Source organism: Rhinatrema bivittatum, chromosome 2 (assembly GCF_901001135.1).
Source record: "Rhinatrema bivittatum chromosome 2, aRhiBiv1.1, whole genome shotgun sequence".
NCBI classification, from domain to species: Eukaryota; Metazoa; Chordata; class Amphibia; order Gymnophiona; family Rhinatrematidae; genus Rhinatrema; species Rhinatrema bivittatum.
The window spans coordinates 40,251,535-40,394,860 of record NC_042616.1 but is presented as its reverse complement, the minus strand read 5'-3'; the positions used below and the strand labels follow the sequence as shown (position 1 = coordinate 40,394,860).

At 45.7% G+C, this 143,326-nt stretch overlaps 4 protein-coding genes and 1 long non-coding RNA gene across 9 annotated transcripts; 2 read left to right on the top strand and 3 right to left on the bottom strand.

The window, feature by feature from the left end:
* Window positions 1–14,584: 14,584 nt before the first annotated feature.
* On the top strand, window positions 14,585–22,492 carry LOC115085924. Its single transcript, XM_029592465.1, has 2 exons — window positions 14,585–14,773; window positions 16,253–22,492. The coding sequence occupies exon 2, from the start codon at window positions 16,254–16,256 to the stop codon at window positions 17,961–17,963; it is 1,710 nt and encodes a 569-aa protein (XP_029448325.1). The 5' UTR covers window positions 14,585–14,773; window position 16,253; the 3' UTR covers window positions 17,964–22,492.
* A 5,407-nt stretch (window positions 22,493–27,899) lies between these two features.
* Window positions 27,900–32,830, bottom strand: LOC115085945. The gene is made up of 2 exons (XR_003855001.1): window positions 31,715–32,830; window positions 27,900–31,297 (listed from the first exon to the last, which is right to left on the bottom strand). It is a non-coding gene; the product is annotated as an uncharacterized LOC115085945 (long non-coding RNA).
* Window positions 32,831–37,444: 4,614 nt separating this feature from the next.
* Window positions 37,445–81,056, bottom strand: LOC115085925 (zinc finger protein OZF-like). 4 transcript variants are annotated; one of them, XM_029592466.1, is made up of 4 exons: window positions 80,748–81,056; window positions 80,234–80,360; window positions 73,191–73,310; window positions 37,445–40,437 (listed from the first exon to the last, which is right to left on the bottom strand). In XM_029592466.1, the coding sequence occupies exons 1-4, from the start codon at window positions 80,769–80,771 to the stop codon at window positions 39,008–39,010; spliced, it is 1,701 nt and encodes a 566-aa protein (XP_029448326.1). In that variant the 5' UTR covers window positions 80,772–81,056; the 3' UTR covers window positions 37,445–39,007. The 4 variants fall into 4 exon arrangements, with proteins under 4 accessions (XP_029448326.1, XP_029448327.1, XP_029448328.1 ...); XM_029592467.1 differs by lacking the exons at window positions 80,234–80,360; window positions 80,748–81,056 and adding exons at window positions 40,749–41,637; window positions 49,681–49,815; XM_029592468.1 differs by lacking the exons at window positions 80,234–80,360; window positions 80,748–81,056 and adding an exon at window positions 40,749–41,637.
* A 3,010-nt stretch (window positions 81,057–84,066) lies between these two features.
* On the bottom strand, window positions 84,067–119,048 carry LOC115085914 (gastrula zinc finger protein XlCGF26.1-like). 2 transcript variants are annotated; one of them, XM_029592452.1, is made up of 4 exons: window positions 118,797–119,048; window positions 117,556–117,682; window positions 114,674–114,793; window positions 84,067–91,533 (listed from the first exon to the last, which is right to left on the bottom strand). In XM_029592452.1, the coding sequence occupies exons 1-4, from the start codon at window positions 118,818–118,820 to the stop codon at window positions 89,783–89,785; spliced, it is 2,022 nt and encodes a 673-aa protein (XP_029448312.1). In that variant the 5' UTR covers window positions 118,821–119,048; the 3' UTR covers window positions 84,067–89,782. The 2 variants fall into 2 exon arrangements, with proteins under 2 accessions (XP_029448312.1, XP_029448313.1); XM_029592453.1 differs by lacking the exon at window positions 118,797–119,048 and adding an exon at window positions 118,621–118,787.
* Window positions 119,049–128,845: 9,797 nt separating this feature from the next.
* LOC115085908 (gastrula zinc finger protein XlCGF58.1-like) lies at window positions 128,846–139,907 on the top strand. The gene is made up of 3 exons (XM_029592446.1): window positions 128,846–129,128; window positions 129,489–129,615; window positions 134,527–139,907. Exons 1-3 carry the CDS (start codon window positions 129,105–129,107, stop codon window positions 136,704–136,706), a joined length of 2,331 nt encoding a protein of 776 aa, XP_029448306.1. The 5' UTR covers window positions 128,846–129,104; the 3' UTR covers window positions 136,707–139,907.
* The last annotated feature ends 3,419 nt before the right edge of the window (window positions 139,908–143,326 follow it).

Sequence of the window (143,326 nt, the reverse complement as noted above, 5' to 3'; positions counted from 1 at the left end):
TGTATGTAAAGGCCCGAGAGGACGCAGGCCTTTGCACGTGCGGTTTTGACGGGTCCGCGGGCAGGCTCCCATCCTTCAGGAGTAGCTTGGGCACATCCCACTGGTTCTGGATTCATCTGACCAGATGCTAAGAGATGAGAAATTACTACTTACCTGATAATTTTCTTTCTTTTTTTAGAATAGTCAGATGAATCCAGCTTCCCACCCTTGGCTGCTGAATGATAGCGCTGTGGTCCTCCTGTGTGGCTACGTATTCCAGGGGTTACTGGTAAGTGTTAGTCCAGTCCATAGACTAGTGTTGATATATTCCTTTCTCTGAGCTCAGAGTTTCCTGTTGGCGGAGTTCTGAAATGGTTATCTGTTATTGATCAAGTCTTTGCTAGTCTGCCCACAGTTGACTTTTGAAGAGAATAGTGGCAGGCTGATGTCACTGCAGGAATATATATACTGGGATGTCAGCTTTGCTCAGTCTCCATTTGCTGGTAGAGGTGCATAACCCACTGGTTCTGGATTCATTTGACTATGCTTTAAAAAAAAAAAAGGAAATTTTCAGGAAAGTAGTAATTTCTCATTGGTTTTGTTTGATTATTTATTTGTTTTGATTTTGTTTTATTATAATAAGGAATTCTTGAATTTTACTAAAAAAAATGTCTTTATTAATGTTTCCAAGAAAATATTACACAACAGCAAATGTTATATCCAGGTATTTCACAAGCTTCAAAGGGCACCAAGAGCTCACTTTAACCAAAAGCTTTGCCCATATTACATATTTATTTACAGTATTTATTTATAGACTTTATTATTTTGCCTTTTACCGAGAATGGCCTCAAGGAGGATTACAACAAATTTAAATCAGACAGCGGCAACTGAAACAGCTTACAGTGAGGTTGGAATTTACAGTTGGATTGGAATTGGGAACGCAGTGGTGTATATAACTTAAAGTCCTTAATCAGACGTTCAGGTCATTAGATCAGGGGGCATGAGGTCTCTGCAGGGACAACCTGGCAGAAAGCCATGCCTTAGCTCTTTTCCTGAAAATAAGGTAAGCAGGGCTCAAGTAGTAGGGAGAGTGGTGTCTTGTTCCACATTTTAGGTGCATAACAGCTGAAAGTATGAAATCCCATCCAGGACAATCTGGCAACAGCCAGAGGAAAGGAAAGAAGAACCATTTTAGGAGGATCGAATTTCTCTTGTGGGTGTGAGGAAGGAAAGAAGTTGGTGCTGGTTTATTCACACACTTGCCAATTAGGCAGAGAGTTTTTGAAAGTTATCCACCTTGCAGCTGGGAGACAGTGCTGTTGATGTGGCATTGATTTTACACGCTCTGGCACCATGCTGTCCGGCACACCCAGCTGGGACCACAAACATCCGACTTTGCAGCAATCGCATTGACTCACAATCAGATGGAAGGTAAAGTTTAGATTGTTGGTAGTTATCCACAATTTATTACATGCAGAAGATGTATGCAGCTTAGAGGCTAAGTTGCTACGGTATGTGCCAAAAAGATCACTACACTCAGAGTGCTAATCTGCTTGAGCTACCCTCAGCTAGAGAGTATAAGAGAGCCACTACATGTGCAAGAGCCTTTTCATGGGCTGCACTAACCCTATGGAATTCCATTCCCGTGCAGCTTAGAAATGAATCTGCGTTCAGGAAACAATTAAAGGCATTATTTTGTAAAAGAGGCTTAGGGATAAAAACTATGTTTTATATTTGGTACCGTGTGAATGTTTCATTGTTTTAACGTGTTTATATATGTACAAGTTTTATGAATGTTGTTTGTAATCCACACTGGACTAACAGCTTTACTGGGAAGCTGCGGAATATTAAGATGTATAAATAAATAAATTATAAATTTCTGTTCCTTTGGCTCCTATCAAAAGTCTATGTTACGCTTGGACTCCGGACAGGAGTCGTGCACACCACCCAGCAGGGTGGCTCCAGGTGGAGAGAGACAGGAAGCTCGAACAGAGTCAGGTACCAGGCTGGGTCAGGGCAGGCAGCAAGAATCAGAGTCTGGGTTCAGGCTGGGTCAGGGCAGGCGGCAAGTGGCAGTGTCTAAGTACAGGCTGGGTCAGGGCAGGCGGCAAGTGGCAGTGTCAAGTACAGGCTGGGTCAGGGCAGGCGGCAGTCAGCAGTGTCTGGGTCCAGGCTGGGTCAGGGCACAGTAAGCAGGGCAGGGCAGGTCAGAAGGCCCGTAGGCCACACACACACACACACGGAGGGCCCGTAGGCCACACACCAATAGCGGGGCAAGGCAGGTCAGAAGGCCCGTAGGCCACACACACACACACGGAAGGCCCGTAGGCCACACACCAATAGCGGGGCAAGGCAGGTCAGAAGGCCCGTAGGCCACACACACACACACGGAAGGCCCGTAGGCCACACACCAATAGCGGGGCAAGGCAGGTCAGAAGGCCCGTAGGCCACACACACACACACGGAAGGCCCGTAGGCCAGGTATGGAAATCAAGGAAGAAGGCCAAAAGGCCGCACAAGGCAAGGCAAGGAAAGGAAAGGCCCGAAGGCCACGCAAGGCAAGACAAGGCAAGGATAGGCCCGAAGGCCACGCAAGGCAAGGCAAGGCAAGGATAGGCCCGAAGGCCACGCAAGGCAAGGCAAGGCAAGGATAGGCCCGAAGGCCGCGCAAGGCAAGGCAAGGCAAGGCAAGGCAAGGATAGGCCTGAAGGCCGCGCAAGGCAAGGTAAGGCAAGGATAGGCCCGAAGGCCGCGCAAGGCAAGGATAGGCCCGAAGGCCGCGCAAGGCAAGGCAAGGATAGGCCCGAAGGCCGCGCAAGGCAAGGCAAGGCAAGGGTAGGCCCGAAGGCCGCGCAAGGCAGGCTAGAGCAGGGAGCCCAGGTGAGCTCGATGCCGAAGCACCGAGGCAACTGTCAGGCAGGGTTAAGAGGGCACACCCAGAGCATAGAGTGGACATAGGAGATGGACTGGGCCTGTCAGGAAAGCCAGCACTAGAGGGACCCCTGGTGGTGAGGCGGTAGCACAGCAGCCACAGCCGTAACAGTACCCCCCCCTCAAGGCCTCCCCCTCCTCCTGGATCCCATCTGTGCAGGAGGTAATCAAGAATAACGGGAGACCACTCCGGGGGTGATGCGGCAGGGTCAACTCCTTCCCGAGGAAATAAGGCAGTCCATAACCCCACCTGGGGTGATAAGGCAGACACAACCCCAACCTGGGGCAGAAAAATAGTCCATAACCCCTCCTGGGACAAGGCGGCAGGGTTAGACCCCTCCTGGGGGTAGCAGAGGCGGTGCAGATTTCCATAACCCCTCCTGGGGTGACAAGGGGAACACAAACCCCACCTGGGGCAGAGAAATAGTCCGTAACCCTTCTTGAGGCGATAGTAGGACCGGTCCGGACCCTTCCAAGGTCGGCATTAAGACCGGTACAGACCCCTCCAGGGGCGGCAGCTGGGCCAGTACAGCAGGCTCGGATCCTACTCGGGCAATTGTAGCAGGCTCGGACCCCTCTCGGGGCGTTGTAGCAGGCTCGGACCCCTCTCGGGGCGATGAAGCAGGCTCGGACCCCTCTCGGGGCGATGAAGCAGGCTCGGACCCCTCTCGGGGCGATGAAGCAGGCTCGGACCCCTCTCGGGGCGGTGTAGCAGGCTCGGACCCCTCTCGGGGCGTTGTAGCAGGCTCGGACCCCTCTCGGGGCGATGAAGCAGGCTCGGACCCCTCTCGGGGCGATGAAGCAGGCTCGGACCCCTCTCGGGGCGATGAAGCAGGCTCGGACCCCTCTCGGGGCGTTGTAGCAGGCTCGGACCCCTCTCGGGGCGTTGTAGCAGGCTCGGACCCTCTCGGGGCGATGAAGCAGGCTCGGACCCCTCTCGGGGCGGTGTAGCAGGCTCGGACCCCTCTCGGGGCGATGAAGCAGGCTCGGACCCCTCTCGGGGCGTTGTAGCAGGCTCGGACCCCTCTCGGGGCGTTGTAGCAGGCTCGGACCCCTCTCGGGGCGATGAAGCAGGCTCGGACCCCTCTCGGGGCGTTGTAACAGGCTCGGACCCCTCTCGGGGCGATGAAGCAGGCTCGGACCCCTCTCGGGGCGTTGTAGCAGGCTCGGACCCCTCTCGGGGCGATGAAGCAGGCTCGGACCCCTCTCGGGGCGTCAGCAGGACCGGTATGGACCCCTCCAGGGGTGGCAGCAGGACCGGTATGGACCCCTCCAGGGGTGGCAGCAGGACCGGTATGGACCCCTCCCGGGGTGGCAGCAGGGCCAGTTCAGCAGACTCCGATGGCTGACTCAGGAAGTCTGTCAGTAGGACTGGTGCGGACCCCTCCGAGGACGGCAGCAGGGCCGGTTCAGCAGACTCAGGCTCTTCTCGGGGTAGTGCAGCAGGTTCAGATGGCAGAGTAGCATGGTTAAAGGTGGTGTGCATGGAAGACACAGATTGTACTGCCGTGGGCTTGATACCTCGAGCCAAAGTCTGATGCTCCTGATTTTGTTTCTGGAGGAGCAGTTTAGAGAAGGCACAGGCAGTTCTAGGACGTCTAGGGAAGGTGCTCGTTAGTGTCCACTTGGCAGCTGTGGGAAGCTGAGCCCTGCTAGAGTTAATCAGCTCTCTCCGTTGTAGAGAAACCTGTTCCCGAGGCTCTAGCACTGGTCTCACAGAAGCCTTCTTGGCCAGGTAAGTCCTGGGTTTTTCTACCCACAAACTGCCAGCAAAAATGTCTGTTTTAGTCGAGCCAGAAACAGAAAACTGGTTAGGAGAGCTGATAGCTTTTTCTAATTGCACAGCTGGTCCTAGAGCAGAACAACAGGGGCAGGGTTTGCCTGGAGGTAACAAACACGGGAGACAGGAGCATTTCCACCACCCTGGTTTAGGAGCCAGACAGTTCAAACACTCCTGATAGACAGAGACATTTTTCTTGTTGCAGTTATTGCATGACCAGTGTTCCTGACCAACAAGTTCACAGACAAGACAGTTCTGATAGCTTGGATAATTCAAAGTCTGACAGGAATGGCAGGTATAAAACTTTAAAGAAGGAGGCATCTTGAATTAGTGAAAAGTTGACTCACCGGCAGGACACAGACCTATCTCTTCCCCTGGAAAATGTGATGGCTTCGGCATACTGTTACGCTTGGACTCCGGACAGGAGTCGTGCACACCACCCAGCAGGGTGGCTCCAGGTGGAGAGAGACAGGAAGCTCGAACAGAGTCAGGTACCAGGCTGGGTCAGGGCAGGCAGCAAGAATCAGAGTCTGGGTTCAGGCTGGGTCAGGGCAGGCGGCAAGTGGCAGTGTCTAAGTACAGGCTGGGTCAGGGCAGGCGGCAAGTGGCAGTGTCAAGTACAGGCTGGGTCAGGGCAGGCGGCAGTCAGCAGTGTCTGGGTCCAGGCTGGGTCAGGGCACAGTAAGCAGGGCAGGGCAGGTCAGAAGGCCCGTAGGCCACACACACACACACACGGAGGGCCCGTAGGCCACACACCAATAGCGGGGCAAGGCAGGTCAGAAGGCCCGTAGGCCACACACACACACACGGAAGGCCCGTAGGCCACACACCAATAGCGGGGCAAGGCAGGTCAGAAGGCCCGTAGGCCACACACACACACACGGAAGGCCCGTAGGCCACACACCAATAGCGGGGCAAGGCAGGTCAGAAGGCCCGTAGGCCACACACACACACACGGAAGGCCCGTAGGCCAGGTATGGAAATCAAGGAAGAAGGCCAAAAGGCCGCACAAGGCAAGGCAAGGAAAGGAAAGGCCCGAAGGCCACGCAAGGCAAGACAAGGCAAGGATAGGCCCGAAGGCCACGCAAGGCAAGGCAAGGCAAGGATAGGCCCGAAGGCCACGCAAGGCAAGGCAAGGCAAGGATAGGCCCGAAGGCCGCGCAAGGCAAGGCAAGGCAAGGATAGGCCTGAAGGCCGCGCAAGGCAAGGTAAGGCAAGGATAGGCCCGAAGGCCGCGCAAGGCAAGGCAAGGCAAGGATAGGCCCGAAGGCCGCGCAAGGCAAGGCAAGGCTAGGCCCGAAGGCCGCGCAAGGCAAGGCAAGGGTAGGCCCGAAGGCCGCGCAAGGCAGGCTAGAGCAGGGAGCCCAGGTGAGCTCGATGCCGAAGCACCGAGGCAACTGTCAGGCAGGGTTAAGAGGGCACACCCAGAGCATAGAGTGGACATAGGAGATGGACTGGGCCTGTCAGGAAAGCCAGCACTAGAGGGACCCCTGGTGGTGAGGCGGTAGCACAGCAGCCACAGCCGTAACAGTCTAGTGGCAGCGTGTTGGAGGAGCTGGAGGCACTTTAATGGAATATGACAATACAGTATAAATAGTGAGTTGCAGCAAGTCAGTTCAGCCGGTGATTACTGCATGGATGACAATAGCAAGGTTGTTTTTATCGAGGCAATTAATGGATTTGACACAGGGACACAGAGGATGATGTGAGATTCACTGGTGTGATTTTTATAGGAGTAATGAAGAGGCCTCAGACAGCTTTCATGGCAGGCAGGAAGAGAGAAGGCAAAGAGGGTTTGTCCTCAGAGCCTCTTCCTTTTATTGTACATTCATACAAAGGCAGATGATGTGTCATTACATGATTGGCTACTTTCCCATAGCAACAGAAGAGTCATTACACCATTGGCTTTGGCTCAGGGGGTGTGCACGGATCATCTCATTGGCTGCTGAAATCTATACCTCCTGACTTTGTCCTGCCTCTGACTAGGGAACACCCAGCCCCTCCCCCAGCAATTCAGGGCCAACAGGTATCCTTTCCCAGGCAGAGACTTAAGCACAAGTGATGCTTTTATTCAGGCAAATGTCAGGGAGAAGGGAAGTTAATGTTTAACCCTGATGAAATGGTTTGCTGGCAAGCGCATATTTCCCACAATTTTGGTCAAGCTGAATAGCTAGGTTTTAAACTAACTCCCTTAGGATGTAATGGGATACCTGACCTGGAATTACAGTTGGAAGGGGTTTAGTTTGTGCTTGTGGTTACTAAGTCATTGGTCTACTGCTGTAAGACAATCATTGAGGTTGGCAATGGATACAGTTTGTTCAGACCCCATTTTGATGTACAGTTTGGATAGGGTCAGTAAATAGGTGGCATGTAAAGTTGAAAGACAGAATGAGGTTTCAGATAGGACAGATGTAAATACTGAAATGGATCAGAGAGAGGATTGAGCCCTGAGGTGTTCCACAAGTGAGATCTCTGGCGGGCCGATACAGTAAAATCGCGGTAGAGCGGGCGAGCGTCCCGGCGCGCCCGCTCTACCGCGTCTGATCTTGTCACATTGTTTCGCCTTGTCACATCTGAAGTCGGCGAAACAATGTGACAAGGCGATAGCTAAAGCCAGAAGAATGCTGGGCTGCATAGAGAGAGGAATATCGAGTAAGAAAAGGGAAGTGATTATTCCCTTGTACAGGTCCTTGGTGAGGCCTCACCTGGAGTACTGTGTTCAGTTCTGGAGACCGTATCTTCAAAAGGACAAAGACAAGATGGAGGCGGTACAGAGAAGGGCGACCAGGAAGGTGGAGGATCTTCATCGGATGACGTACGAGGAGAGATTGAAGAATCTAAATATGTACACCCTGGAGGAAAGGAGGAGCAGAGGTGATATGATACAGACTTTCAGATACTTGAAAGGTTTTAATGATCCAAAGACAACGACAAACCTGTTCCGTAGGAAAAAAATCAGCAGAACCAGGGGTCACGATTTGAAGCTCCAGGGAGGAAGATTCAGAACCAATGTCAGGAAGTATTTCTTCACGGAGAGGGTGGTGGATGCCTGGAATGCCCTTCCGGAGGATGTGGTGAAGACCAGAACTGTGAAGGATTTCAAAGGGGCGTGGGATAAACACTGTGGATCCATAAAGTCAAGAGGCCGCCAATGAAGAGTGGGTGACTCGCCAGAATGACGGCTACTGCCTGGAGACAATACCCTTATTCAATAAACATACACATGGTTACTGTGACTCCAACATCACTCTAAGCTTCAACAGCAAGAGGAAATGTGGAAAAAAGGATTTGCACTCACAAAGAGGGGAGTAGCTGGCTTGTTACGGCGGTTACTACCCCAAATCAAATAAGCCTGATACTTCACTTTCAATGCATATACAGCATAGTTCTCTGCTTCAACGGCAGGGGAGAAGAAAAACTGATACTTCACACATCCAGCAGAGCTCTCTGCTTCAACGGCAGGGGAGAAGAAAAGAGGGTTCGCACTCACAAAGCGGGGAGTAGCCTGCTTGTTACAGCGGTTACTACCCCAAACCAAATGTGCCTGATACTTCACTTTCGATGCATATCCAGCATGGCTCTCTGCTTCAACAGCATGGGAGAAGACTGATACTTCACGCATATCCAGCATAGCTCCCTGCTTCAACGGCAGGGGAGAAGAAAAACAACCGATAAGGGCTGTATAACATAGTCTGGGTAAAACAAATAAGCATGGGTGTAGCTTGCTTATTGCGGCGGCTACTACCCCTAACTAATCAAGCTAGATATTTCACTTGGATGCAGCTCCAACACTGCTCTCTACATTAAAGGTGGGGGTGGAAGGGAAATAGAACCAAGAGCTAAGAGAAACAGATAAGTATGAGAGAGAAAGTGTGTGGGGCTTGCTGGGCAGACTGGATGGGCCATTTAGTCTTCTTCTGCCGTCATTTCTATGTTTCTATGTTTCCTGTGCGCGCGATACAGTATTTTAATTTAGTAAAAATAGGCCCAGCGGTAAAAAGAGGCGCTAGGGACACTAGCACGTCCCTAGCGCCTCTTTTTTCACAGGAGCGGCGGCTGTCAGCGGGTTTGACAGCCGACGCTCAATTTTGCCGGCGTCAGTTCTCGAGCCCGTTGACAGCCACGGCTTCGGAAACCGAACGCTGGCAAAACTGAGCGTCCGGTTTTTGACCCGCGGGCCTATTTCAAATTTTTTTTTTTACTTTTTTTTTAACTTTCGGGACCTCCGACTTAATATCGCCATGATATTAAGTCGGAGGGTGCAGAAATTAGCGCCTATCTTTGGGCAGGCGCTAATTTCTGAAAGCAAAATGTGCGGCTTGGCTGCACATTTTACTTTCTGTATCGCGTGGGAATACCTAATAGGGCCATCAACATGCATTTGCATGTTACGGGCGCTATTAGTTTCGGGGGGGGGAGGGGATGCGCATTTTCGACGCGCTATTACCCCTTACTGAATAAGGGGTAAAGCTAGCGTGTCCAAAACACGCGTCCAATCGAGGGTTGGCGGAGCGCAGTGTACTGTATCAGCCTGTTTGTTTGGAGGGTTTCTTGGTCCATGCAGCAGATTACGTTCAGTTAGATAGGAATGGATTCAAACCATTTGAGGGTTGTGCAATATACAAGCCCAGAGTTAGAATTAAATTGTTCCGCCTTTAAAATGTAAGGATAAAATCATATACATATGCCTAGATGGTGAAGCGTCCAAGTGCAAATCACCTTGTGCTCTTTGGCATAAATCACACTCCCTTTCCTCCCCCATCCCTCTGAGATAAATCGCATTCTCTTCCCCCCTCCTGGTAGAAATCACCTTCACTTCCCTGACATAAATCACATTTCTTTCCCTCTCTCATTGGCATAGATCAGGGGTGGCCAACTCCGGTCCTTGGGATCCACCAACAGGCCACGTTTTTAGGATATCCACAATGAACATGCATGAGAGAGATTTGCATACAACAGAGGCAGTGCATGCAAATCCATCTTATTCATATTCATTGTGGATATCCTGAAAATCTGCCCTGTCTGTGGCTCTTGAGGACCGGAGTTTGGCCACCCCTGGCCTGGATCAGCTTTCCTTCCTCCTTCCACCGCAACCCATCCCTTGGCAGAAATCCCACCCCCTTCCCCCTCCCCAGAATAAATCATCATTTCCCCCCCTCCCTCAGCGGTGACGCACTGCAGCCCAGCAGGAGGAGACAGCGAGCACCACGTCTTACATGCTCCTGCCTCCTCCTCTGAAGTCGGATTAGCAGGGGGGGGGACCCCCCATAGTTTCATCCCGCTGTGGTGGCCCCTGCCCAGCTCCGCCTGCAGAGGAGAAGTCAGCGGCGGAGAAGATGCCTGCTCACCGCCTCCCTGCCCCGCGGTACAATTCGTTTCCTCAGCTCCACCCCCAAGGAACTTTACCCTCAGACCTGACACGTGCAAGTTTCCTGGCGCGCTGGGAGGGACATTCTGTAACGGGGCCATTTCTGCACATAAAACAGTGATTTAAGCACCGAAGTCCATTTGAAGATTACTCCCAGCGGGGCTTAAGTTGTAGACAAAAAAAAAAAAGAAGTGGAACCGCGGGGGAGGGTGGAAGAGAGGGAAGCGGAGTGGAGGTGGGGCTGGGACTGAGCTCTCTCCTGAACACATGCAACTCTCTCTAACATATATAAATATAAATAAATAAATATATATATGTGCGAACACACCCCCAGCAGCAGCAAAAGCGGTGGGGTCGACAGGCGCTTGCCTCATGTCTCTTCACCCCCTTCCCATCCTCTCTCATGGTATTTCAGGCTGTGTCAGGAAACTGCACAAAAATGAGGACCATGCGGCTGCTCTCAACCCAGGGCGAGTGGCACCAACGCACTCTCTGTTCTGTCTTCTCTTGGGCCAGGAGGGAAATGGTCCCGCCGCCACCACCCCACTCGGCTCCATTGCTGCAGGCAGCCGGAACTGTGTGAACTGGCTGCGTTTTTATTCTGCTTTTTTTGGCAATGCAGATTGAATTCAGGTACTGCAGCTATTTCCCTATCCCCAGAGGGCTTATAATCTAAATTTTGATTTAAACTATTCTGGATTTTGTTTTGGGTTTTTTTTGAGTGAGCCAGAACTGATTTACTGCCGGAGAAAAGGCAGTGGACATCATTCTTGGTTGTTCTACCGGAAATTAATTCTACCGGGTTACAGACACACTCAAAAAAAAAAACAAAGGTTGAATTAGCACAAGCTTGAGTAGTGCTTATCAAGGCCAGGGTTGAAGCCTTGATGAGTGGCACTATTGCTTGTAAGTTTCAAACTTGTGTTAATTCAGCCCCCTTTACGTGTTTGTTTTTGCTCTCCAGCATCTTGGTTCAGTATCTCCCTTTCTTTTCCTGTTCCTTGGGGGGGGGGGGGGGGGGGGGGGGGGAGGATGGGCTGGGCTCACTCCCTCCTTGCCTGCAGGCTGCCTGAAAGGGAGAGGCCGGCATAGACCCCTGCTGATCTGCCTTTTAAGACTAAAAAGAGATGGCAAAACTGCATTCCAGGCTATCCCCCCACAAATTAAAGTTCTTAGTCCCAGGAATGATAATTTTCAAACAGATCAGACAGTGGTAAGGCTTTATTAAGAATTTGGGTTTAAAATACTCGGGTAATCAGCTGAGATCATGCACACGTTACCATCACACAAAGATAACCCTGCTCTAAAAGAATCTCACTCCTGAGTCCTGTTTGTTCATGCACACGTTACCATCACACAAAGTTAACCCTGCTCTAAAAGAATCTCACTCCTGAGTCCTGTTTGTTCATGCTCACGTTACCATCACACAAAGTTACCCCTGCTCTAAAAGAATCTCACTCCTGAGTCCTGTTTGTTCATGCTCACGTTACCATCACACAAAGTTACCCCTGCTCTAAAAGAATCTCACTCCTGAGTCCTGTTTGTTCATGCTCACGTTACCATCACACAAAGTTACCCCTGCTCTAAAAGAATCTCACTCCCGAGTCCTGTTTGTTCATGCTCAGTTACCATCACACAAAGTTACCCCTGCTCTAAAAGAATCTCACTCCCGAGTCCTGTTTGTTCATGCACGGGTTACCATCACACAAAGTTACCCCTGCTCTAAAAGAATCTCACTCCTGAGTCCTGTTTGTTCATGCTCAGTTACCATCACACAAAGTTACCCCTGCTCTAAAAGAATCTCACTCCCGAGTCCTGTTTGTTCATGCACACGTTACCATCACACAAAGTTACCCCTGCTCTAAAAGAATCTCACTCCTGAGTCCTGTTTGTTCATGCTCACGTTACCATCACACAAAGTTACCCCTGCTCTAAAAGAATCTCACTCCTGAGTCCTGTTTGTTCATGCACAGGTTACCATCACACAAAGTTACCCCTGCTCTAAAAGAATCTCACTCCCGAGTCCTGTTTGTTCATGCACAGGTTACCATCACACAAAGTTACCCCTGCTCTAAAAGAATCTCACTCCCGAGTCCTGTTTGTTCATGCACAGGTTACCATCACACAAAGTTACCCCTGCTCTAAAAGAATCTCACTCCTGAGTCCTGTTTGTTCATGCTCAGTTACCATCACACAAAGTTACCCCTGCTCTAAAAGAATCTCACTCCCGAGTCCTGTTTGTTCATGCTCACGTTACCATCACACAAAGTTAACCCTGCTCTAAAGAATCTCGCTCCTTTCTTTTGTTGTTGCGCTCCAATGCTGCGCTGGGGCCTTCCCGTTCCGCCCACGTGCGATGCTGTGCTGGGTGGGTCTGCCCCAGTGTTGCCAGGTTTTCATGAAAGAACAAGCACTTTTCCCAAAAAAAACAAGCCCAAAACAAGCCCAAAACACGTGAAGTTGAAACTTTTTTTTATTTCTTATAACATTGAACACTTGAAATACTTTTGTAATGCACACATAATGGCTGACTTTATTGTAATAAATTGTAGCTCTCACAGTTAACTAAAACAAGTGTGACAATTGATATCAGCCAGTTCTTCATTGTCTGTAAGGTCAGCATTGTCACGATACATATTTTCATTGAATCGCTTCAGCATATTACTACCTGGCACGAAGCTGGTACAGCAAATACCCTGGCGTCTCATGCCATAACGTACTTGCAATATTGCCGAAAGAGTTGCATTTGCCATACGGTTTCTTGTCTTGGACTTTATTAAATTTACTTGAGAGAATACTCTTTCAACATCTGCGTTACTCAGAGGCAGTGCTAAAAGTGAAAGTTTCCATGTCACATTTCTTACCTGTAGTCAGCTGGTATAGACAAGCTTTTTTTGCCAAAATAAGGATCTTTTTTGTAAAGGTGATCTGCTGCAGGGAGAAGAAATGAGGGAAAAAATAGATGAAATCAAGTGGAGTAGAACAAATTAAAAAATACCTGCCTCTCTCACACCTTCCCTCCTCTGAGCACATTTCTGGCCCCCACATCATCATCATCATTCCCCTCTCCCCATCGAGCACATTTCTGGCCCCCACATCATCATCATTCCCCTCTCCCCATCGAGCACAGTTCTGGCCCCCACATAATCATCATTCCCCTCTCCCCATCAAGCACATTTCTGGCCCCCACATAATCATCATTCCCCTCTCCCCATCAAGCACATTTCTGGCCCCCACATCATCATCATTCCCCTCTCCCCATCGAGCACATTTCTGGCCCCCACATAATCATCATTCCCCTCTCCCCATCGAGCACAGTTCTGGCCCCCACATCATCATCATTCCCCTCTCCCCATCGAGCACATTTCTGGCCCCCACATCATCATCATCATTCCCCTCTCCCCATGGAGCACAGTTCTGGCCCCCACATCATCATCATTCCCCTCTCCCCATGGAGCACAGTTCTGGCCCCCACATCATCATCATCATTCCCCTCTCCCCATCGAGCACAGTTCTGGCCCCCACATAATCATTCCCCCCTCCTGATACCTGGCTGTAGCTGCAGTCTGATTCCTTTGATGTTGCTGCTCTGAGCTCTAATGCCGTGCTGCTGGCCTTCCCGTCCACGTGCGATGCAGTGCTGGATGGAGGACGCGTACTCAGCTGGCTGGGTCTGCTGCGCTGCCTGCGCTCTGCCCACAAAACGTGCTCTCCTCACATCGGGACCGCGTGTGGCGTGCATTAAAAGCTCTGTCTGCTCACTCTGATTGGCTCTTACTGCTGCAATATAGGGATAGGATGCGCCTGCTAAGGACACAGGCTTCATCGTAGCAGCAGCCAATCAGTGTAACATGATTCAGACTTCAGCGCACAGGTCCCGCCCAACAAGCCCAAAAAAAACGCGACCGAAAGAAAAAATAAGCCCAATTAAAAGCAACCCGCGAGTCGGAAAAAAAAACCGCGAATGACTTCAAAAAGAAGCCCAATCTCGCGGTAAATAAGCGAGGTTGGCAACACTGGTCTGCCCACAAAACGTGTCCTGTGCATCAACAAGGCTTGCATTCTGCTCTGATTGGCTTACTGCTGCAATATAGGGATAGGGTGCGCCTGCTATGGACAGGCTTCATCGCAGCAGCAGCAGCAGCCAATCACTGTAACATGATTCAGAGCACAAGTCCCGCCCAACAAGCCCAAAAAAAACCGCGACTGGCAGAAAAAATAGCCCAATTAAAAGCAACCCGCGAATCGGAAAAAAAAACCCGCGAATGACTACAAAATGAAGCCCAATCTCGCGGTAAATAAGCGAGGTTGGCAACACTGAGTCCTGTTCGTTCATGCACACGTTACCAGCACACAAAGTTACCCCTGCTCTACAGGAGGCTCAGCCGGGGGGGGGGGGGGGACCAGTGGCCAATGGGGCGCCTTGGCCGATTTAAATCTCTGCCAGTAGCCAATGAAACAGGAAGTGGGGGTCACAGAGCTCAGGAACATTAGGGGGTGGGATAGGGAGTTAGCCGACGGGGGACTAGAGAGCACTGACCTCTATCCCCAGGGAAGAAGAAGCAGGCCGACCTCCACGTGCTGACTGCCTGGTTCAGTTCGCCTGGGAAGCAGCAGACCAGAGGATCCAGCCCCGGGTCTCTGCATTGTTTGGAGCCGCTGGAAAATTTTTCTAGCCGTGCTTCCCTCTTCTTTTGCCAGCCACGTGCCATCGGGTAAGTTTACATTCCTCCTGTGCAGTTGATCTGCCCTGCACCCTCTGTAATTTAGTTGTTGTCTCCTGCTTTTAAGTCCGTCCCCCCCCCCGGGGGGGGGGGGGGGCTGTATTTGCTTCCTTTCTCATCGGGACCTCTTTTTGGCTGCCACACAGTCCCCCAGTGATTTCCCGGCCCCCCCCTCCCCTCCTTTCCTCCGCTCCGGCCCCCTTGCCTCCCCATGCCTTCTCAGCCCCCCCCCCCCCCCCCCCCCCCGCTTCACCTGGCTCCGTTCCCAACTTTCGCCCCAGCAGCCTATTTGTTTCCCCCTGCTCCCCTCCCCTTTTTTATCATTTCCCCCTGGCTCGTTTGTGTGTCGTCCCCCCCAGCAGCCTCCTAGTCGACCCCCTTTTTCCTTCCCTCGCACTGCCCCCCCTTCCTTTCAGCCTCCTGCTCACCAGTAGCCTTCCTGCCCCCCCCCCCTTCCACCTCTCGCCCCAGCTGCTGCCGTTCCCCCGCCCCCCGGTTTTCTTTCTCCTTGCGCTGCCCCTCTCCCGTTTTCTGCCTGTTCCTCCCAGCTCCTTTTCTCCCATCGCCCCGTCGGCCATCTGTTTTCTCGCCACCCCCCCCTTTTTTGCCCCTTAACCTCCTGACCCAATTCACCTCCCCTCCAGCGCCCTACTTGCCATCCCATCCCTCCCCTTTTCTTTCCCCCTCTCCGCCCCACCTCTCCTCGCCTTTCCCTTGGCTCCTCCCGGCCCCGTTTCTGCCGTCCACCCCGTCAGCTATCTTGTTTTCCCTCCGCCCCTCCCTCACTTACCACCTTTGACCCCAGGGCTCTTTTCAGCCCCCCCCCCCCGGCCCAGCGCCCCGCTAGCCTCCCCTTGCCCCCCTCCTCCCGCCACGGCCCCCCTGTTGCCCCCCGGTTGTTTTATTTTTTCCCGCCAACTTGCCCCCCCCTTCCCCCGGTCCTTTCATTTCTCCCCGCTCCCCCCCCCCCCCAGCAGCCACATGGTCATCCCGCCACCCCCCCAACCCCCTTTCGCTTCTCCTCCCCCCCACCCCCAGTTTCTTGCCCCACCCCCCCTGCTCTGTTCCCCAGGTCCAATTGCAACCTCAGCCCCCCTTTTTCAATTCCAACATAAGGTCCGCCCCCCCGGCTTGCCCCCTGCCCCCCAGGCCCAATTCCCACATCAGCCCCCCCTTTCTTTTTTTTTTTCTAATCTAGCAAATAAGGGAAGAACTATAAATACATAAATAAATAAAATGGTACCCCCCTAAAAATAAATACATACATAAACTTTTCACCCATTTTCCAGGCACACGTGCCTCTGGAGAGTCCCCCCCCCCCCACGGTCTCCAGTTTCTTTCTCATCCTCCTGGCCCCCCCCTCCCCCACCCTGGAGGGTGGGTTGTTGCCTCCCCACGGGCCTCCGCTGGGTAACTGACCCCCCCTGCCGGGCGAGGACAGATGTCTAACCTATTTACATGTTTACACAGCATGCCTGCCATTCGTTCTTCCATCGCCCCCAGTTCGGCTGCACCACAGCAAACACTCCTAGATCATGCTCCAGCGGCCAAAAGAATGAGGAAGAAGCCAGTCAAACCAGCAGACAACTTTGCAGCTACCCCGGATGATGCCACCAAGGCAAAAACCAAGTCCGGGACACAGAGGAGCAAGACGCGCAAAGCGCGGACCAGGCGACAGCCGCGCAGCATCATCCACTTGGGCTGCTATGTGCCAGAGCATCGCCCGCCGGAAGGCGTGGCCCCTGCGAACGCACCAGCGCCGCAGCAAGTTCCCAACACCACGGGGAGCTCGGCACAGCCAGAAAATGAGCTGCGACTCCTCGCTGAGCAGGTGCTGGCGGCAGCAGCAATCCACGGCACCGACAGGGTGAAGTCGCTGCTCGCGGGGTTAATTCAGAGCAACAGCCGGTTCCCCTCGCATTGTACCAACACAGCTGGCGGCCCACGTCAATGGGCAGCAGTCAACACCCCTAATCCACCGCATCAGTCAGACGCCCCCGAGCCAAGCCAGCGCGAAGGAGAAAAGCAGAACTGTGAGTACACTGATTTAAATGTGGGCCAGGCTAATGCGCAGATTCCCCAAGACCACAAGCCCGCCACAAGACCGCCACAAGCGCTGAATACTCTAAACAGTAGCGGCAGCGAAGTGTGGCTGGGGTCACAAGGGGGTACAACAGATATATTTTCTGCCATGAAGGCCTTTTTCGAGAAGCTTACCGGGCAAGGAGGGGGCCCAGCAGCGTCACTCCCCCGGCTTGCACCCATGCAATTTTCTCCGCAGAGACAGGGGCCATTGGGGCAAGCCATTGGGGAGGCTTTCCCGTTGCCTGCAGCGCAAGGTGGTGCAGACCCCAAGCCCGCGACGAGGGCAACGGGAGCAGCAGAGAGACATGCGGGGACCACAGGGCAGGAGCACGCAGCGAACTCGTCCGCCATGTTCACCACATCGGGAAATGCCCCGGTAATTAATGCTGCGCAATACATATGTACTGTGGGCTCTCTCAGCGCGCATGTCTCCGCAGCAGTGAAAGCAAAAATCTGTCGCAATGAGTATGTGGACATATTCGACTTGCTTAGGAGGGACGGGGAAGGAGCCGAGCCAAAGTGCCATGAGGCCTGCAAGCTGGCATCTAAGGACAAACCCATCATAGCAAGAACTCTAGCCAATTGGTCGGCGGGTTTTAGAATTTTGTCCAGCATTATAGGGGAAAAACAGCCGGAAAAATGTTGCGCCCTGATCAAATACCAGGATGTTATCTGCAGTATGTACCGCACGTATGGGGATACTTCTTGGTTGGAGTACGACGAGCAGTTCAGGCAAAATATGGCAGTGAGCCCTAGCTTAGATTGGGATTGTAAAGATATTGCTTTGTGGCTTTCCAAAATCACCCCGGTGCAGGAAGTCATACCTGGCTTCTGGGGAAACGCTTACCAGCCTAGCACATGGTCGGCAATTCGACACCAGGGTTTTCCAGGGAGGCAGCCCTTTTGTCAGGGGCAGCGGTTTACACAACCCACGAGATTTAGGGGAGGCGCTCCTATCTGTTGGCTGTACAATGCCGGCTATTGCAGATATGCAGGAGCTTGCAAATTCAGACACTCATGCACGGTGTGTGGGGCAGGCCACCCTCAATCCAGGTGTATGGTGGGCTGTAGCAGCCAACAGACAGAGGAGCACTAGTTGTGGCAGATTGGGCAGAGCTCAGACGCCAATCAACCTGCACAGGTTACGGAACATATTAAAGGATTATCAGCCGGAGGTGGCGAGCTGGCTCTACGCCGGATTCTCCGAGGGTTTCTACATCCCTTATGAGGGTCCAGAAACCTCTACAGTGGCTGATAATCTTCAATCAGCAAGGGACAAGGTGGATATCATAGCTCAGAAAATTAAGAAAGAATGCTCGTTAGGCAGGGTGGAAGGGCCATTCGAGGAGAAGCCACTATCTAACTTCAGAATTTCACCACTGGGGGTTGTATCAAAAAAAAAGCCAAGTGTATTCAGAATGATCCATTATCTGTCCTTCCCAGAGGGAGGATCGGTTAATGATTATTTGGACCCCGAAGCCTGCTCTGTATCTTACGCATCATTTGACCAGGCATTAGATATGGTGAGGCGTTGGGGGCAGGGAGCATGGATGGCCAAGGCGGACATCGAGTCAGCCTTCCGTTTGCTCCCAGTACACCCCAGCTGTTTTCATTTGTTGGGATTTCAATCTCAAGGTAAATACTACTTTGACAAATGCACGTCGATGGGCTACTCCATATCTTGCGCCTACTTTGAGAAGTTCAGCCCGTTTGTACAATGGGCGGTGGAGCGGGACATTGGTAGAGGAAAAATGATCCATTATCTAAACGATTTTTTGTTCACAGGCCACAGGGACACACATGCATGTGCCCAAGCTCTTAAAGCATTCGTCAGTAAGGCGGATGAATTAGGTATTCCACTAGCTCATCAAAAAACAGCAGGGCTGGTCCAAATATTGTCCTTTCTCGGCATCGAGATTGACACACAGTAAATGGTGGGCCCTTGCGGCGACCAAGATGGCACCACGCAACTCTTCTAGTGTTGCGTGGTGCCATCTTGGTCACCACAAGGGCAAGGAAGGTCACTTTAAAACAAACGCGTCACTCATCGGTCATCTTAATTTCGCATGCAAAATAATGCCCATGGGTCGCCCATTCATTAGACGATTGTCCCAATCTACATCGGATATCCAAAGGGGCCATCATTTCATTAGGATCACCCAGGAGCTAAGAGAGGACTTGAGAGTCTGGAAGACATTTTTGGGGGAGTATAACGAGAGGACAGTATGGAGGGACCCCCTAGTGATCAATTGGGAATTACAGCTCTACACCAATGCGGCAGGCAGCATAGGATTTGGGGCCTACTTGGCTGGGAGATGGTGTGCGGAAGAGTGGCCTTCGCATTGGGAAGCCTTGGGTGTTCTCAGAGATATCACCTTTCTAGAGTTATTCCACATTGTGGCGGCCATACACATGTGGATGCCCCATTTCCGGAATATGAGAGTTGTGTTCTGGTCTGACAATATGGCGGTGGTGCAGGCCATAAATTCCCTCACTGCTCACTTGCCCAGGGTCCTGAGGCTATTGCGAGACTTGGTATTGCTCTGCCTGCCCATTAACCTGGTCTTTAAAGCTAAGCATGTACCTGGGACGGATAACAGCATTGCTGATGCACTTTCGCGTTTTCAGTGGTCTTGTTTCAGATTCCTGGCCCCGGAGGCAGAGGTGCAGCCATTGCGGATCCCACCTTGGATTTGGGAATTGGGGTGCCTGGGATTGCCTCCATGCTGAGACCGGCATGGGCGGAGAGTACATGGAGAGCCTATTCACAGGGATGGAGTTTATTCCAAAACTTTAGTCAAACACAGGGCATCAATTATCCGTGGCAAATTACGGAGAGAACAGTGACAGAGTTCTTAATCCACCTCAGGAACTCTGGTGTCTCCAGAGCACAGGCAGGGCAGTACTTGGCTGCAATTGGATTTGTGGCTAAATTGTGGGGCATCAGCTGTGTCAGCAGCTCCTTTCTGATTAGAAAGTTATTGGAGGGCTGGCGGAGGCAAGAGCTGGCTAGGGCAGACAATAGAAAGCCTATTACATCAAGCCCATAGTTGAAGAACTCCCGGGTTGGTTTGGGATGCTTTTGAGATCAAGCTGTGGACCCTTACCTTTTCATTAATGTTTTTTAGGGCCTTTCGGAGCAGTGAGCTGATCGCACGAGCAAAAGTGACCACCAGGGCCTCTGAGGGAGGCCTAGCGATAGAGAATATACGGGTTTGTCGGGATGTTTGTGTTGGTCCAGATTTTTATCAGAAGATTGAAAAATGGCCAACAGGTAGATGGGTTACTTTGTATCCTGCTCGTTCAGAGGCCATATGCCCAGTTAGGGCCACGTGGGAATATTTAATGGTGCGCCACCAGGGGAGGGCCCCTTGTTAAAACATCAAGATGGGATCGGCTTTGTCACGTTACCAGTTTATTAGTATCTTGCGCAAAGGGTTAGCAAGGATAGGGGAGGATCCGTGCAAATATCACACTCATTCCTTCAGAATTGGCGCAGCATCGTTTGCAAGCAGCAGTGGGTTAAGTGAGGCACAGATCAAAGCTGTAGGGTGCTGGCAATCGAGTAAATTCAAGTCATACATCTGGCCTGTAAAGCAGGCCTCCTTGGACATACATAGTCTGGCGGATCATTTGCTCACCCTAACCTTGCTGTTCTTATCTGTCATAGACTCTTCACCTGCGGTCGCGAAAGTGCTATGGATCTTGGGGCACTCATACGTGTATTGGGCACACATTAGCGCCAGAACAATGATCTCCAGAGAATAGATGGGCAGACCATGGAACAAAGCCAGCATAATTTGGCTAGGCAACCGAGGGATGAGGTGGGTCCAATTAATGCCATCCATCCTCCAATACACTAGGGAGCTTCCACAGCCAGACATTATCATCTTTCATTTAGGAGGTAATGATTTGGTCTCTGTCAAAAACATTGACCTCATAATTGCCATCAAAAAGGATTTGGCAATTGTCAAGGCTCCATGGCCATCTGTGGTGTTAGTTTGGTCCCACATTATCCCTCGCTTGGTATGGAGAGGAGCGAAATCCTACAAAGGCATTGAGAAAAGCAGGCGTAAATTAAAGAAGTGGGAGCTTGGGTGCGGGCCGTAGGGGGTCATGTCATCACACATGATGATATTTCACCTAGCTGTGTGGGCATGTACAGGCCCGATGGGGTTCATCTATCAGGCGTGGGCATGGATAATTTTATACTCTCCCTGCAAACGGTCACAGAAGCACTGGTGGGTTAGATGGGGGGGTAGGGACCAAGTAAGGTGGTGTTGTTCCCTACTATGGCAGGGCCCTCACCGGTGCATAGGAGGATGTTTTGGTGTCAGGGAAGGGGAGGAGCTGGGCACCTACGAATATGCATAGGGGGAAGCTTGGGCATGGCTATATGCAAAGCATGGTGCAGACCGAGATGATGGCCGGTCTGGGGGTGGCCCAATGAAGGCCTGGCATAAATAAATAAGCGTGGCCTGCAATGATGGCCAGGAGAAGGATGAGGCGGCAGCACACTGCATGGAGCGGCAGTGGCCACAGTGGCATTCACGGAGCGGGATGCCAGTGGTGTACCACCTTCACGGAGCGGAAGGCTGGAGGGCTGCCGCCTCAAACAAGTGGAGAGGTGGATAATAGCATGTATTCTTGCTAGTGGGGGGCATAGGCCACCTTTATTTGGTGAATGTTAAGCTTGCTCAAAGTAATGCTGGTTGTTGATGTTTAAGTTAATGTTGATTGGCTGTGGCCGTTTCTTCCACTCAATAAAAGAGCATTATTTACCTTGCATATTTGTGGTCGGGGGGGGTGCCCAGAAGCTACGGCTTGCACAAATTAAGAATCTCACTCCTGAGTCCTGTTTGTTCATGCACATGTTACCATCACCCAAAGTTAACCCTGCTCTAAAGAATCTCACTCCGCGAAGAACAGAAAGAGAAGTGAGGAGAGGCAAAAGAACTGCTGGGTCTACCGGGGGTAAGGACTGCATTACCTGGCCCTGACGGAGCTGCCGAAGCCGTGCCCTCCCGTGTGACGTCAGGACCGGCGGGGTCCTTTCAAGCAGGACCTGCTGCGGCGCATTGCGTCCACCAGTGTGTCGCCTAAGCCGCGCGCACCCAAGGGTCGTGCGCGACTTAGCTCAGACTTTGCTCTGGATTTGAATTTTCTCTCACTCCTCCATAAAAGGGTTGAAGGTTATTTCAAAAGGAGGATCCGTGGTGGTAAGCCTTCAATTTTTATATTTTGAATCTAATATGCCACATACTAAGCGGAAGGGGCGATTGAGGCCTGAGTCCACTGCCTCTGCCCCAAACACCCCCTCCCAATTGAGAATTGAAGGATTTTTCACCCCGGCTGCAGCCTCAACACCTGGAGAGAAGTCTGCAGAGGGATTAGGAACAGAACAAAGTCTATCCCTCATGGACAATCAAACATCTTTGAGCTCAGGTGCACCTGTAATTCCCCCACCTCCAAACCAAGGAAATTCCCAAGACTTCATCCAGGACACCCGGCCTTATGACCAGGGAATCCTGGAGGCAGAGGGAGGACTTGGGGAGAGTACAAGGGATTCTTTGCATGTAAATGTTATTGAGATGATTAACGCTGTTGTAAATGGGAAAGTGATATCAAGCGAATATTCAATAACTGAAAGATCTAATAAGATGAATGAACAAGAGAGGGGGGATGAACCGGCAGGTGAAATGCAATTGATTTCCAAAGCCTGCCGAGTAGGGGAGGGAGGGGGGGGGGAAGCTGGCTTCACATTATCTAAATTAGATAAACCAAATATAATTACCTTGGATTCAATATGGCAAGCAATAATAACATTGGAGAAGTCAATCTCTTTATTAGCTAGCTCAATGAAGAATTCACAAAATATGATACAACTTATGGAGCCGAAAGTAAATATTCATGAGGAACAAATTATAAGATAACATCTGTTCAAGAGGTACAGACTACACTGATTCAGTCAGATTGTATGTTGAGGAGACTAGAAAATATGGAGAATAAAATGCGGTACCTAAATTTAAGAGCTCTCAATTTTCCTAGTGTTAAGTTGATTTCTCCTAAGAAACAATTTAAAAAAATACCTTAAGGGTATTCTATTGTTGTCCCCTGATATTTTACCAAAGGTATCAAAAATATATTTTGCCCCAACGTTAAAAAATGCGAACGAGGTGAGAACAGGAGTTCCTAATGTAAATCTGGAAACAGATCTTACTGCATATTTAGAAGCCCCTACTGAAGAACAGCTAGAACAACGGGGAAACTCTATTAGTTTCTTTTGTTTACCCGGCCGATAGGGATTTAGTTCTAAGGATATTCTTAAAAAATCGTAATAAATTGTATTATGGTCAAAAACTCTGGATTTATCCAGACATTGTGAAGGATACCCAGATTCGTAGGAAAGCCTTTGTAGGGTTAAGCCAGGAAGCTAGAACTGTAGGAGCCCAGGTAAATATTAGGTACCCCTGTAAATGCTTAATGCAACATAAAAGGAATAGTTACATCTTTTATGATCCATCACAAATGAAAAGTTATTTGGATAAATGTAAAGGGGAAGCCAGCAATGCCTAAACCATGTCAGGTGAAATAAAGGTTGATGTTATTCTCCTAGTAGGTTTACTGATTATTTAAAGACTTTGTTCCATCTTCTTTATCCAGAGATCCTTTTGTTTCTTTATAATTAAATAAGTGGGAAAATAAGTTTACTGACTTAACTTAGAATTATGGAAGTTATAGATTCTTGTGTATGTGTAGGAATGAAGTGATGTCAACTTTCCACTTTGTAAAATTTGAAAAATTGATAAAAAAAAAAAAAAAAAAGAATCTCACTCCTGAGTCCTGTTTGTTCATCCCTAAGGCGTGCTGGGAAATATAGTTTCCCTCTATACTCATATCTGAAGTCCTCTGCTTTCCCATTTTGTCTCTCCTGTGGTCAACTTGCTTTCCTCCCCATTACTCAGTAATCGAATATATACACAGTTACACATCTTACACTGAAACACAGGATGAGAGCAATCACAGATGCAGTGTCTCCAAAGGGGATGGTTTTATGCATAGCAGAACATGAACGAACCTCACCCGGGAATGTGGGGTATGATCTCAAGTTCTTAAATTTAGTTAGCGTTCTTAGAACTTGCTTCCTATTCAACCAGTCAGACCAACAAGCAGATGGAGACAGAGATCAACAGACTTGCGGTCACTCCTTATGTACCTCCATGCCAACAGCAACATGCCAGTATTCTCGGTCTCCAGCAAATGGAAAGCAAGCATCCCATGCTGTGGACCGAGACTGGATAAAATGGGGAAAGGCAAGCACTCCCTCCCCTCAGCTGAGCATGATCCTGGGCTTGTTTGTCGCAGATTGCAAGGGGCTTCTGCAGTGAATTTCTTCCTCCTTCATTTGAGTGGTAACAGCACCAGGGGATTTCAAGCATGGCTGGTAGGTCTATGGAACTATTTTGGCTTAGTCCCCCATCCTACCCCTTATTGCCCTCTCTCCCCTCCCCCACCCCTGCTCTCTAACTTGGATCCCCCCTTGGCTGGCAGAAAATTTCTTTAAAAAAAAAAAGAAAGCATAGTTGAATACTATTATTGGCCACTTCAGAGTGAATAAAATGAAAAGAAAAAAACAAACAAACAAACAAACAAAGATTCTGGAGCTAAGTGGCTGCCATTCTTTGGGACAGACCGCTTAGAAGATCTGTAGGAGAGAGTGCATAAAAGGCTAATTTTTTTCTCCCATTGTGGGACAGTTTCAGGAGAGGAGGACTTCTTGAGCTGCAGTGGGGAGAAAAAGCCCGTGCACTGCAGCAACAGCCCATTAGCAGCGCAGCAGGTGAGTCCTGCTCAAGATCTTGCCGCATTTGTCTGTCCACCAGGGTTAATTCCTGCCAGAAAGGCAGGCATGTAGTAACTCAAGCGGTAGAGGCTTGGGAAGAGGGAGAGGGAAAAAGGAGGCAGACTATGGCTGTTCTTTTAAGGGCAGTTTATTTACAGTGAAAATAAAGAAAAGTGCAGTGTACAACAAAAAAAACCCAACTCATGCAGCTCACCTTGACTTCAAATATCTCACAAATAACAAAAAGATAGTGCAAAGCAAAAACAATTACTTTGTAGGCAGTTCACCTTGACTTCAGGCAATTTCCAAACTGAAACCTAGCAGGTCTTAACAATTACTCTCAAACCTTAATTGTAATAGGTCTTCTCGGAGGGTGGGACTCTCTTTCTTCCTCTGGGCCTGCTTAACCCTTCTAGACCCTGAGGTCTTATACGCTGGTGAAGGGATCCTCCCTTCACCCAGGATTCTCTGTGGGTCTTGCCCTTAAGGAGGACTGGGCAAGATAGCTATGCTTTAAGGTAATTTGAGGGAGTTTTCTGTACACTCCCTCACATACCCTTCCCTCAGTTCAGTCTTGCTGGGATGAGTGTCTGCCTGTGCAAGGGACACCACTCGACAGGACATCTGCATTGGCATTCTCCCTTCTTGCCTGATGTTGGATCTTATAGCTAAAGGGCTGTAGGGCTAGGAACCATCTCATTACCCTCGTGTTGGACTCCTTGTTCCTATTCATCCATAGGAGCGGTTGGTGGTAAGTTATGAGTGTGAACTGCCGTCCCAGCAGGTAATAGAGTAAGGCTTCTAAAGCACACTTGACTGCCAAGGCATCCTCCTCAACTGTTGAGTAACACCTCTTGCTTGGCATCAGCTTCCAGCTAAGGTATGTCACAGGATGTTCTTAGCCATCTCTCTCTTGAACTAAGATGGCTCCCAAGCCAACATCTGAGGCATTGGTCTGCACTGTGAAGGGTTCAGTGAAGTCCGGGCTTATCAAGACCAGTTCAGAGTATATCACTTCCTTCAGGGTCCTGAAGACTACCTCTACTTTCTCTGACCACTGGACCTTCTCTGGTGCTTTCTTTACCAACAGCCTTGTGAGAGCCTCCGCCTTCTCGGAGTAATTACAAATAAACCTTCTGTAAAATTCCATAAGACCGGGGTAGGTTCTCACTTTTGCTTGTGGGACTGGCACTCGGGTGATCACCTCTATCATCCTGGTCTGGAGGGTGTAGCCGAGATCCTGGACCTCTTGCCCTCCCAGCAAGCATTTCTTAGGGTTAGCTGTTAGCCCTGCTTTCTTCAAAACTGGTTAGCACAGCCTGGAGTTGGCTAAGATGTGTCTTCCAATTGGGGCTCTAGACCACAATGTTGTCCAAGTAGGCGGTTGCGAACCTTGATGTGGGCAGAGCAGGCAGTCGACCAATCTTTGAAACATTGCAGGGGTGCCATGAAGGCCAAAAGGGAGTATGGTGACTTGGAAAAATCCACTGGGTGTCAAGAATGTCGTCTTCTCTTTTGGTAAAGATGTTAGAGTCACCTGCCAATCCCAGAAGCTCAATCAGTTCATCCACTCGTGGCATTGGATAGGTGTTGAGTTTTGAGCCCTCATTTACCTTTTTAAAGTTGATACAGAACCTTATATCCCATCAGGTTTCGGCACCAATACTATGGGTGAAGTCCACTCACTGACTCCTCTATTACCCGAAGCTGAAGCATCTCCTTCGCTCTGGCCTAAATGATGGGTGCCTGGCCTTGGGAGTCCAATAGGGTCATTGCCATACCACAACTCCAGGAGACGTAATGATGTCATGTTGCACCAGGAGGGTACAACTAGGCAGGTTTGAAAAGATCTCCTTGTTTTTCTTTATTAGCTGATTTTTATCAGCTGTTTGTGCACTGACTAGCTGTTGTCCAAAAGGAACTTGGGCTTAGTCCACTTCAGGTCTGATCTCTGGGCCAAACTCTCCTTCTTATACCACGCTGCACTCATGTGCCACCCATTTCTTCAAGAGGTTTATATGGTAGATTTGATTTTTTTTCTGTTTATCTGGCTAAGCTATTTTGTAATCCATGGGCTCTGTTTTCTCCAAAACCTCATTGGGTCCTTGCCAATAGGCTAACAGCTTTCTTTCTGATGATGGGAAGAGGACAAGGACCTTGAACCCCAGCTGGGACACTTGTTAGACCGTGGGACGATTGTAATCTTGAGCTTGGGAACTCTGAGCCTTTTCCAGACATAGGTGTGCCGCTTACCCAGCCGTTTTTTAGGCAATCTTGTACTCAGAGCAAGTAGTCCACTAGGTTCTGCCTGGTGTTTGCTTCATCTTCCCAAGTCTCACAAGCTATGTCCAAGATTCCTCTCAATCTCCTTTCATATAGTAACTCAAATGGAGAAACCTCATTGAACTCTGTGATACTTTGCAGATTATGAACAGCACATAGTTCTTATCTTCGTCCACAAATTCCGTCCCAGTTCTTATCTTCTTCCACAAATTTCCTCAACATTTGTTTCAGCATTTATTGAAGCACTTGTCCAGGCCATTGGTCTGTGGGTGATACACCGAGGTCCACAGAGTTTTTACCTTGAGCAAGGGACAGACCTTGTTTCATGACCTTGGAGATGAACAGGGTACCGTGCTCCATCAGGATCTCCTTGGTCAGCCTAAGTCGTGAAAAAACCTCCATTAGGGCGGTCTCCACCAGCAGGATGTTTATATTCAGTAGCAGCACTGTTTCCGGATATCTGGTGGCATACTCTAGTATGATGAGAATATATTTATTTCTTCGAGTTGGTCTCTCTAGTGGCCTCACAAGATCCATGCCCACTCTTTCAAAAGGGGTCTCAATTATAGGCATTGGTATGAAGGTGCTGCCCGTATTCTGGCAGGCTTTGCAAGCTGGCAGATAGGGCAGGACCAGCAATATTGCTTGACCCCTGATTTTACAGGTGGGGATAGTCCCTCCTTGATCTGTGGTGCAAAAGCTAGGTGAGTAGAAATGGGAGGCTCCAGGAAAAAAAACCAAACTGTACAGGGTTTTTCTTTTGTTCCTCTCTCCTCTTGCTGTGGCTGTGGGCTCGTCTGTGCTTCCCACTTAAGCAATAGATCCCACTTCTAACACCATATCTGGTAACTCAAGCGATAGCGGCTTGGGAATAGCCAGAGGGAAAAAGGAGGTAGACTCTGGCTGTTCCTTATGTATAGTTTATTTATAGTGAAAACAAAGAAATTACAGTGCACAGCCAAACAAAACAACTCAGGCAGCTCACCTTGACTTCAAGAATCTCACAAATATCAAAGAACAGTGCAAAACAAAAACACTTGTAGGCAACTCACCTTGACTTCAGGCAAGTTCCAAACTTAAACCTAGCAGGTCTTAACAATTACTCTCAAACCTTAATTGTAACAGGTCTTCTCGGATGGTGGTACTCTCTCTCTTCCCCAGGGTCTGCGTAACCCTTCTAGGCTCTAAGGTCTTATACTCTGGTGAAGGGTTCCTCCCTTCACCCAGGATTCTCTGTGGATCTGAACCTTAAGAAGGATCGGGCGAGATAGCTGTGCCTAGTCCTTTAAGGTAGTTTGAGGGAGTTTTCTGTACACTCCCTCACAAGGCGATTTGGGGAGTTCCAAGGGTGGCGGGGTCGACAGCAGTTAGTTCTCTTGCCGAGGAGAAGCATGCTGCAGCAGCCACCTTGAAACCACTGGTTTGTGAGAGGGACTTTTTTTCTCACACCTATAATGTGATTGTTTGTTTGCTGCTGTATCAGATACGAAGTCACGGTTAAGTACACGTCCTATGGATTTTCTCCTCCATAATCTGCAGTTTAGTTCCCAAAGACTCTGAGCAGGGCTCCTTGGGAATCCAGTTCCTAAAACCAGTCCACGTTTTTCTTCTACCCTGGTGAAACTGGGGTTACAAACTAGCGAAGTTATATGTAATAATTCCCTACTACCTTAGATAGACAACCAAAAGAGTGCTTAACATAATATACAGAAACATTTTATTACTGCAATAATATGGAAAACATTTCTTAAAAAATAAGTTAATTGGATGGGTCTATCTAATCTTCCAATACCTTCCAAAACAAATTCACATATCAATATATACAAACAATACACTTTTACATTTCATTAAGTGCAAATTTTAGGATTCATTTAAAACCCCAAATCATATTTTATCTATACCTATATACATACATACACATATATATGGGAAACCCCTATATACATCAATTATCCCAAGGTGATTTTAATATTCACGTGGAACCCCAAAACATACATTTTTGTGGAAAAATCCCTACATATACAGAGAACCCAATATAAAAATATGGAAAATCCCTATATATGCATATATATAGAGAGAACCTCTACAAAAGACCATTGTTTCACCAACATTAGGCTTCATCAAGGGGATTACATCAACCACACGGGGATTATATCAAACTCATGACTTGGGTGGAACATCAATCCAATTTCACATTTTTTTCTTCCTAATCTATCTCATTACAGAAATTATAACTCACCGAAAGCATTGAAATTGTAAGCTAACTTGCCAAGAGCGTTGAGACTGTGAGTCTTCCACAGCATTAAGCACAGTCGACAAGTCGCAGCACTCTTTAGCAAACAACCTTATAAAACCTTAGCAATATTTGACGTTCTTCCTTTTAAGATATCACACATTGCCTTCAGCTCTTGGAATGTACAGTCTTGGCGTACTCTGATTCTTATAGATTACTTGGTGGGCATGGAGCAGTTTTCTTGTTTTTACATCCAACTGTTTGAGATTTTTTATTGGGCCAGTCTTACCAGTCTAGAATCCCCAAACTGTAGGAGGGTGAGGGATTGAAGTAGATTCATGGGCTGTGGAGTGCCTTTTTGGTTGGGGGGGACCAAGCAAATTAACCAAGCTCCACCTTCAGTTCCCACTGCCAATTTCTTACTTTACATTTACAGTTAGTCATTCTTTCTTACATAAATTCTTTGCATAAATTACAGACTATAGTTATTCATTCCCAGACCAACTAATAAGCTTGAAAACTAGATATAGTGGTAAAGGAGAAATGACAAAACTAGCATTACAAATAGAAGTGTCAGTACTAAGAGACTCTTCTCTACTATGTATGGAGAGATACCATCAAGTACCAAGAGATATAATTAGAGATGAAGAAAATATGGCCTAAAGACAGAAAGAATCCTAATTGTTCGGGCATCACTCACCTGAATAAAACCAAGCTCTCCTTGATATGTTGCCTGCATATATTACACCGTACAAGCTTCAGAAAGAAGCCATGTGAGACAATGCAAGCCTTAAGAAGAGCACTAGCAGTAAATGTGACAGATTAAGATCATACCCAACATATCCTGGTGTAAGAATAAGGTTCATTCTTGTCATGGTATGTGCAAGAAAAACCTGAAGCTTTGTCCTCTTCCTGTTCAAGTACGGTACTTTCATGTTACAGTTTTCAGTCAAAGAGATGTTTTCAGTTTTGCCAAATTTTCCTTTAAGAAAGTTCTCCTTAGCACATTTGTCCAGGGCAAATCTCATATCAATGTCATCCGAGAAGCTCTTCACCACTCTGAGTTGATCTTCAAAGCGATGTAAAGCTGCAAATCATCTACAAATGGTAGTTGCGTTGTCCTCTGTGGATCATTAAAATCTCCAGATTTAAGGCTAAGTCCAGAACCCAATGATTCAATAACAGCATGCAAGGGATTCAGTGCCAGACAAAACAGGAGCGACAGCAAAGAATCACCCTGAAATATTCCACGCTGGAACTTGATGTTAGGAATGATAATCAGTCTGTCTTCATAATTCAGATGCAATGTAGTCTGCCACATTTTCCTGGTAAACTTAACATACTCAATCAGTGAGGGTTCACTCTCTACATTTCGAAGCAATTTATTATCCAACAGTGTGAGATTCTATCAAAAGTTTTATGTATTTATTTAATATTACATCCACGCTATACTTAGGTTTCAAACTTGTTTTTACAGCTGGCCATGATGGTTTTATTCACCATCAACTGGTCTTTAGTTCCGTATGCTCATCCTTTGTTGCCCTTCGCTGCTATTGCCATAAAGTTAATGACTGTCTACGTGATCGTATATTCTGTCTTCCTCTACTGCAGTGAACAGTGAGCTGCTTGTAGATTGTAAGTAGGCATGTTATTAAATATATGCCTGTTTGGTCTCTCTTTGGAAGGAGAAGTGCCCTTCCTGTTATTAGCCACCGTAGTATTAGTTTTGGCCGTTTGATCAATTTAAACTTTGCAGTTTGCCAGATCTTGGTGGAGACATGTTAAAAACGTTTGAGCCAGAAGTTGGGCACTCCCATCAGGACCAGGGCACTTCCAATCTGGGGCTCTTTATAATTTGGTTTCCAGTTCTTTCGTTGACACTTCAGGCCATGCCATAGTTTTGATGTTCGCCTTTTCCATGTTCTCCTGTATGCTGGGCTGCCATGCGTCTTCCCTGTTGTACTCAGTGGAATTCTCATACATTTCTCCAGAACTCTTCTGTCTACGCTTTGGTGGGTGGGTGTTTATTTGCACTAATGTTCACCAGTTCGCTGGAGACTTGCTTTGGGTTCTGCAAAGAAAGGTTTTATGTTGATATTTCTCTGGCTGTTTTCATCATATCTCCATAGCTTTTTGGTGCCACTATGTTCAATTTGTTATTGGAGTGTATCAATCCAAGTGCATGGCTGTTAGGCCGGCATGTTTCAGCCTCAGGTTTTGAATTTCTCTCAGATTTGATCTACTCAGTCCTTTGAGAAATACATCCATCTGTGGCAATTTTATTCTTTTCTCGCTGTCTTTTTCTAAGGAGGAGTGAACTTTCTTGCTTTCTTCTGACCTGGTGCCATTGAGATATGACTCTCAGTAATGAGTTCTGCTGCAAAATATTGTATCTAATTTATTTCTGTGCTATCAATAGCTGGTCCCTTTTTTCAGATTAAGGTCTTGTTGATCTCACTTATGTTTTTACTTTGGGTGTCAGATTTACCTTAGGTTCTTTTCCCTCTCCTGGATGCCAGCGTGCATATCCATCTCCTTATAAGCCAGGAGCTCAACCTCCATGTCCAGAGCTGTTCTTTTCGTTTTTACCAGTTTCTATGCATGAAAAATTAAGAAAGCTACATTATTCTGTGGTGTGGGAGCTATAGGACAATGCACTATTGGTCTGAGCTTACTATAGGTGTTAATGTGAGTGGGTGTCTTTGTGCTTATTTATGTGGTTACCAATTTGCTTTGTTTGAAAAGGGATGTGGCATTGCATGGCCATGTTGAAACTGTACTAGTTTTATAAGCGTTGTACATATATCATGGTTATAACTGTGGTTCATGATGTTGTGCAATGCAACATAAATATAAATAATGTTTAAAAAAAACAACAACCCCACTCCATCTCCTAGTATTTTTCCTCCCTTTCCTCTTCACTCTGCTTCCTGAACCTTTATGCATTGCTTTTATCTATACTATGGTTTTAACTAAACATACAACTAGTCATAATAGCTTTATTCTGCAAAAGCTGGTCTTTGGTTCTATATGCTCTTTTGTTACCTTCCTGTTCTATTGCCAAGGTTTTCTTAGAATTAATGTGACGATATATTCTATGTTCATCGATTGCAGTGGACAGCTTATATATTGCAGGCAATCAAGTTATTGGTTGATAGTTTCTGGGGACATTATTTGGCTCTCAGAATTCTTCCTGTTATTAGCTATTGTGGAGTTAAATCTAGCTGTCTGATCAATTAGTTTTCGCAGTTAGCCAAATAATCTTGGTGGAGAGAGGTCAAATATTTGAGCCAAAAGTTGGGCACTCCATCAGGACCAGGGCACTTCCAATTTGGGACTCATTATAACCTGGCTCCCAGCTCAATCTCTGTAACTTCAGGCCAATCCATAGTTTTGAAGGTTGCCTGTTCTATATTCCCCTGTATGCTGGGCAACCATTCTGCTTTACTATTATGCGCTACAGGATCTTCATACAAATTTCTCCAAAGCGGTTCTTTTTCTTATTTTAAGAAGAACATAAGAACATGCCATACTGGGTCAAACCAAGGGTCCATCAAATCCAGCATCCTGTTTCCAACAGTGGCCAATCCAGGCCATAAGAACCTGGCAAGTACCCAAAAACTAAGTCTATTCCATGTTACCGTTGCTAGTAATAGCGGTGGTTATTATCTAAGTCAACTTAATAGCAGGTAATGGACTTCTCCTCCAAGAACTTATCCAATCCTTTTTTAAACACAGCTATACTAACTGCACTAACCACATCTTCTGGCAACAAATTCCAGAGTTTAATTGTGCGTTGAGTAAAAAAGAACTTTCTCCGATTAGTTTTAAATGTGCCATGGAGTGCCCCCTAGTCTTTCTATTATCTGAGAGTAAAAAACCGATTCACATCTACCCGTTCTAGACCTCTCATGATTTTAAACGCCTCTATCATATCCCCCCTCAGCCGTCTCTTCTCCAAGCTGAAAAGTCCTAACCTCTTTAGTCTTTCTTCATAGGGGAGCTGTTCCATTCCCTTTATCATTTTGGTCGCTCTTATCTGTACATTCTCCATTGCAATTATATCTTTTTTGAGATGCGGCGACCAGAATTGTACCAGAATTCAAGGTGCGGTCTCACCATGGAGCGATACAGAGGCATTATGACATTTTCCGTTTTATTCACCATTCCCTTTCTAATAATTCCCAACATTCTGTTTGCTTTTTTGACTGCCGCAGCACACTGAACCGACGATTTCAATGTGTTATCCACTGTGATGCCTAGATCTCTTTCTTGGGTAGTAGCACCTAATATGGAACCTAACACTGTGTAACTATAGCATGGGTTATTTTTCCCTATAAGCATCACCTTGCACTTGTCCACATTAAATTTCATCTGCCATTTTGATGTCCAATTTTCCAGCCTCACAAGGTCTTCCTGCAATTTATCACAATCTGCTTGTGATTTAACTACTCTGAACAATTTTGTATCATCTGCAAATTTAATTATCTCACTTTTCATATTTCTTTCCAGATCATTTATAAATATATTGAAAAGTAAGGGTCCCAATACAGATCCCTGAGGCACTCCACTGCCCACACCCTTCCACTGAGAAATTTGTCCATTTAAACCTACTCTCTGTTTCCTGTCTTTTAGCCAGTTTGTAATCCACGAAAGGACATCGCCACCTATCCCATGACTTTTTATTTTTCCTAGAAGCCTCTCATGAGGAACTTTGTCAAATGCCTTCTGAAAATCCAAGTACTCTACATCTACAGGTTCACCTTTATCCACATGTTTATTAACTCCTTCAAAAAAGTGAAGTAGATTTGTGAGGCAAGACTTGCCTTGGGTAAAGCCATGCTGACTTTGTTCCATTAAACCATGTCTTACTATATGTTCTGTGATTTTGATGTTTAGAATACTTTCCACTATTTTTCCTGGCACTGAAGTCAGGCTAACCGGTCTGTAGTTTCCCGGATCGCCCCTGGAGTCCTTTTTAAATATGGGGGTTACATTAGCTATCCTCCAGTCTTCAGGTACAATGGATGATTTTAATGACAGGTTACAAATTTTTACTAATAGGTTTGAAATTTCATTTTTTTAGTTCCTTCAGAACTCTGGGGTGTATACCATCTGGTCCAGGTGATTTACTACTCTTAAATTTGTCAATCAGGTCTACCACATCTTCTAGGTTCACCGCGATTTGGTTCAGTCCATGTGAATCATTACCCATGAAAACCTTCTCCAGTACAGGTACCTCCCCAACATCCTCTTCAGTAAATACCGAAGAAAAGAAATCATTTAATCTTTCCGCGATGGCCTTATCCGCTCTAAGTGCCCCTTTAACCCCTCGATCATCTAACGGTCCAACTGACTCCCTCACAGGCTTTCTCCTTCAGATATATTTAAAAAGGTTTTTACTGTGAGTTTTTGCCTCTACAGCCAACTTCTTTCAAATTCTCTCTTAGCCTGTCTTATCAATGTCTTACATTTAACTTGCCAACGTTTATGCATTATCCTATTTTCTTCTGTTGGAGCCTTCTTCCAATTTTTGAATGAAGATCTTTTGGCTAAAATAGCTTCTTTCACTTCCCCTTTTGACCATGCCGGTAATCGTTTTGCCTTCTTTCCACCTTTCTTAATGTGTGGAATACATCTGGATTGTGCTTCTAGGATGGTATTTTTTAACAATGACCACGCCTCTTGCACACTTTTTACTTTTGTAGCTGCTCCTTTCAGTTTTTTTCTATTTTTCTCATTTTATCAAAGTTTCCCTTTCGAAAGTTTAGCATGAGAGCCGTGGATTTGCTTACTGTCCCCCTTCCAGTCATTAATTCAAATTTGATCATATTATGATCACTATTGCCAAGCGGCCCCATCACCGTTACCTCTCTCACCAAATCCTGTTCTCCACTGAGAATTAGATCTAAAATTGCTCCCTCTCTCATCGGTTCCTGAACCAATTGCTCCATAAAGCTATCATTTATTCCATCCAGGAACTTTATCTCTCTAGCGTGTCCCGATGATACATTTACCCAGTCAATATTGGGGTAATTGAAGTCTCCCGTTTTTACCGCACTACCAATTTGGTTAGCTTCCCTAATTTCTCTTAGCATTTCACTGTCAGTCTCACCATCTTGACCAGGTGGACGGTAGTATACTCCTATCACTATAGTCTTCCCCGACACACAAGGGATTTCTACCCATAAAGATTCAATTGTGCATTTAGTCTCGTGCAGGATGTTTATCCTGTTGGACTCTATGCCATCCCGGACATAAAGCACCACACCGCCTCCTGAGTGCTCCTCTTTGTCATTGCGATATAATTTGTACCCCGGTATAGCACTGTCCCATTGGTTGTCCTCCTTCCACCATGTCTCTGAGATGCCAATTAAATCTATGTCATCATTCACTGCTATACACTCTAATTCTCCCCATCTTACTTCTTAGACTTCTGGCATTAGCATACAAACATTTCAAAGTTTGTTTTTTGTTTGTATTTTCATTCTACTTTTTAATTGATAGGGATAAGTTAGAATTTTTTAGCTCAGGTGAGTTTTTAGTTACAGGCACTTGGACTACTTTCTTATTATATTGGAACCTCACTGTCGGGATGCCCTAATTCTAATGCATCATTAGTATCCTTTGAAGATACCTCTCTCCGAACCATGCACTGCTGAGTGTTGGTGGTATTTTAGCTGCACTAATGTTCTTCCCCAATTCCTTAGAGAACTTCTTTGGGTTCTCTTTAAGAACATGCAATAGGGCGCCATCTTTGAGGATGGAGGTGATATGTTCAGTTTTGCGAGTGTTAATGAGAATATGGGCGGAAACATTTTGCAGCATTTGGAGAGGGGAGATGGCATTTTTGGGAAGGCCTAGAAGGAGGGCGTTGCAGTAGTCAATTTTCGAGAAGATCATGGATTGGAGAACTGTGCGGAAGTCATTGACGTGTAAGAACATAAGAACATAACAAAATGCCATATTGGGTCAGACCAAGGATCCATCAAGCCCAGCATTCTGTTTCCAATAGTGGTCAATCCAGGCCATAAGAACCTGGCAAGTACCCAAACACTAAGAAGATCCCATGCTACTGATGCCAGTAATAGCAGTGGCTATTCCTTAAGTCAACTTAATTAATAGCAGGTAATGGACTTCTCCAAGAACTTATCCAATCCTTTTTTAAACACAGCTGCACTAATCATATCCTCTGGCAACAAATTCCAGAGTTTAATTGTGCGTAGAGTGAAAAAGAACTTTCTCCGATTAGTTTTAAATGTGCTACATGCTAAGTTCATAGAGTGTCCCCTAGTCCTTCTATTATCTGAAAGAGTAACTAGCCGATTCGTATTTACCCATTCTAGACCTCTCATAATTTTGAAGACCTCTATCATATCCCCCCCCCCTCAGCCATCTCTTCTCCAAGCTGAAAAGTCCTAACCTCTTTAGTCTTTCCTCATAGGGGAGCTGTTCCATTCCCCTTATCATTTTGGTTGCACTGCTCTGTACCTTCTCCATCGCAACTATATCTTTTTTGAGATGCGGCGACCAGAATTGTTCACAGTATTCAAGGTGCGGTCTCACCATGGAGCGATACAGAGGCATTATGACATTTTTTGTTTTATTCACCATTCCCTTTAAATGTTTTATTTCGGCTTCTCCTTTCTGTTTTCTTCCTATATCTGCAGCTGCTGTGCTTCCGGTGTTATTTTCAATTTATTATTAAATGATATGAATTTAAGATCCTCTTCTGTTAATGCAGTATATCTTAGCTTTAAATTTTGGATTTTCCTCAATACTTTCATCATCCTCAGAACTTTGAGGTATTTGTCTACCAATGATACACTTGCACGCAGTGATTTAATTTTCTCCTCTATATGTTTTCTCTAAGGGGCAGTTGTCATCTTTCTCCCGTTCTTCTGGCCTTTAGTCCTCATTGGCAAGATTCTCTCAGTAAGAATTTTTGCTACACAATATCTGTAATATCAGTAGATGGCTCCTTAACATAGATTATGGCCCTATTCATGACACTTATCATGCTTCTAACTTTGGGTGTTAAATTTACTTTCAGTAGCCTTTCCCTCTCCAAAACCCCAGCACACCTATCCCTCTCCATGTAGACCGGGCATTCAACTGCCAATCCTTGAATCTCCTGTTTCCTTTCTTCACCCTGCCTCCTGGCCTGTCCCACCCCATCCCCCAGGGACACCCCTCCAGTAGTCTCCCCCTTCCTCTTCTGGCCTCTCAGGTACCCCTACTCCCTTTAGTCCTTATTTGTTTGGGTGCCTCCTCCTCATGGCTTGTTTTGCACTGGTCTTTTGGTATCTTTAATGTGATATTCTTTAATCATCTTTACAACTTAACCCCAAGGACACCCTACCGTAGCAGTTGCCTTCCCCACCCCCTCCAGCTGCTTGGGCATTCCTGCTGTAATGGTCTTAATTTGTTTGGGTTACCTCATTGTTTTTCCTTTTTCCTCTTCTTCCTGTCCTGTTTAGCATTGGTCTTTGGTACCTTTACTGTTGGGTTTTTTTCTCTCTTAGGGTTTCTATCTACATTTCCTTCTTTTTTTGCTCTCTCTTTCAGCTTCATCCTCTAATTCTTTTAAGATGTTGTCACAAGTATTTTTGTAATCTGATCTGGCCAAATAAAGCTGTAATATTTTTATTCTTTGCTTTTTGCAACGTTGCCTTTGATATAATTGCTCTTTTTTAAAAACGTTTTATTTAAGTCAACAACCACCTCAGTTGAAAAAACAAAGCAAATTGTACATAGATATAGCCTCATACCCATACAGTATAAATCAGCTGTGAAATGTACTTGAGAGAACAGCCAAAACAGAACGCAGACAATCAATGCTACAGGTTAACCCCTATTATTCACATATTTCAAATATTTACCACATAATTTATCATAGGTATCAGTCCTCAAGGGATATGTGATTTTCTCAATCAAAGCAATTTCAAACAGCTGCTTCTTACACTGTAAGAGGTGTGGGGTATGCTTCCAAAACTGTGTCTCTAGCTGTTTGATTAAAGGCTTATCCCTGATAGGAATATCCAAACAATCCCCTGCCCACAAGCCCAGAAAACATAATGTGGGTGTAAAAGATAAGTCACCACTATATAACAATTTAACCTAGTCAACCTCTCCCCAGAAAAAGCGGACCCTGGGGCAGGACTACCACATATATATGCGAGTTCCTTCCATTTCCAACTCCTCCAGCATTGTGTGGGTGAGTTGTTTTTTTTTTATATAATTGCTCTTTCTTCCATTTTTTTGGCAGGCTCTCTTTGTGTACCCCAGAGATGCAAAATGGGGTTTCTGGCAGGAAAATAGCAGTACATCATCTCCTTTCTGACTTCAAGGGACCATTTAGTAATAGATAACCCTCTTACTTTTTCAATAGCTTCTGTGGTTTATCAACTATTGTAGTGGGTCCACCATAGCCTATAGTTTCACCAGGGATTTTAACTTTATCTGAAGATTCAGCTCTATCTCTACCACTATCATTAGCAAAAATGCTTAGACTAATAGTGGGCACCTTTTTATCTTGAGCGATATGAGGCCAGTATGAATTTTAATTTTTGCTTCTTATCATACTTCAATAGTAGTAGTCATCTAAGATTTAGCTTAGGTATTATGCAAAAGGGTCACTACCTGAAGTGGCAGTGCCTCCACTCCAAATGGATTTGTTTTGTGTATACCTTAAAAGAAATGAACCCATTTCGTAATCCAGGGTATAATGGGAATAATCTCAATCTCTAAAATTTAATGCTAATATCTTTCTTAGTAGGTATCACTTAGTTATCATCACTTCTGTGTGGATTCTCTGATGGCCTACGAGGGTATGCTTGTGACTGAAACCTTTACCACACTCAATGCATATAAATGGTTTCACTCCTGTGTGGATTCTCTGGTGACGTATGAGAGTGGTCTTCCGACCGAAGCCTTTACCACACTCACTACATGCAAATGGTGTCACTTTTGTATGGACTAGTTGATGATGCTTGAGATGAGTTTTGTGATTGAAGTTTTTGCCACACTCTGAACACATAAATGGTTTCACTCCTGTGTGAATTCTCTGGTGGCTTGTGAGGGTAGTCCTCCAACTAAAACATTTTCCACACTCAGTACAAACATACGGTTTTACTCCTGTGTGGATTCTCTGGTGGCTTGTAAGGTTATTCCTCCAACTAAAATATTTACCACACTCAGTACAAACATAAGGTTTCATTCCTGTGTGGAGTCTCTGGTGGCTTGAGAGGGTAGATTTACAACTGAAACCTTTACCACATTCAGTACATGTAAATGGCTTCACTCTTGTGTGCATTGTCTGGTGAATTTTGAGGTATGTGTTCTGACTGAATCCTTTACCACACTCAGTACATATATATTGACCCTCCCCTTTGTGAGTTTTTTCATGTTGTGAGAGGTCTGCCTTCATATTGAAGTGTTTTTCAGTTTTAGTACAAGAAAATAGCGTCTCACTAGTTTGAGTTTTTTTATGCTTTGTGAAGACTTTCTTTTCACAGAAGATTTCATTATTTGAAACTGGTCTCTCACTTGGTTGAAATTTTTGGTTTTCTGTGATCTTCATTTTCTGATTGAAGATTTTATCACAATCAGTATATGAAAGTGGTGTCTTATCAGTGTGGCTGTTCTGATAATTTTCGAGTTTTGCTTCATTAAGAAATCTTTTCCCATATACTGAACTTATACACAGTCTTTCATCCTTGTTGAAGTTCAGGTGTTGCATTTCAGGTGTTCTTCTCCCACTGAAGCTTTTCCCATACTTAGAAAATGTAAAAGGAGTGTCTTCTGTGCATGTTTTCTTTTGTTCTTGTTCTCTCTTCTGACTGGTTTTCTCAGAGTCTGAAGATGTAGATTGTTCCTCTTCATTGAAAGATCTCTGTTGTGACTTCAGAGTTACAGGATCTCTGAAGAATATCACACATAAATCACATGAACATCTTTTTTCTGTTATCAAGTTTTTCTGCTCTTCCCCTGTATGTGTGATATTTCTAGTACTTTGTTCACACAGACCTGAGTCTCCTGATGAATTTCTTTGCTTCCTTTCTGAGATACACTGATTCCTGCAACTTTTTCCCCAATCAGAATGGGAAGCAGTATCAACTTCACCTCTTCCTGGTATCTTGTTTCTGTCTGAATTTTCACTGAGTTCCGAGTAATGTGTCCTCATATTATTGTTTCTGGCATCATCGTTTTCTACATAAAGAAGTAAATATTAGGTATTACTCAAGAAGAATGTTCTAATGAGTTTGGTAATTCAATACTTATCAAGAAAAAGGAAGAAGAATTTCAAATTGTATTGGTAAGAGAGTTAGTGAACCGGATGAATTTAGGTGTATGTGCAGGGGCAGGCTAGTCCCACCTGTAAAGTGGAACACTGTCAGCAGGAAGTGTAACTTGGGCTTTAAGACAGCTTTGCAAGAAGGAATGAGCAAGGTGTCAGAGACAAAAAGCCAGAACTGCACATGTCTGTGTATGTGCAGTTTCAAGTATAACCCTTTGCTTACTTCATGGTATAAAAGCCCCTGTTCCCTGCCCCAACCACTGGAGCAGATGGAAGATAGCTAGAAGCAGATCTGTACCCCTGCACAGTTCATCTTCACATCTGGGGGGAGATCTCCGTAAACTCTACGCCAACTCCTTGCGGGGACAGTACTGAGGCTGCATCACTTGCCTGTAGAGGACCAGACATGGAAAGTGAGCCTATAATTTAGTGTGTTATCTTATTTCCTTCTCTTGTTATTCCATACACACACACATATATATACACACACTGTATATTCTCATCTTTTTTTACTTGGTATCTAAGCCTGTAATTGCTGCAGCATTCTTCTGTTGGTTTTACATGCTTATTTGTGTTATATCATATTAGCAGTGTTTTTATAAAGTAATTTTTCTACTAACCTGTGTACAGGTCTCTTTCCTCACACAAACCTATGGTCATTACAACTATAGCACAATCCCAAAAAAAAAAAAAAGGCTTTTTTTCAACATTCAAAAACCAATGACATCTTTAATGTCTGAAGTCTTATCTTTAAACAAAATTTTTAAAAAATTTTAGTGAGGGCATCAAACGGGACTTTTACTGGCAAAACCACAATGCAATGGCCCCACACCTGTATTCTCATGCCCAAGTTTTTTTGATTTAAGATTTTTTTTTTTTAACTTATGACATCACTCCAATGAGTGAACCTGGGCTTTCTGTAAACGCCCAAATACACACCTCAACAATTTTATAAAAGATATTCAAAAAGTAACGTAGCTTTTCCAACATTCCGGGCAAATCAACACTGCCTAGTCCCAACTTGATGTGTCCATTTTCTTGTAGCTGATCCACACTTTCCAGGCTGATAGTTCCAACACTGGTGAGTCACACAAAATGCTGCTTCAGAGGATCTGCATCAAAAAGGAAATTACTTCACCAGAAGTGATTAGGAACTAACAGCATTTATGGTAAGAACATTGATCCACGTGATGAACAAAAACCAATCAGTTATACATAATGAATCACAAAAAAGCTGACCATTCAATTTCCAAATTGAATCCAAAAGGGACAATAGATTGTAGGTTGTAAATCCATCTCTATTCAAGTTGAATAAGATATCGGTCAACATCATCCCCCCAAAATCGATGGTTGTACCACATCTGTAATGGCCCAATGTAAGTCAAGTGAAAAATGCCCAGTAGATACACAATGGGCTACAATGGAAGCTAGAGCTTGTCCGATGAGACACCTTTGTAGATTTCGTCCCACTTTGCATGATATTTTTCTGGCATGCAGATAAGTAGAGATGTGAATCGGAACTGAAATCGGATCCGATTCTGGTTCCGATTCACATCTATAGAGATGTGAATCGGAACTGAAATCGGATCCGATTCTGGTTCCGATTCACATCTCTACAGATAAGTATTATTCTATTGTATTTAATTTGTCATTTATAATGACTACTTATTTCTTTAATATATATTGTCTTTAACAGTAATTTTATTATATTACAAGTAACTCTGTACCCCTAAAGAAGCTCTAGTTAGCGAAACACTGGCTGTGTTGGGCTTTTTTCCTACACTTATGACTGTTGGGACTAATTGACTTTATATGCTTTTTGAAAAATTCTTTAAAAAAATAGCACTTGAACTTAAGGTGGATGATTGAACACTCCGGGCGGCCCTAAGCCATTTTTTGGCAGGACACGCCATCAGGCTTGCTGACACCTTTCACTCATAATTTGGTTTATAAGGTATATCTGCTGACCACCGACACCTACATTCATACTTTGGGTTCCCTCTATCTACAATTTGATCATTTATTTGGGTTCCTCTTTGATTCTTTGTTGTTTTCGCTCTACTATGGAAGCTTCCATGTGCTGGTTATTAATTACTAATTTCAAGTCTTGCCAACATAGGTCTTTCTGTAAAAACACTAGACTGGTTCACTTCATTCTTAAAAGACAGGTTCTTCAAAGTCACCTTTAATAACATCTCATCTGATCCCTGTCCCCTCGAAACCGGAGTACCACAAGGATCTGCCCTCTCGGCCACCCTCTTCAATATATACCTACTCCCACTCTGTCATTTCATTTCTAATCTAGGCTTCACTTTCTTTTTGTATGCCGATGATATTCAATTACTCATACCAATAACATCTACCATCGAAAATGCTATCTGCCTCACAGTAAGCCACCTCAACTCGATCAGAAAATTCCTGAACCAACTAAAGTTATGCCTCAATATGAACAAAACTGAATGCATCCTTATAAAAAGAAATAACCCAGAGCATACTTCCCAAATGCCTTCTATTCAAATCGACAACATTAATATCCAACTGGAGAACCCAGTAAAAGACCTCGGTATCTGGTTAGACAGCGAACTGAACCTCAAAAAATGCATCGCAATAAAAACAAGAGAAGGTTTTCACAAACTTCATGTACTCAAACATCTGAAACCACTATTACACCCGCATGATTTCAGAACCGTTCTACAATCACTCATCTTCTCAAGTCTTGATTATTGCAACGCGATTTTCATCGGCCTCCCCAAATCTACACCGAAACCTTTACAATTACTGCAAAATGCCGCGGCACGAGTTCTTACCGGCAAGAAGAAATATGAACACATCTCCCCAATTCTGATGAGTCTCCATTGGCTACCGATCATACAAAGGATCAAGTACAAGACATTAACAACTCTACATAATGAAATCTTTAAAGTTGACAACTCTTCCCTTGATCACATGATTCAACTGCACAAAACACCACGCACTACAAGAATCCCTCGCAAATTGCAACTAATCATACCCCTCCTTTCCTCTGCTAAACTATCCAACACCAGGAATAGAGCCTTCTCCATTGCAGGACCTAAAGAATGGAACTCTCTACCAATCTACCTAAGTTCAATCAGGGACTCCAAATCTTTCAAAAAAGAACTTAAAACATGGTTATTTAGACAAACATTCACAGACTGAATTCGATAACCTAATCCCTTATCTTAAGACTCACTCCCTGTAACAACCATGCTCTTTAAATCCTCCTCACCCCGTCCTTACCTATTACACCATCTCTCTTCTAATTTTGTCTTGTATTATTTATTTTTTACTCCTCTATTTCCCTTGAACCTTTCCTTTCCTTTTTATACCTAACCAGCTCACCTTTGAATAATTTTCTCTAACACACCCCTACAATGTTACTCTTAAATTATTTCCCTAATCAACTAATATCACTTGTTAAATCTCAGCAAGACCGATTTGTAAGTCTCTCTCTTTTAAATCTGTTCAACTTCTGCTTTTGCCGAAATGTTAATTGTTATCTACATTTATGTGCGTTATGAACACGTTTTATGTATGAAGTTGTTTTTCACTGTAAACCGGAGTGAAGGCATTCTGCTATACTTCGATATAAAAAAAGAAACTAAATAAATAAATAAATAAATAGAGCAACTATGATGCTCGATTATTTGATATGGAAAGATCTTTTAGTCTTCCTAACATAAATAAGACCACAGGGGCAAACAATTATGCAAACCACAAGAGAGGAAAAACAGTGAACTGTAAAATATCTGACACTAGTGGTTTTACATTCAATGTGGTGCACAGAAGAGCTTCAGGACATACAAAGCACGAATTACAAGGCACAAATCCCTTGGCAGTCTCAGATGAATCCATATCAGAATCATTTGGCAGTCTATTATCATTTGGCAGACTATTATCTTTGGCAGTCTATCATTAAAACCCAGCCTCTAGCCTATATTAGGCACCGCTCATGTTAATTATGTTATTACCCCCATATATCTTAATCCAAGTTAATTCGACCTGTTCATTGTAAGACATTTACTTGTCATTGTTGTTATTGTTTAAAATGTAAACCGAATTGATCAATAATTTTGTTATTGGAAAGTCGGTATAGAAAAATGCTAAATAAATAAAATAAATAAATAGGAGTGCACCAGCATGTCCCTTAAATTGCAAGTGCACTTGAAAGCAAAGCGAAGTGATTGAGCAAAAACTTTCTGAACTGATGACTGGTCAGCACTCTAAAATGATCCAATACACACTCAAGTGAGCTTGTGCGGAAAAAGGTAGCATGCATCCTTGTTTAGATTCTTGCAGTGGTGATGTCCTAGGGCAGGGCTTCCTAAACTTTCAGCCAATGCGACCCCATTTCAGAATTTGAAAATTCACTTGACCCCAGAGAACAACCAAATTAGCAGGGTTGTGGACTCCTGCCAATAATCACTCTATTCTCACTCTCACCACACTCCCACTGATTTCCTCTCTCAACCTCTACCCTCTCTAGTCAATCCTCTCTCTCAAGCTCCATCCTCCCCTTCAGCATACACCTTCAAACCTCTGCCCCTCCAACTGATACTCTTTTATATCCCCCAGCTCACTCCCACTCATCTCCTTCAACCCTTTTTGTATCCCCAGAGGAACCTCACACCTATGTCCTTATAAACCCCAACCTGATCCTGTCATTTCCATCACTCCCATCCTCTATCCCCTCTCTCTCTCTCACCTCCTAGCCTCCCCTCTTCCCTGCAACCCTTCTCACATCCCCCTAATCCCCTCTAACCCCACCCCCAACTCCTCTATTACATTACCAGTCAACCTTCTTTCATCTCCCTCTCCAGCTGATACAACCCTCAAACCCTTCCTCCAGCTGATCCCTCCCTTCTGTAAACATCCCCCTAGGCCCCAATCCAAAAGGTGGATGAAAAGTGGTGAGAAGAGAGAGCAGGCTGATGACAAAGGCATCATGCTTCTCTTGGATATGTTCAGTGACTGGTGAGGAGAGAGGAGCAGTGGCAATCTGCACTGGCCCATGCACCCTCGGCCTTTTCCTCTTCTCATGGCTGGCCCTAAGTGATGGTGATCTACAAGCGGCAGTGGCTTTGGTGATGAGGGGCAGCACGGGGTCTGTGGGCTGTAGTGGCACCGATGCACGCAGGACTTCCTATTACCACAGAGACTCATGCAGGGGAGGGCCCACTGCAGGGCACCATTTGAGGTCCTTGTGACCCAGTCGAATGTTTTGTGACTCCTTTTGAGGTTCCAACTTCCAGTTCGGGAAGTCCTTTCCTAGGGGCTAACAATAAGGGGTAAGTACTGTATTTAGCTCTTTTTCAGCCTGTTTGATGCAATTCAAGAGATATCCATGCTCTAGAAAACAATCCATCACCCTAGCACGATCAGAGAGTGTGGAACACAATCTTAATCTAAAAACTTGTCCCACAGGAGGATTCATTTTGAGACGATGGCGATTACAACTGAAGAAGTGCAAAAGTGTATTATAATCTATGCCTTTTTGAAAACTTTAAAAAATGAAAGCCACCTTCAACAATGGTAAATAACATGTCCAAAAATGATATAGAATGCAAGTCGTAAGTACACAAGATTTGTAAATTAACATCGTAGGAGTTAATCCAATGACAAAAGGAAGTTAGTTTAGCGATATCCCCTAACCATAGCAAAAAATATCATCAATGTAACAACGAGAAGTCAGGGAGAGTATCAAGTGTGTCGTGACAATGTTGGATCTTTTCTTTGAATACTCTCCATCCCTTTAGTCTCAGTTCTGAGGCTGAATGGCTCTCTTGCATATAGTTCTGCACTGCTTTATTTTGTTCCTATGTCTGGTTTGAGTGGCTTCTGCCCTTACCCATTCTGATTGGTTGGCATTATATGATTGTTTGGTGCTCTTCTGTGCTTAAAATAACCAGTTTTTTTTCCTATTCTGTTGCTTTGAAAGCCTTTATGAGATGGATTGACCGATTCAATATTACTTTGTAACGTACCTTTACTTTACCGCTCTTTATGCAATGATGGATTTGATTTTTCAACTCCTTGATCGAGTATTACTTGCCTGTTTGTCTATATATATTATATAGATATATATATATTATTTTTTTTTTAATCACTTTTACACATATTAAACAAAGATACACTTTGTAATGAAACTTTAAGAGACATTATTTAAGAAATCTCTATCAAATTTAGCAATAAAGAAAGAAAAAATATCACTCTTATTTCCAAAGAAAGAAACATTGAGGGGAGGAAAATTTACTAAAAGAAAACAGAGGAGCTATAGTGCAAACTAGTACAAAAGAAATAATTTGCTTACTTCACCATAATATATTATAATGATCCACATTATTAGATGGTTACAGGATTTTGTACTCTACTATTCAGGAATTCCCTTAGTTGATCTGGGTTAAAAAAAAACCCATAGGTATTACCAGAGAGTTTTCTTGTACATCTTCAAGGGTAACATAGTCGAAAGTTTGCTCCTAAGGTTATTACTTCCTGACGCATTAATAAAAAGGCCTTGCAACGCAAATTGGGTAGGTCTTGCCAAGTCTGGATAAATCTGGACAGTATCTCCAAAATACAAAGCATTTGAGTTCTTAAAATAGCATCTCATCACAAAGCTGAAGTCATGCTCAGAAAAAAGGGATACAAACAGGACAGCTCTCTCTGTAATCTCTACATTGCATTTTCAAGATATTCAGTTAGATTTGAAATATCAGCCCTATTAACTACCGAAATCTGTGTAGGACCCAGTCTCTGAGGCAGAAAAAGGATCTTCTTTATAGCAGGAACTTGTTCAGGAGGAATCTTTAGGACATCTTGTAAGTATCTTTTGAAGGTTATTATAGGTAATTCACCCAAAACTTTAGGGAAATTCAACAGCCTCAAATTTAAATGTCTCAAATAATTTCAATGGATTCCAGCCTTCTTGAAGAAACCAAACAATCCCGAGTAGTTATAGCAGAAGTATCCTGAATGCTTTTAACATCTTTTTTCAAAGACTGAATAGCTTGTGAGTGCTCTTGAAGCACCTGTTGGTGGTTCACTGGCTACCGAGTCCAGTTTTTTTTAGCTACAATCTCTAACAGACAAGACTGTTCCTTAAATGTAGAGGACATACCTGCTATCAGATCCCATAGGGATTCCAACGTGACAACCTCAGATTTTCTTATCTCTGAGGTCTGAATGTTGTACTCTCCCAAGTCCTGCACCGATTCACTCTCCTCCGATTCCAATGGAGGATAGACTCCACCGACTGCCCCCCTCTCCTCGGGAGTCTCTGTCTACACGACTCACGGGGAAGCCAGTTCCTTGTCCAGGCAGACGCCGGCAATCTCAGCCGACTGAAGCTGCCTGGTGAGGTTATCATCCCGCACCCTAGCAGTGTCAACCGTGTCTGGAGAAGCCAAAAGAGGTTGCCGTGGATCCAATGGGCTCAAGGAGATTTCCCCAGGCGACAACGGAGCTCCTCTCCCTATCGCGCCAGCGGGCCTTGAAGCCCGAAAGTCCGGTAAAGAGGCGGCAAACTCAGACATCAGTCGCTGTTCCGAGGGAACACTGAATTCGGCCGGGTAAATTCTGATTTTCCCCTTCCTTTTATGCTTTTATTTTAGGTAACAAAAGCGGAGCAGCGTGAGGGCCGTCTGCTCAAGCAGCCATCTTTCCTCCCACCTTGTCTATATATTTTTATAGTCCTGATGCCTTACTTTTAAACAATGCAGTTGTATGATTCTTTATCTGTTTTCTTGCCCATAGATGGCTGCCCCTCTTGAAACAGAACTGAAGTGAAACGCAGCTTGTGTCAGGGTTGGGACTTTGTCCCGTTTTTAAATATTGGCAATCATCATCAATCAGTTGTATCTCAACTTAACTCTTCAGTGGAACCCCTGAATAAAAAGCTGTTATACATGTGTTCTATACAGTGGACTGCTCAGTTTCTTCATACACCCTACCTGACTTCCCCTTGTTCAGATTTGGGTGTATCACATGCTCCTTTTTGTTGGATCAATGTAACAATGCCATAATTTTTTTTTTTTTTTTTTTTTTTAAAGGTAATTGGTAACTAAGTGCTGTTCAAACTTACAGGGACATTTACTAAAACCCAATATTTTATCATGGAAGGCACAAAATATCGCAGGGGTGGGGGGAGAGTGCTTGCAATATTTTCCCCCCCTCAACAAAATATCAGGGTGGTTGTGGCATATGATATTTTTTATTGAAGGACAAAAGCATGACAAAAATATCACGGGCTGAAACAGGGCCTGTTCGTGCGATGGCAGCCAACTTCCGCTGGGGCCACCATTGCGTTAAAGGGCCCAAGGCCATAAAAATTCCCCACCCCAAACCTCTCAAATTATACCCCCAGGGGGGTCACTGGAGACACCCGCTGCCTTCTGAGACGGCTCCTGTGCCCCCAAAAGGGAAAAATAGCCATTCTAAAACCACATGACAATGGCCCACCCTGTTCCTTAACCCCCCCATAACCAAAAAAAAAACAAACCACCCCAATGCCTTCAAGACCCACCTTCCAAAAATACCCCCATTCCCTCCTCCTTTCCCCCAGTTCCATATACTCAACAATCTCTGGGGGATAGTGATCCCCTCCCAAGCCCCTTACTCCACTCCCAGCCATTAAAAAAAGCCCTGGTGGTCTTGGAGGAACACCCCCTACCTCACTCCCATCCCCCTACCTTAATAAAGGCTTGCTGGTGGCTAGTGGGGGCCAGGAGCTCCCCCCCCCCACCCCCCCTTGCTCCAGGCCTGGTTGACGCCGTTTTCCAAAATGATGGGGCAAAGTTCAGGGACTGGACCTCAGCCAACACGTGACAGCAGCAAGATCAGGTCGACGCCATTTTGAAAATGTCAACTGAGCACAGTTCAAAGGGGTGCTACAGGCCACCACTAGCCATCACTGAGCCTTCTGGTAAGGGGTGGGGGTACCCCCCAAAACCACCAGAGTTTTATTTTATGGGGTGAGGACTTGGGGGGGTCACTAGACCCCAGGGACTTAAGCATTTGGAACTGGAGAGTAATGAGAGGAGGTGGAAAGAACCAAAAAAAATCAGTTAACACAATCTGAGTAGCAAAAAAAAAAACCCAGTCCAGCTAGTGGGCACAAATGATAGGCCTTTAGCAAGAACCTGATATTCAGCTGCCGTCAAGCTACAATTAGAGATAGTCATGAATGACTCTTGAGAGGTCCATTGTCTGGTTATCTGTCTCTCTGGTGAATTCACAGTGCATGCATGCTTCCAATGCCGTTTGAACCATTGCCTCTAAAAAAAAAAAAAAAAAGGAACTGTGTGTCAAATTATCATCACTGCCTGATTCATTCAAACTAGTGGTAAAAGTAAAGTTGTTTTTTTTTTAATGTGGCATATCAGTTTTAGCCTCCATCCAAGGATAAATACTACCCCCTACAGTAATCCTATTCATCCCGTCTAAATTTCTGTTCAAAATGTTTGTGATCACTGCAAAAAAGTTACAAACAATTCCAGAATCGTATGCAGCCTACTGGGCACAACACTGAATGTGAAACCAAATGTGTCCATTTTTTTACGTTTCACCGTTCACTGTTAATCCTCTTTCGTAGGTTACTTAATTGTTTGCCCCTGTGGTCTTATTTATGTCGGGAAGTCCAAAAGATCTTTCCATTATCGAATGATCACGCATCGTACTTGCATTAATAACACCAGTGCATGGAAGCTCCCATAGTAGCCCATTGTATCTGCTGGGCATTCTTCAATTGACTTACACTGGGCCATTATGGATGTGATACAACCATTAAATTGGGGCGAGTAATGTTGACCAATGTTTTATTAAACTTGAACAGAGATGGATTTATAAACGACAATCTATTGACCCTTTTGGATTAAATTCTGAAACTGAACGGTCAGCTTTCTTGTTATTCATAGCGGACTGGTTTTTATTCGTCACGTGATCAGTGTGTTCCTACCATAAATGCTCTGTTTGTTCCTAATTACTTCTGGTGACATTTCCTTTTTGGTGTGCGAACCACTGGTGTCGGGCCTGGAGAGTGTGGATCAGCTACAATAAAATGAACTTGATCAAGATGGGACCAGGCAGTGTTGATTTACCTGGGACAATGGAAAAGCTATGATACGTTTTGATCTTTTATAAAAGTGTTGAGTTGTGTACTGTGGGCATTTACACTAAATCCAGGTTCACTCATTGGAGTGTCATTAATTTGAAACAAAATAGTCTTAAATTAAAAAAAAAACCTTGGGCATGTGATAGGTGTGGTGACATTGCGTTGTGATTTTTCCACTAAAAGTTCCATTTGATGCCCTCACTAAACATTTTTAAAAAATGTGTTTAAAGATTGGATTTTGGACATTAAAGATGTCACTGGAAAGGGATGGGTTTAACTAAGCATTCTTTATTTTTGTATTATTTTTTGGAAAAATTGGCTTTATAGTGTAAGACAGTAAATAGCTCTGCTGTTTTGGTTTATTTGCTCATTATTGTTCGCTTTCTCCTCTTAAAGAAATGATGCTCATAGCACTGAAGTGTTAACTTGTACAGGACTGCATTGTGTACGCATGCCATGGAAAATGTTTAAAACAAATAAATACATAAAGAGATGTCATTGATTTTTGAATGTTGAAAAAAGGTGTTTTTGTTTTTTCATCTTTTTTTTTTTCAGTAATTAAATAACATTTGGGGGGGTTTTTTCTGACATTCTCCTAAGAAACAATAGCACATGAAGGTACAAATCCAAGATCCTAATATAGAAATACTTACAAATATGAAGGAATCTAAATGTATTATATAATCTTTTAATTGACAATTTACAAAACTTCAAATTACAAAATAGAGCTCAAAGTGCAGGATATATGAAATACAAGTATACAGTACAATAAAATTAGCAGAAGAAACAACGCAGTTGCTACATTTAATGTATATTACAACAATAGCATATTAGTCACAACCCAACTCACTCAAACTACCTAAACTCATTCATATCCAACTGACACACACTCATTTTCTATACCAGTGGTTCTCAACCTTTTTCTGGCCAGGACACACCTGACAGTTGGTTCTCACATGCGTGACACACTGAACATGTGACCATCACGGGGCTAAATGTAAACATGCACTCTGCATCCACAGCAATCCCCTCAACCCCCAGCAATGAGTGCAGAGCAGAACTAGGGCATTACCCGTACAGCTCACCATACAAAAAAAGATATTCTGGTTCTGATGACATCTCAGTAAAAGCAAAACAAACTCCCTTTACTACCAGGTACAATACCCCTCCTTATGAAAAGACAGTAATTTACCACTAATGCATATCCTATTGAGAAAACACAACAAATAAGATTGATACAAATGCCTACATGCCAGTAAAATACCTCACCTCGGTCACACACCCAGAACTGACCTTCACCAAGGATAGAAAGACCACAAATTACAAATATGGAGACAGAAACTGGAATGGAAAACCAAAAAAGCCACTCTGTATGCAGTGCGAACCTGGAGAAATGGAAAGAGAAATACAGCATCTAACAGACTCTCAGGATTTGCAATAATGCACACAAACTAACCCGCACAAAGTTACACCTGTATTATGGAACACACTCAAATAGTAACAACCCTATCTAAGAAATACAACTATTAAACCAGGCCCTAAACACTAATACATTTCCTATTGGGAAAACAGAATAAGCCAAGCTGCTATAGAGCCCCACACAGAAATAATCAGCTGCTGAACAGAATAATATCCAACAATTAAAACTCATACAAATTATTAAAACATGTCCAAATATCAATAAAATATTTCAAAACAGCAGACCGCATAATACCCAATAATTAAAATGGCAGTCAATCAAGAAAAATAAATTTAAAAAGCCACCTTTACTTACCCTCTCCAGCAACTCTCCTACTCCTTTCCCTTCCAGGCCAATAGCACTCACCAGAAGCAGCAAGGGCTGCTGAAGCTCTGTCCTCACAGTCCTCTTCCTTAGCGCCCACAACCAGTCACTTACACACACACTCACAAACATACACCCCCAATTAGACCCCACGACCAGTCTCAGTCTCTCTCACACAGAAACACATCACCTCCCTGACCAGTCTCTCTCTCAATCACACACAAATGCTCTCGCACTCATTCACACCAGCTCTCACCCAGGCTTCCATTCACAGCCACAAGCTCTCACCCAGGCTTCCATTCACACCCATACACATAAGCTCTCACCCAAGCACCCAGTCACACCAGCTCTCACCCTGGTACCCATTCATACCCACACACACAAGCTGTCACCCATGCATCCATTCACACCCACAGACACGAGCTCTCACCCAGGCACCCATTCACACCCATACACACCAGCTCTCACCCATGCATCCATTCACACCCACAGACACAAGCTCTCACCCAGGCACCCATTCACACCCACACACACACACAAAGCTCGCACCCATGCATCCATTCACACCCACAGACACAACCTCTCATCCAGGCACCCACTCACACCAGCTCGCACTCTGGCACCCATTCACACCAGCTCTTTCCCAGGCACTCATTCACACACAGACACACCAGCTCTCACCAAAAACTTCTTCTTCCTTCACTTCAGGGATGGGCTCCAGTTCCATTGTGGCTTTACTCCAGCGGGCCTTCCTTTTTCGCCGCCACGAAAATGGGCTCCCGTGGTGGCCTCGGTCGAGGTTGGGTTTCCTCTTCACCGCCTTGGTCCCGTGGCGGCCTTGCTTTGTTGGGGTCGGGTTTTCCTCTTCATCGCCATGGGAATAGGCTCCCATGGTGGCCTTGCTTGGTCGTGGTCGGGTTCCTCTTCACCGCCTCGGTCCCGTGGTGGCCTTGCTTTGTCGGGGTCAGGTTTTCCTCTTCACCGCCATGAGAATAGGCTCCCGTGGCAGCCTTGCTTAGTCGGAGCTTGACATTGCTATGCCTCCCACCCCACTCCCAGGCTAGGCAATGCTTGCCTCACCGGCCAATCAAAGGCTTCTTCCCTTCTTCCTACTCCCACTGGCAGGTAGAAGGGAGGAGGCTTCCGATTGGCCTGCGTGGGAGCAGGCAGAATGAAGGAGGCTTCCCATTGGGCAGTGGGAGTAGGAAGAAAGGAGGCTTCCAATTGGCCCGTAGGAGCTGGAAAAAGGGAGAAGGAAAGTACAATGGGGCAGTGGGACACCGGGAGACACGACACACCTGGTGTTTGGCGACTCATTGTTTGAGAAGCGCTGGTCTATATAAATGAATAAAATATATGTAGGAACAAGTTCAAGGATTGTGTGATATTTTATTCATTTGTATAGACAATGCGTGTGTGTCAATTGGATATGAATGAGTTTAGGTAGTTTGAGTGAATTGGTCTGCGACTAATATATTATTGTTGTAATATATTAGTAGGACAGAAGCCTACCGCTGAAGGATCTCCTCAACCATCACTGACTCTCACTCTCCCACCCCTCCCCAATCCCTACCCCCCCTCTTTTCCCTCTCCCCTTCCCCCCCACCCAACCTCACCCTTTCCTTCTCCCACTGGACATACCATGCTAATAACTGCCTAGGATAAATCTATGTTTATGTATCTTATAGTTTTTGTTGATTATATATTTATCTCTCTCTAATTGTTTCTTAGTTTAAATTCTGTACTGTCTTCCATTGCCCAGGTTTTACGCTCCCTGTTTAATGTAACTTTACTTTCTACCTTGATGTTAATTGGTTTCCCCTCAGTTACATTGTAAACCGGTACGATAAGACCTAGTCTTGAGCATCGGTATAGTAAAAGAAATTAAATAAATAAATAAAATAAATATACATTAAATGTGGTACCTGCGTCATTTCAGTTGCTAATTCATATATCCTGCACTTTGAGCTCTATTTTGTAATTTGAAGTTTTGTAAATTGTCAATTAAAAGATTATATAATACATTTAGATTCCTTCATATTTGTGAATTCTCCTGAGGAAGTCACATACAATATGTTTACAGGCATCCTGACATTTTCAAAGCCATTTAGGGAGAAATAAAATGCAATTTAGGCCCATGAATTGGCTCTCTGAGAACTGCCCTCCCTCAGTGCAGCTAAGATTTGCACACTGCATGAAATTTCAGCCTGATCCAGAGGAGGGATTTCTGGGAGCTTGTTAGATGTGGGGTTGGAAAAGTCCATGTATAAGATCTTAAGATGCGCCATGCTGGGTCAGATCAAGGTCCATGGAGCCAATCATCTGCTCTCAGACAGTGGCCAGTCCAGGCTACAAATACCTGTCAGATCCCAAAAAGTAGATCTATTTCTTGTTACTCCCAGGAAATAAGTAATGGCTTTCTCAGTTCTACCTAGCTAATAACGTTTCATCCAAAAGCTTGCCCAAGCCTCTTTTAAACCCCCTTCATGAAAGTTGTCTTTACCAGGTCCTCTCTGTCAACAGAGTCCACAGCTTGATTCCATGTAGGGATTGCATTTGCACATTTTGCAAGTTATTGTCCATTAAAGTGTCCATACCTTCACTTTTAATATTGGTGCAAAGTCCACAGATAGAAATTAACTGCACACTTTGTCACAATGGAGTTTGAAAAGTGCCCCCATGGTGTGCAATAAGAGTCATGATGGAGGAGTGAGCATGAGGCATTCAAGTGGAAACCCAGCATAGCACAATTTTGCTTAGAGAAAGGTTAATCAAAACTGAAAGCATCTTCCGGAATGAAGATTGCTATATAAAAGGACAATAAGGAGCAAGAAGCTATATATAAATCTCTATGAGTAGAGGTAGGTAGAAACATTTGGCAAAAAGTACTGAGAGAAAAGATCAGGAAAGAGTAGTTTAGGAGACTGAAGCTGAAATTGAAATGTGCCCTGAGAGTATGAAATAAAATACAAAACTATCAATCAGCTTGCAATTCCTGCACTCTGAATGAGCCAAATCAGCAGCCACTGAGAAGAGGAGCATGGGTAAGGTGGTGCAGAGACCGTTGGAGGCAAAGGCGAGATACGGGTGCCTGCAGGAAGAACTGTTGGAGAAGTAGTTGTGAAGGTTTGCAGCGAGGCCGAGGTTCCTTAAGGATTAAATTGAAGAACATCTGCACTATATCTGCTATTTGGTCTAATGTCAGACAGTCAAAGAGTTGGAATAGGAGGTAGAATGCCCTCCTCAGAAACAAGAATGAGGTCTTGTTCTAATATTAGAGATCAGTTGGATTGCAATGGGATAATGGAGCACATGGGATCCCGTGTCTGTAATCAGAAACCCTACTGCAATAGTTTAGATGGTAAAAAAAAAACCTTGTGATGGATGGAGGAAGTTATAGGGATTCCCCTGTGTCTGTCCTCTGATGTCTTGTTGAGTTGGAAGAGCTGCTTGCAGTATTTTCAGCCATTGCTGCAACCAAGCTGTAGAAGTAGCTTGTTGCCTGGAAGCAGTGAGGGCAGAGTAGTTGCACGAGTCAAAGAGGAAGCCTGCTTGTGCACAGAGTGTCTGTAGAGCATCAAGTGCATTGACGAGGCAGCAGCAGAGGGCCTCGGGGAAGTTGGCGTCAATTGCATCCATGACTCCTGCTTCAAGTGCATCGAGGAATTCTGTGATTGTGCCGAGTGCTTTTGCGCCAAGTGCAAAGGCTCCCATGTCGAAGCTCCATATGCCAGCTGAGCTGGGGATGCATGCATTGAGTGATTCGATGCTTCCTACATCGAGCACCTTGATACAGCACTGTGCATCAGCACATACTTCCAATGCATAGAAGCTACTGAACACAACTTTATGGCCTGACGAATGCTTTGTTGTTTTCAACACTTACACTGCGTGCATCGAGGAATGTTTTCGCTTCTTCACTGATGCAGATGGTCATAGCCTGCTGACCCTGTGGGGGAGAGCCTGAGGAACTTCAGCTCATCTGCTTTACTGAAATTACCAAAGAGGCTGCACTCCAGGAGGAGGATTTACTCTTGGTTCCGAAGAGAATGGCCGAGCTCCTCTATTTTAGCTGCCCGATATCTTTGGGCCCGCAAAGACATCTGAATGCAAGGCACGTAACTAGCCTGGTCATGGTTGTGTCCATCCATAACAGAAACTATTCGTCCACAGGCGCATCATTTGAACCCACTAGTGGTGGGTTTCTTCTTTCTCAACATGAGGGCTTAAGAATTTTCCAGTAGAACATCTCAGTCAGAAGTTCTTTCTTCTGTATTAATCCTCTCTCTCTCTCTTTTTTTTTAAAGAGAGCATTGAAAAGTGCTGTTGTGGGATCTGTAGTGCAGCTTTGACAGAAACAAGATAGGGAGTGAGAGGAAAATATATTCTGAGGGAGAGTGTAGGCAACCACTGTGCTGAAGCTCAGACAAAAAAAAAAAAAGACTGAGGAGGTCCAGGAGGCAACGCTGAAGCAGGGATTCCCTCACATGTTCAGTAGTGTCTACGTTCTGCTAGCTTGGAGACAGGTCCATTCAGTGCCATTGGATGATGTCACCTAAGGACAACGACTAATTAAACCTGCTTATCAATGGAAAATAACCTGCTGACCCTAAGGCTAAAACCTGCTTCTTAATCTGGGAAGTAGTCCAGTTCTTTATCATCTCTGATTCAGCTGGTTCAGGCTTTAACTGTCTACCACCATCCTTGTATCCCAGTACTGGGCTTCTGCCATTCCTATCCGACGCTTGTTGGCTTTAATTGTCAGGCCAGTGTAATATTTAAGCTAAATGGGTCAGAAGATTGTCCCCATGTCTGTTTATAGAAATGTCATTTAAATATAGCCAAGCATGTCCCTGAAGTCTAACGGTTGATTAACCAAACAATGGAACACCAGGAGCATTTCTCATGGCAAACGACATTACTGTAAATTCATACAAGCCTAATGGGGTAGTAAACACAGATTCTTCCTGAGCAGCAGCTGACAGAGGAATCTTCCAACATCCAAGACCAAAATCCATAGTGATTAGGTGCTAGGCCCCTGCTAAGTGTCTAAGAATTTGTCCAGCTGAGACATCCGATATGCATGAGAAACAGGGCATTACATTTTCTGTAGTCTACACAAAAGCGGATAGTGTCCTCTTTCTTAGGAACAAACACTAAGGAAAAGGCCCAGAAATGATGAGACTTCTTTAGGACACTGAAAGCTAACATTTCATCTCCTTTTGATATGCTTCTCAACCTCTGCTGTGACTCAGTAAGCAGTCGGCTATGGGTACCCGGCGTCTACATTATGAATAGCAAAACAGATAAGTCCTGTTTTAGTGAAAATAGGTCAATTTATGCTTCTAGCTGCTGTTTCTGGGTAATGATTAACTGCTCTCCCAGATCAATTTGCTGCACAGACCCTTCAGGCAAAGCCTCTTCTAGGAGAAAGGGTAAGGGCTCATTAGCCTGACTCTCATTAGGTGGGCTACATAGAGCCAACATCAAGGCTGTGCGTTCATCATAAGCCTTCAACATATTTACATGAAAAGTATGTTGCTTCTTAGCTTGGGAATCCATAGCTATGACATAATTACTACCATTCAGGAACTGAATATTATTTATAAGGCTCTGCTCAATTAGTCTGATGCTTATTTTGACGTGCTTAGACTAAACTAAGTACTTGAATAAACTGGATCCTGGACAGGCATTATTGTAGAAAAGGTGGCACAAATTGTGGAGACAGGACACAATAATACCACACACATAGAAGCAGCAGAGGGGAGAGAGTAAGATCTAGAATCAACGATTACAGCACTTTTGGCAAATGTTGACAAGATGGATCACAACTATAACAGCTTGTGGGACAAAATAGATGATCTGAAGAATCACTCCAGGAGATGTAATATTAGAATGGGGCGAGATGCAGTGGCATTCTTTGCAAAATGACTAGCGGACCTGCTGGCCCTGGAGCCTGCCAAAGGCATATTTAAAACTGACAGAGCTCATCGATCGCTGGTGTGGACTCTAGGCCCCAAAGCGCATCCCTGGGCAGTGATCATTAACCTGCATTATTCTGAGGATAAGCGCAAAATCCTAAATACAGCGTGTGAAGCTGGAGGCCTTAACTAGGACAGGAATAAAATCATGATCTTCCTCGACTTCTCTGCAGAACTCTAAAAAGTGGCAGGAGTTCGCTAGCATTAAAAAAAGAGCTTAAAAAATTAAACACATGTTGTACCCGGCCAAGCTTCGCCTATAGGTGAATGGCAGCCCGGTCCTAATTGATCATGTTAAGCAGGCCAAAAAGTAGCTTGAAAGATTCCAGCAGGACCACATGGCTGAGGCTCAGAGGCCTGCAGTAATCACCGTCTTTTCAGCAGTGAGCACGTGTTTGGCGGGAGACGCGGCTGGCAACCTTCTCTATCAGGCCGATAAGTTCAGATATACAGAGGAAGGAGGTTTCTGCCATCAGGCAGGTTTTGCTTTATCTGGGGGGGGGGGGGGGGGGGTTTGGCTTACCCGAGGGACAATCATGGAGAGCAGCAAACGAAGTTGGGTGCAGCAGGTGTGGCGCAACTCAGCTCGGCAATAGCAGGCCTGCAATTGCTTTGCGACTAATAGCACAGAGTCTCATGTACAGATCGCCTCAGCTGTCTTGTTCCGTAATGTTCCTCAAGGGCTTCAAGTTCTATACGTCACGTTCAGTCTTGCCTGGATGGTTTGGCAGTGTGCAGTGTGAAGAGGTTTCGGATCTGCAGCATGTCATCAGACTGATGTTTGTAACAGTCCATAGCAGCTTGGGTGGAAGGGGAGTTGAGAATATTAGGCAGGAGAGGTCTACCCTATCAGTCCAGAGGCTGTCGAGGCCTATATTGCTCTGGGGAGTTTAGGCTGGGTGGGATTGGGAGCTTTAGATGGTTGGGTTTTATTGTTGGGGGGGAGGGAATTTGTGGGGTTACACTAATGATATATTCATATCCCTGAAATAGACTCGACTACTTTTTATTTTCTCCCAATTATTTAGCTAGGACAGTCAGGACTGACATACTGCCCTGCTCAATTTCGGTTCATCACCCTGTAGAAATTCTATTAGACATTGGCTCTTGTAAAGCCCGCTGTTCTACCTGGAGGTTAAGTATTTATTGAGCAACAAGGACCTCCCTAATCTGCTGAAATTGGCTGTGGAGGAGTTCAGTGACTTTAATCCTGTCACCGATTATCTGCCAATTTTGCAATGTGAGGCCTTTAAGGCCTTCCTGAGGGGCAAGATAATTTTCTATGCCAGCCCATTTGCAGAGACCCTGTAGGCAAAAGATGGACGAACTTTTGTCCAAAATTCGAAAGCTAGAGGCACAACACAAGAAAGACTGCTCCGCGCAAACTTTAAAGGACCTTGAGAAGTGCAGGAGAGACTTGTAAGCTATCGAGATTGTTAAAATAGGAAAAGCCCTCAGATGTACTAGGGCAAAATTTTGTAAGCATGGGGACAAACCTGGGGTATATCTGGCAAGAGCAGTTAGGAAAAAAGTCAACAGATTCATCATTTCTAAGGTCTGGCAGCCCTCTGGCTCTATTACATTGGATGCCAGTGAGATAGAGGATCAATTTGTTCGGTACTATTCTGATCTCTACAAGGCTTCAGAGTCTGCAGAAAGCCAGACAGAGCCATTGTGCTTGGCGAAACTTGCTGAGGCTCAAAAGGGTCAAATAGATAAACCAAGTACACTTCTCGAGATACAGGCTGCAGTTAAGGAACTTCCTGGTGGTAAGGGTCCAAGCCCAAACAGATCTAGAATAGAGCTAAATAAAACCTTCATGCCGGAAGTGACACCCTTCCTTATTAGTGTGTTTAATCAGGTAGGGGAACACAATGCTCCCTAGGGGACATGAGAGATGTTCATAGCTCCCTAATTTATAAAAAAAAAAAAAAAAAAAGGAAAAAGACTCTCTAGAGTGTGGATTGTATAGATACATTTTTCTGTTAAATAGAGATATAAAAATTCTGGTGAAGGTTTTGCAGCTCCAGCTAGAACCAATTCTGGGAGGACTAATATATTTGGATCAAACAGGATTCGTTAAGGGGAGCATATCCACAATTAACAGCAAGTGGGTATTTAATTTTCTTCATTATGTAAAGTGTTGGGGCATTCCTAGTCTGTTTGTTTCCCTAGATACCGAAAAGGCTTTCGACAGTGTGTCCTGACCTTTTTGGTTTTCTGTTCTGCAGGAAATGGGCTTTCCTGGCCAGTTTTTGGCTTGGATGCAAGCAATGTATGAGCGGCTGCAAGCGTGGTTGGTGCCGAATGGCTCACTCACTTCAAAAGTACAGAATCTGTACTCAGAGGCACTAGGCAGAGCTGCCCCCTTTCGCCGTAATTTGACTTAGTAATAGAGTCCTTGGCAGAGGCCATGAGGACCAACCCAGCCATAAAACGCATTACGATGGGAGGTAAAGAACACAAGGTCTTACACTATGCAGACAACCTGCTGTTATTTGCCACCGAACCGACCAGCTCTACACCAGACTTTCTGGACTTAGTTGCCCAGTATGGTTGATCAGTGGGATATAAATTAAACTACGGTAACTTGGAAGTTGTAACTCTAGATGGTAGGGTCCAGCAGGAAGACCTTATGAGACTGGAAAATTGGGCATCCAAATGGCAGATGAAATTTAATGTGGATAAGTGCAAGGTGATGCATATAGGGAAAAATAACCCATGCTATAGTTACACAATGTTAGGTTCCATATTAGGTGCTACTACCCAAGAAAGAGATCTAGGCATCATAGTGGATAACACATTGAAATCGTCGGTTCAGTGTGCTGCAGCAGTCAAAAAAGCAAACAGAATGTTGGGAATTATTAGAAAGGGAATGGTGAATAAAACGGAAAATGTCATAATGCCTCTGTATCGCTCCATGGTGAGACCGCACCTTGAATACTGTGTACGATTCTGGTCGCCGCATCTCAAAAAAGATATAATTGCGATGGAGAAGGTACAGAGAAGGGCGACAAAAATGATAAGGGGAATGGAACAGCTCCCCTATGAGGAAAGACTAAAGAGGTTAGGACTTTGCAGCTTGGAGAAGAGACGACTGAGGGGGGATATGATAGAGGTGTTTAAAATCATGAGAGGTCTAGAACGGGTAAATGTGAATCGGTTATTTACTCTTTCGGATAATAGAAGGACTAGGGGGCACTCCATGTAGTTAGCATGTGGCACATTTAAAACTAATTGGAGAAAGTTCTTTTTCACTCAATGCACAATTAAACTCTGGAATTTGTTGCCAGGGAATGTAGTTAGTGCAGTTAGGATTGGATAAGTTCTTGGAGGAGAAGTCCATTACCTGCTATTAATTAAGCTGACTTAGAAAATAGCCACTGCTATTACTAGCAACAGTAACATGGAATAGACTTAGTTTTTGGGTAATTGCCAGGTACTTGTGGCCTGGTTTGGCCACTGTTAGAAACAGGATGCCGGGCTTGATGGACCCTTGGTATGACCCAGTATGGCATGTTCTTATGTTTTTATGTCATCAACTGACCAATTACACAGACATAGAAGCTGTTGATTAGTGATGCTACTCCTGCAGCTGATGCATACACCAAACAGCCAGTATCTGCCGGGTATTCTGCCCCGGCTCCAATAGGGAAGATCATTCTCCTAGTTCCTCTTGTGCATCCTGAGCCAGACATAAGCTCAAGTGCGCCACAATGCAGCAACTGTTATGAATCTGTGTTGCGGGCTCCTGCAAGAGGGAGGAGTTAGCAATCTGATATGAAACCGCTATCTGATGGGAGGAGCAATCAGATAGAAGTTAGCAATCTGTAATATCTCAGATATCGTCTTGCTAAGGAGTTAGCAATCTGTAATAAATCTGCTGTTAGATAGACTGCGGAGTTAGCAATCTATTGTGTAAGCTCTGTGTTAGAGCTAGTATTTAGCAATCTGTTAAGGATCTGAGATAGAAGGGGTGAATCCCTGGGCCAGTGGCAGATGACCACGCCCCCCGGGAGGAGATCCTGAGAAGGACCACCGGCTAGGCTTGAGTATGGAGACAGACACACATAGTTCTTTTATTAAATAAGTTTTGGAAACCACCAGAGGTGGCAGTAGTGAGCTGATATGCCCCAGCAGGGCTCTAGTCCCTCAGGCACTGGAACCGCGATCCAGGATGGCTGAGCTGTTGAGAAACTGTAGAAAGTGAGTAGGTAGTGTAGACCAGGTTCATGAACAGAACTAGATGACAAAACTCACATAAGGTCTCAAGGAAGCTCAGAAGCTGGAAAGGTTTAGGCCCTCAAGGAACGAGTACCTGGTTCCAGGGAAAGCTCTGAGAGAGCGATAGTAACTCACAATTGTTTGTAGCAGCGATAGCTTCCAGGCAGTAGAGAATCTTCAGAATGTCCAGGAACATGGGCCCTCGAGGAGCGAGTATCGGTTCCTATCTGTAATCTGAAATAAAGAAAAGAGCGAGGCCCCCCGAGGAGTGGGTACCTCTGGTAAGTCCAAGGAGGCAGAGTAGGTTGGGAGTAAAGCCGAAGCAATCCCCTTGCTAACTCAGTTAGACAGTGAATTAGAGACCTTTAAATATTGGAAGCAGATGACATCATCTCAGGGGGACGCCCCTGAGGTTCGCGCCCTTGCTGGTACTTCAATCAGAGCACGCGCCCTAGGTCATCAGGCAACATGGCGGATCTGCAACATCGAGCCGATCCGGGGACGCTGGAGGGAGACAGCATGGAGACGCCGCGGCAGCCAGCCAGCCATCAGACCCAGAGGGAGTCACCACAGAGGTAAAGAGGGCAGAGTGAGGGCGTCGAGTAGCGACGGATGCAACAGCAACATGCCGCTGTCTGCCTTAAAAACCTGCCTAAGGAGTGACTGAATCTTTTGGTCTTGAGCATCCCTAAGGGCAGCCTCCCACCTTCCACAGGGATGGTGTTCCTCTTCGTTACTGAACAAACCAAGGCATCCACCTTAAGAAACCAAAACCTCCCCTTCCCCTGTGGATCTAATAGGGTTAGTGTGGCCATCACCCAGCCACCTTTAAAATTTGCTTCTGGCACAGCCCATTCTCCTGTAAAGTGTGAAGGGAATGTGTTATCAAGTACAGTAATTCATCCCTGTAAAAAAAAAAAAGACGTAGCATGGAAGCATGATCCCCCTATCTGGAGGAACCTCTCCCTTGTCTAAAGTCGACTTCACTATCCCCGCAGGCAAGTTCTTACACCCCTTCAGTGAATCATCGGAAGGAAGCTAGTCCTCCATCAGCACCTCATCCCCAGAGTGGAATCTAACCCCGAGGGTGCGAGCATGGCAGGAGTAGCTGGAGGAAAAACTGGAGCAACAGGTGGCCGTAGCACAGGGACAGTCCCAGTAATTAATCCCTGCGTCTTACAAAACACCTGTAAGTCTTTCAGGATCTCTCGTGAAATAAAGGCCCAGGGACAGGTAGAACTATCTAAAGCCAGGGCAATACGCCTCCCACCCTGCTATAAGACTCCCACCGGAGAATGAACAATTATATCCTCAGGAGAAAGAGGAGGAAGCTCCAGATATGCTGACAGACTCTGCCACGTAGGGATCCGAGAAACAGAAACCGGCGGTTGCGGCGGCACAGCGCATCCTGCACAGAAGACTCCCCCGATCCTCCTGCAGCCTCGAAATCAGCATTAATCAAATCCCCACAGGGCTCTGCACACTGCCAGCATATTTCATGAGTAGCCCCAGCCTGCACCTTCCTGAGATGGCAGGCGGAGCACAGGGCCGATTTCCTCCCGCGCTCCGCGGGCAGCGCCATCTTGGATTCGCGATTCCCTTCAAACGCGGTCCTGCAATTAAATGCTTTTAAATCCGTTCCTATTTACCTGTGCGGTAGAAATTCCATCTCCCTTGGCTAATTAACAGCTTGCGACGGTAACGGGAACCCCTGCTGAGCTGTGCTTCTCAGTCACAAAAGCTCTTTTCTTTAATTGAATCTCAGCCAACAGACAGTGCTCACTTAAAGAAACAGCACAAAAGAATTTCAAACAGCCAGAGGACGAGCGTTTCCAGAGAAGAGAAAAAAAGAAGGGACAAGGAGAATAGGAGAGGACCACAGGAAGGTAGACCCCCAGACCCCTGGAAGACCCCTGTCCTTCAGTAGCTCCACAGAGGAAGGGAGCAGAGCTATCACTTCAGATGTCCAAAAACTGCCCATGGATACACAGATCAGGTACTGCTGCTTAACTGAGGGAGGGAGATAGTCTTTCCAGACTCAGTCAACAGACCAAGCCCACGGTGTGGGTTGCATGTCAGCATCTGCTAGAGACAGAGAATACTGGCAGGGTGATGTCAGCACAGAGCTATACATATACCTGGGAACTCTCCAGATTTGGCCCAGAGACTCCGGAATTCTAAACGAATTGCTGGATCTCCAGGTCAACACCCAAAAACTCCGGGTGCAGAGGAAGAAAGCAGGCCTCAAGTGCCACTAGTGGATCCCAACCCACCACCGGTGAAGACAAAGATGAGGCCTGTGCATGATCCGCCCGGGAGCAGGAGGAAGCCCATTCAGCTGCTGCTCCTTCTCCTGTGCCAGCCCTGCGGTATTCAAAATTTGCTGAGCTAGCACTTCCTTCATGCTGATCTTGTGCATGAGAGGGCATGTGTGTGCGTAAAAGAGCAAGTACAAGAGCATATTGTGCGTGGGTGAGAGAGCATATATGAGCATGAAAGAATTTGTGAGAGAGAGGAAGGAGAAAGTTTCCCTGCTGTCCCCATCCCCTGTGGGAAATTATTTTAAGGAGGAAGTTAGCGTGCAGAAGAGTATTGTGCCGGAATAGACAGGAATGAAGCTGAGAAAATCACCGATACTATTAGTGTAATTATTTAATATAAGGCCTATAAGTTCTGAGAATACATATGCCATTTTTCTTAGCCTGCTTGTAACAAAAAACTGTTTGTCACAAAAAATCCTGAGATCAGATATAGGGACTCAGAAAGGCTAACTGCAGATATCTGAACAGAACAGGACTTAACCTCCTAGCCACACCCAGCTGTTTGTTGCTGACGCGATAACGGATAGTTGGGGCCTAAGCAAGCACATGAGGAGTGGTCCAGAGAAAGAAACTAGGCAATAGATCAGAAGAATTAACTTAAAAAGAGCAACATGAGAGATTATTTGAAATCAGAGAAACAACAGCTTGGGGGAAAAGTATTTGGACATTACCATTGTTAATGAAGTGACCAATGAGTGGTTGCTGATTTGCTAACATGTTGTCCTGGATTTTCTAAAATACATCACATTGGGAATTGTGAGGAAAGTATTTTGTGTACATATTCTTTCATGCAAATTCTATGCTTTGATTGCTTATTCTCAGACTTATAAGTAAAGATTCTATACTGGTAATTGTGTTGTGTATTCTGTGACATATAACCTACCACTCAGCCACCCCCCACCACCTTTTCCAACCCCCCCCAACACAAACACACACACAAACTAATCCAAGGAATTTCAGGATGACTGGAAATCAAAAATTCCCAGGTCTGACTATAAGAAGTCACGTCGGTGAGCATATTGATCTCTGCCTCCATCTGCTGGTTGGCGTACACTAGTCTGGCCTGGTCTAACTGGATAAAGAGGAATAGAAGTTAGCATTCTGGAAAAGGATCTGAGTGTTATCATGGACAATACTTTGAAAGCCTTGGCTCAGTGTGAGGCATCGGTCAAAAAAGCAAACAATGTTAGGAATTATTAGGGAAAGTATAGAGAAAAACACAGAGAATTTTATAATTCTTCAGTATCGCTTCATGGTGGGACCACATCTGGAGTATGGTGTACAATTATGGTCATCACATCTTAAAAAAGATATAGCTGAACTGGAAGGAGGGCAACCAACATGATAAAGGGGATGGAACAGTGCCCTTATGAGGAAAGGCTAAAGAGGTTAGGACTGTTCAGCTTAGAGAAAAGACAGCTGGGGGGGGGAGGGGGGAATATAATAGAAGTCCATAAAATCATGAATAGAGTAGAAAGAATAAATGTGAATGGAGAAATTACCTGATAATTTTGTTTTCCTTAGTGAAGACAGATGAACTCAGGACCAACGGGATGTACAAAAGCTACTCCCGAAGAGGGTGGGAAGATGCCCGCGATCCGGTTAGCACTGCCCTCACAAAGGCTGCGTCCTCTCTGGGCCAGACATCCAGGCAATAAAACCTGGAAAAGGTGTGCAAGAAGGACCACGTCGCTACTCCGCTCAGGATACTGCCTGGGCCCTAGTGGAAGGAGCTTTAACCTGAAAGGGTAATGGCTTCCCTGCTTCCACATAAGCTCCTGTGATCACTTTGCGTGGGAAAGTTTTTGAATTGCAGGGATTAGCTAATAGCCTCATCTTCACTGTGGTTTGGATGCGCTAATCCCCGCATTGCATCGGGGGTTATTGTGGCAAGTGCAAATTGCATGTCCAACCACATGTAAAGCTGGGTGCTCAGCTGAGCGGACTATATTGCATCAGCCTATAAGTGCATACAGCAAGGCCGAAGCCACAGAAACCAAAGGAAAACACATTCACCATCTGCTGGCGACAGAGAATACTGGCAGGCTGGTGTCAGCAAGAATAATTTAAGAAGTGACATCGGCGAGCCTGTTGTTTCCTGCCTCCATCTGCTGGTAGGAGTGCATAACCCATGTGTACTGGACTAGCCTGAGAGAGCGTAGAGGAAGATGGAATAGTCAAGCATGTTGACCATGGCGGAAATATCGAGCAACACCATCACATATGTTGTGCCTCTGTCAAACCTGTAACAAATCGTGTCAATACTGGACATACTCAAATGCTTCCTGGAACAGAATTGAATCTGGTGTAAAATACTGTGCTACTCCAGGAAGTCAAGCAGCTGATGCAGCACTGTTCCTTCAATGATTTTGGCCAAGAAAGGTAGCATGGAGATAGGGCGGTAATTACTAAGTACAGAAGGATCAAAGGAAGGTTTCTTTCATAGAGGCTTTCTATAAAGTAGCTGGCAAAATACCTTCCTATAAGGATAAATTCATGACCTTAACAATATAAGCGCTGACATCATGCAACAGCCTCACCAAAATAGGGGAGTATGGTTTTAGTGGGCAAGTAGATGGGGTTTAACTTTGCCAGAATCTGAACAACTTTATTTTTAGACACCAGAGCAAAGAAGTCCCACAGAGGGGCAGAGGAAATAACAGGTGGTGCAGAAGTATTAGAGGGATTGACTCTGCTGCAGATTTGAACAACTTTATCAACAAAAACATTGAGTAAATTCATCGCAACAGCATGGAGCATTGGCTAAAAGCGTTGTATCACAGGAAGTGTGAAAGGTTAAATTTTGGACCAAATGAAAAAAAGTTCCCTTGGGTTGTTTCCAGCTGCTAACTTAGCAGAACAACCCCTCCCAAATCTTTCTTGGCTTTATTAGCATATTCATTAGAAATACACTCAATCACAAACCCAAAGAATTCAAGAAAGCTCTAAAAACCTATTTATTTATTTAGGCTTTCCAAACATAAGTCTTTTCCTTCTGGCAGTGAAATCTCCCAGTCAAGACTGACATGATGTAGTGGTCTCCGGTTACTGTTGATCTTATTTTAAGCTGTTGATGTTTGTTTTATCATTGCTATATTTTTTTTTTTTATGTAACCCACCCTGAACTTGGGAGGGCATGAGATTTTATTTATTTATTTATTTAAGGTTTTTTTTATACCGGCATTCATGATAGCGTTCACATCATGTCGGTTTACATAAAAAACAGGGGTGCGAAGAATACAACCAAGAACATAAATAAACGTGATGAAGAAATGCAGTTACAATTAACAAGGGCTGATGAACTGGGGTGGAGGAAATAAGAGAGAGATAGAGGAGGTTAATTATATACAAGTGTACAATATATATACGGAGTCCAATATATACAGCTGCTGTGTAGAGTATTTATTGGTGGTGTTTGTTAGGTGGAGTTCGGGAAAGCTTGCCTGAACAGCCATGTCTTGAGTCTTGAGATAATTTTTTTTAAAAATAAATAAGTCAGTCATAGTTTTATACTTGCTATTGCTAAGGACCATGCAGTATTTCTCCAGGGACTCCCTAGATCCAGACCCCAGTAACGTTCAAGTCTGCATAAAGATTGTTTAAATTCCCACAGCTTTAGTGTAAACCAGGGGTGTGAAATGAGTACGCCTAGGCCTTATAAGTTTCAAAGGGGCTGCAAGTAAAAAAAAACAAAGGCTGCACCTTCTTAGAATTACAGGCAGGTGCAATCAATAGACATTTTACAAGAATTCAGAAAGTGTCCTTGCCTCCATCACCTCTAGAGGGAAGCTGTTCCATGTTCTGTAAAGAAATGTGTCCTTAGATTACTCCCGAGTCTACTCCCTTTCACCCTTATCCACTGAAAGAGGCCCTCCCTTCTCTGCATGGAAACCTTGAAGGTATCTCAATGTCTCTATTATCTCTTCCCTATCTCACCTTTCCTACAGGGTATTCATGTTTAGATCTTTAAGCTTATCCCCCATATGCTTTAGAATGAAAAGCACTGATCATTTTAGTAGCCACCCTCTCCAACCAGTTTATATCCTTTTGAAGGTGTGGTCTTCCAAACAAGGTCTCACTAGGGATTTAGACTGAGACAAAAATCACTTCCTTTTTCTGCCGAGCTTTCCTCTCCCTATGCTGCCAAGCATCTGTCTGGCTCTTGCCATTGCTTATCCACCCATTTGACAGCCTTAATATCATGAAATACATCATCCCCAGATCCCCCTCTTCCTTTGCGTTTAGAATAATTTCACCCCCTATGGGTTTTTGTATCCTAATTGCACAACGCTGCATTTTATAGCATTAAATCTTAACTGCCAAACTCTAGGCCACTCCTCGAGTTTCACTAGATCCTCTCTCATGTTTTCCACACCTTCTAGGCCATTTACCCTGTTGCAGATTTTGGTATCATCAGCAAAAAAGGCAAACCTCTTCGATAAAAGTCATTGAAAGAAAACTTAGAAATATTTCTGTGAGCCCTTGGAGCTGTGGGGTGGCTGGCGCAGACTAGTAGGTGAACCCACTAGGCCCACTCCAACTTGTTCTGGTCTGGGATCGGCTGCAGCTTCGCTTATACCAACCCTGTTCCCTGCAGGTTGAGCCCTTGGGTTCCAGGAGCTGGCCGGATTTATGAGTGTCCAGAGAACGATCAAGGAGAGAGTCCAAGAACAAGTGGAAGTTAGAGCAGGTGGCAATCAAGCAAATAACAGGTTCAGGTCAAGGGTCAGAGAGGCAGCAAGTGAAGTGTAGTCAGGATCTGTAGCATAGGTCAGGTCCAGGTGGCAGGCAAGAGAGTAGTCAAGGTCCAAAGCAAAGGTCAATACCAGGCAAGCAAGACGAGGACAATGACAGGGACGAACCAGACTGGGTGAGACAAGGCAGGGAGGTGAGACAAGGCAAGGCTGGATGAGACAAGGCTGGAAGGCAGGATGAGGCAAGATAGGAACGCAGGAACAAAGCAACATGCAGTACTCAAGGTAGGAGGACCTGCTGCAAATTCTAGAAGTTGCAGCTGGGTTAAAATACCCAGCTGCGTCACGTCATCGGAAGGCGCTGACGCCAAGGTTTCCCACCACGGGGCCTACTTGTGTGCGTTTCTGCACAAGCTTAGATGGAGGCACCAGCGGAGGAGCAATGGCTGCGTCTATGGCCATGGCGTGATCTGGGGAGCATCCAGGTGAATATGGTTGGTCACGGGTCTACCCAGCAGCTGGCCAAACATAACTTCTTTCTACATACAATGGAAGCAATGCATGCAAATCTACCTCTAGCATATTCATTGTGGATATCCTGAAAACCTGACTGAATAGGTAAGTCTCAAGGTGGGCTGAGGACCCCTGGGGCTAAAGGAATTTCAGCCCTTTCTTTTTTTTTTTTTATCAAGATCCCTATTTAGTCTGTTAAGAAACTTATTTTTTATCCAACTCATTTCTTTTCCATCATTTAAGATCTTGGAGGGTGTAGATCAAATGCAAGACTCTGGACTGGAGATGGCTGAAGAGCGTTATTGTGCTTTCTGAAGGTCACAGATCTGTTCTGAAATCTGAATAGGCTGCATGTCCTTTTTAGTGGCCAGGAAAAAAGGAAAGTGGTATTCAGAACTTCCAACTGTAGGGAGATTAAGGAAGCAACAGGCTTGACCCAGGTACACCCAAGCTTGTTCTGCAGCAGGTGAACTGTGATGTGTCAGAATGCTCTGCCCTACTGTGGGAGGCTGAGGCCTGCTCTGCTGTAGTGCTCCTTAAAGGTGACTGCCTCTTGGACAGTCAAAAAACAGAAAGGACCAGGCTTTCCTATTTCTTTACTGTAGTTTTAAAAGAATTATTATTCTAAACGTTCATACATCAGAACTCCACCCAAGACCTGCAATATTACCCATTTCCCACGGTTGTTATTCAAATATGAAGTGGTTAGAAGGCTGGACATAATTAAAGTTGTGATATTAGCTACTGCAATGCCTTCCAATGTGTGTAGGTGAGCATTAAAACCTTATTACCTTAGGTATTTCATAATAGCAGTGAACTCCAGGACCTTGCATTTAAGCAGGACTAATCATGACTGGATTTCTATGCTGGTTAAAAGTACTCAGTTGTAGTATGCTTTTTCATTTTAAATATGTTTGTATGATTTTTTTTCTTCTATGCTCATTAAGGAAGGGATACATTAATGCCAGACACAGGAGAGGTTAACACTGTACATGATCCACTGTCCCCCCATCCACTTTCCACTATTACCTTCCCTGCGTCCGCCCTCCGACTCCCCCCCCCCCCTGTTCTCCATCTCAATCGAGACTATTATACGCTTGATTTCGTTTTAACGTTGATGACTTTTTTGCTTACATCTTGTATAAGAAGTTTACTTTTAATACCTTGTTGCCAAAAGTTTTTTAAATATTCTTCGTTCTATGTAATGCTCACAAGCTCTCTTATTTGTACTATGTTCTTCATTCCATGTAATGCTCTTAGGCAAGTTTATTGTTTCACTGTAAACCGGTTTGATTTGCATCCAATGCAAGAAGATCGGTATATAAAAAACCAAAAATAAATAATAAAATAAATATAAAAAAAGGGATAAATGTTCGGATGGATTAAGCACTCACTCGACCAAGAGCTTTAAACTAGTTGTGGATAGAGCACCAGTTGGTAGTGCTAGAGGAGGTTTGCATGTCAGCCATTTGGAGTCTTGTTACTCTCGTACACTACGCACTTGACGCCAGATGTGCAAGCCAAAGGATTGTGCCCCTTTTGGGCTAGCATCCTTATGGCAGTGTTGATTTCCTCCCACCTGCTTTAATCATAACTTGAGTATATCCCACACATCTAGACTGGTAGGGCAGGATGAAACGGAAGGTGAAATTATAAATGACCTGTCTAAATCCTTTCCTTGAGTCCTACCTGACCAGTCCAGAACCCACTCAGAATTCTGGTAAGGCATCAGGATGTGGATATATGGTTGGGTCTACAAAAAGAAGGAGAAGAAATATTAGTGCTGTTTTAATTGTGCTTATTCTCAAAATTTGGGAAGGTTCTAGCATTTGGGCCTTGGTCTCGCAGTTTATTTCAAATTGTTTGTTGTTGTCAATATCTCCTTAGATCATGACTGATCTTTGACGGGAGATATTAAGAGCTCCAGGCTATACAGTGAGTGAAGAGGTCAGCGTGAAGCTTTTTTCTTTGCTTCCATCTGCTGATAGGAAAATAAGACTCATGTATCTGGACTGGTCTGGCAGGACTCAAGGAAAGAAATTAACAGGCGAGTTAGAATTTCACCTTTCTGCAGTGTACAAAACTAGGTAATTCTGAATGCTGCTCTTCAAACTGTACTTCTATTTTTCCCTGTTTTCAAAAGATCATCTGTGGATGTGAAATGTTTATTGGCCATGGATTAACACCATTGGTAACACAGTTTGTTCTTGTAAAATAAATGTAAGTTTTATTCTGCATTTTTGTTGATCTTCAAATTGCTCTCCCTGCCTCTCTGCACCCCCCACCTCCACCAATTCTCTCATAATCTGGCCCATCCTCCTCCTCCTCCTCCTCACTTCCCCTCCTCACCATGTCATCCTCTTATAAGCCAAGGCTCAAAATCTATTAGTAATTTTTTTCAATATTATTTTGTTGGAGGTGCTGTCCCTTTAAACACTGGGTATGTTGCTATAGACATGTTAAGTAGTGATGAAGGAGGATAGTAACCTGCTCAGTGGCACTGACTGCATCTAGACTAGTAACATGTTTCCGAGTTTGAAACCCAGTCACATTTAATCGAGTTTACGAATGTCTCCCTAAAAGTTTTCCTGTTTTAATGTATTCCGCCCCTGAGGCGACTGTTCAGTTCCTTGTAAACCGGTGCAATATGTATGCTATACAGGAACATCGGTATATAAAAATTAAAAATAAATAAATAAATAAATAACAAGGAAAAAGTGGCATGTTGCACTGTAGGGGGCCGTGAAAACAGGCAAATTAAGTGATGTTGTTGAAGTAGTGGCATTGATGATGTGGGAAATTATTTTCTTCCCCCCCTCCAGTCCCATTAAGTGATCAAGCTTTATATACTCATCCCATCTGGCTGGTAGGAAGGGAAGGGTTTCATGCAGTATCAACCGCCTCCTCCACTGGAGCCCTGCGCATACAACTTCAGAATGATGCCAGAAGAGGCGGCAGGAAGAGCAGGAAAGTGCTCTTCATCTCAGCAGTTTTACCCCGGTCCCTCCTATTACTGCACTCACCTGAGCAGCTGCTTCTCCCAGTTTCTCTTTCCGCTGATCCCAGCTCAGCCCTGATGTACGGCTCTTCCCCTCGTTCAATGTGGGAGATAATATCAGGGGTGACGATCGGAGAACCTGTTCCTGGGGTAAGAGCACTGCATTAGATTTCCCATAATCACTCTGGGTGTGGTTCCCCCACATTCAAGATTTAGAAACATTTCCAGTAGCAAGAATTTCATCAACTCCAGGTTACAAAAATATTCAAATCCTCACTAAAAAGGAATAGTTCTGAGGTCTTGCATGTCTCAGAAAAGTCTCATAACCCTCATTACTCAACCTTCTAATATGCTTCCCATTTCAATATGCGCAAGCCTCATTATCCCTTCTACAGCATATGAGTCTCCTTCATGACATTCAGAACATCTGGAATAGGTTGGAGGAAATACACAGAGCATGCTCAGACTGATTCAGCACAGAGGCATGGCAGGAAGCAAAACCAAAAAGTTTCCCACATCTCTTTCCATGCGAAATACTTTCCAGTCCCTTCAATACCGCAATTCCAGAGGAATCAATGGGAAAATGAAATGGAGAAATTACTTACCTGATAATTTCATTTTCCTTAGTGTAGCCAGATGGACTCAGGACCAATGGGTATTGTGCTCTCCTGATAGCAGATGGGAGACGGAGTCAGATTTCAAAGCTGACGTCAGCCTAGATATACCCGTGCAGCACGCTTAGCTCTTCAGTATGCTCCTCGAAAAGCCAGTATGGATATATGTTGCTTGATAATCAAGTATACTCAAGTAACTTTGAACTGGTTCAACTGATTATATATTTAAGAACGTTTTGGCACTGGAGACCGCCGGTGTGCTGAAACAATAAACGCCAACACCTAGGTAACTGCGGGTGTCTTAACACAGAGGTAGGCCGTGGCTTACCCGTACTTTCTCGAGATTTGATATCCAAGGTTCTCTATTTCTGGGGCACCCGTGGGCGGGATGCTGAGTCCATCTGTCTACACTAAGGAAAATGAAATTATCAGGTAAGTAATTTCTCCATTTCCTAGTGTGTAGCCAGATGGACTCAGGACCAATGGGATGTACAAAAGCTACTCCCCTACCGGGTGGGAGGCTGCCCATGGCCCACTTAGTGCTGCCTTTGCGAAGACTGTATTCTCCCTGGCCTGGACATCCAGGTGGTAGAACTTGGAGAAGGTGTGTAGGAAGGACCATGTCGCCGCCAAACAGATCTCGACTGGCGAAAGCAGCCTGGTTTCAGCCCAGGAGACTGCCTGGGCCCTTGTAGAATGTGCCTTGACCTGCAGAGGTAGTGGTTTTCCTGCCTCTATGTAGGCAGCATTAATTACTTCTTTGATCCAGCGGGATGCCGCTTCCCCTTGTTTCTTCCCGCTGTGAAGAACGAAAAGGTGATCAGTTTTGCACAAGGATTCCGATCTCTTCAGGTATCGGACTAGGATTCTGCCGACATTCAGGTGGCGAAGGAGGCGTGAGTCTTCCGAATCTCTGTGTTCATCTGGTGATGGTAAGGATATGGGCTGGTTCATATGGAACTGGGAAACCACTTTCAGAAGGAAGGATGGTACCGTACGCACTGTGTGGTGCCTGGGGTGAACCTGAGGAATGGTTCTCAACAGGATAACGCTTGAAGTTCGAAGATACGCCGAGCTGAGCATATTGCAATCAAGAATGCTGTCTTTAAGGTCAAAAGGCGTAGGGACAGGCCGCTTGTTGGTCTGAAGAACTCCCCTGCTAGGAAGTCTAGTACTAGGTTGAGGTTCCTTAGAGGCACTGGCCACTTTAGTGGTGGTCAGAGTTGTTTGACTCCCTTCAGGAAGCGAGACACATCAGGATGAGTTGATAGTCTGATGCCGTCCACTTCGGACCTGAAACAGGCCAGTGCTGCAACTTGAACCTTGAGGGAGTTGAGGGACAACCCCTTCTGCATGCCTTCCTGTATGAATTCTAGGATCATGGGAATCTTGGCTGTCCTTGGAAGGAGGGCGCGGTTTTCACACCAGGCTTCCAATACTCTCCAGATCTGTATGTAAGACAGAGATGTGGAGAACTTGCATGCTAGGAGCAGGGTGTCAATCACAGCTTTTGAGTAGCCGCGCTTCTTTAAGTTAGTCCTCTCAAGGGCCATACCATAAGAGAGAATCAAGCCAGGTCTTCGTGAGAGATAGAGACATTCTTCAGCAGGGACCGGTGTGGCGGTAGACGCAGAGGATTCCCCGCCAATAGTCTTCGCATGTCCGCGTACCATGGTCTTCTTGGCCAATCCGGGGCAACTAGTAGGATTAGTCCCCTGTGGTGCTCTATCTTGTGAATGACCCTGCTCAGTAGTGGCCAGGGTGGGAAGGCGTATAGGAGGTCTTCCTCTGGCCAGTTCTGGACGAGAGCATCGATTCCTTGAGACTGTGGTTCTCGTCTGCGGCTGAAAAATCTGGGGACTTGGGCATTGTGACGAGTTGCTAGGAGGTCCATGGCTAGGGGACCCCATCGATTCACTATCAGCTGGAAGGCTGTGTCCGCCAGCGACCATTCCCCCAGGTCTTGGCTCTCTCTGCTGAGATAATCCGCTGAGGTGTCTTTTCCTGCGATGTGGGAGGCTGAAATCCCTTGCAGGTTTGTTTCTGCCCACTCCATGAGAGGGTCTATTTCCAGAGACACCTGCTGGCTCTTCATTCTTCCCCGGCGGTTGATTTAGGCCATGGTTGTGGTGTTGTCCGACATGACTCTGACAGACTCGCCTCAGAGTCTGTGACTGAATCGCAGGCAGGCTAGTCTGACCACTCGAGCTTCCAGGCAGTTTATGTTCCATTGTCCCTGGGCTGTTAGTTCCTGACAGTGGGCTCCCCACCCTCGCAGACTCGCATCCATGGTGAGTAAAATCCACTTTGGTGTGGATAGGTTTACGCCTCTGCTTAGGTGGTCTGCCTGTAGCCACCATTGAAGCTGTTGTCGAACCTCTGTTAGTAGCTGGAGGCGAATTGAGTAGTTCTGGGACATAGGGAGCTTTGTAGTGGTCGCATATGGGCCCTTGCCCACGGAACAACTTCCAGAGTTGATGTCATGAGGCCGAGGACTTGGAGGTAGTCCCATACCTTGGGGCAAGCCGAGTTCAACAGGTTTTGCAATTGACTCATCAGTTTCCTTCTCCTTGGAAGGGGAAGGTAGACTTTGTCCAGCTTGGTATTGAACTGGACTCCCAGGTATTCTAGTGACTGGGAGGGATGTAGGCAGCTCTTGGCTGTGTTCACGACCCACCCGAGCTCTTGTAGTAAGTTCTTGACTCTGGTGGTCGCGTGGCGACTCTCCTCTGGAGACTTTGCTCTGATCAGCCAATCATCCAAGTAAGGATGTACCAGAACTCCTTTCCTCAGTGCTGCCGCTACTACCACCATAATTTTGGTGAAGGTTCTGGGAGCAGTAGCTAGTCCGAAGGGTAGCACTCGAAATTGGTAATAATTGCCCAGTATCACAAAGCGCAGGAAGCGCTGGTGTCCTGATGGACCGGGATGTGAAGGTAAGCTTCGGATAGGTCCAGGGAGGTTAGGAATTCTCCCGGTTGCACCGCCATTATAACAGAGTGTAGAGTTTCCATGCGGAAGTGTGGTACCTTCAGGTAACGGTTGACGGCCTTGAGGTCCAGAATGGGTCGGAATGTTCCTTCTTTCTTGGGAACAATAAAATAGATGGAATAGTGACCAGTATTTTGTTGAGACATAGGCACCGGAGCTATTGCCTTCAGGCTGAGTAGTCTTGCTAGTGTGATTTCTACTGCCAGTCTACTGCCAGTCTCTTGGAGTGGGAGTGGCACGGTGATCTCATAAATTTGTCTGGGGGGATGCTTTGGAATTCCAGGGCATACCCCTCTCGAATGTTAGTTAGGACCCACTTGTCCGATGTTACTTCGACTCATCTTTCGTAGAAGAGGGTAAGTCTGCCCCCTATGTCTTCTTCCTGTGGATGGGTCTGCGTCTTCTCATTGTGGGGCACGGCTGGAGCCTGTCCCTGAGCTTGCTCCTCTCTTAATGTGCTTGTTCCGAAAGGACTGAGACCTTCCTGAAGCACGAGGTGCTTGGGACTGTGTGTTCTTGTAAGGTTTTAAAACGCTGCGATCCTCTACCCTTGGTTCTGGGGGAGGAGCGCTGATATGTCTTTTGTTCCTGTCTTCAGGTAATCGAGGTACTAGGGAGTCGCCCCCTTTGTTGGCTAACTTCTCCAGTTTGCTCCTGAACAGGAGAGATCTTTTAAAAGGCATTTTTGTGAGGTTCACCTTGAAAGTTGCGTCAGCCGACCAAATTTGGATTGTCTTCTGGCCGCCACACCAGACACATCAACCTCCTGAGAGAGAAACAGACAAGATTGCACCACTAGGGCGCCACAGGAGGCAATCTGTAAATTCATCGCCACTGCCTCAAAGGCTTGCTTAAGAAGAGCCTCAATCTTCCTATCATGCACATCCTTCAAGCCACTCCTCACTCTATGGGGATAGTCATCCACTTAGAAATGGCACTTTGGGAAAACGCAAACGCTCTCTCACAGCTGAACCCAGGGGGTACAGGCCTTCCAATGTCCAACCCCCTTTAAAATTTACCTCTGGAGCATCCCACTGCAGATCAATCAATTCCTGAATGGCATCCATCACAGGGAAAAAACAAGAGGCTTTATGTAAGGAAACCAAAATGGAATTCTTCTTCAGCTCCAACATAGCATCTGAACCAGGAATACCAGATGTTTCAAGGTCTGGGAAATCAGGCCCAGCAGTTCATCTCTATGATGAAACCGCAACATGGTTTGACACAGTTCCAGCCCTGGAGGAATTTCCCCATCTTCCAGGGAATCAGGATCTGCCTCATCATCAGTGCCATCCGGATTCCTGTCGGGAACACCCGCAGGGAGCAGAGGCGAACCCTGAAGCTTAAGCATTCGACTAGAAGAGGGAGCAGCCACCGGCTGAGGGTCCGACTGGACAGAAATAGGGGAAGCAGAGGACTGCGCCTGAAGGGCTTGTAAGCCTTGGAAAAATTCCACCCAAGAAAAAGCAGCCGGGTCCAGACCAAGCCCAGAAGGAAATGGAGTTGGTCCCACAGAACTGCCCTCACCAGCAGAGTAGTCAATCAAGGGAGAACCAAGATCTGGCACCCCCCCCAGTCAAAGCCGTGACCAACCCATCATCCAAATGGGAAGAGCCAGTCTTAGCAAAATCTGAGGAAGACAACTCTCCCTGAGCGTCTGAGCAGAGCTGACAGGCTAGAAGCCAGGTCAGGCTGAGAAGCCCTAATATGACAGGCAATACAGATAAGAAGATGCTTAGGCTTCTTGCTTACTGGCGCCATCGCAGCGGTAAGCATCCGTCGGAACGGTTCGTGCGCAAAAAAAAAAAAATGCACCCAAAAAATAAGCACCAAAAAGAAGGCATGGCAAAGCGCATGCCCTTTTGGGCATGCTTTTTGTGCGCAAGGTAAGCACACAAAAAGCATGCACAAAAACCAAGCGCACTGCGCACACAAACAGCCTATAGAGGGCAGTAGCACACGCAAAAGAGTGCGAAAACAGCCACCACAGCCTACAATGCGACGTGCAAAAATAAAGTCTAAGTGCGGGGCCTAGCCTACCATGGGCCGCTCAACCTCCCCAGCTGCCCAGTTCCCCATCCCCAATGGGAGCGGGAATGAACGCCGTATGGCATGTTCAGAATGGAGACTGGAGGAAGTCCTGAAACCCCTCTGTGTCTGATGCAGGTTAAAATTTTCTCTTTTTTTTTTTTTTTAAACCTTACCCGAGTACAGAGACGGTTTCCGGTTGCTTGGGGAGAGGGCATCGACTGTCACCGCTATGCTCTGCCTCCCACACCTGCTGCCTTTCAGCTGAACTAGCAGCTAAGTCCACACCAGGAAACCCCCAACCAGACCAAGGCACACCTCTGAGGGACCACAGAAATCACCTTAGGAATTCTCAACTAGGGGAGGGACCATTAGGTATCACCACAGGGCTTTCTTTTCCTGAATTTAGAATTTCAAATTTCTCCTTCCAAAAAGCTCAAAGCAATCCCCATAGGGAGATTCATGTCCACCATCTGCTGGAGATGGAGAATATTGGCAGGCTTGGGTTCACTGCAGGGCTATATATACTGTGATGTCAGCTTGCTCAGTCTCCATCTGCTGGCAGGAGAGCATAAACCACTGGTCTTGAGTCCATCTGTCTACATGCTAGGAAATTACAGAAATTTATTTTAAAATATTTATTAATCACTTCACAGATTTCAATAAGATGTAATTCTTTAGAACATTTGCAATGATTTATACAGAAGTCCCTATTAACAATTAAATTTACTTTATAACAAATTAATTTTGTCATTTCTTATTTGCCAGAATATTTTAATTATATTCTTTTCTAATATTTGTTTGAATGGAGGAAACGGGACTGTCTCAATAGGTGCAGGGAAGTTAGGAAGGGGAACTGGAACTCAGGGATGAGGGAGGAGAGGTGATATCAGTGAGAGTGGAAAAGTCAGAAAGAGTTGGAAAATTTGAGATGGGACAGGAAGATCAGAAAAGGGGTAACAGAGGGAGGGAGAGAATAATTGGACTGGATAAAGAAGGAGGAGGAGGATCTAGAACCAGGGAGGGAATTCAAGACTTGATAGGAGGAGCAAGAGGATACAGAAGCATAGAGGAAGGGGGACGGGGGGGGGGGGGGGGGGATTTTCTCGGACCAGGATGTATGGAGATGGGGGATCTAAAACTAGTGGGTTTGGAGAGAGGGATTCCGTCACTCATTTCCCCTCTCTCTCTCTCACACAATTTTGATGTAATATCTTCTGTCTCTTTCACACACAACTCATCCATTCCTCATTCTCCATCCCACTTCCATTCTCATCTCTGCCCACTGAACTCCACCCCTACCCCCTCGTGTACTGCCAATAGGAGGAAAAGTGATCTCTGCAGCACTCTTCACTTTCTCACCAAATCATACCAGAATATCTTCACACTCATGGTGGCCTTGAGCTGCTAATCAAAATGCTAAATTGTTCCTTACTCATTGAGCTTAGAGTCTCATAATTCTCCTTCATCACATCCTTGTAAAGGTCTTTCTGCCTTTCTTCTAAATCCTCCCATTCTTTCTGGGAGAAATAGATAGCAATGTCCTCAAACATTACTGGGATCTGAAACATAAAACAGAAACACATTCATTACCTTCTGCATCACATCCATCAGGAAAGGTCACAGTGCTAGGGTTCAGCAGGACAGGAGTACAATTCTCTGGGAGTATATAATTCACAACTACATAACACCCAGTCCCCAAAGTAGAATTATAGCAAATGGAAACCGTTACACACAGATTCTTGAACACAAAATCTCCGTTTGTGGGGCTCCTGATCTTTCTCCTTACACTCAGAAGGGTCTCTAAGTACCTTTTTTGTGCCCTGGGACTACTCGGGGACCTATTAAAGTCAAGGCTGAGTCTGCAATGTCCTAGGTTAGAAAGCTGCAACGTGTTGGTATAGAGAAGTTGGGGGAGGGGGAGGGGGAGGGGCGGTGCAATCTCGTACCTGAGCAGAAGCTCCTGCAAGCATTTTCCTCTCTGCTTTTGCTGCTTTCGGATTTAGGGGCTCTTTTCTCTGAGCTGAGGGTTTGCCTCTTGCAATACAGCCCGGGGGCTGTTTCTCGAGCAGGAGGAGGAAGCGAGAAGAGCAGATACCAAGATTTAGGCTAGAGCTTTTTGTACTCCGCTATTAATCTGCACATCAAAAAAATGAAAGAAGAAACGATTCTGTATCTTTGTCTGCATCTGGCAGAAGGGGCAGCTCCTAGACCTGCTGGGCTCAAGTTGATGACAACACATCGGGAGGAGGGCGGAGCTTTGCGCTAAGCACAGACTGATGACATCACGTAGGTGGGTGTGCGGAGCTTTTCACCGAGGGCACTGACTGATGACGTTACAGAGGGCGGGGGCGGAGCTTTACACAGAACACAGGCTGGTGGTTGTTACCTATGAAACCCGCTGCCTGACTAACACTAAGCCAGTGCTTTGTCCCTTTGTAGATGTTGCAAGAGGTCATCAGCATCACCTTGTGGGGACACCCAAATAAAATAAAACTTTCAGCAGCAGGCTTCTTAAAGACGCAGTAACCTTTATGACAACCCTCTCTTCATCATAATAGTCTGTCTAAGGGCCTTATTTACTAAGAATGTGTCCCATAGGCACAGAACTGGAGAAAAGTGTTAGAACGCTGCCCCAGACTATTTTGGAGGGGCGGGTAATAAATACTTTTAAATACATAAAGCTGGCCCAGACACTGTTGGGGAAGGATGCCACTGTCAGAACAGGGTCGGTGGTTACTTGCAGTTATCTTTAGGTGGAGTTCAGCCTTTATCTCTGGCTCCTGTCGTAGTCTTTATTTGGCTGTGAGTGTACTAGGAGTACTTTTTTATTAAATTGGTCAGTCTAAAAGCCTAAAAAGAACTAAAGCTTTGAAATGTATATAGTAAGAGCATAGGGGATCTTAGCAGGATCAGTGGAATGTATGTTTCTTGCTGTATTTTTGTGATTTTAGCTCCTTTTCCTAGAACTACCTCCCAGCTACTTTTAAAAACGTGCTTCTCTCCCAGGCCTTTCCTGCTTTTCCCTGGACAATCACATCCATCTATAAACTATTCACCTATTGATATTTACATTTCTCAAGGCAACTCCAATCCAGGTGTAACCCCTGGAAGGGAAAACCCTTTAATAATGGACCCAAAGGCTCACGTCTCAGTTTTGGACCCTAAATGTACAGTTCTCAGCAAAATGTCACATCACTCTGAGTATCCAGGATTCCTTGCAGGGAGAAGCTTACCTCCAAGGCCTTCTTACATTGCTCATACCTCAACCTCTCTGCTACTTCCCTATAAACAGTACTGATGATCTCTTAACATGAACAGCAGCAATAATTGTGCTAGAAAATGTGGGTTCCAGCTCAATTTTATTGATAGGTTGTAAGAGTGATTTGATGGTTCTTTACAGCTCATATTGAAAATAGTTCAATTGATTATCACAAGATAAAATGTAATTAATTTGCGACCCTACTTTTCCAGCAACAGTTCTTCCAAATACTTCAGCCAATTCCTTGCATAATTTGGCTTCTTACTTCTCAGTTTGTCATCTAATCTTCAGCTCCTCCCTATAGGTGATGGTGTATCCTAATTAATTATCAAAATAATCAAAGTCCCAGTTCTCATACCTCTTCAGGAATGTTCACTACCGTCTACTCTTCACTTAGCAGTAGCAAGTTGGCAGCGAATTACGCCTCTCTCCCCTGATGATTCTCACCTGAATCCATCGCAGAAACAGACAATTCTTCTAAAACTCTCTCACCGATAATGAATGCAAGTCCATTTATCCTTGATGAAAAGAAAAAGGGGGCACAATCCAGTGCTGAAGAGCAGGAGGTTGGGGAGTTGAAAAGTACTTTGCATGATAAAAGTTGGTGGAATACCTGCCTTTCACCAAGCTATGAGAAAAATAAATTACAAAAAAGAACATGGAATTGACCATATCAAAATGAGAAAAAATAGTGCAATTAAATTTGCTCAAACACTGCACAAAGGAACATGGGAAATGGGGTGAGGAAAGGTGCAAGACAAAAGATGTGGAAATATAGCAAGGAGAGAGAGGTAAAGAAATGGGAGTAGGATTGCTGGAGCAAGTGAATATGGATGGATGGAGAGAAAGAGAGAGCTTTGGGCTGCTGGGAAGTGAGAGAGCCAGGAAGGATCTAGCAGCATGGTAAGAATAAGGGAGTCAGCTGGAGATCAGTGAGGGGGCAGGGAGGGCCGAGAGAGGGCAATGAAGGATACAGTTAAGTGAATAGCAAGAGCAGGGAGAACCAGCACAAATGGAGGGTTGAAATCTTTCTATGAGAGAATACAGAGACAGAAATGAGATGAGAGAAACAATCAAGGTCAAAAGACAGATGTAGAGACGAAGAGAAGAAACAGAAAATGAAAAGGAGACTTAAAAAAAAATTGGTCAGTCTATAAGGTGCATCTTTATTGTATAGACCCCCTTACTCTTTACCTGATGCAATGGAGGGTGAAGGAGTTACTGGTGCATCTTCCTTGCCCCCCCACCCCACCCCACCTGCAAAGATCAAGCCATGCACAAATAAAAGCACCACCCTAGAACAAGTGACCTTCCCTTACCACAAGCAAAACATGCACCCTAGGACTGACAGGCCTTCCTCCTCAACAGCAGCCAATTCATGCACGGATGCATCTGTGGAGCAACTGACATCCCCACACCTGCACAGAGCCATAAGCAGGCAACTTGGCACCTATGGCAACGTGAAAAAGGGAATCCTCACCCTATACACAACAAATATAATAACATGATAAATGAAATTAGAAGCCTACATGGTGTTAGTGTATTCAGTAAGGGCTAATAGCACATCAAAAACGCGCGTCCAATCCCCCCAAACCTAATAGCGCCCGCAACATGCAAATGCTTGTTGATGGCCCTATTAGGTATTCCTTCGCGATTCAGAAAGCAAAACTGCTTTATTAAGGCGGAGGTCCCGCGGCTTGAAAACCGGACGCTCAATTTTGCCGGCGTCCGGTTTCCAAACCCGTGGCTGTCAGCGGGCTCGAGAACTGACGGCAAAATTGAGCGTCGGCTGTCAAACCCGCTGACAGCCGCCGCTCCTGTCCGAAAAGAGGCGCTAGGGACACGGTAGTGTCCCTAGTGCCTCTTTTTACCACCGGCCCTAATTTAAATATTTTAGGTTACTAATCGCCTGTGCGCTCTCCCGCGAACTTTACTGTATCGGCCTGTATATTACTTGCAGGAAAAATGAAAAAGAGGAAACAGCAGTTCAAGTTTCTCCATTCATTTTTATTGTCATGAGAATAGTAAGTGTGCCATTTAACATTGGTCACTGTGTACAGGAAGCAGGTAAGGCTTTGCATGCTACAGAATTTCCAAACAGCCGCTAGATCAGTATTTACTAATCACAATGATGGTTCCTTGTACAACAGTTTCTCTTTCTGAGAGGTGACCACTCATAGCACATCCAGGTACATTCTGGATCTTCAGGGAAGGCCGTGTCAGAGAGTAAGGAATATGGTAAGTTATGCTGCACCTACCACAATCAAACCTACACGGCACGACTGGGTCTGCTGGCCAGGTGGGAACTGTGGATCAGTGGGGAGGTCTCACAGGTGGCTGGCATTGAGATGTAGCAGAATGTTCTCCAAAGTCTGATACGACTGCCTCCTTAGTACATCCCCTTTTCAGAAAAGGTGCAGACGTGTCAGATGCAGGTTGCGTATGTGATCAAGATCACAAAGCATTTTCTTACAGTTTTTAGCAGTTTCTGGGGGTGAGGCATGGAGTTTGGACCTGTGACATTTAACTGTTGCTTTCACCTTCTACCAGATCTTATTTATGTGGTCTGAGAACTGTGCCAAGTCTGTAGCTGTGTAGAACTTAGCCAAGGCCTTGCGGTCCTCAGCAATTCCACTTTCTTCAGTGATTAGTTCCTGTTCCAGGATGAAGTGCCACATACAGGGTGAGCTGATAATAGCACGCTTAAGCCTGAATTTTAAAAGCGCTGGTGTGGTAAATTCGGGGGTTACATGTGTGGCTGGGCTTCACGCATTTTAGAACGGGCCCAGCCACGCACGTAACCTCTGATACGCGGAGAAGTGCCGGGCTTGCTAAAAGGGGCGGGCCAGGGGGCGTGGTCTGGGCGTGGAGGGGGCCGGCCAGGACGGGGCCATTAGGGTCCTGTCCTGGGGAAGCGCATGCCAGCCGGCTGCCAGCACACGGAAGTTACTTCTGCGCAGAGGACCAGTAAGTATAAAAACAAAAAATAGGGGACAGGTAGGATTAGTTTAAGGGTCGAGGAGGAGAGGGGAAAAGGGAGGCAGGGTAGGTAGAGATATAGGAAAGTTCCCGCCCAGTCCGCCCCTTAAGTGGAGCGGACTGGGAAGGAACTGGGCAAAGGCCCGATCGTGTCACCGCGCGTACTTCATAAAATTTCCCCCGCCCGGATGTTAAAATCCAGCGCGCATGTGCATGCAAATATATTTTTATAACACGCCTGCGCCATCGCGCGCCTGTTACAAAATCATTGCGTCCATGTGCGCACGCCAGGAGTCGTGCGCACGTTCCAAAATCCACCCCTTTAGTGCTCAGGCTTCATGCAGAAAGTGCCCGCTTTGAGAAGGAACTGTGCAAAATGCAGTGCAGCTCGTGTGTGCACCGTTCCATCTGCTCGTTAGCAAGTCTAAATGTGTGCAGGCAGACTTACAGGTACAGTTTCAAAACTCAAAAGTACGCATGTATATGCTCCAGCTCCACCCCTAAAATGCCTCTTTACAGCGCGGGTGCAAATACATCCAGACTCGCTTCTGGGCATGCTTTTATGTGCATGTCCCCAAGCAGGAGCCTGCCATCTATTGTGCAGAGTGGGGCACAGAAGAGCGATGGGCCCCACCACCCACCCAAGCTACACTGCTGAGCCGAGGCCTCCATGGAGCCAATCCAAGACTTCCCAACCTGATGCTTCCTCAGGGCTTCCCCTGGCGCTGACTCCCACAATGTGGCCACGGCAGGACCTGGGGAAGACCCTGAACCTCTCTGCAACCCCCCTTTCCAAAAACAACAACAACAATTTGCCAGGTGAGCTGGGTCCTCCAATCCTTCTCCCCTCCCCCCCCAAAAAAAACCCAAAACCAACATGTGCTGGGGAACCACCCCAGCCACCATTTACCCCCTTCCATGGGGGTCTGGCTAGTAAAAGGAACAGAAAGGATGCCCACCGGCACCGTAGCGAAGTCATTAGAGGGGATGAGTAAAATGAAATGGTCGAGAGAGGGTAAGAAAATCGACATGGAGATGATGGGGAGTTCCTGTGAGAGGAAGGGTCTGCTGAGCGAGAAGGAAGCTGGGAGACTGATGGGGAAGCAACCCAGGGAAGGGGAGACGGAGTGTGAGAGGAGCAGTGGAAGGAAGGGTTGGGGAAGTGAGCTGTGGTGACAGCGAGAGCTGACGGGCGAGAGGTGAGGAAGAAAGAGGGACGAGGTCCAGGCGTGAGAGGACAGAAGGAGCGACGTGATGCTGACGGAAGGCAGAGAAGAGAGAAATGAAGGAAAGATCAGTGATGGGGAGAGGAAGAAGAGAGGAAGTCAGGAGAAAGAAAGAAAAACGGAAAGGAGAACCTGGAAATGGACGGGTGATGTCAAGGCATTGTAGCACCGGTCTCAGGGCCGACTGGCACCATCGGAGGGGCAGGAGGTGAGTGGGCATCTCTCCTGCTCCTTTTACTAACCAGGCAGTTCACCAGGTCTTAGAAGAGCAATGTTAAATGTTTGAGACTGAAGTTGGGCACCTCATCAGAGCTGGGATTTTCATAATCGCGTTTCCGGCTCTTTATTTTTACCTCAGGCCATGCCATAGTTTTGGATGTTGCCTTTTCCATGTTCTGTATGCTGGGCAGCCTTTGTGCTTCTCTGTTGTCCTCTCCAGAATCCTTCTATAAACAGCTTCAGAACTTTTCTGTTTCAGTTTTGGTTGGAGGTGTTTTAACTGCACCAATGTCCTTCCCCTATTCCCTGTGGATCTGTTTTTATTTCTCTCTCAAGGTCTGATTTTGATGTCCCTCCTTTCAGTTTTTCTTCCTTGCTCTGCAGCTTTTGTACTTCTGCTGCTACTTTCAATTTGCCGTTAGTGTAGATGAATATAAGACCATGTTTTGTTTCTGCAGCGTGCTTCAACTTCAGGTTTGGAATTTTTCTCATTACTTTTGGCACTCTCAGTCCTTCAAGATGCTCATCTTCCGGTCACACCTCTGTATGCAATAACTTTTTTTTTTCAGTAATAATTTTTGCTACACAATACTGTTCTCAGTTTATTTCTGAGCCTTGCTAGATGGTCCCTTTATGCACATTAAGGCCTTAATGGTCTTACTGAGCATGCTTCTTACTCAAGGTGTCAGCTTTAAACAATCTTTTCCTCTCCCGGATCTCAGCGTACATATCCAGCTCTGTTGCAGCAATGAAGACACATCAGGCAGGATTTGTGGTGAAGCGTGTCCCCGGGAAGGTCACCCCCTCCTCCTTCCCCGGGGCTCCTTTTATTGTACATAATTCCACAGCATAGCATAGCATGCAGATTTGTCATCACATCATTGGTTCTTTGCAAATACATATATCATTCATTGGCTGTTACAGCGTCATACCATAAATGTCCTTCCTGGCCCTTTGCTGACTACGCGTAAGCTGGCAGGCCGGGAGGGGAAAGGTGATAAACTGGACATTGAAGCAGTTTAAGATGTGTTAAACTAGCTGACTAAGTGTAAGAGGAAGTAGGCAACAGTTTGAGCTCTATTCCTGGTGCAGGCATGTCTGGTGCAAGTAGATTGTCAGACAGATTTCCTGTCTCAGCTAGTGGCAGGCTAAAGCTTACACAATTCTGCTGCCTTCAGTGTAGGCCCGAGAAAGGGGAAGTTGGATGTGTTGATATTAACCCCTGACATACTCTTTCAGGAGCAAAGCTCATAATTCCCACACAGCTCCACAGCACCAGCTTCTCCATCCCCTGCCTTTCCTCTTCCCGGATGGTCTTACATTGCTGTCAGCCTCCGGGGTTGCACCCTTAGCGTTCTCAACCATTGCCTCCTCCAATTGCTCTGATGGTTCCGGCACCTTTCTTCTGGCACTCATCTCTCTCTTTCTCAAAGGTTTTCAGGTGATAGCACTTATATATTTTTTCGCTTTGACTTTTCCAATTAAGAGTTCCTAAATCTGCATCAGCTGCTTTTTTTGCAGCTTTTCTTTGATATTATTCCTCTTCCCCAGTTTTGGGTGGCCTCCCTTGGCGAATCCTCTTGATTTAAATGTAGGATTTCTGGCATAAAAACAACAAAACATCTTTTTATCTTCATGTAGCTGCTTTGATTTGTCTACTGCTGCAGTGGGTCGATGAACAAGATCACCAGGGCCTAGAACGGCACCAGGGATGTTGACTTCACGTGAGGATTCTGCTCTATTGCAACCCTCATCATTAGTCCTAGTGCCAAGACCAAGCGCGAGTACTTTTTTTTATCCAGGTCAACGTGCGGCCAGTGTACATTTTTCTTTTTCCTTCCTTTCTTACTTTGGTAGTAGTGGTTGCCTCGCTGAGATTTGGTCTAAATGTTAAACAATAAGGTCACCACGTGAAAGTACTTAGCAAGACTCCGTGCGAGAAGTATTCGTGTCCCCTGGTCGACCCCACAAGGCCTGCACTGTGCATTCTTTCAAGGGAGTAATGTCTCCAGTTTTGTTAGCTTTGCACTCCTGTGTGGATTCTCTGGTGGCGTATGAGGAATAAATTGTATTAGAAAGGCAGGGTATATTGGGTATGATCCCAGTCTCTCAGATTTTACTGCTAGTGCTCTGCACCGTGCCAGAGAGCGCTTCCTTCTGGAATTCATAGGCAACATAGCAAGGTGCACGCAGAAATTATTTTAAATCGGGCCAGCAGCACCTACTGAAACTGCAACTGTTTCTTTATCTCTTTGCCACACTTTGTTGGCCTTTGATTGCATTCCTGAATACGTGAGGATCTTCTCTCTCCACACATTGTACAGAATAGTAGGGCAATACAGACAGCTCTATTAGAGTTGCCGTTCGTATATTCTTCTCCTTTACCACAATGACCAGCTTTCTTGCACCAAGTCCCAGGTGAGCGCAACGTCTTCATTCTCTGCAGTTCTCTCAGGGTCCCGATTCCAGTGCTCTTATAGTGTTTTCCACAGTTTCCAGAGGATGAGCCCGTGCCTTCTTATTCTGCCTTTCTGTATCCAGGCCTTCTGATATCAGCACGTTACACCCTGGAACAAGATGTGTAACCATTTTCAGTTCTATTTTACAGAATCAGTATTTATCTGTTATACTGTTTGTTTTTTTCTACACTGGCTATGAACCATCTTGTCCATAGCCCTACTGTCCTGTACTGCAATTATCGATCTTTCCTCCTTTTGTTTAAGCTCACCTCTCTTTAGCCACTCCTTTGCGGATTACCTTCTCCCTGAAGCCTTCACCACATTCAGTACATGTAAAGTACTCAGAGGCAGCGTCTCCAAATGGGTTTGCATTGCACTTACAACAGGAATGAATTTTACTCAAACCAGAGTATTCTTTGAAAAATAACAGTACATGATCTGCTTTCTATCTTAAGGGATCCATGTAACTGTAATTTTTCCTCTTCATTTTTCATTAGCATCTTTAACCTGTCTCCTGCTTCAGGAGGATCCATGAACAGGCTCACCATGATCTATAGTTTCGTCAGGCATGTTCTCATCATCTGAAGATCCTGCACAGTCATTACCACTATCGTTAGCCTTAGAACTGAAGCTTAGGGCTTTTTCTTTTTGTTTTCCTCCATACTTCATTAGCAGTGGTCACCTGGCTGAGATTTAGTCTAGATGTTATGCAGTGAGTTCACCATATTAAGGTACTCAGCAAGACTTGGCAAGATACATTTAGTTATGTATTTACCCACTGGATTTATATCCTACCTTTTTGAACAGGTAATTCATTCAAAGTCGGTTACACTATCCAATTATTCTCTCCCCCTCAGACCCAGTCCTGTGTGGATCCCCTGGTGCCTTGTAAGGTGGGCCTTCTGACTGAAGCATTTACCACACTCTGTACATATAAATGGTTTTACTCCTGTGTGAATTCTCTGGTGTTTTGTGAGATATCTCTTCCAGCGGAAGCTTTTAGCGCACACTGTACATGTAAATGGTTTAAAATTTGTGTGGTTTCCCTGATGCTTGGTGAGGTTTGCTTTCTGACTGAAGATTTTACCACACTCTGCACATATAAATAGTTTCATTCCTCTGTGGCTTTTCTGATGCTTGGCAAGGTTTATTTTCTGACTGAAGTTTTTACCACACTCTGTACATATAAATGGTTTCACTCCAGTGTGAATTCTCTGATGTCTTCTGAGGTTATTTTTCTGTCTGAAGCCTTTATCACATTCAGTACATATAAAGGGTTTTACTCCAGTGTGGATTCTCTGGTGTCTTCTGAGATTGCATTTCTGTCTGAATCCTTTTGCACACTCAGTACATGTAAATGGTTTTACACCAGTGTGGATTCTCTGATGTCTTTTCAAGATACTTTTCTGTCTGAAGCCTTTACCACACTCGGTACATGTAAATGGTTTTACTCCTGTGTGGATTCTCTGATGGCTTTCAAGGACTTGCTTCTCCCTGAAGCTTACACCACACTCAGAGCACAAAAATGCTTTCACTTCCGAATGGAGTTTCTGGTGACTTGTAAGGTGTGCATTCAAACGGAATCTCTTTCCACACTCAGAACATGAAAATGGTTTCATGCCTGTGTGGATTCGCTGGTGGTTTATGAGCTGCGTCTGCCAACGGAAGCTTTTACCACATTCAGTACATTTAAATGGTTTGACTCCTCTGTGGATATTCTGGTGCTTTCTGAGGTTTGTTTTCTGATTGAAGAGTTTTCCACACTCAGTGCATGTAAACTGTTTGTCTCCATTTTCGATTTCCTGGTGTTGGGAGAAATCTGCCTCCCTAATGAAGCATTTTTTAGAAGTAGTACAAGAGAATGGTCTTTTATAAGAATGGAATTTTTGTTTTGTGAAGCCTTTCCTCTGACAAAAGATTTTATTACTTGAAATTTGTCTCCCTTCTGAGTGGAATTTTGGGTTTCTTGCAACATTTGCTTTTGGTTTGTAGCTGTTACATGAAAATGTTCTCTCATCAGCGGGGCATTTCTCGAACTGTGCGACATTTGCTTTATTAATGACATTTTTCCCACATTTTTCACTTGTGCACAATCTCTCTCCTTTATTGATTTTCTGGTGTTGTATTCGTTCTTTCTTCCTACTGAAACCTTTCCCACGTTGAGAACATGGTTTATTTCCCGTAATTATTCTCTGTTGCTTCTGTTCTCCTTTCTGACTGCAGGTGTTCCCACAGTCTGCACATATAGATGGTTTCTCTTCAGTGTGCAATCTCTGCTCTGATTTCAAAATCACAGTCTCCCTGAGGAGTATCCGACATACATCACATGAACATCTTTGCTGTTTTGTTGTCAGATTTATTTGCCCTTCTGCGTGTAAATTACCAGTTTTTTGCTCACACCGAGCCGAGTTTCCTGTTGAATTTCTTTGCTTCTTTTCTGGGAGGCATTGATTTCTGCAATTTTTCACCCAGTAGGGACAGGAAGAAGTATCCCCTTCATCTCTCTCAGATAACATCTGCTTCCCTTCCAGATTCTCATTAAGCTCCCAGTGATGTCTCCTGGTATAATATTTTCTACGATTACCTTTATCTAGATAGAAAAAAATGGAAAACATTGGGTATTATTGTAAAAGAAGGGCAGATTAATGAAATCAGTAAACAAGAGCATTTGCTTTTTTTTTTTTCTTCTTGTGTTTCTGCTGTTTTCCCAAAAAGGTTCAGTATGAAAGTTTTATAGGTATCCTGTCTTAATATGGCCCAGCAGCACAGTGTCATGTCATGTTATGTTGCATCTGTCAGAAACCCCCCCCCCCCCCCCCCCCCCAATATTTGTCCATCCTGTACCTGCCACTGGCAATTGCAGAGGACAGTTTTCAAAGCTATTTGTGCATGTCAACAGTAATTTACCTGCACAGCAGACCAGAGAAAGCCATTGCTATCCCTGGGAGTAACACTAGGGGGTCCATATTCAGTAAGTCAGTTAATGGACAAGTTATCTGGACAAAGTCAGCTGGATAACTTGTCCCAGATCTTCAGCGGGAAGAAAGCGCCCTGCTGAATACAACCAGCCTAAAGCTATCCGGCTAAGTAGCGCTGTCATTACCTTAACAAAATAAAAATACAAAACCAGAGGGTGGCCAGTCTCCTCCCTCCCCCCACCCAAAGTGGGGCACTGAAGCCATAGTCTCCTACCCCCAGCCCTCCTCTCCCCAAAACCTTTCTAAAACTTGAGGACAATGCCAGGCCCCATTCCCCGGTCGTGATCAGCTGTCTCCCTTGCCTTCCCCCCCTCACCCACCCACACAATGAAGAATACTGGCAGCCTGGCCCATCCCCCATCCCCCACCCTCCCCATTCCGGCCAATACCTGTTTTAATCAGTGCCGGGAGCGAAGGACCCTAATCAGCAGGCTAGAATTTAGCCAGATAAGGGCCGAACAGAGCCATGTAAGCCATTTAGACGGATGATTATTATGTTATCGATCTAAATGGCTTTTGAAAAGGAAGCTCATTGTTTATTTGTAACCAGATTATATTTCTTGGCGTAAGTAATCCCCTGAAGCAGGCATCTAGCCAAAACATGGCCATGCTGACGTCATTTTTAAAGTCTTTTATATTTTGAAGTTATTTGGGTAACACATTATTAAATATACATAGAAGAGCTGGGGGGGGTGGCCTGGCAATGAGACTGCCAGCAGCAGCAGCAGCACCTCCACAGGCCCGTGGATGCCATGTCCTCCCGCGGGCTGGCAGGAACGATGTTACGGGTGCAGGCTGAAACGCTCGCCCTGCCAAGGGACGCGATGGAGGGGGCTGGCAATGCTTTAGCATGGACTCCAGGGAGATGTGGGCCCAGGGCAAATCAGCCTATGTAAGGCAAAATAATCCAGTCACAGGATTAACCATCCCATTTCTTCCTCTTCCACCCCAGAAACCTTCCCCACTCTCCTTTTTCCATGGCACTGTCTTGCATTCTCTCCCCTTCCCCCCCCCCCCTCCCTCTCACCACTACTCCCACCATTCGCACAAATCATCCCCCCCTCTCTCTCTCCTCCCCCAGCATTTAAACGTCTCAAAGATACGGTGAGAAGCTGTTTGAGCTCCCAGACAGTAAGCACCGTACAGTTCTGAGGAGATGCCAGGTTAGGTACTGTGGGCCATCCTGGAGAGAGGAGATGCCACTTCTTTATACACTGGTTTGGTCTAGAGACCGATGACTGGACCGAGAACGGGCGAATCACATCCCAAAGGTGGGGAAAGAGGGTGAGAGGTAGAATATTTTATTCTCAGTTTACAAAAAGTCCAGAGATTGCTTTTCAGTTTTGTTTTTTTTTTTTTTGGGGGGGGGGGGGTTCAAAATACTCTTGTAACTATAACTGAAACAACTTTGCCTTCAAAATGAGAGTATTCTGCTCTTAACAAGTGCAACACCACAAGATGAATGAACTCGGGGTTGTGTATTATTGTAATAATGTGTTAGGATGGGCTTGTTGAAAAGATGATGCTTACACCTTTGGTTTTAATCGCATGTGAACGCATAGTTTTGGGGATGTGACACCTGAAAATGAATTTTGAAGATGGAAGACTTAATTACACAAGTATTTTTGACACATAAGCACTCCTAAGTGTTTGTGGGTGATGATTAGAAATGAACATCCCCAAGTCTGTGATATCATCCAGAGCAGAGATTCCCCAACCAGAGTGCCATGCCCCACTGGTGGGGCCTTCAGACCTGATCGGGTGTGCCAGGGAAACGTCATCTCTGTCCACGCCTGGACTCTGCTCCCAGCACCGTGGGCCACCCAGCAGGGGCTTTAAATGCGCAGCAGCCTCTTTCTGAGAAGGTGAGCAATCATGCATGCGTCTTCTTCCTTCCTTCAGCATTAACCCTGGAGTGGGATGATGAGTGCACGGACAGCTGGGCCCCGCTTTGCTCAGCACACACAGCAGCTCCTCTTTTTTTTTTTCCCCCCCCAAGCTGAGCCTCCTTTTTAAGTTCTTCCAGCTTCTGTCTTACTCCCAGGCTAAATGAGATGGAGAGCATAACCCCGAGCAATGGACGATGCGCACTCTGAGAGTTGGTAGCAGCAGCCAAGACAACTAAGCACCTCTCCTACGTCTCCCTTCTCCTGCACTTGTCTATAGAGGATAAATATTGGGGGAGATGAGAATGGGGTTAAATACTGGGGAGATCATGAGAAGGGGAGGTGAATGCAGTACCCTCCCCATCTCCCTGAAATCAGCAATGCAAACCTGGGCTACCTGAGGTGATGACAGAGAACCAGGGTATGAGGGGGGTGTGTGTCTGTGTCTGTGTGTAAGTGAGAGACAACCAGAGGTAATGATGAAAGTGGAGGAGGTATGAGGGGGTGTGTGTCTGTGTGTAAGTGAGAGACAACCAGAGGTAACGATGAAAGTGGAGGAGGTATGAGGGGGGTGTGTGTGTCTGTGTCTGTGTGTAAGTGAGAGACAACCAGAGGTAATGATGAAAGTGGAGGAGGTATGAGGGGGGTGTGTGTCTGTGTGTAAGTGAGAGACAACCAGAGGTAATGATGAAAGTGGAGGAGGTATGAGGGGGGTGTGTGTGTCTGTGTGTAAGTGAGAGACAACCAGAGGTAATGATGAAAGTGGAGGAGGTATGAGGGGGTGTGTGTGTCTGTGTGTAAGTGAGAGACAACCAGAGGTAATGATGAAAGTGGAGGAGGTATGAGGGGTGTCGTGTGTCTGTGTGTAAGTGAGAGACAACCAGAGGTAATGATGAAAGTGGAGGAGGTATGAGGGGGGTGTGTGTCTGTGTGTAAGTGAGAGACAACCAGAGGTAATGATGAAAGTGGAGGAGGTATGAGGGGGGTGTGTGTGTCTGTGTCTGTGTGTGAGAGACAACCAGAGGTAATGATGAAAGTGGAGGAGGTATGAGGGGGGTGTGTGTGTCTGTGTCTGTGTGTGAGAGACAACCAGAGGTAATGATGAAAGTGGAGGAGGTATGAGGGGGGTGTGTGTGTCTGTGTCTGTGTGTGAGAGACAACCAGAGGTAACGATGAAAGTGGAGGAGGTATGAGGGGGTGTGTGTGTCTGTGTCTGTGTGTGAGAGACAACCAGAGGTAATGATGAAAGTGGAGGAGGTATGAGGGGGGGTGTCTGTGTCTGTGTGTGAGAGACAACCAGAGGTAATGATGAAAGTGGAGGAGGTATGAGGGGTGTGTGTGTCTGTGTCTGTGTGTGAGAGACAACCAGAGGTAATGATGAAAGTGGAGGAGGTATGAGGGGGTGTGGGTGTCTGTGTCTGTGTGTGAGAGACAACCAGAGGTAATGATGAAAGTGGAGGAGGTATGAGGGGGTGTGTGTGTCTGTGTGTAAGTGAGAGACAACCAGAGGTAATGATGAAAGTGGAGGAGGTATGAGGGGGGGGTGTGTGTGTCTGTGTGTAAGTGAGAGACAACCAGAGGTAATGATGAAAGTGGAGGAGGTATGAGGGGGGTGTGTGTGTCTGTGTCTGTGTGTAAGTGAGAGACAACCAGAGGGTAATGATGAAAGTGGAGGAGGTATGAGGGGTGTGTGTGTCTGTGTCTGTGTGTAAGTGAGAGACAACCAGAGGTAACGATGAAAGTGGAGGAGGTATGAGGGGGTGTGTGTGTCTGTGTGTAAGTGAGAGACAACCAGAGGTAATGATGAAAGTGGAGGAGGTATGAGGGGTGGGTGTGTCTGTGTGTAAGTGAGAGACAACCAGAGGTAATGATGAAAGTGGAGGAGGTATGAGGGGGGTGTGTGTGTCTGTGTGTAAGTGAGAGACAACCAGAGGTAATGATGAAAGTGGAGGAGGTATGAGGGGGGGTGTGTGTGTCTGTGTCTGTGTGTGAGAGACAACCAGAGGTAATGATGAAAGTGGAGGAGGTATGAGGGGGGGTGTGTGTGTCTGTGTGTAAGTGAGAGACAACCAGAGGTAACGATGAAAGTGGAGGAGGTATGAGGGGTGTGTGTGTCTGTGTGTAAGTGAGAGACAACCAGAGGTAATGATGAAAGTGGAGGAGGTATGAGGGGTGTGTGTCTGTCTGTGTGTGAGAGACAACCAGAGGTAATGATGAAAGTGGAGGAGGTATGAGGGGGTGTGTGTGTCTGTGTGTAAGTGAGAGACAACCAGAGGTAAGATGAAAGTGGAGGAGGTATGAGGGGTGTGTGTGTCTGTGTGTAAGTGAGAGACAACCAGAGGTAATGATGAAAGTGGAGGAGGTATGAGGGGGTGTGTGTGTCTGTGTGTAAGTGAGAGACAACCAGAGGTAATGATGAAAGTGGAGGAGGTATGAGGGGTGTGTGTGTCTGTGTCTGTGTGTAAGTGAGAGACAACCAGAGGTAATGATGAAAGTGGAGGAGGTATGAGGGGGGTGTGTGTGTGTGTGTGTGTGTGTGTGAAGTGAGAGACAACCAGATTATGAAAGTGGAGGTATGAGGGTGTGTGTGTCTGTGTGTAAGTGAGAGACAACCAGAGGTAACGATGAAAGTGGAGGAGGTATGAGGGGGGTGTGTGTGTCTGTGTGTAAGTGAGAGACAACCAGAGGTAATGATGAAAGTGGAGGAGGTATGAGGGGGGGTGTGTGTGTCTGTGTGTAAGTGAGAGACAACCAGAGGTAACGATGAAAGTGGAGGAGGTATGAGGGGGTGTGTGTGTGTCTGTGTGTAAGTGAGAGACAACCAGAGGTAATGATGAAAGTGGAGGAGGTATGAGGGGGGTGTGTGTGTCTGTGTGTAAGTGAGAGACAACCAGAGGTATATGACAGTGGAGGAGGTATGAGGGGGGTGTGTGTGTTCTGTGTGTAAGTGAGAAGACAACCAGAGGTAACGATGAAAGTGGAGGAGGTATGAGGGGGGTGTGTGGTTGTCTGTGTGTAAGTGAGAGACAACCAGAGGTAATGATGAAAGTGGAGGAGGTATGAGGGGGGTGTGTGTGTCTGTGTGTAAGTGAGAGACAACCAGAGGTAAAGATGAAAGTGGAGGAGGTATGAGGGGGTGTGTGTCTGTGTGTAAGTGAGAGACAACCAGAGGTAACGATGAAAGTGGAGGAGGTATGAGGGGGTGTGTGTGTCTGTGTGTAAGTGAGAGACAACCAGAGGTAATGATGAAAGTGGAGGAGGTATGAGGGGTGTGTGTGTCTGTGTGTAAGTGAGAGACAACCAGAGGTAATGATGAAAGTGGAGGAGGTATGAGGGGTGTGTGTGTCTGTGTGTAAGTGAGAGACAACCAGAGGTAACGATGAAAGTGGAGGAGGTATGAGGGGGGTGTGTGTGTCTGTGTGTAAGTGAGAGACAACCAGAGGTAATGATGAAAGTGGAGGAGGTATGAGGGGTGTGTGTGTCTGTGTGTAAGTGAGAGACAACCAGAGGTAACGATGAAAGTGGAGGAGGTATGAGGGGTGTGTGTGTCTGTGTGTAAGTGAGAGACAACCAGAGGTAACGATGAAAGTGGAGGAGGTATGAGGGGGGTGTGTGTCTGTGTGTAAGTGAGAGACAACCAGAGGTAATGATGAAAGTGGAGGAGGTATGAGGGGGTGTGTGTCTGTGTGTAAGTGAGAGACAACCAGAGGTAATGATGAAAGTGGAGGAGGTATGAGGGGGTGTGTGTCTGTGTGTAAGTGAGAGACAACCAGAGGTAATGAGGAAAGTGGAGGAGGTATGAGGGGGGGTGTGTGTCTGTGTGTAAGTGAGAGACAACCAGAGGTAATGATGAAAGTGGAGGAGGTATGAGGGGGGTGTGTGTGTGTGTAAGTGACAGACAACCAGAGGTAACGAGGAAAGTGGAGGAGGTATGAGGGGTGTGTGTGTCTGTGTGTAAGTGAGAGACAACCAGAGGTAACGATAAAAGTGGAGGAGGTATGAGGGGGGTGTGTGTGTCTGTGTGTAAGTGAGAGACAACCAGAGGTAATGATGAAAGTGGAGGAGGTATGAGGGGGGTGTGTGTGTCTGTGTGTAAGTGAGAGACAACCAGAGGTAATGATGAAAGTGGAGGAGGTATGAGGGGGGGTGTGTGTGTCTGTGTGTAAGTGAGAGACAACCAGAGGTAATGATGAAAGTGGAGGAGGTATGAGGGGGGTGTGTGTCTGTGTGTAAGTGAGAGACAACCAGAGGTAACGAGGAAAGTGGAGGAGGTATGAGGGGGGTGTGTGTGTCTGTGTCTGTGTGTAAGTGAGAGACAACCAGAGGTAATGATGAAAAGTGGAGGAGGTATGAGGGGGGTGTGTGTGTCTGTGTCTGTGTGTAAGTGAGAGACAACCAGAGGTAATGATGAAAGTGGAGGAGGTATGAGGGGGGTGTGTGTGTCTGTGTGTAAGTGAGAGACAACCAGAGGTAATGATGAAAGTGGAGGAGGTATGAGGGGGGTGTGTGTCTGTGGTGTAAGTGAGAGACAACCAGAGGGTAATGATGAAAGTGGAGGAGGTATGAGGGGGGTGTGTGTGTCTGTGTGTGAGAGACAACCAGAGGTAATGATGAAAGTGGAGGAGGTATGAGGGGGGTGTGTGTGTCTGTGTCTGTGTGTAAGTGAGAGACAACCAGAGGTAACGATGAAAGTGGAGGAGGTATGAGGGGGGTGTGTGTGTCTGTGTCTGTGTGTGAGAGACAACCAGAGGTAATGATGAAAGTGGAGGAGGTATGAGGGGTGTGTGTGTCTGTGTGTAAGTGAGAGACAACCAGAGGTAATGATGAAAGTGGAGGAGGTATGAGGGGGGTGTGTGTGTCTGTGTCTGTGTGTGAGAGACAACCAGAGGTAATGATGAAAGTGGAGGAGGTATGAGGGGTGTGTGTGTCTGTGTGTAAGTGAGAGACAACCAGAGGTAATGATGAAAGTGGAGGAGGTATGAGGGGGGGGTGTGTATGTAAGTGAGAGACAACCAGAGGTAATGATGAAAGTGGAGGAGGTATGAGGGGGGTGTGTGTGTCTGTGTCTGTGTGTGAGAGACAACCAGAGGTAATGATGAAAGTGGAGGAGGTATGAGGGGGGTGTGTGTGTCTGTGTCTGTGTGTAAGTGAGAGACAACCAGAGGTAACGATGAAAGTGGAGGAGGTATGAGGGGGGTGTGTGTGTCTGTGTGTGAGAGACAACCAGAGGTAACGATGAAAGTGGAGGAGGTATGAGGGGGTGTGTGTCTGTGTGTAAGTGAGAGACAACCAGAGGTAACGATGAAAGTGGAGGAGGTATGAGGGGGGGGGTGTGTATGTAAGTGAGAGACAACCAGAGGTAATGATGAAAGTGGAGGAGGTATGAGGGGGGTGTGTGTCTGTGTCTGTGTGTGAGAGACAACCAGAGGTAACGATGAAAGTGGAGGAGGTATGAGGGGTGTGTGTCTGTGTGTAAGTGAGAGACAACCAGAGGTAACGATGAAAGTGGAGGAGGTATGAGGGGGTGTGTCTGTGTGTAAGTGAGAGACAACCAGAGGTAACGAGGAAAGTGGAGGAGGTATGAGGGGGGTGTGTGTGTCTGTGTCTGTGTGTGAGAGACAACCAGAGGTAACGAGGAAAGTGGAGGAGGTATGAGGGGGGTGTGTGTGTCTGTGTCTGTGTGTGAGAGACAACCAGAGGTAATGATGAAAGTGGAGGAGGTATGAGGGGGGTGTGTGTGTCTGTGTCTGTGTGTGAGAGACAACCAGAGGTAACGAGGAAAGTGGAGGAGGTATGAGGGGGGTGTGTGTGTCTGTGTCTGTGTGTGAGAGACAACCAGAGGTAATGATGAAAGTGGAGGAGGTATGAGGGGTGTGTCTGTGTGTGAGAGACAACCAGAGGTAACGATGAAAGTGGAGGAGGTATGAGGGGGGTGTGTGTGTCTGTGTCTGTGTGTGAGAGACAACCAGAGGTAATGATGAAAGTGGAGGAGATATGAGGGGGGGTGTGTGTGTCTGTGTCTGTGTGTGAGAGACAACCAGAGGTAATGATGAAAGTGGAGGAGGTATGAGGGGGGTGTGTGTGTCTGTGTCTGTGTGTGAGAGACAACCAGAGGTAATGATGAAAGTGGAGGAGGTATGAGGGGTGTGTGTGTCTGTGTGTAAGTGAGAGACAACCAGAGGTAACGATGAAAGTGGAGGAGGTATGAGGGGTGTGTCTGTGTGTAAGTGAGAGACAACCAGAGGTAACGAGGAAAGTGGAGGAGGTATGAGGGGGTGTGTGTGTCTGTGTCTGTGTGTGAGAGACAACCAGAGGTAATGATGAAAGTGGAGGAGGTATGAGGGGGGGTGTGTGTGTCTGTGTCTGTGTGTGAGAGACAACCAGAGGTAATGATGAAAGTGGAGGAGGTATGAGGGGTGTGTCTGTGTGTGAGAGACAACCAGAGGTAACGATGAAAGTGGAGGAGGTATGAGGGGGGTGTGTGTGTCTGTGTCTGTGTGTGAGAGACAACCAGAGGTAATGATGAAAGTGGAGGAGGTATGAGGGGGGTGTGTGTGTCTGTGTCTGTGTGTGAGAGACAACCAGAGGTAATGATGAAAGTGGAGGAGGTATGAGGGGGGTGTGTGTGTCTGTGTGTGAGAGACAACCAGAGGTAATGATGAAAGTGGAGGAGGTATGAGGGGGGTGTGTGTGTCTGTGTCTGTGTGTGAGAGACAACCAGAGGTAATGATGAAAGTGGAGGAGGTATGAGGGGTGTGTCTGTGTGTGAGAGACAACCAGAGGTAAGGATGAAAGTGGAGGAGGTATGAGGGGGTGTGTGTGTCTGTGTGTAAGTGAGAGACAACCAGAGGTAACGATGAAAGTGGAGGAGGTATGAGGGGGTGTGTCTGTGTGTAAGTGAGAGACAACCAGAGGTAACGATGAAAGTGGAGGAGGTATGAGGGGGTGTGTCTGTTGTGTAAGTGAGAGACAACCAGAGGTAACGATGAAAGTGGAGGAGGTATGAGGGGGGTGTGTGTGTCTGTGTCTGTGTGTGAGAGACAACCAGAGGTAATGATGAAAGTGGAGGAGGTATGAGGGGGGTGTGTGTCTGTGTCTGTGTGTAAGTGAGAGACAACCAGAGGTAATGATGAAAGTGGAGGAGGTATGAGGGGGGTGTGTGTGTCTGTGTCTGTGTGTGAGAGACAACCAGAGGTAATGATGAAAGTGGAGGAGGTATGAGGGGGTGTGTGTGTCTGTGTCTGTGTGTGAGAGACAACCAGAGGTAATGATGAAAGTGGAGGAGGTATGAGGGGGTGTGTGTGTCTGTGTCTGTGTGTGAGAGACAACCAGAGGTAATGATGAAAGTGGAGGAGGTATGAGGGGGTGTGTGTGTCTGTGTGTAAGTGAGAGACAACCAGAGGTAACGATGAAAGTGGAGGAGGTATGAGGGGTGTGTGTGTCTGTGTGTGTAAGTGAGAGACAACCAGAGGTAATGATGAAAGTGGAGGAGGTATGAGGGGGTGTGTGTGTCTGTGTCTGTGTGTGAGAGACAACCAGAGGTAACGATGAAAGTGGAGGAGGTATGAGGGGGGTGTGTGTGTCTGTGTCTGTGTGTAAGTGAGAGACAACCAGAGGTAATGATGAAAGTGGAGGAGGTATGAGGGGGGTGTGTGTGTCTGTGTCTGTGTGTGAGAGACAACCAGAGGTAATGATGAAAGTGGAGGAGGTATGAGGGGTGTATGTAAGTGAGAGACAACCAGAGGTAACGATGAAAGTGGAGGAGGTATGAGGGGTGTGTCTGTGTGTAAGTGAGAGACAACCAGAGGTAACGAGGAAAGTGGAGGAGGTATGAGGGGGTGTGTGTGTCTGTGTGTGTGTGTGAGAGACAACCAGAGGGTAACGATGAAAGTGGAGGAGGTATGAGGGGGGTGTGTGTGTCTGTGTGTGAGAGACAACCAGAGGTAACGATGAAAGTGGAGGAGGTATGAGGGGGGTGTGTGTGTCTGTGTCTGTGTGTGAGAGACAACCAGAGGTAATGATGAAAGTGGAGGAGGTATGAGGGGGTGTGTGTGTCTGTGTCTGTGTGTGAGAGACAACCAGAGGTAATGATGAAAGTGGAGGAGGTATGAGGGGTGTGTGTGTCTGTGTCTGTGTGTGAGAGACAACCAGAGGTAATGGTGAAAGTGGAGGAGGTATGAGGGGTGTGTGTGTCTGTGTGTAAGTGAGAGACAACCAGAGGTAACGATGAAAGTGGAGGAGGTATGAGGGGTGTGTCTGTGTGTAAGTGAGAGACAACCAGAGGTAACGAGGAAAGTGGAGGAGATATGAGGGGGGTGTCTGTGTCTGTGTGTGTGTGTAAGAGACAACCAGAGGTAACGATGAAAGTGGAGGAGGTATGAGAGGTGTGTGTGTGTGTGTAAGTGAGAGACAACCAGAGGTAACGATGAAAGTGGAGGAGGTATGAGGGGTGTGTCTGTGTGTAAGTGAGAGACAACCAGAGGTAACGAGGAAAGTGGAGGAGGTATGAGGGGTGTGTCTGTGTGTAAGTGAGAGACAACCAGAGGTAACGAGGAAAGTGGAGGAGGTATGAGGGGGTGTGTGTGTCTGTGTCTGTGTGTGAGAGACAACCAGAGGTAACGATGAAAGTGGAGGAGGTATGAGGGAGGTGTGTGTGTCTGTGTCTGTGTGTGAGAGACAACCAGAGGTAACGATGAAAGTGGAGGAGGTATGAGGGGGGTGTCTGTGTCTGTGTGTGTGTGTAAGAGACAACCAGAGGTAACGATGAAAGTGGAGGAGGTATGAGAGGTGTGTGTGTGTGTGTAAGTGAGAGACAATCCCCGTGGCAATTGCCACGGGATTGTTGTATAACAGTTATACAGGGTGATGGGGAAGCACATATGATAGAGCGCCAAAGAGGATACTAGGAGTGGGTGATGGAGTGAGAGAGACAGACAAACTGAGGAAAAAGAGAGGAGGTGAGTAAAAGGGGAAAATGGATGCAAGAGGGTGTGTGGCACCGTGATTTGGTCTCAGAGTAACCAAGAGGACAGATTCAGGCTGGACTCAGGCAGAAATCTTGCATAAAACTTCTTTATTAGTGACAAGAAACAAAAAAACAAACAAAAAAAGCAATTCTGCTATTCTTCGCAGTTCAAGAATACAAAGGCAGGATTACAACTTACAGTTCAGCAGTGTTTTCTCTCTCTCTCTAGACTTCCTTCCCTCCCCTGGGCCTCCTGTTCCCGGCTAGTTATACACCTCATCAGGGAGGCCTGCCATCTCAGGCTTAAAGTATTGGGGGGTTTTCTCCTTATACTCCTTCACAGGGCGATAAAGTCAGTCTGGGATTGATGGGGAGCTCTGTGAGAGGGAGAAGGAAGTCAGGAGATTGACGATGGGGGAGGGGGAGACGGAGTGTGAAAGGAGCAATGGAGGAGAGAGATGGGGGGAGTGAAATGTTGGGACAGAGAGAACTGGAGGGTGATAGGCGAAGGATAGGAGGGAGGAAGTGTCCAGGTGTGATATTCACAGTAGGGGATTCACTACCTCCTGCCCCCCCCCCCCTCCAGAAAAGCAAGATCAGGGGCTCAGTGACCCCCAAAACACCACTTCCAGTTCATCACAAAAGCAACAGGAGCTTGGCAGTGCCAACACAACACCTCCTTTTGCCCAAACAAAAACATCTGGGGCGTGGTGGCCCCAACACACCACCATCCACAGCCCCCTGTCCCTTTTCTTCCCTCATCCTGTGCCCAGCACCGGGATCCCTCCATACTCTCTTTCCCTTGGTGCACTTTGCCCAGCACCGGGATTTTTTTTCGATAATTTCTCTGCTGATCTGGTAAAAATGCTTCAAAACCTGCCAGGAATTCTGTGACTGGAATGTCATTTCCAGTTTTAAGTTATTGTTATGGTTTTATGTAAAATGTATTTATTTATTATTTGTTATACGGAGAAAGGTGGTGGACGATTAAATAATTTTGTGAAAGCCAGGAATGCGTCACCAAGCGGAACAAGACTGGACAGAGTCCCTTAATAAGGATCAGGCAACACCCCCACGGACTGTACAAGACTCAGCCAGTGCCGCGAATCCCCATGGCTATTCCAGTGCGGTCGGTGCTGATTTCTCAAGTTACCCCTATAAGGACAGCAGGATCTCGGTAACACCAGTGCCCTGGGGTTTTTTTGGTTGTTTTTTATAGGATCGTTCTCGGGGCAAAGGAGGGGGGAAGGGAAGGCTGATCATAATTGTTGGATTTAATTATCAAAAGCTCGGGGGGGGGGGGGGAGGGGGAGGGGGAGGAGATCGTATCGGGCCCCCAAGTCCTACGAGCCCATACCCTGAGTCTTTGAGGTACCCAGCAATGTCTCTGGATGGAAGCGAGGGAAATGGAGGGTGCGGCGAGAGAGTGAGCGAGGGGGGGGGGACCCTGCTGTGTGCAGGGTGATAGAGGGTAAGGAGATGTGGGATGGGAGCGAAGGGATCGAGGGGGGAGGGGGGGGGAGTTGTGAATGAGTGAGAGAAGGGATCGTTATTGGGAGGAGCTCCTTCTCTCTCTCCTGATCCAGGATCCCAAATGTCATTTTCTTCACATGTATTACTCATCTCCTCAAGGTGAAATGCAAACATTATAAAGCTCCTCCATATAAATCAATAAACTAAGGATACAATAACCACTGTGAAAACCTCTGCCGATTCCCCTTCACTCTCCTTAGGATCCTTTACACCTGATTCCCCTTTTCCTCCCCTCCTTCGGTGCCTGAATCCTCTCGCCCCATCCCAAGCCTGCCCGTCCATAGTCAAGATCCCCCTCTGCCTCTTGTCCCTCGTCCCCAACATCCCTTCTGTCCCCCTTCTCACTAAGATCCCTTTTCCAGCTTTACTCAAGCTTCATGGCACATGAAGCAAAATTTCACATAACTCTCCGCTTTCCCCATGATGTCTCTGATTCCCTCTAACGCCCCATAGCCAGGATCCTCTCTCGCTCCCTCTTCTCCCCCTCTCTTGTGTTCCTCTTGTACTTCATCACCCCTCACCTGCATGATCCCCTTGTAAGAAGGGGTTCAAAATATATTATGGAATTGTGTTTTTATTTTAACTTTGTTGGGAAAAAGCTGCGTGTTTTAAAAACAGATGATGTGAAAGTGAATGACAGGAGCCTGCCTGGCGGCACTGGCTGCAGCTAGTGAAGGGCGAAAGTGGGCACATTGGGCCACGGGGCACCTGTAGTCGGGCCAAATTGGTAGTGCTGATTTGAATGTTTGCATTGCTGATGGAGGGGGGTAAATATCTGCTTCGCGCCACTCCCAAACGAGTCCTGTTTTGCGTCGCCCTTCCCACCGTCCAGCAGCAGGAGATTTAGTGCTTCAATGCTGTGTCTGCTTCCTCCTCCGTTGCCTTCATGCTTGTGTTTGAATGGGCAGTGCTGGCCAGAACCGCAAAACGACAGGCCCCCCCCCTCATGTTCAACTTCAGAATGAAGTCAGAGGAGGACTGCGGCGTGAAGCCCTGCTCTCCTCCTGCCGGCGGGAGGGACAGGGAAGAGCAGCGAGCCGGGCCTGCCGACATGGAGGACTCTTCTGTGGCAGACCGGAGGAAAAGCACTTTCCTAAGTAAAGGAAAATTGGATCTTGCCTGCTAATTTTCATTCCTGAAGTACCACAGATCAGTCCAGACAAGCGAGTTAGGCATCCCTGCCAGCAGATGGAGACAGAGAACAAAAACTTTGAGGCACCGCTGCATAACCGAGAGTGCCACCTGCTGTCCCTCAGTATTGACCTGTACTCAAGTCAAACTTAGAGTGAACACTACTGAACTGGAACTCTTACATGAACCTCAAGGAACAACCAAACCTGGAAACCCTTTTTAGGCTCTAACTATAAACATACTGAATGCTCCAGATACAATCAGCACAAGTTAAACCAGTCTATCGTAACTCAGGGGCAGGGCCTCTAGACTGATCTGTGGTACTTCAGGAGTGAAAATTAGCAGGTAAGAACCAATTTTCCTTTCCTGTTCAGACCCCAGATTAGTCCAGACAAGTGGGATGTAACCAAAGCACCCCTACCCTGGGCGGGCTCGCGAAAGACCCGCTTTCAATACACTCTTGTTAAAACTCAGCTCTCCCGGCACCTGAACATCCAACCGGTAATGTCGAGAGAAAGCGTGCAACAAAGATCACGTAGCCACCTGATAAATCTCTTGTGGCGACGCCAACTGACTCTTAGCCCAAGAAGCCGCCTACGCCTTAGTAGAATGGAATCGCAGCCCCTCTGGAACCTTTCTGCCCTGGCAAAGATAAGCTGGAATAGCAGCTTCCTTCAAGCAACCAGCAATAGGGCCCTTCGCAGCCTTATATTCCTTCTTTGGCTCGCCAAACAATACAAACAGAAGATCCGACCGCTGTAAACTGATGCTGATCTTAAGATACCGCAACAGCATCCGACAAACGTCCAACAAATGTAGTTCCTTTGCTTCTGGCGTTTCCGAAGACCAATTCGGAAACGTAGGAAGCTCCACAGTCCGACTGAGGTGAAAAGAGGAAGCCACCTTGGGAAGGAACGAGGGTACCTTGCGCAAAGTCACATCATCATCCTTAATTCTCAAAAACGGCTCCCTACAGGACAAAGCCTGCAGTTCCAAAATCCTTCTGGCTGAACAAATCGCCACCAGAAAAAAAAACAGCTTCAGGGTGAGGTCCTTTAGAGACACCTTCCGCAATGGCTCGAATGGAAGACCGCAAAGCACTCGCAGAACTAAGGTCACTCCACATCGGACACACTCTGCGCACCGGCGACTGCAAATGCTTGACCCCTTTCAAAAAAAAAAAAAAAATTGCACCGTGTCCGGATGCAACATCAAGACCTCCCTTGTAGTTTACCCCTGAGACACCTCAGGGCCACTACCTGTACCCAAAGGGAATTGTAGACTAAGCCCTTGAACAATCCCTGCTGTAAAAGGCCAAAATATGTGGTATCCCTGCCAGAAATGAATATAGGCCTTCTTCCAAACAGCAAGTCTCAAAGACTCTCCATACCCAGACATAAACCATAGTCGTGGACAGCCTCCTGGCCCAAAGCTCTGAGTAACCCTTTCGCCTTAACTGTTGCCCCTCAAAAGCCAAGCCGCGAGACAAAAGGGATCCACCTGACCCGAGACGACAGGACCTTCCCTTAACAGACCCAGAAGATGAGCCAATCTGAGGGGCCCTTCTACTACCAGAATGTTGTGTTTGTGGCACTGTGGACCCTTGGTCGCTGTGGAGATGACTCTGCCCACAGGGAAGGGCCCTATGAGGAACCACAGCGATAGGCTAAACTCAGATAGCAGACACGAAATGAATGGAAGGCTTTATTGTACTGCTGTAGATAGATGGTATGAAGCAGGAAGGTAAGGCACTGAGGTCCACGAGGTGCCAATATGTTCAACAGTCTCAGATGTAGATTCTCACCCAGATGTTCAAGAGAGGTGGGGACCCGCGGTGCGGGCAACACCGAGCCTGGTGGGTGGCGTTGGAGCACAGGATCGTAGAGGTACTCACAGGAGTGTAGGCATCTTCCTGGTAGTGAGATGGTGGGACTGAAGGTCCGTGGTACAGGATACATAGACTGGTAGGCCCTCGAGGAGCGAGTACCAGATAGTCTGGAGATCCTGAAAAGAATAAGAGAGAGAGAGACCCCTGAGGAGTGGTTGTCTCAGTTAGTAGAGGCCCCAAAGGGTGATGGAAGCGAGAGACCCCCGAGGAGCAGGTGTCTTGAGCTTCTAAAGGAGTGAGGCCCTTGGAGTGTAGAGCGGCATCTAAGCATGCAGCTTAGAGCGGTCACAGTAGCTTAAACCAAAGTCCTTGCTAACTCAAAGGTGGTAGCGAAGCGGAGGCTTTAAATACCCAGAGGTATTGATGTCATGCGGTGGGGATGCCCCCGAGGTTCCCGTCACGACATGTATCTGAGCGTAGGAGATGTGCGTGTGCGCGCCCTAGGAGGCCAGAGGAATGAGTATGGCAGACTGGAACGCCCATGCTAAGCTGGAGACGCTGAGGCACTCGGCACCAGAGGCAGCCATCCTGCCCAAGGAGGAGGAAAAGGGAAGAAAAGAGGTAAGGCAGAGCAGTCGCAGCCGTCTGTGACCGACAGACGCAACACAGAAGAATCGGATTTGCGAACCACAGACACCACAACCACTCTGGTGCCACAAGAAACACCCAACCTGGATGTCTCTTGATGCGTCTCCACCCGTGGCCTATTAACAGCCATGAAGGAAAGGCATACAGCAGGAGCCCTGCTAGCCACAGAAGAACAAGAGCATCTAGTCCCTCAGCTCCAACCTCTCTTCTGCAACTGAAAAACTGCACCGCTTTGGAATTGCTCTGCAATGCCATCAGATGCAGCTGGGAGCTGCCCCAGCGAACCCAAATCAGATTGAAGGCCTCCATTGACTACTTCCGAGTCCAACTGTTGCCTGCTGAGAGTTCGCTTGCACATTGTCCACTTTGGCCACATGTGAAGCTGCTAACCCCTCCAAATGCCATTCTACCCAGACAAAAAGCTCCTGGGCCTCCCAAGCCATGGCGTTACTCTTCGAGCCGCCCTGCTGATTGATGTATGCCACCATTGTTGCATTTTCTTTTTTTTTTTTGTAATTAAACATTTTATTTGGATAACAGTAAATAGACAAGCCAGAATTATGTCATACAGCTGCAGCCCACACAGGACTGTCCAGTCACCCATTCATTTTCAGGTATAAACACCCCCCCTCCGTTCCCTCCCCTCCCCAACCCCAGAGCCCCAGACCTGCATTGAACATGATCCCCAACATTAATACACCACAGTAGACTACAAGAACAAGCAAAGCTAAACAAGAGTAAACACACCGGCTATTAGGAGAGAATGCAAGGACCCCAATAGCCAACCATGTACAGCATAAAATGCAATGAAGTGCACTCCCTAGCCAACAACAGCAATAATGATATTTAGTGTGAAGGCGGTGCCCCGTCCAGCAATGAGTGACCATCTGAAGGCCCTCCCCTACCCTCATGGTTCGAAAGCCAGTGTTCAAAGGGGTCCCAAATCTGTGCGTACTTAACCATCCGGTCCCTCCGGAGGCCAGATATTTTTTCCATCGTTTTGATTCCTTTGAGTCTGGTGATAACCAACTGCAAAGGCGGGGCCTCCTGTTTTTTCCACCATTGGGCTATCACCGACCTGGTAGCTATTGCCAAGTAGCGCAATAGTCTAGTATTACGCAGGTCCGTCTCCCATTGTTGCATTTTCTGAGAAATCTTTGACCATACGCCCTCGGATGTGAGAAAGGACAAATACCAGCGCCCTGTGAACTGCCCTCATTTCCAAATGATTGATAGACCAGGTTGCTTCTGTGGGCAACCACCAACCTTGAGATTTCGTCTGAGACAGACCGCCCCCCAACCACTGAGGCTGGCATCTGTGCTCACCACTACTCAATCCGGAGTCTCCAGATCCACCCCCTTCACCAGCCACCACAAGAGGCTGGATCTGGATTCCCACTGCAGCGGTAAAGGTCGCTATACTCCTCTGACAACAGACTCCAGTGGGACAGTAGAGCCCGCTGAAGAGGTCGAAGATGGGCAAAAGCCCATGGCACCAAATCCAGCATAGACACCCATAGAACCCAGTACTTGCAAGTAATCCCAGGCCTTGGGAACTGGCATTTTCAAGAAATGCCCTATCTGAGCCTGAATCTTCGTGACTCTCTCCAAGGTTAAGGAAGATTCTGCCCATGCGGATATCAAAATGTGCCCCCAGAGAGTCCAATGACTGGGTCGGCACCAGATGACGCTTGTTCAAGTTTATCCCCCCCATTCGAGCGACTGTAACAACTGCATCGCTTGATGCACTGCCTGGCAACATTTCACTTCGGACTTTGCTCGCACTAGCCAGCCATCTAGATAAGGGAGAACCAGAATCCCTTCCCTCCTTAGTGCCGCCGCCGTCACCACGACAGTCACCTTTGTGAACCTGTGTGTAGCCGAGGCCAACCAGAAAGGAAGAGCCCGAAACTGAAAATGTTGCCCCAGCACCATGAACCTCAAAAACTTCTGGTGCGCCGGCCGAATGGGGATATGCAGGTAGGCCTCCATCAGAACTAGGGCCGCTAGAAATTGTCCTTTACGAACTGCGATTAATTACCATCCGCAGCGTCTCCATCCGGAACCGCGGGACCCACAATGCCATGTTGACCTTTTGAAGGTCCAGAGTGGTATAGAATGTACCTTCTTTCTTGGAAACCACAAAATAAATCGAGTACCTTCCTTTTCTCCTCTCTGAAGGCGGAACCAGTACAATAGCTTCAGGTTTTTGTAAGCGCAGCAAAGTGTTCCGTACTGCTTCTTGCGTGGCTCGAGATAAGCAAAGGGACGCCATGAAGATGTAGCCTTCTCTTATCTCCTCTAGAACCCACTGGTCCAAAGTGATCTTGGTCCACTCCTCGTTAAATAGGGACGATCCTCCTCCTACAGCTTTGACTGAAGAGTGGACCGGCCTGACTTCACTGTGAAGTCTTACCGCCTCCAGCCCCCCTGACCAGCCCCTTCCCTGAAGGTTCTGCGGGAACCCCAAAAGGACTGCTGTTGATCAGCGGCCTACTTCTGCCCCGCATTTGAGGTCACCTTGCCCGGCCGAAAACACCTCATATCCCGAAAACGGGCCCGCAGCGGAAAGTTCTTCCTGACAGCTTTATTATCCTCCGGCAACCTGTTCCACTTGGATTCCCCCAGGATCTTCATCAGTTGCTCCAGGTCATCACCAAATAGTAACGTCCCTTTAAAAGGGAGATTACACAGCTGGGACTTAGACCACAAATCTGCCAATTAGTTACGCAACCATAGCAACCACCTAGCTGCCACAGCAGAGACCATATTCCTGGCCGACATGCGGCTCAAATCGTAAACTGCATCCGCCACATAGGCCACCCCAGCTTCCAGCTGAGCCACCTGCTCAGAATGCTCCGAGGAAGCATCTTTCTCCCGTGTCTTCTGCACCCAGCGCAAAACAGGCCCGCTGCATCAGGCTACCACAAATCGCCGGCCGGAGGACTAGTCTGCAGGACGAAAAGGAAGCTGTTTTTGGAAAGGGCCTGACGATGGCGTATGATTGAGGTGAGGTATTCTGAAAACATGTGGGCTGTGTAGCAATCCAGCTTGTTCTTTTCTCCTAATGGGAGGTACATTGGTTTTAGAACCCAGTGGAAAGTTGGCAGTGCTGCCTTTTCATAGATAAGGTTGTTGCTATTTGAGTTATGGGAGTTAATACTGCTTTGGTATGGCAGGTACGGTATATAGGTTCGGAGAGACATTTTTACAGATTTTGTGTTACTTCACAAAGTGTCTGGTAATGGAAGGAGTCTGCGTCACTGTCACTAAGCAGACAACAGAATTCAACTTTTTTTTTTTCTATGGCAATAGTAAGGGCAAATATCCTTGTTTAGTCCAGCCAGGCATTTCAGAGATTACCTTCATCCAATGCAGTATGGATTTGTTTTATATTTCTAATTTTTTTCCAGTCTACCCCCCAAAACTCAGAGATGAAACATCCAGACACTGTAACGATTTTGGAAACATCTGTGTTACACATGTTTATATATATATAAATGATGTCCAATTATATGTTTGTAACTTAATAAACAATATTGAAAAAACACAACTCATAACATGCCTTTCTTTGTCACAAACACAGTTCCTCAAACAATTCCACCACAACAGCCTAAGATGCTGCAGGGAAACCCTTTCATCATAGGAAACTGTGTATCCATGTTCAATGTATTTTTAAAGGATTTTTAGCAAATGCAATTAAAAATAATGACGACAGTCCAAAGGAACTGTTACACTCCGCTGGCCGGGAGCGCTAGGGGGTAAGATGCGTGCCCCTTTGCAGTAAGAAGGACCTCGTCTAGGGTTGGAGACGACCATGTCTGTCTAGTGAGACTAACCAAACATGGTTGGTCTCTGAGTTGTCCTCAGACTACCCTTTCGGACTTGCCGCTGGTAGCGACAGAGGCGGCAGGCCGGACAGGAGACGAGGTCGGACAAGTACTGAAGCTTGAAGGCTGAGACGAAGACTTCAGGGCTCAGAAGTAGAACACAAGGCATCGACAACAGGAATAAAAGACGTCAGGACATCCGGAAAGGCAAGTGGATGGTAGCTCATCCATAGAAGGCATCTGGAACTAGAGTAGATGGAGGCTCAGGGCCTCAGAAACGTCCGAGGCAAGGATATCTCTTACGGACCTTGGGAAATCCAGACGAGAGAGGAGGAACTGGGATGACTTGGACGAAGACAGATGGGCACTGTTCCTCAGGGCGCCCTACACAGCCCACCGACATGGGCAGATCCAATGGGCTGGTCACGGACCACCCTGTCCCACTGCGCGCCCTACACAACCTGGAGGCTGGTCACGGACCACACGGGAGCGGGGCAGGCTCAGGAAAAGAATCCAACTGACCGAGGCTCTAAGGTCCGAGAACAGGAACCGGCGAAACAGATTTACCCTCGGGATGGACATCTGGAGGACTCGAGGAGCTGGAACATCACAGGAACAAACATCAGGAAGGTCAGGAACACAAGGACCTCTAGCCATTGAGGAATCAGGTCTTCCGGAACATCAGGATGGCAGTGACGGAGGACGTCGAGAACATCAGGACATCAAAGATGGAGATCAAGAACAGCAGAGATGAAACGAAGAGGGATCCCATGAAAACCTGGAACACCCAGCAAGAGCAGGAGCATGGAGTCCAAGAGGAAGGAGAAGTTCCTCAGAAGACTGGCTCGTTGCGAAGGCAAGGCATGAATGAATCCAAGACCTTTATATAGGCAGAAGAGGGAGTTTCCAGGAAGTGAGGTCATCAGTGGGCCACTCCTATGCTGGCCCTTTAAATCACCAAAGAGGACGCGGCCTCGCCCCCTAGGAAGTGAGCAGGAAACAGGAAGCAGAACCATGGACAGCGGCCATGCTGCTGCTAATGCTGAAGAGCAGGGCGGGGCCGAGGAACAGGCCCAGCGTTGTCGGCAGCTCTCAAGGCGTAGAAAGCAGACTGAGGAGCGGCTCCAGCCGCAAGGAAGACCAGGGACTGCAGCCTCTGGACCGTGGGGCAGGAAGAGAGAAGGTAAGAGGCTGCCCAAGAGGGCAGAATCACAACAGGAACTTTCTGATTGAACATAAAAATCGTGTGAACACAGAAAGGATTACAGCGCCAATTGTTTCTCATTTTCTAAATGTCAAACATTCATTTGAACAGATAAAATGGACTGTCATCGATTCTGTTCCCATAAGCGCTAGAGGTGGTAATCAGGTAAAGCAATTATCTTTGAAGGAACAGATATGGATTTTCAAGTTGAATTCTGTAGCCCCAAATGGTTTAAATGAATCTATCAACTGGTTCAATACTGAATAATTCAGCATTCAAGTTATCTTTATGAAACCGATTTGGATTGGCCATCAACATGTATGTCATGTTTACCTGCACTGTGATTGGTTGGTGGGGAGTCTTCCATTTGCAATAAAAATGTCTACATTTGCGTTGAAGGAACAAGGATCCTTATGATGGTGGTGAGTTCCCCTGAGGCAGAGAGTCGCTGGTAGTACTCTCGAAACGCTGACAGCGTCGGGTGTCCGGTCTGGATTTCTTGCCTAAACAAAGCTAAGTTACTTCAAGAAAGTTCCTTTGGACTGTCGTTATTATTTTTAATTGCATTTGCTAAAAATCCTTTAAAAATACATTCAACACTGATACACTGTTTCCTTTGATGGAAGGGTTTCCCCGCAGCGTCTTAGGCTGTTGTGCTGCAATTGTCTGAGGAATCGTGTTTGTCACAAAGAAAGGCGTGTTTTGTCTGATTTGTCTCCCATATCTCTGCACCTCCTTATATACCCCCTTCCCCTATCCTTAAACCCTACCTTTCCCTATAGCAACCCTGCTAGACTGTATATAGTTGCCTTTCTGAACGTATAATTTGTAATGTCATATATAGTGTCTTCCATATGTACTAGTTAAAGATAATGTATATTATTGTAGATAATACTTTTTGGAGTGTATAATTTATATAAGGTTATCCACAGTCCCTTTTTGAGTGTATAATTTGCAATGTTACATGTTCTTCTGTTGTTTTCCATCAGGTACTGTTCCTTTTTTCCTCTTCCTGTTTTTCCCTCTCTTCTCTCGCTCATTCTCTCTTCCTATCTGCTCCCCTCCCCCCACCCTGGTTTTTTTGTATTTTCCTCCTTCAGTTATATTGTAAACTGGCATGATGTACCCACGAATGTTGATATATAAAAGCTAATAAATAAATAAATAAATAAAATAAAATAAATGTTACGAGTTGTGTTTTCGCTATTGTTTATTAAGTTACTTACAACTCATCCTTTCTGTGTTTTTTGGTTAGCAATTATATGTCTGTACAGGCTTGTTCTGGGAGGGGTGGTGGTGAGATCATAATGATTATGGAATCTAATGATCAAAATTTTAGGGGGGAGGCTATGGCTGAAAGTTAATTGGGGAGGGCAGAAGGCTGAAGGTTCATCAAGGGTGCCTAATTACCCTGGCAACAGCCCTGACCACAGCACAAGCCCTTAACAGCTGCCTCCATGGGCTGAAAGGATGAAGACACCTCATGTTGCATTTCAATCAGCCTGCCTGGGCCAGAAGAAGATTAAGGCATGGGCCAGAAGAAGATTAAGGCATGCGTACATCGGGAGAAGGTAGAAGTGTGCATGCATCAATCTGTATAGGCTGGAAGGAGGAGGAGGCCCTCCCATCAGCCACTGCAGAGGAGGAAAGATGCAGCAGGGAAGAAGGAGGAGGGGGCTGAGATTTCAGGGAGGAGAGGGAGCATTCCCTCTCATTACTGCACTCACCCGAGCAGCTGCTTCTCCCAGTTTCTCTTTCCTCTGATCCCGGCTCATCCCTGATGTACGGCTCTTCCCCTCGTTCAATGTGGGAGATAATATCAGGGGTGACATTCGGAGAGCTTGTTCCTGAAGTAAGATCATCATCATTATCAACTTAATTTATTTCTAATCCACTTTACCATTCCATTTCTCAAGGCAGAAGATAACAATTCAAACCTACCACAATAGTAAAAAAAAATATATATATATATATATATATATATATATATATATATATATACACACACACAAACCAAAAATGACTAATGAATATAATAAAGCACCAACAAACATAATAAAATACAAAAAGCAATATAAACTTTCAGGAAAAAAAACACAATTGAACTAAATATTGAAGTCGACTGGATCTTTTGTCATGTGTTAAGATCACAGTAGAAATACTTAGCAACTGGGCTCCGCATCAATACCAACTCGATTGGAAGAGCCAAGTTTTGGCATATTAACTAAAAGGCAAGAGATCTGCAGAAATGTAAGCCTTTGGGGATCCACTTCCAAAGAATGGGACTTATCACTGAAAAGGCCTTCTGTCGTTTTAAGAGAAGGGATCTCTAACAAGGAACAGAGGTAGCGTACAGGGGTGCAGTGAAAAGCCATTTTCTGAGATAATGAGGCCCTATGTTATGCAACAGGTATTCTCCGAGGACAGCTTTGGGGATACCCTACTTGGCATGTACAGCCCCACCAATGTCACTGTATCCAAGCAGGGTCCCCGACAGTCTATTAATAGCTCAGAACCTGGAGAAACAACTCCAAGGGGAGGCAGGTGGATTTTGTTAGTACAGACATCCTACTGTCTTTGGAGAGTGCAAGTTACAGGTAAGCATCCGGAGGACAAGCAGGATGGCAATGCTAAAACATGAAGAATCCCTAGCTACAAGGAGCAAACAAAAATAAGAGCTGAAGAATACAATTCAAAACAGTATCAATAGGCTAAAACCTTTTTTTGGTAGCAACAGGCCATTTTAGTGCTTTTTCATTTTCTATGTACTGTATAAATATTCACACACAAAATACTGCAGGAGTCTCAAAGCTGTAGTAAATGGCCCTGCCACTTTATGATTCCCCTGGTATTTTTCCTCCAGATTAAATACCAAGGGAAAAAAAAAATACTGCAGCAGTAAATGTCCCTATACATGCAATGGTGGCCCTGGCACTGTGGAGTCCCCATCTCTTAAAAGGACTGACGGTCCTGAGTAAGGCCCCCTCCCCCCCCCAAAGTACTCAAAAACTCAGGGGTCTCCACAGAACCCCCTGCTCCCCCATCCCCAGTGCACTGGAAGCAAGCCGTTGTAAGATTAAAAAAAAAAATTTTTTTACATCAATACCAGGCCCCACCCCCAAATCCCAAACTCCTCCCCTTCATAAAAAAAAAATGTGGCCCCTAGAGCCCCCTTTACTCACAAAAAAAACCTCTGGTGGTTCAATGGCAGCCCAGAGGGTCCCCTACGCTCCAGGCCCGATGGCTGCCATTTTTCAAAATGGCACTGCCCAGCCTTTGCATGCAAATCAGCTCAATTAAATATGTGCGGTGCTGGAATAATGCGAGGTATTTGAAATACTTCACATTATCCCCACCTGAGGCCACTTACATAGAAATGATGGCAGAAAAGGACCAAATGATCCACCCAGCCTGCCCAGCAAGCTTATGCCAGTATCCGCTGCACTGTGCAGGTCACCCCCACGTTTATCAGTTTACCAGACCGTAAAAGGATGCTGTTTGAATCCACACAAGAAACAGCTTTTTCACTTTTGCGGACACGTAGCTTGGGAAAAAATGTTGGATGGATGACTGACTGGTTAAGGCGGAAGTCCAGCACTACCTTAAATGGTTTCTGTCATTTCTTATGGGTCTGAACAATTTATTTTGTTCCTTTGTGAATTTTTTTATTTTTATTTTTTTAATAAAGAAAAGAGATATCAATAGGTGTGGGGAAGGAAGTGGAATTGCTATGGGGATTTTATTTATTGATATTTAGCTCATACCTTTTCATCGGAAGCTCAAGGCGAGTTACATTCAGGTACAGTAGATATTTTCCCTGCCACCAGGGGGCTCACAATCTAAGAGGCAATAGTTCCTAAAGGCTTTCTCCCTTTTTTGAGGCAATTCAGAGTGGAGTGACTTGTCCAAGGTCACAAGCAGAGTCAGTGGGATTTGAATCCTGGCTGCTCTAACCACTAGGGATGGCATCTCAGGGTTAGAGGAAGGAGAGGGGAAGTCAGAGAATAGTGGAAGACTCGTGAGGAACAGAGGGAGAACTGAAGATAAGGCAGGAAGGAGGAGAGGATGGAAAATGTGAGAAAGAGGGAGGGAGGATAGAGGGGGGAGTATCAGAAATGATGGGAGGGGATTGGGGGAGATTAGAAGGCGAACTGGGACCAAGGTATGGGGGAAGGGGAGAGAATGGGATCTAAGACCTAGGAAGCAGGAGAAGGGACGTCCCCCTTCTTTCATTTCCTCTGCCAGGTACACATCACCTTCCCAACACACATACTGGCACCACTCCCCCCCCTCTATGAAACAGCCACCCACAAATCCACCCCAGTAACATTCCTATCCCCCTTTCTCTTTCACATACAAACTAATTTAGCCTATATCCCCTCCCTCCCTCCCTGCTGATTTTTATTTTCACCTGGGACAGTTGATCTCTCTCTTCAGTTCCCCTTCCCCCCCCATGGCTACAACTTACAGGAGGAAAAGTGATCATTTCAGTAACCACTCGTTTTTGGGGGGGTTTTTTCTTTATCAAATCAGGAAACCCTCACACTCTGAAAATGTCTTTATGATGATATCCCAGGGATGCTAATGAAAATGTAAAATGATTCTTTACCACATGAAATCAAGGCCTGATAATTCTCCTTCATCACATCCTTATAAAGCTCTTTCTGTAGTTCTTCCAAATCCTCCCACTCCTCCTGGGAGAAATAGACAGCAATGTCCTCAAAAGTGACTGGGACCTGAAACACAAACCAGAAACACATTCAGCACCTTCTGCATCTCATCCATCAGGAGATCTCTCAGTGCTGGACTCAGCAGGGCAGGGGGAGAGGTTTCTGTGTGTAAATAATTCACAGTAACATACAGGTCGATGCAATACTGTGTGCTCAGGCCTGTGCACAGGTTGACTCGTGTCCATAACTGCTGTTGCAATAAGGGGATCAGCACCTCTAAAATGGCGCATAGCTAATAGCGCTCATCACATGTAAATGCTATGTTGATAAGGCTATTAGCAAGTACGCCCTTATGTTAAAAAAGAACCATGTGCCCAACACGCACATTTTAACCCTCAAAACTTAACGCCAACCCTGGAGCTGGCATTAAAGCTTGAGGAGCCCCCAAAGGTTTAACAGAAAAGCAGAAAATATTGCTTAATACTGCTTAATATAGTGGCGATATTAAGTCGAAGGAACCACAGGAAGCAGCAACGTGTAAAAAAAATGTCTTGACAGTGGTCAGGTTAGGAAAACGGACACTCAATTTACGAGCGTCCATTTTCCTAACCCGTAGCTGTGTTCGGGTAAAGAAAACACGTGCTGGTAAAACCGAGCGTTTGTTTTCCTAACCCATGCACAACCACTTCTCCTAGGCACCTGACCCTAGCGTTTCCTTTTTAACGCAGTGGCTCATTAGCTTACTGAATCGCGAACCCGAGAGAAATGGATGGGCGCGTTAGGAAAGCGGGCGCTCAATCATGAGTGCCCATTTTTCCTGCACAGATAGTGATTCAGCCTGATAATGCACAGTTCCAGAGAAGGATTATATTTCAGGAGACCTCCCCACACTGGCTCTCATCTGGGCAGGGGGGCGTGGGTAGTCACATCACATATAGTCTAAGAGCTGAATTATATTATCTTGAAACCTGTTACACAAAGAACATGGGATACAAAAATCTCACCTTAGGGGATTCTTGATCTCTCTCCTCACACTCAGAAGGGTCCCAAAATTAAATTTCTGTTTTCCAGGTCTGCTCAAGATCGTATTAAAGTCAGGGCTGACTCTGCAGTGTCCCAAGTTTGAAAGCTGCAGAAGTGTTTGCACAGAAAGGGCAGGAAGCTGGGAATAATTTCCTACCTGAGCAGAAGCTCCTGCAGGCATTTTCCACTCTGCTTTTGCTGCTTTCAGGATCAGAAATGATTTGGGGGCTCCTTCGCGAGCTGGGGAAGAGCTGAAGGTTTGCGTCTCGCAGTGCAGCTCAGGGGCTGATACAGAGGCAGGAGGAGGGAGGGAGATGGGCAGAAACTGAGATTTGGTACAGGAGGGTTCTGGGTTCAGCTGTTAATCTGCAAATTAGAGGAAGAAAGAAGAAAAGACTCCTTGTCTCTAGGTGGGCGCAGACTGATGACATCACACAGAGGGCGGGTTCATTAATCATTGCTGCAAAGTCTCCAATAAAAAGTTTCTGCTAATTTTCTGCTTTTTACCAGCAGTTAGAAAATTGCCCTTCCTGTTAATGATAGTAGAAAATTACCATCTAGCCAGCCCTTCCAGTCTGTCTGTCCAGTTATCCTGTGCATAGTACTAATGATACATCTCAGTTTCCAGCCAGTGTGGGACCACCTGCAAGAGTTTTCTTTATCCAGGACAGCTTATTTTCTTTTTATCTTCCTCCTTTGTACGCCACCATTTTCGGTAAAAGAGCATGCAAAATCCTCATTTAGTTCCCTTCAGCACCCATCTTTTCCATGTCGAAACACTAAACTATATAATAATCTAAATAACCAATAATACTAGCATGGCCATTGCCCAAGGTCCTAAGAAGATTCCTGGGTAACCTGCCAGACAGACTCAGCCACATGATAGGCCGTGTTTCTGGTAGGACTTCTAGTTAATTACTGAACCTGCAGCCTGCCAGACCAACCCAGCTGACAGTCCATTGGGCCACATGGTTGCCTATATTACCATAGGACTCCTTATATTTCATATTAACATCTTTGCAATACATCCTGGCTGCCCCAATTCCTGTTGCTGAATATGGCAAGTCAGCACCATGAAGGCTTAAATATGCATCACTAGGTAGTGCTGTCCTCTCTTTCCTCTTTTATAAACTAAGGATCTTCTGCGCTTATCCCATGTCCTATTTAACTCTGTTACTGCTTTTGCCGCCACCACCACCACCCCAGAAATGTATTCCAGTTGAGTGTGTGTATGAGAGAGACTGAATCTGTGGAGGTGAAATTTCACAACCCTCCCCACCTCTAATCCATGCTAATCTGAGTCTGGAGAGGGGAGAATCTTTTGCACTAGAGGAGGGAGGTTTGAGAGAGATAGAGACAGACTGCTGAAGAGAAGGGGCCTGGTAAAGACAGAATCGGCCGGATTTCAAATCCCCTGCCAGTGCATAAAATCCGGCCGTTAAGTGCGTGGCCTGGCCTTGCACGCACTGAGCCTTTTTTCAAAAAGGCCCGGACACATAGGTAAAGGCTGGTACGCGCATAGGTGCCGGCGGGCTGGAGGGAAGTGGGGGAGCCTCGATCTATCACTGCGCAAATTTGCTTAATTCTACCCACCTTGTGCATGCCGCCCTGATAAAAAGGGATTGTGGAGACAGAGTGAGAGAAAAAGATTCTGTCTCTCACACATTCTCTGTCTGATACAGACACGCTAATAGAAACATGAGAGAGAGAGAGAACACTAAAAAGGCAAACATGATGACTATATATACACCACAGTAAGAGCACACGTTCAACTCAGTGTGGGTGGGTTGGTCAGGGTTTCATTGGCCTGCCTGATGAATTGATGATTAATATTAAATATTGATACTGATTATATTGATTGATTAATAGTAAATTGAATAATAGTGATGAAGTGATGATTAAAACAATGATTATGAATATATAAATGATGATTAATGATGGTGATAAATGGCCGCTCCCCCCCCCCCCCCCCCCCCCCCAGCTAATCTTGAGAAATCTCAGGGTGAGCAGGATTCAAACGTTCCCAGGTACGCTAATGACATTGTATCCAAATCTTTTCTGATAATTTGATGCTGACTTGCTTTGAACTCATTTTGTAGCATGTCATGAACGATGACTTGAATTCCTCAGAGATCCGCTGTACTTGTCCCATGCTTTCTTGAATTTAAATACTGACATAAGAACATAAGAAAATGCCATACTGGGTCAGACCAAGGGTCCATCAAGCCCAGCATCCTGTTTCCAACAGTGGCCAATCCAGGCCATAAGAACCTGGCAATTACCCAAACACTAAGTCTATTCCATGTTACCGTTGCTAGTAATAGCAGTGGCTATTCTCTAAGTCAACTTAATTAATAGCAGGTAATGGACTTCTTCTCCAAGAACTTATCCAATCCTTTTTTTAAACACAGCTACACTAACTGCACTAACCACATCCTCTGGTAACAAATTCCAGAGTTTAATTGTGCGTTGAGTGAAAAAGAACTTTTTCCGATTAGTTTTAAATGTGCCCCATGCTAACTTCATGGAGTGCCCCCTAGTCTTTCTATTATCCAAAAGAGTAAATAAACGATTCACATCTACCCGTTCTAGACCTCTCATGATTTTAAACATCTCTATCATATCCCCCCTCAGCCGTCTCTTCTCCAAGCTGAAAAGTCCTAACCTCTTTAGTCTTTCCTCATAGGGGAGCTGTTCCATTCCCCTTATCATTTTGGTCACCCTTCTCTGTACCTTCTCTATCGCAATTATATCTTTTTTGAGATGCGGCAACCAGAATTGTACACAGAATTTAAGGTGCGGTCTCACCATGGAGCGATACAGAGGCATTATGACATTTTCCGTTTTATTCACCATTCCCTTTCTAATAATTCCCAACATTCTGTTTGCTTTTTTGACTGCCGCAGCACACTAAACCGATGATTTCAATGTGTTATCCACTATGATGCCTAGATCTCTTTCTTGGGCAGTAGCACCTAATATGGAACCCAACATTGTGTAATTATAGCATGGGTTATTTTTCCCTATATGCATCACCTTGCACTTGTCCACATTAAATTTCATCTGCCATTTTGATGCCCAATTTTCCAGCCTCACAAGGTCTTCCTGCAATTTATCACAATCTGCTTGTGATTTAACTACTCTGAACAATTTTGTATCATTTGCAAATTTGATTACCTCACTTGTCATATTTCTTTCCAGTCTCCAGATTTGCTGTAGGTTCTGAGTACATTTTTTGCAGGGCTTTGAATTATTACACAGTGTTACTGAGGTGCACTAATGTGTTGCTGTTACAATGAAGTGACACCAGAATTTGAATTATTATTTTTGTATGGTGAGTAATAAGGGGAAGGGCCCTAGTTCTGCTCCGCACCCTTTGCTGACGGAGCTTGCAGAACTTGAGGTGCAGGGTTTATATTGGGATTCTGCCTGGCCTGTGTTGACCTCAGACTTAAACCCCATGAAGAAGAACCTTATTCGCCTTGGAGTACATAAAAATAAGTCGGTGCTGAGATTTTGAGCCTGCTAGAGGATTATACATAATTGTGTTGGAGGATCTGGAACGTCTTGCTTTTCGGTGACATGTCAGCAGCAAATTTTCTGGTGCACCACCTACTTCAGCAGACACCCTATGCCCCTGTTCAGTTTGTAATACTTGACGATTGCTTAATACAGGGTGGCCCATGGAAAAGTAGCCCACTTCCAATACCAGTGCATTAGAGGCAGGCTACTTTTCCATGGGCCACCCTGTATAATCCACATAGCAAAACAAACAAACAAAAAAAAAATGTAGAGCCCCTGGTGTCTTTATTTAATTTATTTATTTTTATTTATTTAACAGCTTTTAATATACCGGTGTTCGTGTGGCACATCACGCCGGTTTACAATAAAACTTGAGAAAGGAGGAAAATGACAAAAAACAGGGAGCGGGTGAGGGAGCAGGTGCGAAATGAGGGGGGGGGGAGTGGGGGGGATAGAAAGAGGAAGAAGGGATAGCTGCTGAGAAAGTAGAGGAGAGGAACCATAATTGGGGAGGAGGTATTTACAGGGGGAGATATTTACAGCAGAAGGACTGCAGAGGTGTGATAATTTAGAGCGGGTTATACATTATAACTTATTTACAGTAGAGTATAAGATACATTATAACTTATTTACAGCAGAGTATAAGATACAATTAACTTATGGCAAACTGTTCAGTTAGCACGCTAGAGAGAGATCCATAGGAGCGTACAGGAATTGTGGTGGGTGGGAGGGGGTGTCTAGGAGGTTGGTTTCAGAGGGGGGGGGGGGGAATGTCTACGGGGGGTTGGATTCCAGGTAGGCCTGTCTGAAAAGCCAGGTCTTGATGCCTTTTTTGAAATTGGGCAGGGAGGGTTCAAGACGGAGGTGTGTGGGGAGGGAGTTCCAGAGGGCGGGGCCTGCAATGGTGAAAGCTCTTTCCCTGGTGGTGGAGAGGTGGGCTGTCTTAAGGGGGGGTGTATGTAGGGTGCCTGCAAGGGTGGATCTTGTGGGGCGATGGGAAATGTGAAAGTGGGGCATTTCCTTAAGCCAGGCGGCGTTGCTTTTGTAGAGAATGTTGTGAAGTATGGTTAGGGTTTTATATTGGGTGCGGAAATGGATGGGCAGCCAATGCAGATCTATGAGAATGGGTGTAATATGCTCTCTTTTGCGTGTGTTAGTTAGGATTCTTGCCATGGCGTTCTGTAAGGTTTGCAGTGGTTTGATGGTGGAGTATGGGAGGCCTAGCAACAGGGCATTGCAGTAGTCCACTTTGGAAAAAATGGTGGACTGCAGGACTGCTGCAGGACTGCTGACAAGGTCTTTGACAGGATATCATGGCAGTATGTTCCTTGTCCTACAAGCATTTGGATTTCCCTTCTCAGTATCTACAATGGATTAGAGCCCTATACAGCCCGATCCTCAAGCTCGGCTATTAGTGAATGGAACACTGTCCATTGAATTTAGAATTGCTAGAGGTAGTAGACAGGGATGTCCCCTCTCCCCTTCCTTGTTCAGTTTCGCCTTGGAGCCTTTTGCCCAGCAAATAAGAGAATTGGCAGCAGTTGTGAGTTTCCATGTTGGGTCGGAAATACCCAAAATATCATTATACGCCGATAATATTTTACTATACCTAACTCAGGTGAGGAAATCCATTCCAAATTTAATGTTGCTAATAGAGGACTCTAGTGCCCTTTCAGGATGCAAAATAAATTATGCTAAATCTGTTTGTTTTCTACTTGGTCCATTCGATTGTTCCACCCAGGCAATTGGGAAGCTTTCTTTAGCGGATACAAGTTTAAAATATCTAGGGATAATTGTTTCTTCTAATTTTCATGATTTGTGCAAACTAAATTATACTAAAATTATCCTTAAACTACACTCAGACTTGGGACATTGGACGGATTTTCCTTTGTTCTTACTGGGAAGGGCCTATTTAGTTAAAATGGTGGTACTCTCCAGATTATTATCCCGTTTTCAACATCTTCCTTGTCCTGTTCCCAAGAAGGTTTTTCAAAATCTGAATGTGCCACTTCTTCTTTTCTCTGGATTGAAAAACTCCACGTATCACGTTGGCCACCCTACAATTGCCAAAGTGTTGTACAGAGCTTGATATTCCTGACTTATATGTGTATTACTGTAGTAGATGCCAGATGTCCTTTTACAATGCTTTATTTTGGTGGAGACGTATTAAAATTGCCCCACTCTGGCCGAGCTTCGCCACCTTACGAGTGGCTGCCTCAGGGGCTACAATAAATAAAAATTGTAAATTATTTAGACATAATCAAAACATGTAAAACGTTAACAGTTTGACTTACAAAAATAAATAACTTAAAAAATAAACAACTTAAAACTAATTTGACATTGACACACCAACATATAAAATAATGACATATAAAAGTGACTTTGAGCATAAGTGATCTTGAAACGTCAAACTCCAAGCAAAATAACAATATTGGCTTAAGTTCAAAAACAAAACCTGTATACGTTAGGAATTAAGGAATCAAGTTGAAGTCATTAAATAAAGACACCTAAAAAGCATGAAAAAATGTCTCTGATACTAATAAGTGGTAAACACAAAGGGGTAGATTTTCAAGCCAGCGCACGGGCGTACATGTGCGCATGCTACCCGGCGCACACACATGTATGCCCGATTTTATAACTTGCGCGCACAGGAGCACGCAAGTTATAAAATCAGGAGTCGGTGTGCGCAAGGGGGTGCACAATTGTGCACCTTGTGTGCGCCGAGCCCGCGGCAGGCCATGCTGCCTTCCCCCGTTCCCTACCCTGAACCTGGACCTGAGTTAAGTGGTTGAAATTATACACTATTCTCAGTCCCTCCCGACACAGCTTTTTGCGAAACACGGTCCGTGTCGGGGGACCTGGTTGAAAACCTCATACTGTATATTATGTTTGGAGTAGCCGTTTGGAAACATTTAAAACTGAATTAAACAACGCTTTTCTGTGAACTTGGAAGTTTGTGGACTACTTTAAGCTTTCTGCTCTCCCTTCTGTATGTGCGATTGAATTTGTGGAGAGTATCTTCATCTCCTTTTCCTTTCTAAATAAATGCAATTATGGTTAACTTTGTGGATAGATAGTTCAAAGCAAATTAAAGGGGTCATTTTCAATAGCTTTCGCACGCGAAAAGTCCCATTTTCGCGTGCGATAGGGTGATCAGGGCGGAGTCGGGCGGCGTCTGCCCCGGAAGAGGAGGAGTCGGGGCGGCACCGGGGCCCGACTCTGCGGAGACATCGCTGGTGGCGAAAAGGTAAGGTCCCTTATCACCGCCATTTTTTCGCCCAGTAGTACCACTTTTCACGATGGTGCTATTGGGTGCGAAAGCCGGCAGCGATGGCACCGCGGCTTTCGCAGGCCCGCCCACGTTATAAAATTGCATGTTCATGTGCTGGGTAGCGCGTGCACATGGACGTGCTCGTGCAGGTTTAAAAATATACCCCTTAGTGTGTTTATTATTTAATTTTCGATTTTTTTAGACATGCCCCGGTTGTGGATGACACAATCAATTAACTATATGTTATCTGAATGAATACTTGTGGTTCAGTATCATGTCAGAAGGTAATGATTAATATAATCAATAATAGGCTAATAACATTTGATTTATATTTGAATTATTTTTTTAATAAAATAATTTTTTATATATTAATTTTGTGGCACATTATTTTATATTATTTTTTGAACAATTAATTTCTAATAAGTCTTAATAAACTTGGTTTAGACTTGTTAAACATTTAAATACAACTGTTATGTATGACATACGATGTATCATTAGTCCCCTGGTTTACATTAAGCCTATTTAATTTGGGCCGAATTTTAAAAGCCTTATGCGCGTAGGGGGCATAAAGCCCCGGGACGGATGTAAGTCCCAGGGCTTGCAAAAAGGGGCGGTCCGGGGTTGGGGCATGGGCAGGGGGCGTGGTCCGGGGCGGGGCGGGGGTGGGGCCAAAGGCCTCTGACACAATGGCCATTTGCTGCTGTGTCGGAGGATCACATGCCGGCAGACTGCTGGCGTGCGCAAACTTCGCCTGCCTCCAGGCAGGCGTAAAAGGTTAGATAACAATTTGGGGGGGGGTTTAGAGTAGGGCTAGGGGGGAAAGTTTAGGGGGAAGGGGGAAGGCAGTGCGGCTCAGTGCACGCAAGGTGCACAATTGTGCACCCCCTTGCGCACACTGGGGTAGATTTTCAGAAAGCGCGATTTGGTGTACTTTTGTTGGCGCATCAGGCGCAAACAAAAGTACGCTGGATTTTAGTAGATACGCGCGTAGCTGCGCGTATCCGCTAATATCCTGGATCGGCGCACGCAAGGCTACCAATTCTGTATAGCCGGCGCGTGCCGAGCCGCGCAGCCTACCTCCGTTCCCTCCGAGGCCGCTCCGAAATCGGAGCGGCCTCGGAGGGAATTTTCTAACGGCCTCCCCATACCTTCCCCTCCCTTCCTCTACCTAACCCACCCTACCGGCCCTGTCTAAACCCCCCCTTACCTTTGTCGGGGGATTTACGCCTCCCGGAGGGAGACGTAAATCCCCGCATGTGCCAGGCTTTTAAATTTTAGCCGAAAGTGTGTGTGTGTGTGTGTGAGTGTGAGTGGGAAGCACCATTGACCCAAAGAGGTATAGCTCCAAATGGAATCCTGCTTTCCCATGTAGGGCCAGTGCAGCTGGGGCTGGTGCAAGAGTATTAGCTGCCCTAGGTTAACCATACAGCCTTATTCCTCCCCAGTCTCACTCACCCTACCCCACCCACATTTAAAAATTATCCATTTATAAGAACAGATTTTACATGGAAAAAGGCAAAGAACAGTCTGCTGTAGTGAAAATATCACTTACAACATGTATATTATATGTATATTATATGATGCCAACCAGAAAACCCTGCAAAAACAAAAAAAAGACACTTGGATTCCACATGAAATTAAGCCTGATTATAGCAGAACCCACAAAGACTATACAGGAACAAAAGGATGCTGCAAACCAACCTTTATGGTCTGCTAGTTCATATAAAGACTAAAAGTGCTTAATATAGGCATAAACTATTTAATCGCTAGTAGTTGAAAGTGAATTGCAAATCAAATAATAGACAACTTCTGAACAAACAGTATAGTACTCCTCTGTCTCCCGACATGGGATCGAGTTTCGCAGAAGCTGCATCGGAAGGAACAATTCTATAGAGAAAATCAAGTTTTTTTTTAATTATACATCTTCAGAAATACAGACCAATATTTTGGCTAAGGCAGAGGATCAATAACATACATACCAAGGTGGTGGAGTATAAATATAGAAAGCTTACAGAAAATCTTAAATATTAAAAAAAACAGGAATTGTGGTCAAATTAGCATCTAAAACAAAACTTAGATAAAGACACAATTGCTATAGAAAAAGGGTTAAAATAGCAGCAGTACAGACCTTATTGAGAGTTTACTAAGCATATTTCCCATAACCACAACATGGGAGAAAACCTTTGCTAAACAGGGCCCTAAGAATTGTTTGTTGTGCAGCTTTAAAAGCGATAACGACCAGTATATCTTTCAGCCATCTTCGACCAATATTGTGCTCCAATATTACGTTACTCAGGATTTACAAGCAAAACATTTTTTGTGCAGATAAATCATATTTTATCTGCACAAAAAATAATGTTGAATGTGAACAAATCATGTTTTCTGTGCATAAAATGATTCCTGCACATATGGGCTGATTCAGTACAGTGCGCTCCACCTGCCCAAAGGCAGGCGTTAAGTTCAGCTGGCACCGGGAAAGTGTACAGAAGAGCAATAAAAACTGCTTTTCTGTATACCCTCTGACTTAATATCATAGCAATATTAAGTCGGAGGCCCCAAAATAAAAAAAATTTTTAAATGTGCCCGCGGGTCGGAAGACAGACGCTCAATTTAGTCAGCGTCCGTTTTCCGAAGCCGTGGCTGTCAGCGGGCTCGAGAACTGACGCCGGAAAAAGTGAGCGAAGGCTGTCAAACCCGCTGACAGCTGCCGCTCCTGTCAAAAAAGAGGCGCTAGGGACCTAGCCTAGCGCCTCTTTTTACCGCGGGCCCTCATTTGCATCTTCTTCCCCCCTGAATCGCACGCACAGGAGGGTACTGCATATGGAGTTAAATGAAATTAGCTTGGGCATCAGGAAACTGGGGCTCTTTGCATCGGTTCCCCTGGTGAGGTGCTTAAAGCTGCTTCATTCACTGGCACTTTCTCCAGCTGGGTGACCCGATGGAGGGTCTGGAAATGCGAGAAAGCCTCAGCAGCAGCAGATTTGTTGCTAACTTTTACAGAACAGCTGTGCTAGCTCCGTCACATTCAATCACATTTTTAAACCCTGCAACGGGTTTAAAACGTCTCCAGATCTACCGACAGCGGTGAATGTAAAATGGTAATCTCCTGGGCTCCCATATATAAATCCACCACTCTGTCTGTACTCTATAAATGTCTCCTCCTGCCCCCTTCTGATGTCATCAGTCTGAGCCCTAGTGTAAAGCTCGTCTCGTACCTCCCCTTACGTGATGTCATCAGTCTGAGCCCTAGTGTAAAGCTCGTCTCGTACCTCCCCTTACGTGATGTCATCAGTCTGAGCCCTAGTGTAAAGCTCGTCTCGTACCTCCCCTTACGTGATGTCATCAGTCTGAGCCCTAGTGTACAGCTCGTCTCGTACCTCCCCTTACGTGATGTCATCAGTCTGCTCAAAGCAGGAAGAGCTGTCCTGTGCTGGGGACAGACAGCGAGGATATGGTCTTTTCTTCTTTCTTCCCTTTAGTTTGCAGATTAACAGCTGAACCCAGAACCCTCAGGCCCAAATTTCAGCTTCTTGACCTTCTCTCCCCCTCCTCCTGCCCCTGGATCAGCGCCTAGGCTGCACTGCAAGAGGCAAAACCCTCAGCTCTTCCCCTGCCCCACAAAGAACCCCAAATTAATTTCTAATCCTGAAAGCAGCAAGAACAGAGAGGAAAATGCCCGCAGGAGCTTCTGCTCAGGTAGGAGATTGCTCCCAACTTCCTGCCCTCTCTACAAACCCTGCTGCAGCTTTCTAACCTGGGACACTGCAGAATCAGCCCTGATTTTTAATAGGATCCCGGGCAAACCTGGAGCTCAGAAAAAGCATTTTTGGGCCCTCCTGACTGTTAAGAGAGATAAAGGGCTCCAGAAAATGATATTATTTATCCTGGTTCTACCTGAAACTGGTTTTCAATTGCTATATTCCTGCTCTGGGACTCTGTGTTATGCTATTTACACCCAGAAATCTCTCCCCCTTCCCAGCTTGAGATCCAGCACTAGGAGGTCTCCTGATGGACCAGATGCAGAAGGTGCTGAGTGTGGAAACTTTTATTTTTCAGGTCTCAATAACTTTTGAAGACATCGCTATCTATTTCTCTCAGGAGGAGTGGGAATATTTAGAAGACTGGCAGAAAGAACTTTACATGGATGTAATGAATGATAATTATGAGACTCTGATCATGCTGGGTAAGAATCGTTGTACTTTTTTAGTAGCAGGACTAAGACATTTTGATAAAGAGGATTTCAGGTTTGATTTTATAAAGTGAGATAGTAATCAAGTGTTGTACTGATCACATTGCCTCCTGTCAGCTGTAGACATGAAGGGCGCACAATGAGTGGGATCAACGGGCAGAATCTGTTGAATGAAAATCTGTTGAGAGGGAGAAGATGAAGGGTGGATGAGTTGTCTGTGTGTGGGAGAGGGGATTTATGCTGCAGTTAGGCTGCTGGGTGTTTGTATGTGCGATAGAGCGGTGCAGTACTAGGCATGCATGTGAAAGGGGATATGTATCAGTGAGGCAGGGGGTCCTCCTCTTCATCCCCTCAGTCCTAGACATCACTTTCTCCCCACCACAGTCTTGAATCCCTTTCTGCCTTTCCCGTATTTCTCATCTTTTCCTCCTTCCTACCTCATTTTCAATTCTCTTTCTGTTCCTCACTTCTCTTCCTGCCATCTCCATAGCAGTTCCACTTCCTTGCTTCCCCATACCTTTTGATAAAATCCCTTTCCTCTTCCCAAAAAAACCCTTCAGAAATGAACAAAATAAATAATACAGACACCCATGAAATGTTGAAAGCTTGATTTTTTTTTTAAGTTTTCCACACGAACTTTTGCAACTTTGCCACTGTACTTTCCAGCTCTTGATGCAGAATCTACCCCTGGATAGGAAATTGGGGGTTGTGTTTGTAGTGAAGGTAGAATGGTTGCTTCACTGTTAAGCAAGTGGATTATATTGAGCATAGAATGGATATCACATGTGGCAATGGGGTTATAGTGAGGATGATGTTACAGTGTATGAAAGGTAGGTTGGATGTCACAGGTGGAAGCAGCATAAGAACATAAGAAAATGCCATACTGGGTCAGACCAAGGGTCCATCAAGCCCAGCATCCTGTTTCCAACAGTGGCCGAACCTGGCAAGTACCCAAAAACTAAGTCTATTCCATGCTACTGTTGCTAGTAATAGCAGTGGCTATTCTCTAAGTGAACTTAATTAATAGCAGGTAATGGACTTCTCCTCCAAGAACTTATCCAATCCTTTTTTAAACACGCGGTGGCCTCTCCCTCATGGAGACGCCACCGCGGAGAGGCCCAGCCGCGGCCCAGGGAGAGCGGAGGACTGCCGGGAATCAGCCCAGAGCCAGCAGGGAGGAAGGTAAGAGCCCGGCCGTGGCGTCCCGCGGCTGGGAATTGCAATAAGGTGTTTGTGACTGGTGTTCATATGGAGTGTCTCAGTAAAGGTTGTGAATCTAGGAGTGGAGGGAGCGTGCCAGGTAGGTGAATGGAGAAAAGACTACCAGGATGAGTGTGGTTGGTGATGTGATAGAATGTAGCCAAGGAAGAAAGAGGGGTGCAGGAGGGAGGGCAGCATGAGAGGAGGGGGTAGGGAGGGAAGAGCATGGGGAAGCAGGAACAGGCAGGAGGAGGTGCAACTTTCCAGCTTTAGGGGTCAAACGGCACGCGTGGAAGTGTGTCAGTGTACGAATGGCAGTGAGACTCCATCCAACAGGGAAGGCATTAGAGTGGTATAAAAGAGGTTGTTCCAGAAGGAGTAGCCGCTGGCCTCTTGAGGATGGAGGCTCGGGGCAGGAGGCTTTGGAGGGTCTTGAGCCATGGAGAAGGAGCAGGTGCTGCACCCGGCAGTGCTAAGGGGTTTCAGAAGGAGTTATGGCGTGAGAAGCTGAAAGGAGAATGGAGATCGCCACAAAGCCCTACAGGAGTTGAGAGTTAGAAGAAGCAAAGAGAGAGTGTCTGAGGAGACCAAGACCAGAGAGGATTGGGATAAAGTGAGAAGTGTGTTGGAGTTCTGCTGGATCCGAGAGAGAGCGGTGCCTGTGAGAAGTTCCAGCTGTAGCTAAGGAGCTGCATCTTCCTGCTGAACCAGACAACCCAAGCAACACCAGGTACTTTTTGACTGGTGTAATACGATGGGTTAAAATAAATGCTCTCAGGACAAGCACTGTGTTCAACATGGGAAACTTGCTTATCAAGTGAAGAACAGTATCAGCGGGGCTTATGCAAGTGGTTGTGGGGGAGAGTAGCTTGTCTGTGCCTAGGACCTGATGCAGCAGGAGGGGGGATTGCATGGCCAGCAGCCCTACAGAAAGGTTCCTAGACCCAGGTGCTGGCTCATCTACGCACACACACTTGTTTACTTAAGCCCTATAAAGAGGTTGGGGTTCTCCAATGGGAGGCTGGAGCCTCACCCGTGCACTGACGCGTGGTGCAGGATCTTTCCCGTTGAAGCTGCGTGCTCCTGTTTTTCGGTTGCACCGGGGTTCCCCGTCCTGATGAGTGGCAGGATGCTGATTTGGTATGTATTATAGTCACGGGAAATGAACTATGTGTGCTGTAAATAAAGCTGTATTTTACTATTGTCTACCTTGTATATTATATTATAGTGGGTGTGTGTTGGATGCCGTGTATGGGGTCTCTGTATATCTCTCACTCGGGATTCTTGTAACAACTAGTATATTATACGGTTAATGTTTTGAGTTTCATGATTTCTACTTTTATGTATTTTTCTAAAATTAGAGAAACCCCTGTGCTAGGTTGTGCCCCGTGTAATATTCCCTCCCGTGCCGGGGTGTGTGCCCCGTGTAATATTCCCTCCCGTGCCGGGATGTGTGCCCCGTGTAATATTCCCTCCCGTGCCGGGGTCTGTGTCCCGTGTAATATTCCTTCCGTGCCGGGGTCTGTGCCCCGTGCTTTATTCCCTCCCGTGCCGGGGTCTGTGCCCAGTGTAATATTCCCTCCCGTGCCGGGGTCTGTGCCCCGTGTAATATTCCCTCCCGTGCCGGGGTCTGTGCCCAGTGTAATATTCCCTCCCGTGCCGGGGTCTGTGCCCCGTGTAATATTCCCTCCCGTGCCGGGGTCTGTGCCCAGTGTAATATTCCCTCCCGTGCCGGGGTCTGTGCCCCGTGTTTTATTCCTTCCCGTGCCGGGGTCTGTGTCCCGTGTAATATTCCCTCCCGTGCCGGGGTCTGTGCCCCGTGTTTTATTCACTCCCGTGCCGGGGTCTGTGCCCCGTGTAATATTCCCTCCCGTGTGCCCACTGCTTTTTTCTCAAGCATGACTTTCTTACCGCACTGAATGGGGGATTTTCAAACTGTTCACACTGGGGGGAAAAATCTGTGGCTACTTTTCATCTCTGACCTTCCATTAGCTTTCAAAGCCAAAGCATAGAGATATATTTTTTGAAACTTACTGTTTAATAAAACATCACAGCACATTGATAATATCAGAATAACAAGCTCTGCATTATCCCCGAAGGGAAAACCAGATGTTAAAACAAGAAGAAAAAGAAAAAACAGTTCTGTGCCTTGGATCACTTGGCTGGATACAAAACAGAATGCACAACAAGACCGCAAAGCACTTGCAGAAAGCAGAACAGAGAAACATCAGAGCGATGATAGCCTGAGCCAAAAAAAAAATCCTCAAGTTCTAATATTCAAGTTTACTCCGGGTGTAACGCGCTCCCTTAACCCAGACCCCACCGTTGCACGAAAACGCCGGGCAAAGCATCAGAGCTGGCGCACATTCAGTCTCATGTAGGAAACCTACAGCACGTTAAGGTCCGTAAAATAAAAAATAAACACAGAGCATTGTCCATCTGTGCACAGAACGTCCGCCCTCCTGTGGCGCAGCTACAGGTGAGGACCCAGGGTTTTGGTTTGTTCTGAAGGAGAAGCACAAGAGTCCCGCACTCTACAACGAAGAAAACTCCTGGGTGCTGAAAGCAAGCTCATGCAACGGGGCAACTGAGCCCATGGTCCTGCTGGGCACCATCTTGAAATCGCAATGACACACCAGCTTGAAAACGAAGTAAACCACGTCCTCCGCCCACGGTCTGCTGAAACAGCACCCTGCTCCGTTTTGTAGCAACAAGACATTTGCACTACAAATGCAGCAATTTCTTCTCTAGCAGCCAGGGACTTTGTTGAGTCGTGATTGGCAACCCGCGGTTTTGCTGGGTACCGTATTTGGAACCTAATACCTTTTATTATAGAAACATAGAAATGACAGCAGAAGACCAAACGGCCCATCCAGTCTGCCCAGCAAGCGTCACACTTTTTTTTTTCTTTTCATACTTATCTGTTTCTCTTGGCTCTTAGTAACCTTTTGGTTCTATTTCCCTTCCACCCCCACCATTAATGTAGAGAGCAGTGTTGGAACTGCATCTAAGTGAAATATCTAGCTTAATTGGTTAGGGATAGTAACCGCCGCAATAAGCAGCGGTTACTACCCCTAACTAATTTAAGCAATGGTATGAATCAATGCTTGTAAACATGACTATGTTATGTTTCTAGTTTACTATATGTATCACTCAATAAACAATTTGAACATAAAAATAAATAAATAAATAAACTGTGGGGTCTGGCTAGGAGCACCACCAGAAACGTCTGCTCCTCCAAGCAGGTCATCGCTTGACACCAAAATATATATTTGAATGGGAAATAACGTGCAACGATTTGAAAATGCAAACTCTGCACACTCCTTTCCTCCTCACCCCTAAACATGCTCTGGGAACCCTTTCTCTCCATGAGGCTAATAGTTATAGGCATTGTGTACGCTTAGTCGCATTGTTGGGAGTTTTATTCAGAGAGAGCCAGTTTCTGGGTCCGAATCACTATTAACCTGCATAAATGGCTTTCAGAATTGTCCACTGTGATCAAAACAGGCATGTGCGAGATACACAATTATTTTCTTTCCTCTGAAAGAGGAAATGACACATGGTTGCTGGACAATGGTATGAACCAATGCTTGTAAACAGCAGAAACTCAGCAAGAAACAACAAATACTATTGTATTACTGAACTGCTTAAACTGTCTTTCTTCTATAATAATGTCCAACTTTTACTTATTTTTTTTAAATCTAGAAAAAGATGAACCCAGAACCAGTAATACAAGGACACATCATTGGGAGCTCAGTGAGAATCCAGAAGGGCATAAGATGTTACAAGAAAGAAACAGAGAGGAGCCGCTTTCTTATTCGGCCTGCGGGGTAAAGTGCAGGAATCATTGCATCTCAGAAAAGAAGCAAAGAGACTTTCCTGTGTATGAGCAAAATGCCACTAATATCACACACACAGGAGAGCAGCAGAGAAAGCAGACAACAGAAAACAGATGTTTATGTGATATATGTGAGATATTCTATAAGGATATTGTAATTCTGAAACCACAACAGGTATCTGACACTGAGGACAAGCAATGTATCTATACAGACTATAGCAAAACCCTCAGTCAGAAGGAAGAAATGCAGACACAACAGAAAATATGCACAACCCAGTCATCTTTTACATGCACTGAATGTGGGAAAGGTTTCAGTAGGAAGAGAGAACTAATACTACACCAGAAAATCAACAAAGGTAAGAGACTGTGTTCAGCTACAGAATATGGCAAAAACTTTATTAATAAAGTAAATCTCACAAATTACCAGGAAAGCCACACTGATGACAGAACATTGTCGTGCACTGATTGTGACAAGAGTTTCAATCAGAAAACAAACTTCACAAAACACCACAGGTTTTTCCCAGAAGATAGACCGATTTCAAATAAGGGATGTAATAAAATCTTATGTCACAAAGAAGATAATGGTGACGGATCATTCTCTTGTACTAAATCTGACAAGTGCTTCAACAGCAAGGCTGATATTTCCCATGACCAAAAAGACCATAATGGAGAGAGAAAGTATCAATGTACTGCTTGTGGTGAAAGCTTCAGTCAGATGACTAGTCTCACAAAACATCAAATAATACATATAGAAATTAAACCATTTACATGTACTGAATGTAATAAAAGATTTAGTTTGAAGAATTCACTTACCCGCCATCAGAGACTCCACACAGGATTAAAACCATACAAGTGTAGTGAGTGTGGTGAGTGTTTCAGTTGGAAGAATCAACTTATAAGTCACCAGATAATCCACACAGGAGTAAATCCATTTACATGTACAGAGTGTGGAAAGAGCTTCCATTTTAAGGTAAACTTCACAAGCCACCAGATAATTCACTCAGGAATGAAACCATTTACATGTACTGAGTGTGGTAGAAGCTTCAGTTTCAAATCTACTCTCACACGTCACCAGAGAATCCATACAGGAGTGAAACCATTTATATGCAATGAGTGTGGTGAGTGCTTCAGTTGGAGGGAACAACTTATAAGCCACGAGAGAATCCATACTGGAGTGAAACCATTCAGATGTTCTGAGTGTGGTAAAACCTTCAGTTTGAAGGCACACTTCACAAGCCACCAGAGGATTCACTCAGGAATGAAACAATTTACTTGTGCTGAATGTGGTGAGTGTTTCCGCTTGAAGTCACATTTTGCAAGCCACCAGAGAATCCACTCAGGAATGAAACCATTTACATGTACTGAATGTGGAAAGTGCTTCAGTAGGAAGGAAAGCCTCTCACGCCACCAGAGAATCCACACAGGAGTTAAACCATTTACATGTACTGAGTGTGGTAAGTGCTTCAGTTGGAAGGAACAACTTATGAGCCATCAGAGAATACACACAGGAGTGGATCCTTTTATATGTACTGAGTGTGGTAAGAGCTTCAGTGTGAAGTCAACCTTCACAAACCATCAAAGAATCCACTCAGGAATAAAACCATTTACATGTTCTGAGTGTGGTGAGTGTTTCTATTGGAAAAGACAGCTTATAAGCCACCAGAGAATTCATACGCGAGTGAAACCATTTGTGTGTACTGATTGTGGTAAGAGCTTCATTTGGAAGGTACACTTCAGAAATCACCAGAGAAGCCACATGGGGGTGAAACCATTTGCATGTACTGAGTGTGGAAACAGATTTCGTTTGAAGGCACACTTCAAAAGCCACCAGAGAATCCACTCAGGAATGAAACCATTTATGTGTACTGAGTGTGGCAGGTGCTTCAACCGGAAGGAAAGCCTCACACGCCACCAGAGAATCCATACAGAAGTGAAACCATTTGCATGTGCTGAGTGCGGTAGGAGCTTCCGTTTGAAGTTTCATCTCACTTGCCACCAAAGATTCCACTCTGGAAGTATGCTGCATGATGTAGGAGCTTCAGTTTGAAATCAAACCTCAAAGTCCACCAGAAAATCCAGATGGGAGTAAATATTTTAATGTACTGATTGTGGTAAGATTTTAATTGTGATGTCATACCTCACAGTCCATAGGAAATCCACACAGGAGTAAAATAGTAAGAAGAGGTTAGATTAAAACTAAAGAAGAAAGATTAAGTGCAGCATAGGATTATGGATCACGGACATGATGTTGACGGCCAACATAGAAACAATGGTACAAAAGATAAATGCAGATTCTGTAAAATAAAACTAGAAATGATTACACATTTCATTATGCACAGGACCCTAGAGGCAGGCTGTGCTCCAGAGTCTCAATGCATGGATGAGATGATAGTGCAGGAAAAAGAGCTTTAGATTTGTTAGGAACTGGAGAACATTCTGAGGAAGGAGGGAGTCTATTCTGACAGGATGGGGATCTGCCTTAACCAGGCTGCTGATGGTAACTTTGAAAAAGGAGATAGATCAGTTTTTACACTAGAATGTAGAGGACAGCTGACAATCAATCAGCAGTGCATGGTTCGGAGGGAGGTATTGTCAAAGGATATTGACAAACCAAGTAAGTTAGAATGGCCTGGTAGAAAAGTGTTTGTAAAAGCTGATATAATTAAATACAGAACAGCAGATAAAAATGACTCCAAATTACCTATATCATTTGATAGTAAGCAGATTGTGGATATCTATAAAATCAGAAATACAAATTTCTGTATGCAAATGCAAGAAGTCTGAAAAATAAGACTGGAGAGTTAGAATGTATGGCACTAACAGAAGATACAGACGTAATAGGCATTGGAGACGAGGGTACAAATTATATTCACATGACAGGGTAGTTAAAATAAGTGGAAAGGTGTCATGATATGTCAAGGATGGCATAGAGTCAAGCAGGATATAAGTTTTACATGAAACAAACTACATACTGGAAACTTTATGAATAGAAATGCCAAGAGTAAAAGGAAAAAGTATAATAGTGGGGATAATACTACTATCTGCCTGGCCAGAATAAGAAAACAGACTGTAAAATGCTAACAGAAATTAGACTGGCTAGTAAAACAGGCTACATAATAATAATGAGAGATTTCAATTACCCAAGTATTGATTGGCTAAACGTAGTAGCTTTTAACTATAAAAAGAGAAACTATGATGAGGACATTTATTAGGAAAATTCTAAAAGGAGACATTCACAAGGTTAAAATTTGCAAGAGACATGGACATTGTTTAAAAATTACCAAAAGAAAAAAGTGTCTTACACAAGAGGATAATGCACACCACAAATATACTAAGTTCCTCTGTGTCTATGCCAATTTAAGCACAACATTTAAAAATACATTTACTAATAGAGAAATGTGTTGATCATATTATGCACTACCAGCTTGTGAGCTTTTAATTGTGTGTATTCTTTTGTATTTCATATATCTGTCCAGAGAAGTACTCCATGGAAAAAATGTTTTAGCCTCTTCTTCTTTTAGCTTGCACTTTAAAAACATTGTTGAAACTTCTTTCGGTCTCAATTTGTATTGTACCCCCTCTATTTTAGCTAAAGAATTTAGTGTCTGTCTTCATTATGATGTCACATTATTGCTTGAGGGAGCAACATACAATATTTTGCTGACACACTGACACTCTGGTGATAAATCTTTACAAAACTGTCGGTTTTGTAAAAGTTTGGTGCCAAAGTGAGAGTGTGCCAGAAGAGTACTGTATGTTGCTCCCTGTGGGAATTCTCACTGAATAAAAACTTCTGCTTTCCAACTGCCAGTGTTCAAATTTAATTCCATTGGTGGGAATAGTGTCCTCCACAACGCAGTACCGGAAGACTGGAGAGTGGCCAATGTGATGCCAGTTGTTCAAAAGAGCTCCAGGGGTGATCCAGAAACCTGTGGACCAGTGAGCCTGATGTTGGTGCCAGGCAAAATAGTGGAAGCTATGCTTAAAAACAAAAGCTACTGACCACACACACAGGCATGGTTTAATAGGGGAGAGTCAACATGGTTTTTTTGCAAAGGAAAGTCTTGCTTTACCAATTTACTGGTGTTTTTGGAAGTTGTAAATAAACATGTAGGTAAAGGTGAGCCTGTTGGATATAATATATTTGGATTTCAGAAGAGAGATTCCTCAGGAAATTAGGAAGTCATAGGATAGGAGGCACTGTCCTTTTGTGGATTGGTAATTGGATAAAAGGAAACAGAAGATAAGTCTAAATAGTATTCCAAATGGAGAAATGTTATTTTTATTTATTTAGATTTATATTCCACTTTTCACAGTGCTTGATCTTTTCTTTCCATTTCATTTCTCTGCTTCTCTATTCACTTATAGCTACATTCCACTTGTCCGCTTCAGATCTTCCCATCTCTGCTATTCACTTCCCCAACTGTACAGTATCCTTTATTGCCTTCTCTCAGACCTTCATCTCCCTCTCACTGATCTCCAGCTATCTGCCCCTGTTCATACCACTCTGCTACCTCCTTGTTGGCTCTCTCACCTCCCACTATCCCAAAGCTGACTCTTTCTACCCAAACATCTGCTTTCACTTTACCTGTCGCAGCTTTCCTATCTGTCTCTTTTCCTCCTTCTTGTCATTTCTTCATATCTTTTGCCTTGCACCTTTCTTCACTTCTTCCCATCGTACTTTACCTCTGTTACCCCAGTTGTTCCTCCCCAGTCTGCAATATCCCTATTTTCAACTCTTTCCTACCTACCAACTCTCTATCTCATTCTTTCAACCCTCTTCCCATCCCCTTTCTCTAACCACCTCCCGAGTTTTCCTCTTCCACCTCTGTTCTCACTCTTTTCCCACCTTCATGTTTCTCCCTGTCTTTCACCCACTCCTTAGTCCCCCAGTTCCATTCTCTATACTCTGTGGGGAATTATGAGCTTTGCCAGCAGGCCATGTCAGGGGTTAACTCTAACTTTCCTTCTCTCTGACCTTTGCACTGAATGCAGCAACACTAGCACATCTTAAATCTCTAGCTTATGATTAACCCTCACTGCCTAAGGAGAGGATACCTGGCTGTCACGTATTTCTCTAACTTATAATTAACCCTCACTGCCTAGGAGAGGATACCTAGCTGCCACGTATTCAGATGCAGGCAAAAGACAGACACATATATGGTATAAGCTTCAGCAGCCAATGAAATGATCTGTACACACCCCCTGAGCCAATAGTCTAATGACACGTCTGTATGCTATGGCTAGGAGAGCCAATGATATAATGACACGTCTGTATGCTATGGAGAGGGGAGCCAATGATGTGATGGCACATTGTATGCTAAGGATGTATGTACAATAAAAAGGGGACCCACGGGAGTGGTCGGCCCTTTTCCTTCTTGCCATGAATCCTGCCTGATGTGTCTTCATTGCTGCAATATCTGGTGATCCCGCGACGTGATAAGCTCCTTGCTCATTCGGCTGGAACAGCCTAGGTGCGCACCATAACAGCAGACTTGCCCTCGCGATCGTAAGTATTTTTAAAGTATTTTTTAGTATTTTTTAAGTATTTGTCAGCGAGTTTTCTCCCCACATTTGTGAGTATGGGAAGTGAATTGTCAGTTCAGCAGAGGCTTCATGCTAGAGAGCTGCAGAAAATAATAAAGAATCATTATTTCGTCACCAGGGGGGAAATAGCACAAATCAGAACAGGGGACTTAGAAAAATTGATAGGTGAAATAGCTTGCCATTGCCCATTGTATCCAGAGGCTGGAACTCTGGACGTCCAAGATTGGATTAAGATAGGCAACAGTCTTCATGCGCCCCCAAGAGCTCCCATAAGGCAATTATTACTCTGGCAAAAATGCACAGAGGCCCTAGAACACATAGGGACAAAAAGTCTCAAGGCACCATCTCCAGTTCATGTGCCCTTAGAAGCAGACAGTAAAGAAGCAGGCAGACCGCCCATCAGTACACTCACTCCACATACCCTTCCCCCACCTTATCCACAAACTCCCTCAGAGACATCAAATTCTCTGTATCCGCAGCTCCCCATACCCGAACCCATGACACAGCCCATCCACACCTCCCCACCTTATTTAGAAAAACAGCCCTTAAGCACAAGCCACAACCTGGCCCGTGTGGTGCAATTCGCATAGGGTTTCACCAGGAACAGCAAAAAGGAAACCTTACAGGGGAAGAACTATTAGAAGGACTTCAAGCTTTTCCCATCACAGAAAGGATCAATGATCTAGGCGGGACAGAATATAGTTGGTCCGCCCTTCCCTATAGTATCCTCAGAGAACTCCGTAAAAGCATCAAGGAGACAGGGTTCCATTCCTCTTACACCCGAGGGTTGTTAGAGGGATTGTCTAATGGCTACAAATTAGTTCCCCAAGATTGGAAAGATTTATCCCGCATGCTCCTCACCCCAGCCCAGTATGTAGTATGGGAATCTGATTACCAAAGGGAAGCATTGATAGCGGGAACCACTTCGGGTGGCGCCTATCTCCCAGAACAGCTATATGGGTCAGGGCAATTTGCCACCATGGAACAACAAGCAGTTGGCATACCAGCGGTCGCTTATCCAGCGATAGTCCACTGCGTGAATAAAGCCTTTAAAAAGGTCCCCGATTCAGGAAAGGTCACGAAGTCATTCACAATGACCCGCCAGACAGCCACAGAGCCCTATACACAATTTATTGATCGCTTGCAGGAAGCCATTCGGCGACAGACAATCCAGAAGCGAGCATGGAACTCATAACAAAGTTAGCTTTTGAAAATGCAAATGCCGACTGTCGTAAGGTTTTACAACCCATAGTTGGCAGACCTGATTACACCCTAGCAGACATGCTCAAGGCCTGTGCAGATGTAGGTACCCACGCCTTTCAAATGGATGCCCTCGCTTTCGCCCTACAGAAAGGCCAATTTTACAAACCCAGAGGTACATGCTTTAACTGTAAGAAACCCGGCCATTTTAAGCAACAATGTGGAGCCCCAGGTGGCGGAACGTATAAGGGAACTGACTCTGCAGGGGACTCCAGATCACGACCAAAAACTGTATGCCCCAAATGTAAGAAAGGGTTCCATTGGGCTAATCAATGTCGAAGTACCGGTCAGGGAAACTAGTTTCCGGGCCAGCGACAAGCCCCAGCCCAATTGTCGCCACCCCCACGATTCGGGCACAGCCAGCCACAGCAGCAACAGTCGGCAGCACCGGCATAGATCTTATTAATCAAGACACCAAATTCGTAGCATTCCCGGGGCAGGTCACCCTGATGCCCTCCCAGTTCACAGGCCCTTTGGCTGAACAAACCATTGGGTTAATTCTGCCTTGATCCTCTGCAAGCAAAGCAGGGATCTTTGTTATTCCAGGGGTTGTGGATTCTGATTATGAGGGTACCCTTATGATTCAATTTGAAACCAAATCCTCCCTCACATTGCACAAAGGGGACTCCTGGGCACAGTTAGTCATGGTCCCCTGTGTCTTGCCCGTAGGAGGACAGCAGACTGCCAGAGGCTCCAGTGGCTTCGGATCTATCCGAGCCCCGGCACTGCACCCTAGCATCCTAGCAGTGACTCAGGCAATCAAAAAAGAGAAACCGAAGAGAACCTACTTGCTAGACGGTAAGCCCTTTGAAGGCATTTTAGACTCAGGAGCTGATGTCTCAGTCATAACCACTGATAACTGGCCCACTGACTGGCCAACAGTAGACTCCCCCTCGGTGTGGGGGGTGGGGAGACGGCAGCTGGCTCGCCGCAGTGCTCGCTGGCTAACAGTGACAAATCCCTCTGGCTCAGGCACAGCAAACTTAAAACCAGTAATTCTTCCCATCCATATTAACCTTTGGGGACGAGACTTGATGAGTCAGTTTCAAGCCCGGCTAATACTAGAAGATTAAGCATGTCTCACAGTAAACCCACTGCTCTCCCCTTAGCTTGGAAATCCACCACACCCATCAGAGAAAGATCCAGTGTATGCAGAGCCTTACGTTGTAACTATAGTGAAACTGGGACGGACACTGTGCAAACTCAATGTGAAATGATCCCCTTTTGACAAAGTTAAATAGGACCAGATTTAGGATGACTCCGTTTCTCTGAGATTTAATTTTATAGCAATTGCTTGCATTGCCAGTGCACAGAATTTGTATTTTTACTGCAATATTCATTTTAGGACAAAGTAAGTTAAGATAGAATCTGTTTACAAGAGATCAGCAAATCCTTGCCAATCATTGTCTCTGGTTGATGTTATCTAGTTATGTTATCACTTGCTGGCACATTTCTTGTATAAGGATTATAGTTTAACTAAGTTAATGTTATACAGTGCTGCCTTTCAGTACCTCTAGACTTGATTCATTGAATGAAGTTCTCTCCTGTGTTTACTTTCTCTTGAGAAACACTGTTCTGCATTCCTACACTAGACCTCCCCCCCTCACTCTGTCTTTCTGTTGTTAACTCTTAATTGCCACTCGTGGGGGGAAGGGAGAACTTTTGAAAAGAAAAAACTGGACTTAGTACTGCAGTTTCTCTCCCTGATTTCTGTATCTGTTATATCTCTTGATACATTTCTTTATCACAACACTTACTCTATACCTCTCAATTTCTGAATTATCTGCCCCAACTGTGCGTTGTAGCTTTCAAAAGGGGGCACGAGACAGATCAGATCTCCTGCTGATCCAAACCTCCTTC

Excerpts from the sequence above, each read along its gene's own strand:
- LOC115085908 (XM_029592446.1), top strand. The coding sequence starts at position 129,105 with ATGCCCGCAGGAGCTTCTGCTCAG. Across the intron at positions 129,129-129,488 it reads CCGCAGGAGCTTCTGCTCAG|GTCTCAATAACTTTTGAAGA; the intron begins GTAGGAGATTGC and ends TTTATTTTTCAG. Across the intron at positions 129,616-134,526 it reads TGAGACTCTGATCATGCTGG|AAAAAGATGAACCCAGAACC; the intron begins GTAAGAATCGTT and ends TTTTAAATCTAG.
- LOC115085914 (XM_029592452.1), bottom strand. The coding sequence starts at position 118,820 with ATGCCTGCAGGAGCTTCTGCTCAG. Across the intron at positions 114,794-117,555 it reads TCAGGCCTTGATTTCATGTG|GAACAAGCTCTCCGAATGTC; the intron begins GTAAAGAATCAT and ends ATCTTACTTCAG. Across the intron at positions 91,534-114,673 it reads TGGGAGAAGCAGCTGCTCGG|ATAAAGGTAATCGTAGAAAA; the intron begins GTGAGTGCAGTA and ends TTTTCTATCTAG.
- LOC115085924 (XM_029592465.1), top strand. The coding sequence starts at position 16,254 with ATGCCTGCCATTCGTTCTTCCATCGCCCCCAGTTCGGCTGCACCACAG.
- LOC115085925 (XM_029592466.1), bottom strand. The coding sequence starts at position 80,771 with ATGCTTGCAGGAGCTTCTGCTCAG. Across the intron at positions 80,361-80,747 it reads TTGCAGGAGCTTCTGCTCAG|ATCCCAGTAATGTTTGAGGA; the intron begins GTACGAGATTGC and ends TTTATGTTTCAG. Across the intron at positions 40,438-73,190 it reads TGGGAGAAGCAGCTGCTCAG|AAAACGATGATGCCAGAAAC; the intron begins GTGAGTGCAGTA and ends TTCTTTATGTAG.